Source organism: Opisthocomus hoazin, chromosome 3 (assembly GCF_030867145.1).
Source record: "Opisthocomus hoazin isolate bOpiHoa1 chromosome 3, bOpiHoa1.hap1, whole genome shotgun sequence".
NCBI lineage: Eukaryota > Metazoa > Chordata > Aves > Opisthocomiformes > Opisthocomidae > Opisthocomus > Opisthocomus hoazin.
In genome coordinates this window covers 89,494,762-89,613,314 of record NC_134416.1, presented here as the reverse complement: position 1 = coordinate 89,613,314, position 118,553 = coordinate 89,494,762, and the positions used below count along the sequence as shown (strand labels likewise).

General features: G+C 40.9%; 1 protein-coding gene across 2 annotated transcripts; it reads left to right on the top strand.

The window, feature by feature from the left end:
* The first annotated feature begins 42,884 nt into the window (after window positions 1–42,884).
* SLC9A3 (solute carrier family 9 member A3) lies at window positions 42,885–97,962 on the top strand. Of its 2 annotated transcripts, none has more exons than XM_075416993.1 (16): window positions 42,885–43,304; window positions 68,708–69,010; window positions 74,081–74,241; window positions 79,601–79,679; window positions 80,464–80,641; window positions 81,508–81,728; window positions 83,659–83,861; window positions 84,727–84,789; window positions 86,640–86,710; window positions 89,343–89,472; window positions 92,617–92,732; window positions 93,368–93,497; window positions 94,018–94,194; window positions 94,770–94,845; window positions 96,258–96,371; window positions 97,718–97,962. In XM_075416993.1, exons 1-16 carry the CDS (start codon window positions 43,109–43,111, stop codon window positions 97,960–97,962), a joined length of 2,463 nt encoding a protein of 820 aa, XP_075273108.1. In that variant the 5' UTR covers window positions 42,885–43,108. The 2 variants fall into 2 exon arrangements, with proteins under 2 accessions (XP_075273108.1, XP_009942272.1); XM_009943970.2 differs by having other exon boundaries at window positions 84,700–84,789.
* The last annotated feature ends 20,591 nt before the right edge of the window (window positions 97,963–118,553 follow it).

Genomic DNA, 118,553 nt, shown 5'->3' with positions numbered 1-118,553 from the left:
AAATTACCTTTGTGGAGCTTGACCTCAGTGACCATCCAAGGTCCAGATGTACTCTTGGACAAGCGAGCAACTCAGAGTTACTTTTGGAAAGAGAACCACCAACCTTATTTGCAGTTTTCTCTGTCCAAATACTTTCTGGATATATTATTCTTTGTATACAGAAGTGTAACATACAGCCTTTAATCTTTTCTCACAGTAATTGGCTACATGTCTTAATTAAAAATGACAATTGAACTGTGAGTAAAAAATGACGTTTCGCTTCTAGACTGACTTTTTCAAAGGGTTTATATGAAAACAAATTGTGAATCTCAACTTTTACAGTTGGCGGAGCTGATCAGATGCTTTCTTGCTCCTGAAGGTAGCATGTCTTACATGTTTTTTTTCTCTTGCCCTGCTTTATTCTGTCCTCCCTTGGTCCAGGTCACAAGCTAATGTCCCTTTCTTTATGCAGGTCTGATGTTTGTCAGACGCTCCCCCCCCACCCCCCTGCTGTTTTAACTCCCTATCAAGGCAGAAAAATGACATCTTTCCTGCTAAGCCAGGTTTCTGTTACCTTACTCAGTTAAAGACACTCATGAAAAGGTCCAAAGTTCACCACAGACAGCAGAAGATGTGGGCCATGCTGGGAACAGGAAGATGAGGGGTTTATAGGCAGAAGGGAACAGAAATTCTCTTTATGGGAGCAGTGCGCATCACTTTACCTTATCTTATACTGAGGCATCTCGAAATTGAACCTTCAAATCTAAACTATCTTTGTAGTCTGTGAAGACAGACCTCTCCACATGATAATTCATCTTGTAAGACAGATGTCTAAGACAAGTTGTAGGAATAACCTTTTTAATTACTTTCTCTCCATGGTTTACAAGGGGATCTTGTAGGTGAATAGAATATTCAAATTACCTCTAAAATTAAGAGACACCAATCTTACTTTCCTGTCTTTCAACAAGTCTTAGAGTAGGATCTGAGATAACATTTTCTTTCACAATGTATTTTAGGGGAGGCTAAGAACACGCACATGTTCAGTTACTGCAGTTTAGCTGGTGAGTGGTCACTGACAATGAACTGGTACCTCAGCAGCTTGAGGTCACTAGTGCATGCCCTCAGCCTGTACTAGGGCTATAGTCTGCATTGACAGGATGAACAACTTTTGAGGCTGGCTGCGGTAAGTTTCTTGTTTGTTATTGTTGCGCCTGGGAACAAGTTTCAATGGGAAAACTATATGAGAAAAACAGGACTGTAGAATGTTAGGAGACAGCTGCTCTTATTGTAAAGAGCTTTCACAGGCCAAGGGGATAAGTAGAGATAGTAGGCAACACAGCAGCAGTCAGCACAGCTGTGTGGTGCAGAGTATGGGCATGAAATTGTTTACAAATACTTGGTATCTTTGAAGAAAGGTTTAACAACAGTTCTGAAATGGAGCTGTGAAAAATTTGTTTTGTTTATACTTCCTTACCTGTAATCTGTCTGTAGCTAAGCTAACAGCCTCTTATGATATTCTTGTAACAGTTTTTATATGTGATAAAATACTGAGCTTTTATTTCCAGAAAGGATATTGTACTCCAGCTCACTTGCTGGCAGTATAATGTAGTTTCTGTATTTTAATGATTTCTCCAATAGATGGCAGTAGCTGCTTAGGGGCTGATAAATTAAAACTATTTATAATACACTATATAAACATAAAGCAGTAAAACCCAGTGCTACGGGTTTGCATGGCAAGGTTTCGGTAGCGGGAGGGCTATGGGGGTGGCTTCTGTGAGAAACTGCGAGAAGCTTCCCCCATGTCTGATAGAGCCAGTGCCAGCTGGCTCTGAGACGGATCCACCGCTGGCCAAGGCCAAGCCCATCAGCGACAGTGGTAGCATCTCTGGGATAACATATTTAAGAAGGGGGGGAAAAAAAAACCTGTGGGGAGAAAATGGCAGTCGAGAGAGAGGAGTGAGATGATGTGAGAGAAAGAACTCTGCAGACCCCTAGGTCAGTGAAGAAGGAGGGGGAGGAGGTGCTTGAGACGCTAGAGCAGGCTCCTGCCAGGACCTGCGGACCCATGGAGAGAGGAGCCCATGCTGGAGCAGGTTTGCTGGCAGGGCTTGTGACCCCATGGGGGACCCACGCTGGAGCAGCCTGTTCCTGAAGGACAGCACCCCTTGGGAAGGACCCACACTGGGGTAGTTAGTGAAGAACTTCAGCCCATGGGAAGGACCCACGTTGGAGAAGGTTGTGAAGAACTGTCTCCCATGAGAGGGACCTCACACTGGAGCCGTGGAAGAGTGTGAGGAGTCCTCCCCTTGAGGGACAAGGAGCAGCAGAGACAACGTGTAATGAACCAACCGCAACCCCCACTCCCCATCCCCCTGCACCGCATTGGGGGAGGAGGGAGAGAAACGGGAGTGAAGTTGAGCCTGCGAAGAAGGGAGGGGTGGGGGGAAGGTGTTTTAAGATTTATTTTTATTTTCTCATTATCCTACTCTGATTGGATTGGTAATAAATTAAACTTCCTTTTCTGCCCAAGTTAGTCTGTTCAGCCCATGATGGTAATTGGTGAGTGATCTCACCCTGTGCTTGTCTCAACCCTTGAGCCTTTCATCACATTTCCTCTCCCCTGTCCAGCTGAAGAGGGGGAGTGATAGAGCTGTTTTGGTGGGCACCTGGCATTTATCCAGGCCAAACCAAAGCACCCAGATATGTTTATATGTAGGTACTTAACACATAACTGAAATGTAATTATGTATGTTACAAGTGTGTTACCTGTTTTCCATATTTGAACATGAAATCCTTTCTTAATATTTTCCTTTCGAGTCTGTTGGTTTGATCAGAATTACGTGATAGTATAAAACCAACAAAACTGTTATAGGGCTGCTAAAGGTTAAGGACAAATATATCTCAGAGCATGCTTCATTCTGAGGTCACTAGCATTCATCTACATTTGAAATATGTTGTGGGTTACCTTGAGCTGGTTCATCTTACAATGTCTTACATCCAGATTACAATGCTTTATTGTAAATTATTTGGCATTAAATTGTGCTTTTATGATTGGCATTTTACTTAAATAATATTGCAAATTTACTTGCACCGAAACTAGTATGGATGATTCTACGTTGTGAAACATGTCATGTTGCAAGACTGCCAAAACCTGCCACCATTTTTATACCATGTTTTGCTGCTTCTAGGCTTGCTGTTCATCCGTGTTGCCTTTTCTGTCCTGGAGTCATGGTAGAGAGATGGTTATTGTGCTGTTTAAACATTGATCTGAAGACTTTTACATGGTCATGCCTGATTCATAAGGTCACAGACCAGAGCTCTTGGTGCTTTCTCTGCTGCATATGATGTTGACTGGAATTGTATACCGAGAATATTGGAGTGGAGCCTTTCCTTTCACCAGAATGACCTGCGTTATTTTAACTGATCTGCAGTTATATAAACAACCACCATTATGCAGATGAAAGAATACATGAGATGAATTCTGGTTTTACTAAATACATTGTAAGTAGATTTTGGGTGAGAAATACTATGTTCTGCTGTTTCTGTGAGAAGTTTGATGGTATCTTGCCAACGAGGCTATGGCAGTCTCAGTAGAACAAATAGGAGAAAGTCAGACACGTTGGATCTCAGAAACACTGATAAGAGACATGGAGAACTAGAAGACCCTGAAAAACAGTGAAGAATCAACCTGAACCACAAGCAGAGGACAAAACCCATGAGTGGGGCCAAATCCAGAAAACAGAGATACAGTGCAATATAGCTTCAGTGTAGGTGGGTAGGGAGGTTTAAATAACTTAATAGCACTAACACACTTTTCCAGCCTTTCTTCATTTCATAGATTAAGTGCCTTTCCTATCACCTTGCCTGCCTCCTGACTGCTATTCAGCTGTCCTGCACACCACCTGTTCTCTGAGCTGGAGAGAGAGAGGAGGTAGAAAGGTTGTGCTGACCTCACCTCAAACTGGATACCTTCTGAAAACAGGCCTGTGGAATGCTAAAGTGATGCTAGGCAAAACATGGCAAGCTGCCCAAGATGCCAAAATGACTTACTGTGACCCTGCTCCACTGCAACTCAATCAGTGCTAGGTGCAGTGCATCTTGCCAATCTGGATGGGTATTGCACCGTCAATGACATATTTCCAGTGAACATTGTCTCTTTGAAGGTGCTGTGTGACCAAAAATATGACATACCTTTGGCTTCTAGACTAGTCTGTTCACACAAATTCTATGCAATTGGGTATGTCTGACCTCCCTGACACTGATACTGTCAAGTTTCCTGAACACAAAGGGAACATAAACTTTGGTAGGCACTGAGAAGTTATCCACTGCCCCAGCAGATTGACCTTTCTCAGTTGAAGTGTTTGTCACATACGCATGCACATTTTGATCTCCTGGCAGGAATATTTAGAAAATATGCAAACTTCATTGAAGTGCACGGCTTGTCCTGGAGATGGTAGTGTTTCTCTAGGTGTATAAATCCATGTGTTCTTTGTAATCATTTAGCTGCTGAGATAAGCCAGTAGGTTATTACTCCCAAGCAGGAGTAGCTGGCTCCTAGGAGTAGCTGGCTCCTAGCTCCTGTTCCTATTTACAACCTCTCAAGTCTGCTTACAGAGCTGTGTGTGTGAACACTCCCTAGTCTTTTTTGGTCAAAAAGAGCAGACTGAGCAGCCATACTTTTCATTTTTTGATTCATACTTTTTATCCTGGTCCCACCTGAGCTTGTTATACTATGAGCTTTACAGTCAATATGGAGCATGTGAACAAATATACTGCTCCAGGGAAGACAGAGTTCATTATATTCCAAAGACTGCCTGTGTGATAAACATTACCTAATTGTAATCAGAATTACAAATCCTGCCTTAGTGCAGGAATGCTATAAATACAGAAATTCCATAAAAACATTTCTTTATATAGTGATTTGAAGAATTCATTCTGGTTCTTTTTCTTTGCCCTTAAAACAAAAATCACTCTATGTCAGCTCTGAGTAGTTTTATGTTTTAAAAAGATGAGTTATTTATGTCATTCTGTGTATCCAACTAGCCCCGAGGTGTGGTAACTTAATGAACAGGCTCTAGCAGCAAAAATATTTACACTTTTTCAGAGTTTTCCTCTAATATTTTTGCGCTGTGGAAAGGACATACACATACTAGAGTACTATGGGGCAGAACCAACAAATAATTATGGTCTGTAAGTAATTGGAAGGCGGTCAAGGATATCACGCTGAGTCTACATTCCCAGTATTGCCTCTTGCTCCCTGCTATAGCATTTTTCAGCAGATGGAAGCAATGAGTATTGAACATCATGTATGTGTATATTGTGTCATTTACAGTCCACTGTCCACATATTGCCACATAGTTCTTTAAAAATACAGTCAGGCCTATTTGGGCCAGTCTGAAAAGTAGTGAAGATTGTACTGTTTCTCCTTCGTTGTCAAGAGCTCTGGAGGTGCCTGTGGTTGGGACAGGAAACTGAGAATTCATATGCCAGAAGAGCTCTCTTGTGCCTATAGTCTTTACAAATGGAACTGGGGCCTCTCTAATCCAAATTTTTTCTGGACCACAGAGAATTCACTTGGGATAGTTCACAGATCAAAATTGACTTCCAAGACTTTGCTGTTCGGTTTGATTGCAGATTCAGCAGGCATTACACAAGTGAAAACAGCTTGGCTGACAGCAGTTGGAGACGGAGTGAAATGATGAGTGGGATGAAGGAACTTTTGCTCAGTAAAACATCATATTTAACTAATCAGCTCCTATAACTGTGAGGGGATAGTCTTTTGTCAGCAAAGCAACAACTGAGACAGCTTTCAGGCAAATGCTGAAGCTTGAAGAGTAGATTTGACAGGTATGAAGACAAGTCACTAACTTGTATACTTTCAGGAGTAAGGAAAATTGCTGCATTTTTGTTTTCACCAACAGAACAAAAGATTATTTTATTTAAAAGAAAAGTGTTGAAATAGTTGAGTAATTCACTTAGTTTGTGAAATCAAAAAGCAGCCAAGAACTATTTAATCAATAAACTAGTGCTTTTCTTTAATTGTAAGTCTGACATATTCACAATGGTGAAACACAGATTAGAAGTGCATTAGTTTAAAGATTTAGTCTCTTTACGTCTCTATGTGAATGTGAAATGTAAGATTCTGAATTTAGTTTAGCTATAAGCAAGATCATAGTTCCAAAAACTATACAAGCCGAACATGATTAACCAAACCTGGTGTGAGGTTTTTTTCATGAGAACTTTTGAGATTTTAACCTTTATTTTTCCATCCTTCAACAAACATCAAAGCCTTTTGAGCATTTATTGCAATAAAATGTCTGCTTTTGAATCAGAACTTCTTGATCTGGTACTCTCCAGCAGCCCAGACATCTCTCCTAGCAGAAACTTGAGGTCCTAATGGAAACATTTCACCTACAATGGGACTTGATGAATTACAGCATTGGACATTTGTCAGTCAGCTGCAATTGGAAGGCGTGAGGTTTGGGGAGTAGGGTGGGTGAACTGAGAAGTTTGGTATAAGCCACCTTTGCTAAATAAGGTTCTTCCCTACTATGCTGTCTTCTTATAAAATCATGTATTTCAGGAAATTCTCATTCCAATATACTAAAAGGCCTCCTAAAATATACAGATTAGTTCCAGTTTAACGTATGTGTTTAATCAGCTTAAGAAAGAATGCATTTTAAAACTTTCTCATGAACTAGATTTCATCACTGGTAAGTCTGCACAGACTAGCTTCTGCTGATCTACAATCTTTTCTGAGGGTTTCAGTGCAAGCTGTCTGAATTACTACATGGTACGGTCGAGGCTAGAGTATCTGTTGATTAAAATATTAAAATCGATAAGTTCTTACATTCTAGTGTGAGGACTATAATTTGCTGACGTCTAGCAAAACAACTAGTAACACATTCAGTGATTCAGACAGTAAAACTGAGACTGTCCCTGCTGCAGAGTTTAATACTTACAAAAACAAAATACATAAATATCAGTAATGGGAAACTGCTGTTGGGCAAACACTGTTATATCCTCTGCAATAATTAAGAGGTAGGAAAAACTTACCGTTTCACTTGCGTGTGCACATACAGACACAGATACATCCCCTTGTATGAGAGTTTAAACGTCCATAGAATTCTTGCATTTTTGGCTCAATTTTATTCAGTTACAAGCTTTGAATACCCCACCTAACTTGCGGGAAATCCTTTCTCTGTGTTTATAGACCTTCTTTTTTTGCATGTGTTTACTTCATACAAACTGAGAACAATGGTAGCTTTTTTTTAAATGCTTTTTATCTTTGGGAATTGTTAGAGATCCCACAGTTCTGCTGTCACTAGGTCACTTAACAGATAGTTTAGCTTTTCCCAGTTGTGTGTACTGTAACAGAGTAACTCTGCTTTGATAGTTCAAGTCAGGCTTCAAAGGCATCTGGTTTTTAAAGCTGGCCGAAATGGTTTGTGTTTTTAGAAAAGGTAAAACCAATGTCCTGTTTTAGACACAGCTTTTCAGCTGATCTAACTCTACCAAAAGACCTTAGCTAGCTTTCCCAAGGTGCATAGTAATGGCAGAGGAATGCGGTGTCCATCCTTGCATCTCACATGGTGTGCTGTCACATGTCCTGCATGAAATTAAATGACAGGGACGTGCTTCTGCATTGGCAGCACATACCTGCAAGACCACAGGCACACCGCTGTTACAGCCATCGCTCCTTGGGGCCTGGAGTTTCATAAGCAATGACAGGGACAGGGAGCGGGGCTGATCCGCTCTCAGTTCAGTTTTTGAGGTAGTCAGTGAGTTTAGGCAACCCACTTTATCTCATTGTATCTTAATTTTCAAATGGTAATGATTAAGACCGCTTTCCACAGCACACTAAAATATTCCACATAAGATCTAAATAAGAGTATTATTCAGCTTCTTATTTTGTAAAAACCCAGGGTCTATGTATCCTCATCTGATCTGGCAATCACAGAGGTTCTTTATCCAAGGGACTTTGCAGTTTATGTTAAATAAATATAGACATAGGTAGAGACAGAAACATCTCACTCAGACACCTAGACTGTTTATAGATCACATTTTTTTTTCATTTTGATTTTTAATTGGATTTTAAATTCCAATGTAGTATAATGTGAACTTGGCTAAAAGTTGATGATGTGATGTGTACTGATGATGAATGGGGAGATGTTTCTATTCAGAAGAGCTTAACATTGATAAAAGAATGTTTAGAAGTCATGATATAGACATAACCTCGCAAGAAAGAATTTGTTCAATTTGTAAAAAATTATTTGTTGCAAGTAGTCATATGCTAGAACCCAGCTCATGAAACAGAATTTTAAATTCTTTTTTGTTCAAGTGTTGATGAATAGTACTATGCAATTTGTCTAGGACAATAAAAGGTGATCTTACAGACTTTATAAACCATTAGTTCTTCACTAGAAGGTAACTCATACTTTCTAGCAAAATCCAAAGAAATAGCTGGACAGCTAATACGTAAGGGTAACCCATGTCTTTTGCTTGTAGTTCAGTTTAGTTATGAAAGAACAGCATCCTTCTGAGAGATATGTTATTTAAAATATAATACAATATACTATAGAATATGTATAACATAATATAAATTATTTTTACTGCATAAATAAAAAACTTAGTGAATACTGCTAGTTGGTTTCTTAAGCCTGATGTGCTACCTACTTCAGTTATGCCTTTACTTGTGTGGTAGTGGCTGAGGAACCGTTTTCCTTTGTTGATGCTTTTCCCTTTAGACATGATATTATGGGGGCTTGAGTATGTCTTAACTGATTTTGAATCTGGTCTGTTATTTCTGCCAGGTTATTTTTCCTTGTTTGTAGCATTTCACAAGCATGCTTGATATAGACCCAAAATCTAGATCTTGTGTAGTTTTGCACATATGTACTATGCTGGCATTTGTGTTGTCTGTTCAATTCTTCATTACTGAGTCTGCAGCAATGCCAAACAGTAGTGAAGAGGTCTAATCCTGTATCAACCTAGTGATTCCACATGGAAATATTCTGTTATCTGGTGTTTAAAATCCTACACGTCACTTTACACATCTGAACATGATGATATTGATGGCCAAACTGGAATTCCATAGAGCTGAAAGTCCATGCTGTATGTCTTGCAGGATAATGCCTTCTGAAAAGAAACAGAAGAGGTGTTGGGGTTAGCTGATTGTTCTGTGCATAGATCTTTGAATGTTCTCAGTGTGAATACCCGCTAATATACAGTATGTTTAATATGCAGGAAAAAGAGTAACAGTGTATCTGATTTCAACTTTCTGTGAGATTTACATGCTGCACGTGATGCTTCTGCATCATGCAGCAAAAGGCTCTTTATGCAACAAGGATTATCAAGATACCTCTCCAGTTGCTCTCAGTGAAATATCCTTTGCCAGATAGTCTGTAAAAAGTTCGGTCTCTTTCAGTGAGCAGTGGGTCCCTTTTTCAGGTTTTTTTCAACAGTCTGTCAGTTTTAATGGTAGAGATGCTGCTTTAAAATCTCCATTCTGACTTGAGTTTCTCCTTCGGCTTCTCTGTGTATCAGTTTCTTGATTATAGTCTGTATTCCTTGTATTTCCATTGGACTGATGGTTCATGTCTTTCACCAAAATCAAGTAATGTGCTGAGTTAGGGGACTGTGTGAATTCCTTTGAAATGCTGTGCCCACCCACTTACCTGCTTTATCTCAATTGTAAGTTGATGCTGACTGAATAATTGGATATTCCCAATACATATGTGCAACCTCTCTCACATCTAATGAGTCCTTGACTCCTTCAAGACTGTTTTACGTGTTTGGGTTATACGGCTTAAAACAGTAAGCAGAGATGAACTTGCAGCATGATGTGTTCCATGGTATGCTTAATAAATGGCTCATTAATTCAGACAGACTCACCCAGATAATTGTGCAATATAATGGAATCTTACTTTGACTGTAAAGTATATTCTTCTGTCCAAAGCCTGAAGCTTTGGATGTATCTCCATCACAGAGTGCAGCATTATATAGCAAAGCTGGAGCTAGTTCTTATTAAGCTGATATGTCTACAGAGGGCAGCTCAGTGCCATACAGAGATACTAGCCTTGATTCCCAAAGCAATGTAATTACATCAGGTCAGACTCCACTCTCAATAACATATCCTGCTTCCCAGTAAGAGTAATTACTCAGCAACAGAGCTCTACACTGAGGTGGCCTCAATGCTGACCCCTTAGCTAGTTAGCTTTGAGTTAGCAGAAGTATCTTGATCAGTCTGTGCCCTGTGCTACATAGAGGTATTCTATACTGCAATGCTGATACAGTGTATCATCTTGTTTTGTTGAGCATGTATAGCAGAGAGATATGCGACAAAACGGTAACACTTTCCTAGCTAATCCAAGTCTGCTTGTCATTTCAGACTTGAATTCAAATGTTTCCTGGAATGCATCTGAAAAGAAACATGCTGCTTCATTTCACTGCTGATAAATTAGTAATTACTATATTTCTCTGTGAACAACATTGAGTCAGCTATCACAACCCTGGAAAGGGCAGAGCCCACCTTAGTTTTATTAAGGGCGCAACCTGCTATCTCCTCAGTGTTCAGCACAGATCTGTTCTCTGCTCTTTGCCCTGAAAACAGTACGGTAGTTATGCTATACTCAGACTATATATAGCACTTAAGAGATACCAAGGGTTGACCTTGACCTCAAACCCTTACAGATACTTAAGCTTTAAGGAGTCACCTGATGGAAGGTGCTGCAAGGCTACAAGGATGGTGAGGGGACTGGAACATCTCCCCTGGGAGGAGAGGCTGAGGGAGCTGGGCTTGTTCAGCCTGAAGAAGAGAAGGCTGCGAGGGGACCTAATAAATGCTTATAAATATCTGAAGGGTGGGTGTCAGGAGGATGGGGCCAAGCTCTTTTCAGTGGTGCCCAGTGACAGGACAAGGGGCAATGGGCACAAACTGAGGCACAGGAAGTTCCGTCTGAACATGAGGAAGAACTTCTTCCATCTAAGGGTGACGGAGCACTGGAACAGGCTGCCCGGGGAGGTTGTGGAGTCTCCTTCTCTGGAGATATTCAAGACCCACCTGGACAAGGTCCTGTGCAGCCTGCTCTGGGTGACCCTGCTTCGGCAGGGGGGTTGGACTAGATGACCCACAGAGGTCCCTTCCAACCCCTACCATTCTGTGATTCTGTGTGATTCTGTGAAGGTAACAGAGGCATTTTAGCCCATTTGCTGCTTTCTGAAAATTTTGTTGTCAATGCTTGAGGAGACACAGTTACTGAATATGTTTCTAACTCTCATATTTCATGTGCATTCATTTAAAAAGTCGGTGGAGACAATGGGTGCTTTGATGGTTATGTTGAACTGTGTTTCTCTACACTGAATATTTATTTTGACAGTGATACCCCATTAACAATAAAAACTCTTTCCCTCTTGCTTTCCCCACCTAAGCTTTTTATAATGACCACAAAAAATTGCAAGTTTTTCCCCACTTTTTAGGAAAAAAACACCAATACAGTCCCAGATTAGCTGAAGTACATTGCAAAATAAACTACCAAGAAGTGATTTGCATACTATGGGCATTTGTCATAACAGAAAACTAAATAAAGCTCATGATATTCCAAGTCTACACAAGACTTTTTTATGCAAAAATTGTGTCATCGTGTTGTGTGATAGTAAAATCAGTAACAAAACAGTGCCTTTCTCCAGTAGGAAGCTTTTCCTGCAATAATAAGTTCAGTAATAATAAGCTTTCCTGGAGAGTGTGTGTGTGGAAACTGGTGTCACATGGCAGCTGAGATCTCTGTCTCCCTACTCTCAGTTGTGTAGTTCCCTCTCCCCTGCTTTTGCCAATACTCCTTTGATCACGTGGTAGGCTGACTCAATTCAATAACCAAGCAAAAATATGTGTGTTTAGCTTGAATAAGCTCACAGTGCACGCAGAAAAATGCCAGAGTTAACAGGTGAAAAGAGTCTTTGATTAGAGAAGGAAGATGGAGGAAATAGGAAGTGGGATGTCTCCTTTTGACTGATGGAAAATGGTTAATTTGGCTTACTGTAATATATAACCATATTTAGCTATGCAAGTAGACTGCAAGTACAGTGAGTGTTCTGCAGACACAAGGTTTATATCAATAAAGAGCATGTTCTAATGCACATTTCTTATTTCTTTAACTTGTGTGCTTGAGAGTTTATAAAATACAGCCATTTGCAGTATGGGTCATAGTCATGAATAAGAACAGGCACAGTTTGAATGTAGCTCTTCTTCTATATGCAACTGCTGATGTATTTTGGTTAGAATCCTGTATTATCATCTACATCTAATGTATACATCAATGTAAGTATTATGTTCACCAACACCAATCGCTAATGAAAAAAGGTATGAATTAAATGACTGATTAGGGTACATATTGCTAAACTCTGATTCTAAAGAAACCTGAAAGAAGTGTCAAAATTGTTAGACAAATTTAAGATGACAAATTTTTTGCTCTCAAACAACTTCAGTTGACGATTCATTCAAGCTAGTACAGAATATGCTTGAGAATGCTAAATACAGTTTGTCAGAAAAAAGGAAGAATATCTGCTGAAGTTCTGTTTCTAAAAATGATCTCCAGAACTTTTTTTTTGTTAATTTGTTGTTGTTCACAAGCCATTTGCAGGTCTGAAGTAGAGAAGTATGTAGACCTTTCTTCGAGTAGCCCTACCATTGCCAGCAGAATAATGATCAGAAAATTCTATCTTGAGTGTGACTGTTCACTTAACTCCTGCTCAGATTTTGGCTAAGACAGCTTATGCTAAGACTTGATGTATGCTGGGAGCAGCACCATTAGCTCAAAGTGAGGGCAGCATGTAGGCAAGATACGGTGGCCAGAAATGGCTAGAGGTCATTATGTAGCCACTATCACCTACAGCTTGCAATGTCCTGGAGCCATAATCCTTGCATTAGCAGTTTTCTGGCAGTTTCTTCTTCAGAATCCACTAAAAATGGATGGAAATAGACCAAACTTCCAAGCTGGGAGGTATAGATACATCAGCTTACCAAAAAAGTTTTTGAGGTGGATCCAACAGCAGCTGGACTCCTGAGGATTTTGCGCTTCCTGGTGGAATACAGGCACCATGATGAAGGAGAAAGGATGCGTACTCTCACTGTCAGCTAGGTAACTATTTTGTTCATAGGTGCACTAGTTACAAGTTATGACCTGCAAGTTATGATTTAAAGAACTTGTGAGTTAGAAACCTCATTAATTAAGTGATGAATTAGTGAATTCACGTTAGTCTATACAAAGGGATTGAGGTCTTGATTGTCATGTTTGTTTGTTTTCTTTCCTAATGAGCTTGTGAAATAAAGTTTATTTTACAGCGTACATTGTCCTGTACATTTGAGCAATCCAAACTGGAGTGATCTTCTTGTCCAACACTGAGACATTTGGCCTCACTTCAGAAAAATCACTAGCAAATGAGGAAGACAAGACAAATGTTGCAGAGAAGTGTGAATTTATGTTGAAATGTGCTGGACAGATCTGTTCGAGCCTAACCAAGTCCCACTCTGTACTGGTGTGACACTTGTGTACTGATAGGACAGATAGCCAGACAGGACTATATAACACACCACTGTTTCCATCAGTGGAGTTACAGGTCAATTTCCAAGCTTCTAGGTTAGTCATTTTAGAGACAGCATGGCTGAAAACTCATAAATAGAAATTTATCAAAGAATTTTTTAAAGTCATCTTATCTTTAAAACCTTAGGTGTTAGAGATGCACCTTATCCTAATTTGGTTTCACTTTCTGTGTGAGCCCGGATTCTCAGTATCTTAGATTAGGCAAAGGTCTCTTGCCTGCAAGATATTGCTTCCTTTATTACCACTTTAATTTGCCATCCCATTGCTTCTAAAGAATAGTCCTTCATGGAGGCATCAAACTTCCCTTCAGTGTGACAACTGCCTATAATACAGCTTGTTAATTCTTACAGACAATCTAATACGTTTTTTCAGCATGAAATGCAAACTAGTATTTATAATTTTATTAATTTTTTTCCCTCTGTCCTAACCTCTTCTAGTCAAATCCATTTTTATAGTATAAGATATCTAGATGTACTTTCCTAAAGCACTGAATTCTGTCAATTCAGAACACTACGTGTTGAAATTTACTTATTATTCGGAAGTGTATACTTCAGGTATCTAAACTTAAAAAATAAATAGAGTGATTATTGCCTCATAATACATTTTTTCCTTATACACCTCAATAAGAGAGAAGCATTAAAGCAAAACAGTAATAGGTTGGATTTTGATGTCTGCTCAACTCAAGATGGCAAATCAATAAAGGAAATGCTGACTTGCTGGAGTTTGAACAGTGATCTGACGACTTGCCTAATGGAAGAATCTTGTTTTTAAGGTTCCAGTCCATTGTGTGCTATCATATAAGGCAAAGTTTAATATATTACTTCCTGTCACACACCAGGTCTGGTATGGGTAAAGGATTTAGATTCTTTTATAAAGAGAATTAAACATCCCACTCATCCAGGAGTGCTTTTGGTAGCTAGATTTATACCTGAAGGGAATTTGAAGCCAAAATACACAATATTTTGCACTTTTTTCTGGTGACTGTTACAAGCATAATTAAGATATTGCACATGATTAACAATAGTAGTGTATGATATAGATTTGGCATTCAGAATGAGATCATGTCCCTGTGTTTTACTTTAGTGTCCTGGGTTTGGCCAGGACAGGGTTAATTTTCACCGGACTCCACCTGGCCAAACAGAGCCCGGTATTCCATACCATGTGACGTCATGCTGGGTTCCGGTGGGGGGGGGCAGCGTGGCGGGAACAGACTCACGGCTTGGGGGGGGCGCGGCGCCGGTGCTGTTCACGAGAGCGTCTGTCTGGGTCGCACGGTTCGTTGTTGTGTTTTTTTCTCCTTATTTGTATCGTTGTTGTTCCTGTTTCCCTCTGTTTGCTGTTCTGTTAAACTGCCCTTATCCCGACCCACCAGTTTCTGCCTCTTTCTTTTCATTCTCCTCCGCGCGCCGGCAGGGGGAGGGGCGGCCGCGTGGTGCTTTTGTTGCCGGCGGCAGCTGAAACCAAGATGTTAATTTGGCACCCAAGCGTGGGGCGGGGATAACGGCAGGGCTGAGCAGCGGGTGTTAAAACTGCTTTCTTAGATTTTGTTAAATTTTGTTATATGCATTTTTCTGTGTTAAAATAGTCGCCGGTAAAAATGTTTCTGTCTTTCATCAGATGGTTGTGGTTTTTGAATCCATACTTGCTGTACTTGTTCCCTGTGGTGCTATTCATCGTCACGGGGAAAAGGATCAGGATTATGATTTTACTGTACTGTACGATATCGACTTATGACATGATAACGTCAATGTGCATGAAATTAGTCTTGTATTTGCATGCGGCACTGCGGTCATTTCCATACCTCGGATCCTATGTCTTAGAATTTGTGAATAATCAAACCCAGTCTGTGGGGAAAACCGAAGGGGATACCTTCCCCCACTCTTTCGCCCCCCCTCTCTCCCTCAGGCTGGTCCTAACTGCTTTTGAGAATTTCGAGTACCCGTGGGATGCTCAGGGCAGCACTCTCCTTTTGTTATGCCTCCTGAATGGGTTGCAGGTTTTGTTTAGGGTTAAGCAAGTCGTTAAGAACATCGTGCAGAGACCTGCCCCGGGGCTGGATAGCTGTGAGTGGCTGGGTGTGTGGGACAGCATGGGCAGGTGTCTAGAGCAGTGGGCACCACCGGTGTTTTTTAAACTCACCCCTGAACAAATATAGAATCCAGACAATCTGGTAAAATATCTGCAAAAAGTGTGCTGCCACCCTGGGAACTCCAGAGAGACACAGATCACTGCCACGTGCTGGGGTCTGGCCCACGCCTACCGAGCCCTGTTCAACACTGTTCAGTGCCCTGAAGGGGAAAGGGGGGGAAACGAAGCAGCAGGCGCTGCGACTGGCGCTGGCCCCCCAGCCGGCCCTGCAGCCCCTCCAGCCCAGCAGGCAGTCACAGCCCCCCCGACCGGCACCACAGCTGCTGCAGCCACTGGCGTTGTCCCGACTCCCCCGGTGGGCACGGCAGCTGCTGCAGCTCCAGCCACAGGCATAGTGACTGAGCCCAATGACCAACCTGTGCCGGTAGCAGTCGCCCCCGTAAAACTAAAGAAAGACGCAAAGAGAGCAGATCGCTCTGAGAGGGATGACGATGAGCCAGGGTCATCACGGGAGACAGAGACAGAGATCATCACCCGGTCCCTGTCCCTGGGCGAGCTGCGAGACATGCGGAAAGATTTCAGCCTCCACCCAGGCGAGCACATTGCCACCTGGCTGCTGCGGTGCTGGGATAATGGGGCCAGCAGCTTGGAATTAGAGGGCAAGGAAGCCAAGCAGCTGGGATCCCTGGCCAGGGATGGGGGCACTGACAAGGCCATTGGGAAAAAGGAACAAATCCTCAGCCTGTGGAGGAGACTTCTGTCAGGCGTGAGGGAGAGGTACCCCTTCAGTGAGGATTTTGTATGTTATCCTGGCAAGTGGACCAATATGGAAAGGGGTATTCAGTACTTGAGGGAATTAGCTGTGCGGGAGCTGGTTTACTGTGACACAGATGATGAGCAGTTACCCACAGACCCAGATGAAGTCCAGTGCTCACAATCCATGTGGAGGAAGTTTGTGCGGAGCGCACCCTCCTCACATGCCAACTCACTGGCAGTTGTAAACTGGAAAGGTAAAGACGCACCAACAGTGGATGAGGTGGCTGTCAGACTCCGCCAACACGAGGAAAGTCTCTCTTCCTCCCTCGTCTCAGCTGTGGAGAAACTGGTCAAGCGACTAGACAGGAATATGTCCTACTCCCCACCTGTACGGGCCAGTGTCTCAGCTATTAGGGGCAGGCGTTTCTCTGCTCAGGAGAGGGAATACAGAGGCTATACACCCCGGGGCACCCTGTGGTTCTACCTGTGTGACCACGGAGAGGACATGAGGAAGTGGGATGGAAAACCCACCTCAAGTCTAGAGGCCTGAGTACGTGAGTTGCGAGGTAAAACAATCACCAAAGGGGATTCTGTTAGGAAAAATGCCGCTCCAGTTTCCAGAAGCCAGCTCTCCAGACCAGGTAGACAGTTTGACCTTGATTCCGATCCTCTGGAGGGGACCTCCAAGTCATTTTTACAGCAGGTGAGCAGCAAATTCTCTGACCAGGATTAGAGGGGCCCTGCCTCCAGCCAGGTGGAGGAAAGGGACAACCGTGTCTATTGGACGGTGTGGATTCGGTGGCCTGGCACGTCAGATCCACAAGAGTATAAAGCTCTAGTGGACACTGGTGCACAGTGTACTTTAATGCCATCAGAGTTCAAAGGGTCAGAGTCCATTTGCATTTCGGGAGTGACAGGGGGGTCCCAAGAGCTGAGTGTACTGGAGGCTGAAGTGAGCCTCACTGGGAAGGAGTGGCAGAAGCACCCCGTTGTAACTGGCCCCGAGGCTCCGTGCATCCTTGGGATAGACTATCTTAGGAGAGGCTATTTCAAGGACCCAAAGGGGTATCGGTGGGCTTTTGGCATAGCTGCTGTGGAGACGGAAGAAATTAAACAGCTGTCCATTTTGCCTGGTCTCTCGGAGGATCCTTCCGTTGTGGGGTTGCTGAGGGTTGAAGAACAACAGGTGCCAATCGCAACCACAACGGTGCACCGGCGACAGTATCGTACCAACCGAGACTCCCTTCTCCCCATTCATCAGCTGCTCCGTCAACTGGAGAGTCAAGGAGTGATCAGCAAAACTCGCTCACCCTTTAATAGTCCCATATGGCCAGTGAGAAAATCTACTGGAGAGTGGAGACCGACAATAGACTACCGTGGCCTGAATGAAGTCACACCACCGCTGAGTGCTGCCGTGCCAGACATGCTAGAACTTCAATATCAGCTGGAGTCCAAGGCAGCCAAGTGGTATGCTACAATTGACATGGCTAATGCATTCTTCTCCATCCCTTTGGCAGCAGAGTGCAGGCCACAGTTTGCTTTCACCTGGAGGGGCATCCAGTACACCCGGAATCGACTGCCCCAGGGGTGGAAACACAGTCACACCATTTGCCATGGACTAATCCAGACTGCACTGGAAAAGGGTGAAGCCCCAGAACATCTGCAGTACATCGATGACATCATTATATGGGGCGACAAAGCGGAGGAGTTTTTCGAGAAAGGGGAGAAAATAGTTCAGATCCTTCTGAAAGCCGGTTTCGCCATTAAGCGAAGTAAAGTCAAGGGACCTGCGCAAGAGATCCAGTTTTTGGGGATAAAATGGCAGGATGGGCGCCGTCAAATCCCAATGGATGTTATCAACAAAATAGCAGCTATGTCTCCACCAACCAGCAAAAAGGAAGCACAGGCCTTCCTGGGTGTTGTGGGTTTTTGGAGGATGCACATCCCAAATTACAGTCAAATTGTGAGTCCTCTGTACCATGTGACCCGGAAGAAGAATGATTTTGAATGGGGCCCTGAGCAAGGACACGCATTTGAACAGATTAAACGGGAGATAGTTCATGCCGTAGCCCTTGGTCCAGTCCGGTCAGGGCAAGATGTTAAAAACGTGCTCTACACCGCAGCCGGGGAGAATGGCCCAACCTGGAGTCTGTGGCAGAAAGCACCAGGGGAGACTCGAGGTCTACCCCTGGGGTTTTGGAGCCGGGGATACAAAGGATCCGAGGCCCGCTATACTCCCACTGAAAAAGAGATTCTGGCAGCATATGAAGGCGTTCGAGCTGCTTCAGAAGTGGTCGGCACTGAAGCACAGCTCCTCCTAGCACCACGATTGCCGGTCCCGGGCTGGAAGTTCAAAGAGAGGGTCCCCTCTACGCATCATGCCACCGATGCTACGTGGAGTAAGTGGGTCGCGCTGATCACCCAGCGTGCCCGAATGGGAAACCCCAGTCGCCCAGGAATTCTGGAGGTAATCATGGACTGGCCAGAAGGCAAAGATTTTGGAGCATCGCCAGAGGAGGAGGTGACACGTGCTGAAGAGGCCCCACTGTATAACCAGCTGCCAGAAGATAAGAAACAGTATGCCCTGTTCACGGATGGGTCCTGTCACATTGTGGGGAAGCAGCGGAGGTGGAAGGCTGCTGTATGGAGCCCTACACAACAAGTCGCAGAAACTGCTGAGGGAGAAGGTGAGTCCAGCCAGTTTGCAGAGGTGAAAGCCATCCAGCTGGCTTTAGACATTGCCAGTCGAGAGAAGTGGCCAGTGCTCTATCTTTACACCGACTCTTGGATGGTGGCCAATGCCTTGTGGGGGTGGCTGCAGCAATGGAAGAACAACTGGCAGCGCAGAGGCAAACCCATCTGGGCTGCCCCATTGTGGCAAGATATTGCTGCCCGTCTGGAGCAGTTCGTTGTAAAAGTCCGTCACGTGGACACCCACGTCCCTAAGAGTCGGGCCACTGAAGAACATCAAAACAACCAGCAGGTAGATCAGGCTGCCAAGATTGAAGTGGCTCAGGTGGATCTGGACTGGCAACATAAGGGTGAACTCTTTATAGCTCAGTGGGCCCATGACACCTCGGGCCACCAAGGAAGAGACGCGACATACAGATGGGCTCGTGACCGAGGGGTGGACTTGACCATGGACACTATTGCACAGGTTATCCATGAATGTGAGACATGCGCTGCAATCAAGCAAGCCAAGCGGGTAAAGCCTCAGTGGTATGGAGGACGATGGCTAAAATATAAATATGGGGAGGCTTGGCAGATTGACTATATCACACTGCCACAGACCCGCCAATGCAAGCGCTATGTGCTCACAATGGTGGAGGCCATCACCGGATGGCTGGAAACCTACCCTGTGCCCCATGCCACCGCCCGGAATACCATCCTGGGCCTGGAAAAACAAGTCCTGTGGCGACATGGCACTCCCGAAAGAATCGAGTCGGACAACGGGACTCACTTTCGCAACAGCCTCATAGACACCTGGGCCAAAGAACACGGTATCGAGTGGGTGTATCACATCCCCTACCACGCACCAGCCTCGGGAAAGATCGAACGTTACAATGGGCTGCTAAAAACCACTTTGAGGGCAATGGGGGGTGGGACTTTCAAAAATTGGGATACTCATTTAGCAAAGGCCACCTGGTTGGTTAACACCAGAGGGTGCACCAACCGGGCTGGTCCTGCCCAGTCAAAACCTCAGCGCCCTGTAGAAGGGGATAAAGTTCCTGTAGTGCACATGCGGAACATGTTAGGGAAGACGGTTTGGGTTAGTCCTGCCTCGGGCAAAGGTAAGGCCATCCGCGGGATTGCTTTTGCTCAAGGACCTGGGTGTACCTGGTGGGTAATGCGGAAGGATGGGGAATTCCGATGTGTACCTCATGGGGATTTGATTTTGGGTGAAAATAGTCCATAAATAAATTGTATAAAGTTAATTGTTAAATAACCCTGTCACTGTCTGTTATCACTGTTATAATTGTTATATTTTGTACCAGTAGTAGCATAGTAAGAATCATCCAGATTAAAGAAGGATGGACTTTTTCGATGAAAACCTAGCAGAGCACAGCGATGATGGAACTGGACCTGGTTTTCAAAAACTGGCATCCAGCAACTTCATCGAGATCACCATTTTCCTGCAGACTGTGGGCACGAGCCGTACCAGATACATCAGCCGTGAGCTCCGGATGCAGCAAGTGACTGCCCATCACCACACATCACCTCTCCTGCCACGGAAGACCATTACGACAGATGGAGCCTGAAGTCAATGGATTAAATGAACTCAACGGACACTTTAGAGTGATGACCCATAGACTAAGCGAATGATATCTGGAGACAGGAGAAGTGGTGGTGATCAACTGGACAATGGGGGACCTGGGCATGACGTAGATGGTATGGAATAAGGGGTGGATAATGTCCTGGGTTTGGCCAGGACAGGGTTAATTTTCACCGGACTCCAGGAAGGGGCACAGCCGGGGGGTGGGGGCTGACCCCACCTGGCCAAACAGAGCCCGGTATTCCATACCATGTGACGTCACGCTGGGTTCCGGTGGGGGGGGGGGCGGCGCGGCGGGAACGGACTCACGGCTTGGGGGGGGCGCGGCGCCGGTGCTGTTCACGAGAGCGTCTGTCTGGGTCGCACGGTTCATTGTTGTGTTTTTTTCTCCTTATTTGTATCGTTGTTGTTCCTGTTTCCCTCTGTTTGCTGTTCTGTTAAACTGCCCTTATCCCGACCCACCAGTTTCTGCCTCTTTCTTTTCATTCTCCTCCGCGCGCCGGCGGGGGGAGGGGCGGCCGCGTGGCGCTTTTGTTGCCGGCGGCAGCCGAAACCAAGACATTTAGCAATTGAAAAGTTTGAGAACTGGTTCAACTGAAGGTGCATTTGTCAAGAATGGTCATACCCCAGGAATGCCCAGGCTCATGACTTCGCCCACTTCAGTTGAGTTGGTAAACTCTTGAAAATAAATAACAAAAGACATCCGTCTTCAGTTTTGTCAATGGACATCAACAGTCTACAGAAAAGGAAAACAATAATCAAAAGGTTCTAAATTACCTAATTATAAAGCCAGTCCTCACCTATTGGCTACTGTTCACTTTCTTAGCTATTGTAATACCATAATTGTACTAGTTATCCAGTTGCCATGAAGTCTGTATGATAAATAAGACAACAGTTTCAATCAGGCTAAAATATATCTTGTATTAGTACAAATATATACATACATGCATATATATATATATATAAAACAAAACAATGTCAGCTTTTATTCATACCAGTTAGTTCCCTTCTGCTATTCCTTTTACAGATTCATAAGGATATTAAATTATAATATCAGGCCATGTATTTTTCCATGTATTCATAGGTCAAAGCTTTAACACATCCTGCCACACTGTACTTTGGATTTCATGCCCACACTTCATTATTTAGCTCATCAGCTATTTTCAAGCATCAAAGGACTGTGTAACATAAGAAAAAGAACAAAAAGGATCAGTAAGAAGAACAAGGAAGGCCTAAAGCCGTATGTAGCATTGTAATAATCTTGCATCTCGAAGGGAACTATGCCTAGATCGGGCAAGATCAGTATTCAAAAATTTCAGAAACTACTTGGTGTTTAAATATGTTCCTTAAATAAAACCTGTGGTGAGGTGAAGCTTAGAAGCAATGAAAATTTTGGATACCATTTTGTCTGGGCTGAATTTTCCTCAGGAACACATTTTGAAAGTCCACAAAGGAGCTGAGATCAGAATTAGTATAGAGGGCAGTTCAGGAGAGTGAGAAAGTCTAAAACTAGTGGCAGATGTTGAATTCCCAAAACCTTGCTGTAATAGGAACAAGCCAGAAAAACCAGTTCTTTAGCTTATTTTGACCCTGTTAATCGGCAAAAATGTTATAGAAAGGCTAAAGTCAGATTCTTCTTCAAGGAAATAGGAAATAGTTGTTTCCCTGTAAGGCTTATTGCCCTAAAATTTTATCCAATCTGGTCCAGGAGCACAGTACAGAAATCATAGTTCTGCTTTCACTCCTTCAAATAAGTTTAATCCTTTAACTAGAAGATAGCAATGCATGTGGACTATTGCAAATTAAAAATTACAATTAAGGCATTGCAGTACTTCAGGTTTAGTAGAAAAAGAATTTGAAGCACATATACTGCCTTTCTGGTAAAAATGAAGCCTTTTTTTCCTCATTGCATTTTTTGTCTGGGAGAACTTTTGTGTGTTGGTTACTTTCAAAATGAAAACCAAGCAAGGAAGCAAACAAACCAAAACTATAGGAAAACCGTGTTTCTAGATGCTATGTCTGGCTAAGGTTGGAAAAAAAACTTAGTTAAAGCAAGACTTTTAGGATTCAAACTATTTCATATGTTCTAGTGGAGTCTGCAAGCTATTATAAGCTTTCTCTGTAATTTTTCAATTATTGTCTTTTCCTAGGATATTACAAACTATTTTTAACTATTTTTACATATAATTAAAATAAGCTCCAGCATATAAAGTCTTGCTTTTAAGGTTATTTGTATGAAATAAAATGAGCAGAATAAGTATGCTTTTCTTCCCTCCAGACCTTGTTTAGTCACCCTTTTCTACCGGTGAATACTGCCTTCTGTTCCTTTGCCTACAACTGGGTAAAAAAACAAATAGAAAGAAGCAGTAAATCTAATTAATATACAAAAGATGAACTAAGCACCAAAAGGAAAGTTCCAGGTCTTGTGGAGGTGAGAATTTCTACATAAATTCAGTCAGAGATTCAGTTCTCCAGTGACTTACCTGGACTAGGCACTTAGAAGAGGAATTGAGGAAGAAAGACCCTCTCATACACACTTTCTTTCCTTTCTCTGGGCAGGCTACCTACCATGTCAACATCCACAACTATCTCAGAGCATGGAGGCAGACAGAAAACATGGAGGAGAAATAGTCTAAGCCTTACATCAAACAGATCCCAAGATGATGGGCAACACTACTGGTTGAGTAGTAAATTATTACGCCCTTGAAGCAATGAGGAAATGATGTAGATGTTTTGCGCCTGAGGTGTGTCTCTGGGACATCGTGCCTCCTTGTGACTCCCACTCCCATAATGAAGGTGAAACACCAACCTTTGCTTCGGGCTGTGCCCAAAGGCATAACCTACCGTTCAGAAGCACATTCAGACTTTTATTTCTGGCATTAACTGTATGCAGTCAGCCAAGATATTGAGTGGGAGAGAGTGTGTCAGTGGAGGCCCTGCCCTCCATTGTAGTTGTGCTAGGCAAAGGCTGACCAGTATTCAGATATTCCCAAATCGGTTTTGCATCATTGTACTTGTTTGTGGGTTGTTGAGAGGTCTGGGTCTCTAGTTCCATAAAGATACAGACGACATTTAGCCTCACTGCATATTTTTGTTGCTGCTTTTGCTTTCCCAGAGTTGGGCTGAGCTTAAAATCTCAGTGAGGCAGATAACCAATGCAAGATGATAGTGTGTAGAATGGGCTGCAGAAAACTTTTTGTTTATAAGACTTATTTTCTAAACTATTGTATATTCATTAAAGCATTCATGATTTGGGCCATGGTCTTTCGATCCTGATCTGCTTCCTGTGTGTATGTGGTTGGGGAGGCTAAATTTATTTTTGTATCTATCTAGACTTTTCCAGTATTGTCTCAGATTTGAACTTGGCTGTGAATGTGCATGTAGTAGTATATCTCAGGGCCGTTATACAGTGCTGCTACTTACTATGTCATGTATGTGGAAAATGCTTCTAGGAGTGTTTGATTTACTCTATATGTGGCCAAATAAAGCTTTAAAATAATGTGAATACATTTGCTACTTGGAGTATTCAGGAAATATCACTTGTTTGACATAATTTTCTACAAAGCTTCTGTGGTGCACCTCTCCATTAGATGAATTTTACAGTGCAAAATATGTCTGCTGTAAACTAGGAAGCATGTGTAGGCTTCTCATTTGCTTCAGCACTCATTTCATCCTGCTGTTTCTGTATTTCAAGGCTACTGGATGGCTTGGGGCAGTCATTAGGAAGTCCTACACCTTAGTATCTACTGTATCACTAGCAATTTGCCGGACAACCTGAGTTGACAGTCACTGGAGGCAACAGTGTGAAGGCCAACACCTAATGGAATACCCTATATTTTACAGTTTGCATATCTCCACCAGGCTAAACTGTTAAACGTTGGGTCACATTGTAAGTCTTTTTCTTGAGGAAGTAAAGTGGAGAGTGTTTCAGATAACCTTGTATCTTCTTGTGTTAGTAATTAAAGAACTTCCAGGGTACAAACAGATACAATTAATAGTGAAATGAGCAGCCAAGAGCTTCCTGAAAATGGTTATTAAATCTCCACACATTCATATTACTGTAGTTTATTCAGCATGATTGTCAGGTACAAGCCAAAGATCATGAAATGGCTCTCTGCTCTCCCAGGTTAATGATAGGCTATGGCCAATAGAACTCACTTGTTCAGCAGAAATACCAATATTCACGTGTCCTGAAATACAGAAGGTAATGAAATGTTAAATAATTATGCACAGTGGTAGGTGATAATGCAAGAAGAGAGATGTGTTCCTAACAGGTTAATATCTGTGCACTAGTCTATTACAGCAGCTGGAGAGCAATTTCCTATTCTTTTGTCTTGGCTATGGTTGCTAATATCCCCATTTTTTTCTGATCTGTCTCACTTTGATGTCAAAATAATTATTAAAAAACTAAGTACCCCCATTTGTCAGATACTCTTTATAGGAAGTCTGTCCACAAATATGAAAGGGTGAGAGTGAATGACAAATAATATACTGTGTACCAGTTTGTGCAGATCAGCTAAAATGCCGGCAGAAGCCCACACAAAAAGAAACAGTTATTTGTCTGTTAATAATCCTGTCACAAGGAAGAGTGTGTGTGTAGTTATGAAGTGTGAGTAATTTTTTAAAAGTGGCCCACTCCACAAGAGCCTGCATAACAGTTAAATGTGGTTTAACAACAAAGACACTATGGTTTAATATCCTCTTCTGGTAAATTACTGACCAATTACTAACATATACCGAAAGAACACATTGCATCTGCCAGTGTTTATTCAGGGGTTTGGGTGCTTACTTTAAGAAATGCAGTTATGTGCTTTGTCTGATTTCTGTGTATTTTCTCCATCTTCTTTTGCAAATATGCAGAAAAAGCACTCACTGGCATTCCTGTGTATCTCTTCCACAGTTTGAGAAAATGCTTCTCCATCCTAGCTGCAGATTCCCCGAGTATACCTACGTATGTAGGTGTACATACACTTTTACACTATGACTTTAAGGTAAAGGTTTGAGTGTACCTGAACACCGAGATCAATGTGCTTTAAGTTATCTAGGCTTATCAGGGCAAAATTACTTCATTTGAAGTGATTTCAGTCAAAATCTCAGTCCAATTAGAATATTTCCATAATACTCATCTAAAGTTATGTTAAAAAATACATTGGCTTAGATTGCGGTCTTTTGAGCCCTTATTGTGTAAAAGCAACGGGGGTGAAACATTGCCACTTTAAAGGGTTTAAGTACATGGTTCTTAGCGCTTTTTAATTTCTGCTGTAACAGACCAGGTAGGCACTCGCCTTTCTTCAGTGGCACTTATTTCTTTATCTGCTGTTACGTTTCCAAATTCTGACTTGACTATACCCTCAGATGAGTAGGAGGGCATCAGAGTTTCGGGAGAAACAAAGTTTGCCTCTGGAAAAGCAAAAACATGCTACAGGTTTTGCCTCAGGATGTTTAAGTTAGTTTTAAAATGAAAAGCCAGTAGACTGAAAAGAATAGGTGAACAGTGACTAGCATGTATCTGTACTTACTATTGTTTATGCTATAAGACCCTTTTTTATTTGATCAATGAGTAATAGAAGCAAAGCTAATAATTTTCTAATGTTTTCATTGCAATTTTTAGTTTTAAAAATTTTAATGATCATATAAAATACTTCCTTTTGTTGCCTTGATCCTTTTACTATTGATGATGTCCTGTTGTTCAAGAAAATAGGAATGTTCTTGTCTAGAAATGATTTACTCATGTTGCTTTTTTCTGTTCAAAAACTTCTACCTGACAAAATCAGATTGTTAGATGGCTGTGATACTCATGTATGCAATTTGAACTATTCTGGGAGTGGCAGCTAAAAGGATTTTGAACAACAAAGTCTATTAAAGATGAGTCCTCATGGCGATAACTAAACCAGCTAAGAAATCCAAAATTAAAGTTACCTCTTCACAAAATTCAATAAAGTGTGCTAATGGGACAGCTAAATTATCTTGCCTTCATTACTAGCTGCTCTTAACAGGCTCCTGAGCCATCCTACATGTGAACCACAGCTGTAGAAGACATAGTCAGCAGAGTCTAATTGCCTAATGCAAACAAAAGCAATTCAATATCAGCTTCTGACACAGATGCAGATTTCAGTGCGTATCACGGAGGAAGCAGAAGTTCTGCAGTGTCACTCCAGAACTGTGGCAGAATGTAAAATAGACGAGGAAGACAGGATGGCAATGTATAATAGCTGATCAGAAATCAAGAGCTGGAAAATTCAGTAAGAAGCCATTTTCCTATAGCATACAACAGCATGAAAAGCCACCCTCTTGAAACTAATGCAGTTCTAGTAAATTAAAATTAATATAAATAAGAAAAAATCAAAGCTGTATATATTGACTTTTGAAGCAGAATTTCCTTTCAGGAGAATACTAGTAGTAGTATACTAGTTTTCCTGCTAGTAGACTACTAGTTTTATCTGAATGAATCTTGCCTTCACCTTAAAAAGAAGCTGTGATTTCATGAGTCCTAAGAGAGTTTGCTGTGAAAGCATGATTCATCATATCTGCAAAGATACACACTTCCTCTTTAACATGCAGGAGAAAGTAAAAATCCACAAAAAGGAGAATTCGGGTTATTTCTCTCCCCTATCGAAGTCTGATAGTGTTATGTGCTCCTTCAGCTGTAGAACTGTAATAACTGGACAACAGTATCATAAATCTTATAATAAAGTGAAAGGGAAGAAATGGCAAATAAAATTTCTTTCTGTTGTGCCTGCCTCTGTTCTTAGCTTCAGCCTCCAGCATTACAGAATCTACCACCGCTAACCTTCTGTGAGACAAGAGATTCATTCCAGATAGAAGAATCAGTATATAGCTGAGAAAAAACCCCCATGGCTCCAGGCCCAGCTTATTACATACCTCTGTTTCTATTTCAGGGCATTTCCTTGCTGTTCCACCCAAAAATAGCTCATCCAGAGTCTGTCTCAGTGTGCTCTTCTTTTGCCCTGTGCTCAATCATGTCCCTGTTTTTTCATCTCGGGTGTTCCCAATTTTCCTTATTACTCACACTGCTTATACTATGGCTTCCCTTAATACCTAATACACTCTTACTACACATTCTGTGTAGGTATTTCATTGTTGAAAAAGAACATTGTGATCATTTCTGCATCCATATCCTAGAGAGACAGTCACCTTTCATAGGCAATGCCCTGTGATTGTTCAGTGTTTCAGGAGAGCAAAAGCAGAACAAGTACATCCCCACTGTCGTTGGTAGAAAGGATCATACTCTGTTCTCTTTTCCATAGCAGCAGAGAAGCATGCTGCCATACAGTGCGTTTCCTGGGATCTCTCTGTGTCACTCCCTGGTACATCCTCTTCACGTTACGGTTAGTAATAAACCTCTCAGCGAAACAAAAATTTGTCAGAAAATAATTGATTTCTTGATCCAGAAGATCAATACTTTTTGGTTTCTTTGCCACTGAAAGTCCTGAGAGTCTAATCTACCCCTCCACACTGGGGATCCTGAAGTGTTAGTACAGGTTTCATGGGTCTGCGGCTACTGGGCAGCCTGCAGACTGAGTGTACCCCGAGGACAGGGATTGACTCCCACCCAGGTTTGCTGCCCAGAGAAATTGTCATTCCTGTCAATTCTGATTAATAATTTGTTAGAAGAATACTGATAGCTACATGAACTTTAAATTCCCTGAGCAGCTGCAGGGCACCTGGGGCACTTTCCTTAGAATTTCAGGTTCTGAAAATACAACTAACTAAATAAAATGTCAGACTTCTTCAGACCAAATATAAACAAGAGTAAGCAAACCCTGCTTTTCAGTGAACTTGACAACTCCTTGTACTTAACACCTTCTTCAGCACAGACTGTGTTTTAGTAGAAATAGTCTAGACACAAACATTTTAAAATTAACTCAGTCTCTGATTTGCTAAACCTTAGCTCACTTCTTTCTTCATATGTTACTCTACCAGAATAACAAGTTGTACTTGAGTAGAGACCTATTGTAAATTGGAAGAATTATGTGTTGTGTGTTAGGAGGTTAACATTCTGAATTAATACAGTGTAAGTTTGTAAGTTTTAATGGATTAGTACTGAAAAGCCAACACTCATGGCAGGAAAAAAAATAGAAAACAGTTGTGCTTTCGGATTCTTTTTTAGGGCAAATTATTTCAGCATTAATAATAAATCAACTCAGAGTAAAGACAATTACTATTTTGCATATGGTGACCATTTCCATCTTTGTTATTTATAGTGAAATACAACTTGAGTGATTTTTAAAGCAAATTCAATGATAACTGTAATTGCAACAGGACTGAACTTCTTGCTAGAAAATTTTTTACTTGAAGATTGGTGAGTGATGAAAATATTAAAATGTCTGAACTACTGATTTTGAATGATTCAGAATCAAATTATTTATTTTGAGCAGTACTTTTCACTTTGCATTTGGTTTACCTGATGTAAAAAACTGAGGCTAAGTAACTTGGAAAATAAATTTTTAAGGTATTTTTGTCTAGAGTGGAGAATTTCAGGTTTATTGGCAATTACTGTGTTTTCCTTTCTAAAAAATGTGTATGATGTTTTATTGTGATTTCACCAAACCAATACTTTTTTTGCTTCGATTCTAGTGATACAAACACTGAATGAAAAAAAAAAAAAATTTGCGCTGCTCTAACTACATGCTTAGAAAATAAAAGTATAAGCCACAAATGCAGCTGAATTTCATAAGTTTTATCAGGCCACAAACAGCAGTCAGGCTGAGAAAAAAGCAGCACTTCCGAGTGTAAACAAAGGACATAATAAATGTTGTGAAGGTGCAGTTTGGCATTACTCCTCTCTACAATGATGGCAGCCCTTAAGTCTGAAAGAAAATTGTACAGATACCAGAGTATCTGGCCGGAAGGAGTTATCTATTTCATGATAAAATTAGGCTTCTGAACTAATTCTGAACTCATGCTTATAGTTTGGATTAGGATGATCATTAAATTGTTATTAATTTTGGAAAATCCTGATTGGTGGATTAAAAATTGTTGTGAATTATAAAGATCTGAGCATGAAATTATGTTAATGACAGTAATATAAACTATGGCTAATGAAATAATCAGATAGGTAATGTGCCCACTCTAAACAGTTCTTTGACTGTACCAAACTTGTGACCATGTATTATGAAATGGAGACTTCTGTCACTCCCGGTAAGTCTGTGACAGATTCAACTAAATGAACCAATACGTCTTCTTCCTTATACTCAAGATCTTATATGCAGATTACTTGCAGTGATCATGTCAAATTGCAGATGCAGAAACAAATATAAAACATTGCTCAATGATGTGCATCCTGTGGTAAGAATGTAATTTTTTTTCTCCAAACAGTATAATATTTGTACCGTAACCTCTAGTTCATATTTATAAAATAAAGTATCTGTCCTTAAAAACTCTCATTTTGGCTGAGCTTTTGAGGTTATTTCCTTAACTGTGCTAAATCAATTGATTTCATGTAGGCCACTTGGCAATTTCAAAGAATTCTTGTAACTTATGCTCATTCCTTCGTGTGTGTTTTTAAAATGTTGGATCTTTCCCTTCTTCTGTTGTGGGTTTTTTTTAATTTTCTTTAGCTATTGGAATTAAATAACTGAAAGCAAAATCAATCATTTCTTAATAGTTAGATTAAAATAATTCTTTTTCCTTTTCTCAGTTTTCAATTTCTTGTTGTGTCAGTATTTTATTTGTTCTGTAGTCCTTATAGAATCTTCCCATGTATAGCTATACTCTATGTTAAAAAAAACAGAAGCACAGAAAAGCTCTCTCACAAGTGTATTCAATGCCAATAAAAAAAGAAAAAAAGCCCTACTTTCTAGATACTTTTATGATCCCAGGGAGAAGAATACCTAATTCCACAAGTAAAAATACTGTTGTCTACCTTCCCAGAATCCCAGAATAACCTTTTGCTTTTCTGTCATGAGCTATCAATTTGCTTTAAAAACGTATTTTCTATAGAAAGTATTTTAATGATCATGTTGGAATCTACATACACTTTCTGCTAAAACATTTCAATATGCCTGATAACAACACGACTTCTAAATGATAACATGCAGGAGGGGAAAAAAAAATCCTACAAGTAAACAGATTTTTTTGCTAAGCGTGTATTCCTCACTCCTCTGTCATATCTTTGGTGGAGTAGTCACTGTATTCAATTTCCTAAAGCAATACAATTTACAAAGACCCCCAAGAGGGAAAAGAATGACTGAGATTATATTAAGCTTTGTGTTTGATACAGGGGAAGTTACTCATAGCTGTAAGGAAGAACAACATGGAGAAGTGGCTTTGTTGTTGTTGCATTTGTTACATTGCCAAGATTAGAGTTTACTGACGATTAGAATTCAGTTTGCAAACTACAGCAATGCCTTATTTGATCTAAGATAAGATCATAGTCTCATCAGTTCAAAAGAAAATACGAGTCATTTTTATATAACTGTGAAATTGCAAGGAAATTTAAGATTTTGCAAATAGTGTTTCTGATAATGATTTTTCAGCTGATATTGTTTTCTTGGTAGCAATTGATTGAAAACTTTTGAATCTGTAGAAATTAAGCCTGAATCTCCCTCCTTAAGAGAAGTAAATGTGTATAGCACTCCCCAGTTAAAGATGCTTTAATTTCAAATGCATTTAAACTTAAATTGTAATAACTTCCAATTTAATAGACTTAAAAATATGCAAGTGGTATTAAGTTACAGAAACTAGTCAGGGAAAAATAAAACTGTGACAAACTTCAGAGGAACTGACTTAGCAATGATGAACATCAGGGTTGATTAAAGTATTTGACTGGGGATAGGGAGATCGGAACTCATAAAACTAATAAAATTGTAAGTAAATTCTATCATCCTCAGCACAGGTTGTATGTAAATAATTTTTGTCAACTCAGAAAAAACCAAACAAAAAACAACTCTGACAAGCACGTAGCAGTAATAAGAATTTTAGAATTAAAAAAAAAAAGGAAAAGAAAAAGAGATGGTGTATGGAAAAGAATAAGAAAATGACGCAACTTGAAATTACGATTTTATTTAGAATATTCTGTTCACTATGTGTAACTTCAGTCCACATTCTTCTCGCTTAATTGTAAGACTATCATTGAGATGGCTAAATTATGAAAGTAGATCCCCTTAACCCTACTTTCAATATACAAAATGTGAACAGGCACCTGCAGTAGGTAATTAATTATTTATTTTGGAATGTCTTGAGTTTCCCTATGGACAGTCTTTCCATTGAACACAGAATGCTGAAGTGAATAGGGTCCTAACTTCCGTGAGGTATATAAAGTAAAGTTAAATTAACCTGTATCCAAATCTGAAATACCAAAGGGATAGTTCAGAATAAGGCGAGGAAGCTGGGAAGCACAGGGGAAAAATCTTGCATCTAAAGAACAAGTGGAAAGAACTATATGCTTTAAGAGGCAAATGAGTAAGAGGGTATATGTAATTGTATGTGGTAAAATAACACAACACATGAGGCAGAACCTTTTGTTCTTCCTATCACATAACAGGAACAAGGAAATATTCTGTGAAATTGTGGGATAATAAAACTCATGAACAGAAAAAAAATTACTCAGTCCATAATTACAATCCTAGAAATCAGAGGTGGGAACAATAAAGACTTTAATCAATGATCATAGATGCCACATTATTCTAGGCAAGTAGGAAAATCACTGAATGCTCTGATCTGTAAATCTAAATCCCTTCTTTTAATTTTTTAATAACTCTCCAGGCTTAAATGCTTAACTATTTTATGAAAATGTCTCTTGATTATACAGAGCCTAATCATTCCACATATTGTGTAAACTCAACCCCTGCTGATGATTTTAATTTTTTTTTAAACAGTATTGTTCATACACTACTGCATTCTATTTCAGAAACTTTCTGACCTTTCAGAAGCCTCTGGTATAATGAGAAACTGACACTGTTTAGCTTCTTTTTCCTTTATTAGATTATTTTCTAGGTCATGAAGTTTCATGTTAAATGTTACTGATCAGCACCACTTCTAGAGCTAAATGTGATATGACCATAAGAATGTAAGAAAAGTCACCCTGATTCAAACTAGTCACTCTGACAGTGGTAAATACCTGATGTCTAGTAAGGAGCTCAGGAACAGGATTTGTATGCATCTGGTATTTTTTCCGGGAAGGAAACTGTGTATTTATTGCTGGAGTTTTGTTTGAATCTTTGTTTCCAATTTCAATTACAATTTTGAGCAGCCTGCAGGTTTTGAAGGTGCCTTGGAAGTAGCTAACTGGGATTGACTTCTTTCTCTGTAGATTATAGTCCAGAGAATATCAAAAGAATTTCAATGACTTACTTCTACTGAAGTATTTAGGGGCCTCTTCCTCTTCCCTCTGTCCCACAGCCTACAAACTATCATAAACATACGCCCATTGATATTACTGAAAAGTAAATATGATTTTATAAATAGAATCTCATATTAGTATCATCAGCTAAATTATGATACACCTATTTACACATAAAGAGAGTAAAATTTAATCAGCCGTAATTTATTATGGGAGAGAAAGAAAAGGCATTTGCTCAAGAGAAAAATGAGAAACAGAGATGTTTACTAATAATTCTTGTAATTCTGTCACCATTGATAATCATGAGTATTCAATCTTATCTAAAACTATAAATACTGGTATAAGTAAGGAGATGATATGACATGCAATTTGATTCATCCTTAAATCTAGTGGTCAGCCTATAGTATTCAAGGATGCAGTACCCTTACGCAGTACATAGATCCAAAATAATAAATTAATGCAATTAGATCATTTGATATATAGCACAGGTATTTTTTTATCTCACAGTTTACATTTCGATGTCTGTGTTTTAATGCCACTAAGGTTATAAATAATGGCTTTCTCAAAGTGACACAACATACACATTGTGTCATTATCCTTTCTCTTGGCAATTTGAGACCTCTGTGCAAGTAGGGCCAGAAAGCCAATTTCTTTCCTTTGAATCGTAAATATATCATCCTTGAGGTTCAAGAAGACCTCTGATATAACTAAAGAATGAGAACTGTAATATGTAGCTTGTATTCACATCTGTACTGGACACCAGTTTGTAGTGGATTATATAGTCTGTGTATGGTATGCTTGCTTACTTGCTTGCTTTGGAATGTCCTTGTTACTTCAACATGGCCACGGTTATTTTCATCCCTGATCTGACATGGAGGAGTGTCACTAGCACAGAACATGATGATGCAAGGTGATGCAAAATGATTTAGGAGAAACTATGACTTTACTGCCTGACCCCATATACGGACATAGTTGCTGTACAAGGAAATAGAGAAGTAATCACTTGTAGCTTGTGTGGTTTCTTTTAGGTACAGAATACTGCACTGTTGAAGTAACATTTGGGTGACATTTAGTTAAAAAAGAAAGTAAAAAGGGGCATGTATAAGTAAATTAAGGAAGTTTTCAATTTGATGAAGAGGAGAAAAAAGTAAAGCGTGTGGAATGTTGAGATCACAATCTAAAATGTTTTCAGAAAGAGTAGGAAAAATTATTTTACTGAATCTCCATAAGGAAAGTGTTAGCTGTACTTCTCAATGATTCCTCTTTTCACAGTAAAAGTTAAATGAAGTATAACTAATAAGCAGAAGTAAAAATGAAAAGTTTAATTATGCACCATTTCCTACCCTGTATTAATATACCAAGATCAGTAAGTCTGTAAATTTCTTTAGATACCTGTAATAATATTTGATGGTTGCTTTGCTAAGCACCTGATAACTCCAGGGATCACAGAAGGACAAGGTGAAGCAAGACATTTATGAGATAAGAGGCACAGCGAAAGTTAGAATTTTGTTGATGCTCAAGAATGATGTTGATTTCTCAAGTGTGGCATCATAAAAAAACACCCTTGCAGGGAAAACTTTGGGGAATATGTTTGTAATTTGTGAGCTACCCTGGCAAAATCTTACTGCGTTATTTCTTTTTAAATTTATAGTAGGTCTACTGTTTATGATGCATCAAATATGGTTGTAGGAGGAACACTTTTTGGCAAAAATCAATAATAGACTTTTCCATTTCAAGAAAATTAGGCTTTTAATGAATAAAACTACAGCTCTATTTTTTTAATAGCAGATTTTTTTTAATATTAAAAAAAAGTTTCTTCTGTAGAAGATGTAAGATTAGAGAACACAATGGAGTAAAAGCATCCTAGGTTATTTGCTTATATTTAAATTCAATTGAATGGCTCACCATTGCCAAAAGGGAAAGATTTTTATGCTTTGGCTTGTGTCTACTTGTTCCTCTTTTCCCTGCTCGGGGACAGATGGTCCTGATTTCTTCCCTTGACCAAGCTGTGGAGCTTATTGGACCTTCAGTGCACCAGCTTACTAACTCAGTAGATAGTCCATCAAAGAATACCAGAATAGTTATGAGAATGACGATGGGGATGGTTCTGTTGACTGTTAAAGCCAGCACAAGGTAAGTGGCAAGCTGTAGTTGTGAAGGAGCAGAAACAGATAGCAGCTGTGAGGCCCGCCCATTCCAATGATGAGATCACAGACTCACAGAATGGTTGAGGTTGGAAGGGACCTCTGGAGGTCATGTAGTCCAACTCCCCTCTTCAACCAGGGTGACCAGCGACTTACAGCTGGTTGCCCAGGACCACATCCAGACAGCTTATTAATATCTCCAAGGATGGAGACCCCATAACCCTTCTGGGCAACCTGTGCCAATGCTTGGCCACCCTCACAGTGAAGAAGTGTTTCCTGATGTTCAGAGGGAAGGTGCCGTGTTTTAGTTTGTTCCCACTGCCTCTTGTCCCATCACGGTGTACCACTGAAAAGAGCCTCGCTCTGTCCTCGTTGCAACCTCCCTTCAGTTATTTATACACACTGAGGAGGTCCCTCCTTGAGCCTTCTCTTCTCCAGGTTAAACAGTCCCAACTCTCTCAGCTTTTCCTCATAGACGAGGTGTTCAAATCCCTTAATGATAGATGAGTTCTCAAAATTTCTGCTTCTCAATGATGAGATGTTAGGTAAGCTCACCACATCATTTGAAACTACAGACTCAGTTCATTGAAGAAACAAAATAAAGCTTGATGTTTATTCTCAAATCCAATTCCAAACTTTCTCACATATCTGAAAATTTTATAGGAAATCACAGTTCTTCAGCCTGGTCACAGAGCTTCAACCTGATCACAGCAACTTTCGCTCACTGTGTGATTTTCCCAAGCTGTCATAAACTCTGATTTAGTTTAAAATTCAAGTATTATGAAGGCCTGTTTTTAAACAGAGTTGCTGGCTCTATGTGTGGACAGCTAAATATATCAAAAATTCAAATAGCTGAACCTGTTGAGCTGACGATTTTTGGAAGATGTGAACCTCATGAAAGCTGATTTTATTTTAACTCAGCATAAATGTCTTAAATTTTTTAAAGCTAATAATCATGGGGGAAATTTTGCCTCCTTTATTAGTGTACAGAATGCTGCAACAGCATTGCTGTTCCTTCAGACCATTATAATTGGAATTTTGTCATGTATAAGCAGCAGACTTAGAAGTACAGAGATGATATTCATATTTTAGGACATGCAAATGTTTGCCACAACTTTATGCAGGAATACCACATTCTCAGTGGTGTGTTTGTCAAGGTGCTAAGCTATTATTTGTAGACTGCAATTATCTGTGGAGACAACTACTATTGAAAAAGAGGGGAGAGAATCACACTGGAAGGAGGTCAAAAGAGGAATACCTGAAGGTTACAGCTTTAGGGTCCATTGTTTAATATTTTTGTCAATGCTTTTGGCATCCACAGCTGATTTGCTGATCATGCAAAATTTGGACTCACCAAGCATACAGAGCAAGATTGTATTGAAAGGATATGATGACACTGAGGACTTCAGTAATATTAACATAATGAATTCCACGCCATGAAATGAAAGATGATGCAATAGCAACAGAATAATCATCAGTAAGCTAGAAGCTCATTCATTGCAAACCAGTGGAAAAGGGTAGGACTTAGGTATATCACTTGATTTCAGGATGAGTATTATGATGGATTCTGGGATGTAGCCATTAATTCCAAATACCATCCTGGTGTGTTTCAGGCCACATGTTTTAGAGGTGTTGAGGAATTATTGTTGCCAGCCTACAAGGCTTAGTAAAACCTCAGTTGTGTGTGTTCTGGTGAGCTCTGCCCAAGGATTAATTCAAGCTCCTTTTCAAAGAAGGACTGCTCAGGCAGTTAGGGAAAGGAGAGCCTGTCATATAAATGCAGACTAGCTTAGGTTAACCTAGTTTAGGTTGAAAGAAATGCTGAAAGGGAGCATGATTACTTTCATAGGGTGAAAAATATCGGAAGAAGAAACAATGGTAAAGGACAATGCTCACACAAGAATAAATAGGTTGTGAACTTTCTGATGAAATATAGGTTAGAAATTATGTGAATATTCCTAACCAGTAGAAAGTATTTGAGACAACATTTTCAAGCCAATGTGTGGTAAATTTTTGCATGAAATACACAATGTGATGCCTGTAATCCCAGGGGATTGGATTTAGTGACCAGGGCAGCCCTTATAGTCTCATCTTCCTGTCTCATCCCTGTTCAGTATTATCAACATTTCCATGCATTTTTCTTCAATTAAGACTAGGGTGCAATACATAAGCTTGATGATGTCCTGAACTGAGATTAGGCTGATGAGGACCTTTCAGAACAAGCACCTCAGATTGTTGTGTCACCTCACTTCAGGACTACAGTGGGCTGAAAGCAGAAATGGCTTATCAGAAGATCCAGCAAGGAAATGGATGGATAACAGTGAGACTGTGCAGCCAGGGGGCAAGATTCTTGAAAATTCAGTAATAACAACTGTGATCAAGACTTACAGATGTCAGAAATTTGTCAAAGCAGATTGATGTAGTTAATTATTAAATATGATAGTGTGAAATTATGTGCATGTTTAGAAAATGCCCCCCTTCCTGTTTACACATTTATTTACTGAGCTTAGTCAGTTAGTTTATGGCTGCTATTTCGGTAATGTGGAAATGCTTGCCATGTCTATGCTGCACCTTGTGGCCTTTGAAACTCCAGGGAGATAAGCAGCAAACCAGTTCAGATTCTCTCAATGCAGAGACCTTTTCTAGTTCAAAGAGTCTATGTCACTTTTTACACCAGCAGCAAAGGACCATCTCTTCCCATTCCACTGCACTACTGTCCAATTGACTAAAAAATATACTGCATTCCTTTTAAATTGACATTTGAAATTTCACATGCAAACTTCTGCAAATTGATTGTAACTTCTAGGACATTTAGTGCAAAGATTTGTGTGCTAATATAATAAATGTTTTTAAAAGCCCAGCCTGGCTGAAAATCAGTTTTCAATTTTTTTCTTACAAATTGAAGTTTCAACAATTGTTTTAGTTTTGGTGCAGAACAAGATTAAATCAGGACCATCTTAATTTCTTCTGAGTCATAATCAATATCGGGGCATTCACCTGAAATATATGAGATTCAAGATAATGTCTTTGCACTGAATTAGGCAGATCATTGATATTGTCATCGGCTCTGAAGTTTTTCCTTACCCTGTGTCTTTGGCCAGCAATACAATTCTGATCATGTGAAAACTTTCAAAAGAAAGATTCATAAAAAATATGTAAGTTCTGGTTAAATGTTTTAGTATTAGTAAACTGGAATTATCCAACAAAACTCCCCACCACCTCTAATGCATCGTTCTTTAATATCTGCAGGTTTTAAACTATGCATCAACAACAAGGAAGTACTATTATTTATGTCTTTTTTGTTGATCAAATTGCCATAATCAATACCTTAAGACATAAATTGGGTTGGCAGATTTTGTTTGTATCGTAATTAATTTGATTATTTCACTCTTTGGCTTACCTGATTTAAGTTCAAAGTAACTGCTAATTATTACATGATTATTGTGGCACATCAGCCATCTTTGTCACAATTTAGGTAAAAAAAAAAAGAAAAAACACAAAATTTTGCTCTCACAAAAATCTCAGCTGCCCCCTAAAAATATTTCACAGGAAAACTCCTTTTTGTGTAACGACAGAGGAAAGACTTAGATTGGGCGTTTTGACGTTAGGAGGCATCCTGAAGGTAGGAGGAGCTTTAGACAAGCGTTAGAGCCAAGAAGCTCCAGGAAGCTCCATCCCCACAGGTTAGTGGGTGCCCTCAAGCCCGGGCAGATTGCAGGGTCGCTCCCTCTGCTGGAGTAAGATTCGAATTGCAACAGGTAAGTATATTTACTGATGTTGCTGAGTTTTCACTTACTCGTTAATCCACCCACCTCCACCCCATGGCCTACCAATAGAATCAAGTGTGAATCACTACGTGACAGTGGCTGCTGCCAGCTATGCAGACCTCAGCACGTAATTTATGAACCTCTCTGATTCATTCATCCTCACCCCAGTGTTCATTTTGTTCACTTAAACTGGTAGTAATGTGTGTGGGACGAATCAATAAATTGCTTCCCAAAGCAATTTCAGAGGTTCATATTCATCATGTTGTAACATAATGCACTGCAACATTACTCAGTCTGGCAATATTTGTCCAAATCCTTGCAGCATAAATTTGCACAACTGCACTTATTTCACTTGGAGAGAAGCTGGAAAAATGTCAGCTGTTCAGGCAAGTAAATTCACTAAAATTCGTATGGTTCTGCATTCATCTGCACATAAATAACATTAATTCCCACCAAATCATAGAGTTGTATTGGTACAATACCATTCACAATAATTACTGTTCTATTTAACTACATACACAGTTGGAATTATGGCATAAAAATATATGCTGGAACTATATTCCTTTCAAAATCTTACCTTAGCCTATCTATGCATTTAATAGACATTGATATAAAAAGAGTGCGTTTCCCTGAAGAAAGACAGGAATGATAATAAGTAATTTATGATGGTTTATGTTCCATCAGGAGATTTTTCACAGTTCATGAAAGTTCTGGATTCCACAAGAACGTGCTTCTTAGTTGCACCTCAACTTAAACAATTTGTTGTAAATGCTAATATTGAAAGTTAATTGTAAATTCTACCTCTGCGTTAGTACAGCTGAAATGCTGTGTGTTCTTTCTCCAGAAAACTAATATAATTTTAAAGATTCCAGTTTATCTGTTGGGGTGTTTTTTTAACTGAAACTGTCTTTTACTTCACCTTTAAAAAAATCCCCAAATAATCTTTACAGGATATAGATCATGTCAAGGGTGTATAAGATAATACTAATTCTCTTCTCTAAGAAATTTTTTGCACAACATTTCCAGAAGCAACAAGGTCTGAGTTCTTTCAGTTGAAAAAAAAAAAAAAATCACTCAGGACACAGAGCCATTATTTAACAGTACATGGAAATCTTCCTTGTGTGATCTTTTTGGAGAGTCAGGAAGTATCAACTGCTGTGTGATCTGATATCTTTATTGCAAACATAGCACTCAAGTTAATGCTTTTTGTTACTGATACAGAATGAGATCATAGGAAACTACATAAGGGCTTCCATTAAGAAACTTCAGAAAAATGGAGTCTAGGAACAAATATATAAATGCAAATGTATTCTTGTACACCTATATAGTCTGTACACGAGTTCAGATATATTCAGTGGACTGTTGATTTAGCATGTATACATGTGCCTACAGGAGATTCACGATCGCCAGTTCCTTCCTCTGTCCTCTCTCTGTCATTCTAGTATATTAATGAATTGCACAAGAATTCACTGATAAGTACAGTCATTTGATAGCCAGACTACTTAAAAAGATTCCATGAACAGTTGGTTGATAGGACAAATGTCACAGATACACCTTGAACCATTAACTTGTTATTGTTAAAAAAAAAAAGTTGGTATTTTAACAGTGTTGTAAACTTGTTCTGAGAAGATTTTGTGACAAGCAAAATTATGCACTTTGTAGCAATTTGGACAGAGGCCTTAAAAAATCTTTACAAATTCTAAGATCCTCACAACATCCCCTTAAGGTAGGTTGCTGGGCATTATACTTTCCACTAAGGAGCATATAAACATTAGCTTGTTAAGATGGTATTACCAACATTTTTTGTTTGCTAATACTGGTTTACCTCCACCAGCAAACTCAGAATTGTCATGTAACATGGTTGCTGTCATCACTATTGTCCTGAGTAGACCATTACTTAAGGATAATCAGAGGCATGATCTTGGCTGCAGCTCCTCCAAGTGAAGTGTAAGTGTTTGCTTATCTGTAGTAACCATCTGTGTAAGAAGGCTTTCTCATTTTTCTAGCACAGCTGCAGGTACTCTTGGCCTGTAACACATTTGTCCTAAAGCATGGTTCGTTTCAACACTTTCAATAGTAAGCGTTATTTCTAACCCAGTTATCATTTTGTGGAACTGTATTTGGGAAGAATCACATATATATGATGGGACACTGTGGCATTTGTGGTGCCCTTTTATCAGCTGCAGCTGAAATGTTTAATTGTGATGTGATGGGACTTGGAACAACTTGTGATGATAAAACCTGTGCTGACAGCTTGTCTCTGTTAAAGTTTGTTGTTCTCCTAATATCAGCAAATGGAACTGACATCAACAGTTAGGAACTAGTACTATCCACAGGGCTCAGCGACAGGTTACACAGATGATCAGGGACTACTTCCACCTGTAATTCTCTCTCTATAATGGTAATGCACAAAAAAGTTACTCTCACACTGGCCATGTCCTTCAGGTCTTTGCATACAACATTTCCTAAATGTAAAGAACATATTTTGCTATCTGTCATGCTTCCTAAAAAGAGTTGCCAATTCCATCTTCAGATTGGCTCCTAGTTTAAAAAGTTCCTACATGATTTATTTTTCCCTTAAATAATGAGGAAGCAGGAGAAGTTAAAAAAACAAGATGTTTCATTGTTTGAAGAGAGGGTCCAACACAAGGCCTGCACTTGCTTTGAGGCAATAACTGAATCTTCAGTGCATGTCTCAAGAGAACTTTGCTCATTGAGTTCCTCAGATAAATTAGATTATTATGTCATAATGCTAGACACCCTTTATAACAACGACATTCCATGCAAATTCATTGTTTTAATTAACTAGTTAATTGATTTATAGAGCATCTATTCTTAGCTGTTTTCCCAAGTGATTGAAATAATCATAATAATTCCTTACTCTTCCAAACATTTTAAAAGATACCTTTATCATGTTTGTTTCTGAACCCTTGATAATATCAACTGTCAAGGAAGTGAAACAAAAAGGTAGCAATTTTCCACAGAAAGTCATGGAAGCAGTGGGCTGCACATGTGGCCAGCTTGATCGCTTCCGAGCAACAGCAGAGGACAGGAGCTGTTGCTGTGGTGTGCGGAAAGGTGCACCCAGCTCTGCGTTCTGAGAGCGCGCTGCTTCGCTGGGTATTTATTGCAGGCGATGACTGTCATGGGCCCCCTTGCCTCCAACATACAACATGGACCGTCCAGGATATCAGGCAAGCGTTACCAGCAAGAAAGAAAGCTTCAGGGCGGCAGTGAGAACCTGCTAAAAGGTTAACGTTGTAACTATAAAAAAAAAAAAAAAAAGAAAAAGAAAAGAAGCCAGGCAGTGTTTTTAATATAGCACATCTTAACAAACAGCTGCAAGCAGAGCTAAGCGGAAAGCCAAACTGCGGATGTCATTTCCCCGAGCACGGTGGGAAGAGGTGCTCTCTGGTGGACAGAAGGAAAAGTTGGCCTGAGAGATCTGCTGTATCTTCGACGAGCTAGATCCCAAAGCGGTCTGAAGCTGAAGCACAGGAAAGAGAGCGTTTCCTCTGTGGCAACCGGCTAGGATAGTGGGTGTGAGGGAGGCAGGTCGACCCACCGGGCTGCGCATCCGAAGCGCCCGAAGAGAGACTTGCGGACCTGCTGCTCACCCGGCTCCGACCTGAGCACGGACCCCGGGCTCCGCCTCGGACGTGCCCGCGGATCGCCCCAGCCTTGGCTCCTAGGGCCAGCAGCCTAAGGCCGCTTCTTTCCACCCGCTGTGTGCCCAGAGCCGAGCTGGGGCGGCGGACACCCGCCACAGCCCGCCGCCGTCCCCTCGGCGGAACGGAGCTCCCCTGCCGACCCCGGCAGGGGCTCAGCCGGGGCACCGCTGTCCACGCACCGCAGCCTCCGCGGGAGCGGCGAGAAAGCTCCGCCTCCGCCCGTTCAGGAACACCCTGATAAAGGCAGGTGCGGGCAAGCGGCAGGACCCCAGCTCGAAGCATCTGCCTGCGCGCAGAGCTCCTGACCCCTCCTCGGCCACCCCGCGCAAGGCGGCCCCTGAACCCGCCGGTGCAGCCGTGGCGGCGGGACAGGACAGGACAGGACAGGACCCTCCCCGCCGCCTGCGGAACGCGCCGGTGTCCCGCGGTCCGCAGGCTTCGGTCGCGCCTCTGCGACGGGACAAGGACCTCTGAAGAGGCGGGATTTCTCCGGGAAGGAGAAGCAGGGTTTTGTTGTGTGGCTTGGAGATGAGGCAGGTATCTGGAGTGGGGTTCCTCATGGGGCTGACGGCTCTCCCAGCGGCGCTGGGACAGAGAAGCTCGGCAAGCCCTATAAATAGCAGCCAGCCTCAAAGCTTTGCCATCGTCTCTTTCAAATGGGATCACGTCAAGGACCCTTATATCATTTCACTCTGGATACTTGTGGGCAGCTTGGCCAAGATCGGTGAGTCCAGAGTTATATATTAATACATGTCCTCTCACTTTCCCTTCCCCCTTCCCCTTCTCCCACCCAACATAAATGAAGAAAGCTTATCAGAAGTCCACTGACCCGTTTTCAGGGGGTTTACTGTACTCTGTCCCGATTTCATAATAATGCCCTACATGCTGCTTAGCAGTGTGATTTTCACCTACTCCAGTGGGTTACCTAGTTCATTTTCAGCGCCTGAGACTGTGGCTTCTTCATCTGACTCCTTGCAAATCCTTGTAATTCCTTGAAACCTTGCATTACTGTTGCTCCCAGGAAAAACTTTTTACAGAAGTGAAACAGAAAATTGGCCTTGTTGCTTATACAATACCTATTCCATTTTATGATATGCTGTTCTCCTGACTGTGGTTCGTAGCTATCTTAGCTAGCACGATTAAAAATAAACACTGTAAACTGCACGTATTAACCTAGCATTCTCTGCTTTGCAGTGCATTGCTGAATTGGTGAAAGAACATAGTTTACAGAGAAAGGTAATATGTGTTATCAGACCATCTGATGCAGCTGAAAAAATACAAGCTTTAGAACACACAGAATTTTCTTAAAGAAATTGGAATTGGTGAAAAGCAAGGACTTAGTCTAACTTCAGTGTAGTTTAAGTGAATTTATATGAAATATCTGTGTCTTCTGATCTGAACTTTGCGACTTTTCCAAGAGTAATCTTACATTAATATAACACTATTTGCTGAACTAGAAGAGTCACTGTCTAATTAGAATATATTTTATTTGCTTGATGCTATTATTTTCAGTCCTTTTACCTTTGGATATAAAAACAGACCTCCAGTCTGACTGACACGGAAAATGTAATTTTTGTTTTTTTTAATAAATCATCTCCTAAAATCAGCTTAAACTCAGAAGGTATAATCAGCTGAAAATCCTTCTAATACTTTTCTGTAGTTGTACTGTTAATACTAATTTGGGATATTAGTATAGCATTCCATAGATTTTGCATTTCACAGAGAATGGAAGATGTAAAAAGGTACACTTAGGTATATTCTGTCTAGCACATAAGCTAAACACAGTAATACTTGGTTAGAAAACGCTGTTTCCAAATCCAAACAAAATGTATTAAAAATGAGGAAGAAGTTGTGTAGAGGTGATATCATAAAGCATTTTTCAGTGATAGCTGCATCTTGGGTTTCACTTGCTTAACCATAGGTACATAACTAAATATCTTCATCTGAATCACGGTTGGACAACACTTTGCAAATAGTTTGTGTTCAGTTGGTTGCTTCATTACCTACATTACATAAAAATACAGTTTTGTTTTAATTGACTTTTATTGGTATATCAAGTAGAAAGAACGGGAAAACAGATACAGGAAAAAACAGTGGCAATGGTGAGTCCCTATAAAATTCTGCTAACTAATATACAGTTTGCCCATTTGAACCTTATTTTTGAGATACTCTTTTAAATAAATATTTACCCTCTGTGTTGTTAAGACTTTGATGCTTTGTACATGTGCCACAGTTGTACAGAGTAATATTAGTGCTGCACAACCGTATCAGTGCTGTCTCAGGAACTCAATGAAACTAACAGGAAAGTTAAGTTGTGCTATATTTAAATTGCCATGGCCTGGATTAAGATTATCTTGGATTAAGTGGATCCATGTTACTATGAAGTCCTCAGTATCAACTCCTGATAAAGCACTAATTGTCCCTGGAGTTCAGGAGCTGAATGTTGCTGGTTCTGTTTTAAAATTCTTTGCACTTCTTTCACAGCTGCACAGAGCATGTCACTTACTAGTAGACAGTATCAGTCATCAGCTCCATAATTTTTCATCCCCAAAGCTCTCAAGCTTCGGTCTTTTCTCTCTTCACATTTGTAATTGCAATCCCGTACTGCTCTGGACATCATTGTCTCTGAAGAAGTAATGGACAACTGCTGTATTCCACTGAGAGCCTATAAATGCTCCTGCTTTCCCCACCAGTCACAAATAAAACAGAGGAGCAGAGATGTACACTCACTGTTTAACAGCTGATTAGTAAAGAAAACATGATAGTGTTCACATAAATCAGTGAGAAAGAAGGCTGACAAGCTAGTTTTTTTTCAGTTCTTTATCTGCCTTAGTGTGTCAAGAGTTCTGGAAAGTAGACCAGAAATCTGTCAGAAGACCTTGAATGGCAAAAACTCTGTGCTGGATCAAAGAAGCTTTATATAGTCAAAAAGCAGACAGAAAAGAGCCAAGGAACAAGATACAGAACATCTGGCCTTGTATTTCTTGCTTTACTGCCTGAAGGAGGACAAAGGTAGTGGAGTCAAAATGCTGGTTTTGCTGTGGGTTTTGCAGCAGGGGAAGTGCTGTGCTTACATGTGCAAACTTCTCCATGCCTGCAGAGGCTGGGAGAGCTATTTTACTGGTGGATGAGAGGCAATTGGGTCAGCAAATGGTGTTCTGGAAATTGCAGTTGGTAGCTGGAGATGAAAAGTGTATGAGAATACTTTTGTCTTCTCTTGAATTAGAAGAACCTTAGGGGTTGGTAGGTTTCTGTTTTGTTGGTTTTTTGGTTTTTTTTTTTGGTTTTGTTGTGGTTTTTTTTTTAAGTTTCAATTTATGATGTTATATGGCTTGGGGAACCATACATTTAGTAGGAGATTCTTGTGGCTTTTCTGTGACTTGATGTTCATGTTGTGTACATTCAGAATGTAAAATGATACTGACAAGATATTCTGTAACAAACTATTCTATTGCTTAAGCATCTCAAATACATGAAGACATGCCTAGGGTTTTGGGCTTTGTGGGAAGGAAGCTGCTATTTCATTTTATTTTTTTTCTTTTCATGCAAAGAATATTTATATCTCTTGTGCAAGTCTCAGTATTGCTACAAATGAAATTGTAGAAGAAGAGTCTTCATGCAGTTGGCTTTCATGCACTATAGGAAATAAGTTAATTTGTCTGTGTCTACTATAAAACTTCTGATGTATCTCAGTGTACTGTTTTACATACTATAATTGGTTTCATTTGACCCTCTTCACTTGAAATGTTCCAGCTCTTCATTCTAAGGTACACAGTGCTCCACTTTAACTAATGATCTTTATTTCCTCTTTTGATAGGCTCTCTTATCACTACAAATGAATATCCTTATGGGGTAAGACCAATAAACTACTTACAACACTTACTAAGCCAGAAAAACATCTTATCTACATGAAGAAGGTACATGAGGTACAGTTGAGAACCCTCCTCGTGGACTTTAGGTGTCCGATTCTTGGTACCTCATTTCTCCAGATGAAGCAAGCAATAACAATGAAAAAAAAACCATGAATACATACATGTATGTGTATAGACAGTTATAGATTAGGGCATTTCCTAGTTTAACTTTGTTGATAAAGGATGTAATAGTTTTAATCGACATACTTGCACAGTATAGTTCTAAGATTAAAGATACATGCACACTGACCAGCCTTGCACATGCTTTTTAAGTTCACTTTGTTACGTGATCTCCTCCTTGTTTATATGTCTTTGATAGATCACATCTTGAAAATAACCTTTCAATAAACAGACCTGTAGAAGATACAAACAGTGGCAGGAAAATCTGCTACAGAAAAAGTCTCCTACCCAGAAGTAGGAGGGACATCAGAAAACAACTTCGGAAACAAGTAGAAGGAACGGAATAAAGAGCTCAGGAGGTAAAAATGGACCAGAGAAGAAATAGTTTAAACTCTGAATATTCCATACAATTTTTTCTGAGGATATTTCTGAGGTCAGGTCAAAAAGTTAAAGCATGCTTTTTACTTGTATAAGCTGTACGCTTCTATACTTGCTCAAAATCCTAGGAGACGGAGTGAATGTATTTATATTTTCATTGGAGGTAGTGTTGAAGAACTTGTAAAATTCCTGCTTGTGGTTTAAACCCTTTTGTGTACTAGAAAATTTTTCAGAAGAATAGTTAATTGCTTGTCCCCAAATAAAATTTAAAAACCCTACAAAACAGTCTTTTTGTCTGTTAAAGCCTCCTGAACTTACTCAATGTGGAGCAGATAAGCAATTGTAAGAAAGGGTGGGAGAGCAAGTGCCTATGAACAGGAATGAGGAAGGATACACAGCCTTCTCATCATCTGTGAGTCAAACCTCTTGCCAGCTGCTCTTGTTGGTATAGTTTATGCTGAGTCTAAGAATGCCACAAAAGGTGGTTTTTTTTTTTAAAATGTTTGTGTAGTTGCACACAAATTCTAAAGACTTTTATATTAGAAATCTAAGAGGGAGTGAAATTTGAATCTAGGGCAGCTGGTAAATCCGTCTTCAGGAATGCCACAATGCTTTGGAGGAGAGAGAAGTGATTCAATAACAATGAACAAACACTTAGGAGAAGACTGGCCTAGTGGTATCCCAGAAAGATACTGTGTCAGATGGACTTGTAGAGCTCCTGACACCCCAGGAGGACATGAGCTGCAAAGCACACTGTATCTCTAAGCTCACAGAGATGCGGGTTCCTGCAAGTGCTTTAGTTTCTGCATGCTCAGGCCCCTTCGTGTTGCCTCAAACTAGCCAGAGAAAGGAGTTGTTCAGAGTATTTTGTTAACACAAACAATTGCTGTGGAGAATTTTAAGCATGTTAGGTATGGGCTAGGGAAGGAACTGTGAAATGCAGGTCTAACAACCCATCCAATTTAGACTCCTGGGGCAATATTTTCTTTGAAGAAATCAACACCCCTCCTTCCAAAGCAAACTGTCAAAACAAAAGCTCGTTTGACTTCCAGGTCTCTCCTCCTCGCATTTTAGCACTAGCAAAAAGTGTCAATTACTTAGAGAAAGTGATTTAGGGTATTGTTTTAGTAAAAGCAAAAAATGTGAGAACCACTTTTCTGTGGGCAATTCTTTAGTAAACAAAATCTTTAGGAAGAAATGCTGAAGGATGCTTAGCAAAACTTTACTGGAAGTATTTAACTGCAATTGGAATCAGACTCAAATTGTGAGGATACTGCCAGACCCTGCAAAGCTTAAAATACCAGCCTTGTCATGATTGTGGTGCTTGTTAAAAGCTGCTTTCATTAGCAAGTGGTAATATGCAAAACAACTTTGCATTACGACTTGGAAGTCTGGACTTGGCTACCTCCCCCAATATCCTGAACAAGATAACAAGTTAAAAAATACATCTTTTACTTTTGTTGTGAGCTCAGTAGAAGTTGGAATAGGTTGGCATACTTACAAGGGAGGCATACGTATTTCCTTCCTGGATATAGCCTTTTAATATGTATCTTAAAAACAATTACATAGAAATGCTATAAATTTGTGCTGGCAACTATGTTATATAACTGGGGTGTCTTCATTTTAGTAAGATACTATATCTTCTCTTGCAGAGTGCCGTTTAAAATACTTGTGAGCTAGGAATGTTAAGTACTGTAAAATCTCTGCCTTGTAAGGAATTACCTTTTGTATGCAACATTTTACGCAGCTGAAAAGAACATTTCCAATATAGAATAACAGTGTAGTGTTTCCAGTCCTCGGAATGACTCTGTAAGCCATGTTTTTATTAAATCTGTAAATGGATGCCTATTTCCATATTTTAGTTCCATTCTACCCTTTTACCTTGCTGATCCTTTTCCTGTCCTTCCTGCCTCCCTGAAACACAGATCTCTCTTCTCCCCCCTCCCCCTCCAAGTCTTGCAAGTCTCAAGTCTTAATTATTTAGAGTAGGGAAGAAGATACTGGGACAGTGTAATTCGACAAGGTTCAGATTACATCCGCTGACGAATAGCACATGTACAGTGGCAACTAGTGTGAAATGCATAAGAAAACAATGGCATTCTGAGAACGGTCCAGAGTTGAGTACAGTGCAGGCATGCATACCTGAGAAAGGATCTCTGCCATCAATTACTTTCAGGCACCTGTGTGCAAAGTGCTCGGCGTTCTCCGTAGAACAATGGAGTCCTTTTCATACTGTAGTTTTAGGATTGTTGAAAGCATTGATTTACTGTCTTCAGTTAAAGCCACTTATTACTAAGAGTGATAAAGGAACCCCTGAAGTGACTGTAAATCTGTCATCTGGTAATGCAGCAGACCACGGGCCTGCAAGTAGTAAGTGCAAGCACCAAACCCTTTCAGGTGTACGAAGGTTCTTCAAGTGAAAGGCTTTGTGAGGTCCCCTTTGTTTTCGTGGAGTTTTGTGTATGAGAGATGCTTAGCAGGGAAGCTGGTATTGGAAATCCTGAATTACTACTTTGACCTGGCAGTAAGAAAGTTGCCTTTTCAGTTGTTTTGACTCATATCACCAGAAGTCTATCAAAAGTCAGTGAGTTTCACCACCAGTTTGCTTAAAGAAATGTTTTGAATTCAAATACAAAAGTTCTTTTCCTGCTGTTTACCATGTTTGAATTGCTCTGAAGTAATGGGGTGATGGATTACTGAGTTATTCTGTACCTTCTGTATGGCTCATTCTATTCCAAGATGTGGTGTTGAATCCAAAGTCAAAGAAGAATATTGCTTATCTCTGAATATTCATTTTGCTCTTCTAGGAAATGGTCTCTGATTTTTCTCATTTCTCTGCAGTAGCAGTGCATTTAAACTAATGTCCAAAAGAACTAGGAAAACTAGGGGCTCTAATTATTCTTCAGTTTGCTAACAAGTGGCACCCGTTTAAAATTACAGACCATTAAAACAATCTTGGTAAACTGCAGAGCATGGTTGGTTGGCCATGCTGTAATATTTTGATTCATTTTGTAAAACAGCTTACAGAGTATTCAACTTGCTGAGGATGTACTCTGTCCCATCACGCAGATCGCTAATGAAGATGTTGAACAGGACTATATCCAGCCCTGACCTCGGGGGTACACTGCTAGTTACTGGCCTCCAGCCAGACTTTGCGTTGCTCATCACCACCCTCAGGGCCTGGTCATTCAGTCAGTTTTCAGTCCACCTCACTGTCTGCTCATCCAGGCCCTACGGCAACAGCTTGAGGGGCTATGAGGCTCTTATGCGAGGCAGTGTCAAAGGTCTTGGTGAAGGCCCAGTAGATACTAGCCATTGCTCTCCACTCATCTACCAAGCCTGTCATTTAACCATGTAAGTTAACCAGGTGGTTCAAGGATGACTACTTCTTTGTGAAGCCATGCTGACTACTCCTGATACCTTTCTTGTTCTTCATGTGCCTGGAAATGGTTTCCAGAATTAGTTGCTCTATGAGTTATACCTGCAGATCCTGGTCTTTGGATTAGCAGTGTTCATACATGGATGGAACTTTATCCACTACCTGGTCAAAGAAAGCAGTACTTCTGAATGTGTTTTTGATAGAATCAGTATGCTTTGATTAACTGGAGTAAAATCGCATGCTCATATATAGAAGGGAGTAGAATATGTGGTGGCCATGTGGTGGCCATGATGTTCATGCCATCATGAATTCAAGAAAGGAACGATAAAGAACCAGCATAAAGTTAATTTGTTCTCTAGTGTGGGTGCTTTCTGATTAGAATAGCGTTAATTTTCTGATCCAATGGCTCTTCACTATGTCACCCACTCTTCTGCCTTCTCTTAGCTGATACAGTATGAGTTTCATCTCTTATTTTAGACAAACCATTCTGCAGGCTGAACTGATATTCTAATGAATAGTACTAACTTGATGGGAATGTACAGTGACGTCTATTAACTGTTAGTATCAAGCTCAAGCAGTAACTAGCTGATTCAGCAGGAACATGTGTAAACCTGGAGGTGGTGGTTGTAGTGTTCCCTGCTTCCTGCAGAACAGGGTGATAGATAGGCTTCCTACAAATCTCTCTTCTGACCACAATCGCATGCCAGAAAGCATACTTCCGTAGTCCTCTTCTGTACTAGGTAGGTGTTACTTCTGGGTCTTCCACTTACTTGGATTGTAGAACTTCGGAATCCTACCTCAGTTTCCCCATTGCTAATGGGATTTTTCTCAAGACTGCTTATGTTGGGCCCCCCCCCCCCATCTCAAAACAAAAAAAACTATGTAAAAACCTCAAACCAACCAACCAACCCAAAAAAACCCTCAGGTGAAACTATGTGGGTGGATATTCCATCACTACAATTCTTTCCTCTCCTACAGGAAGGACCAGGCAGTTTCCGAGTCCATGATAGTTATGGCCATGGTGGTCTCCTATTGTTTCCTTATTCGATAATTTGTCTCCCATCTTCATTTCACTTCACAAAAGACTGTGCAAGCTCTGACTCTGGATAGGAAGAAATTTCAACCGTTGAACTGGTATTTTGTCAAAGTACATTACTGGCATGTATATGAAGAAATCTTGAGCTCAGTTATCTGTTTAAATTAGTTGCCATGGATGATTATTATCATTAGTGGATGACAGTGTATTCTTTTTCTAAGTAGAAATATTGTGTAAATACTGTGTTTATTCTCATGTTTCTTTAATACTTGCTATCATAGATGCCATGTGGAAAAACAATCATAGATATTTTTATAGGCAAATAGCTAATTTAAGTTGTATGCATAATCTTTCTAGTGTAAGAAGCTAAGATAGATGTCATTGTTCAACCTCAGCTGGCAACTGAGCACCATGTAGCCTCTCACTCCTCCTCCTCTTCCTGGGAAAAAAGTAAAACTTTTTTCAAAGTTTTCTCTTTTTTAAAAAAAAAAAAATCAGGGAAAAAAAAGTAAAACTCGTGGCTTGAGACAGACCATTTAACAGGAAATTAAAGGAAGAGGAAATAATAATAACAACAGTAATAATAATAGTAATACTAATAAAAGAATTACAAAATGAGTGATGCAGAGTACAACTGCTCACCACCCACTGACAGATGTCCAGCCTGCCCTTGAGCAGTGATCCCAACCTCTGGTCTATTCTTCCAGTTTATGTACTGAGCATGAAGTCATATGGTATGGAATACCCCTTTGGCCAGTCTGGGTCAGCTGCCCTGGCTATGGTCCTTCCCAGCTTCTTGTGCACCTCCTTGCTGGCAGAGCATTGGAAGCTGAAAAGTGCTTGACTCAGTATAAGCACTGCTTAGTAACAACTACAACATCAGTATGTTATCAACATTATTCTCATACTAAATCCAAAACACAGCACTATAGCGGCTACTAGAAAGAAAATTAACTCTATCCCAGCCAAAACCAGGACAATCGTCTACATTTTAAAAAAATGAACAGTTTTTTGTTGATCAGTGCACTGATCAATAACGAAGAAAAGTAGGACAGAAAGTACTATGAGAGAAAGGGAAGGATGGAAGCTATAGATGAGAGCATGATTATGTATGGTGCATAAAAATGATGTAATTAGATTGTGAGGCAAAAACAGCAGTAACTATGTACATATTTATATTCAGTGTCTAACAAATAAATATTAATTTCTTATTTTCTTAATGTCTGTTGTTTTGTTATCATAACAAAGATAAATACTATTGTTAGAGGTTTTCTGTTAATATATCTTCCATTCATTGCAAAGATTTTGTCATAAACTACTGCCTGACAAATTCTATCAATATGTACATTAGTCATAATCTCTTACCATGAGTTAGCATTATAAAATTTTTTAGGCTTTGCTCTATAGACCTTCAAGAGGACAGCTGCTTCTTTTGGACAGTCTGTCCATCTATCCTCAGGGGGACTCATCCAGTAGCTCTACATGTTGTTTTGTGGAGTACAGTATAGCTTAGAAGATGTTACTTTTTAGAAGTGTAAAAAGAACATGCACAGCAAGGCTTAGTTTTTTCCCCACTAACAAGGCATTTCCTAGACAAGATGAATAGTCAGCACCACTGTGTTCTCTTTAATGTTATGCTAAGTATTCCTTCAGATCAGGGAGCCACCTTTCTATCTGCTTCCAATAATCCTGTAAATCTTTTTATCTGGGCTTTTTAAAGGTGGTTTTCATATCTGCCAGTTGCTGCATTGTTGTTCATCTGTAAGTGGTGATACCTAACAGGTTTAAAAAAACCAGCATGGTGCAGCTATCTACAGTTGCAGAGTTTGAAGTGCTCTTCTATTTTAGTATTTACCTTTTTTTTTTCTCTTTTTACTTCTGTGTTCCACAGTCCCTCATGCAGCAAAGTCTTACAGTTCAAGACAAGAATGAAAGGACAGGTTGTAAAACAAACAAGGTGGTAGCTCACTTAGTCCAGTTATGTAAGTGGTTATGTAGCATCCATAAAAGAGCCTGAAACTGGTGTTCTGTAGTGGTGAAAACTTACATTGCTTATGCAGTAAAAGTGTCTGGAAAGATAAGGCTGGTTTTATTGCTTTCTGCTTGATAGTATTTGGAAAAAAAGTCTGCATTCTTCCAAAATTTGTATTAGAAATAAAGAACATAGTAAGTTCAGAAATGACACTCTCTTTCTTCACAGTGTGATAGAAGCGGTATCGAAGTCAGTGAAAGATGAATACTTTGTAATTCACCTTCCTCCTCCTCCTGGCTCAAATTAATTCAACAGATTTTCAGACATTCTCTGATCTGAGGATGAGGTTATTACGCTTCACAGGAGTCTAAGAAAAAGGCTGTCACACTTACCATGGAGTTAAGAGGAGCAGCAATTCATTAGTACATAATACATTAATCTGATTTGCAACCTTATGTTCCCTAGCATTTCAGTAAACAGAAGTACATCTTGTTTTCATGTCTTGAATACTTGTACTGAAGAAAATGGTAACTACCTGAAAAGCTAAAGATTTTTGCTTTGAGACAAAACTATTCTTTTTGAGCATTCCATAAAGCATCTTAATTTTTCAACCTTTCCTAAGGAATACAACATAATTGACCTTAAAAATATGCTGTTTGGTGCTTGAAAGCATGAGGATGTAAAAACAGCAGAAGGAAGTATGAAGTTTCCTTCTGTTTATTGTGATTTGGAAATAAAGACTAGAACCAGTTCAAGATAAACCTGCCACTGTAGGTGGAAACTTCGCTTGTGTATGGGTACTGAAAGTCTTGTGTCGGGAAAGACCTACCCAAAAGTAAGGTCGAATGGTCTGTAGCTGTATTTTCCTCTTACCGCCTGGTGTAACGTGCGTTCTCTGTCACATGATGGAGTATCCTAATGTGCTGAAAGTCAGGAGAGTCTTGTCTGTATGCCCTTATTTGGTAAATGTTTTATGATTATAGTCAAGAGAAGTAGTACTACAGCCGACGGTGGTATTCGTGCTGTAGAGCCTAAAACGCAGTTTCTGTACCTGGGGTTGAAAGAAGCCTGGCAAAGCGCCCCATACTTTGGGAACTGCTTATCAGTTAAGAATAAGAAGGAAGTACAGATAAATCATCAAGCAGATTCAGTTGCTGACAAACTAAACACTCATAACTGAGATGAAAACAGTAAAATATATCCTGTGTATCGTTCAATTACTTAGATGCTAGTGAACATGGCAGAAAGTGGACAATCCACAGATTTAAGGAAAGTTCAGCTGACACTTGGCTTTGGTCTTGACACTTGTTCATCTTTTTTTCCTCCTTATCAGGACTAGCAGTGTATTCAGGTACAGGGTTGCAAGAGATTAATGGAAAAATAATATTAGCAGAAAATTATGAAATTTGGTTGTTCACAACACTTTCTGTTTCAGCACAAAAGCAGGATTAACCTACCTGTGTGTTTTATTTTATAGTTGGTATGGATTAGTGGCAGTTCAGTTATGTCTTTCTGTCAGGTTGATGCTTTTCCACTCCAGTATTTTTTTCCAGAACCTATCTTGGCATTTACATGTATATTGAGATGCTACAGTAATCCTTTTAGAATTAAGTCCACGTACGTAAATTTTTTTCAGTATAAGCTTTCTCTCACAATTTATCTTTGTGTAAATAACTCCCCTCACTGGACATAAGCTGGCAATGTGTGCTCGCAGCCCAGAAGGACAACTATATCCTGGGCTGCATCAAAGGAAGCATGGCCAGCAGGGCGAGGGAGGGGATTCTGTCCCTCCACTCTGCTCTGGTGAGACCTCACCTGGAGTCCTGTGTCCAGCTCTGGAGCCCTCAGCATAGGAAAGACAGGAACCTGTTGGAGCGGGTCCAGAGGAGGGCCACAAAAATGATCGGAGGGCTGGAGCACCTCTCCTATGGGGAAAGGCTGAGACAGTTGGGGTTGTTCAGCCTGGAGAAGAGAAGGCTCTGGGGAGACCTTATTGTGGCTTTTCAGTACTTAAAGGGGCGTTGTAAGCAAGATGGGGATAGATTTTTTTTTTTTTTTTTTTTTTTTTTTAGCAGTGCCTGTGGAGATAGGACAAGGGGTAATGTTTTTAAAGTAAAAGAGGGTAGACTCAGACTGGATATGAGAAAGAAACTTTGGAACAGGTTGCCCAGTGAGGTGGTAGATGCCCTATCCCTGGAAACGTTCAAGATCAGGTTGGATGGGGCTCTGAGCAACCTGATCGAGCTGAAGATGTCCCTGCTTATTGTAGGAGGGATTGGACTAGACGACCTTTAAAGGTCCTTTCTGACCCAAACTATTCTATGGTTCTACTGAAATTTAGCTCATATATACATGGTAATAGGACACAAAAAGAGGCACTACTGTGCATATACTAGGTGTAAGATTTGATTCATACTGAATTCTTTCTGCTCCCCAAAAATGAATTTTTGCACAGATACAAAATCCTTATGCCATGTCGGAAGTGATAGGACTGTATAAAGGACATTTTCCTATATAAAGCAAATAATTCTATGTTGATATGACTTTGTACTATATATCATGTTTAGTCTATGTTTGTGACACTCTGGGATGTTGTTTTTCTAATTGGGAAGATACTTGTGCCTGTTTTCTCCACTCCTTTCTTGTTGAAACACACCGTCATCTTCAGTAACAAAAGATTTGGGTTGTGAGCTACTTCTAATACTGCTTTAGCCAGTTGTTTTTTTCACCTCCTTTTTCTTTCTTCACTGCAGAAAATCAGTTTAAACTAATCTCCTTGTCAACTTCCTTTTGCATGCTAACCTTTTTCACTTTCCCTGTGTATGCACTACAAAACACAGATGCATAACTGACAAAACAGCTGTCTCATCATCACCTTCCTACCCCATTTCGAAACATCAAACCTATTTTCTATATATTACATTTTGTAGTATAAGGGCGCTACTTCTTCCTGCTGTTATCATCATGTACTTCACCTCTCAAATGAGATGATTAAGGTATGAGAGTTAAAGTAACAATCAGAAAAGCTGTAAGGACAAAAATCAAAAGTCGTGTAAAGCACATTGAAGGAAAGCAGGATCTCAGAGACATTTGCAAGAAAAAAATCAGAGTGATATAAATTAAGGTCCACTGTGCTCTTCCTAAATCTGTGTAAAAATAAAAAATGTACCTGGATTTCTCAGCAAAACTACTTCCTTTATGGGCAGGAATGAGTGCATTCAGTGAGGATGCATGTAATGTCTTCTCTCGCAATTGCCTAAGACAAACTCCCAGGCTTGACTGGTGAAAATGGTGTTTTCTTAACCTTCTGTGGAACAAAGTGACAGAGTGGTGTACAAGTATTGTAACATGAGAATCCTTGCCTATTTCTTTCCCACAAATCACCTTGCTCAGTTCCTAACCATTTTCTTTCTGATTAGCACTACTGATGTTAAAAGAACCACTCTCACTTCAAGTAAAACTCCACAAAGGAAATTGTATATGGAGAAACAGGTGAGTGACAAGTGATTTCACCAGCATTCTTATAGGAAAAAATGTTTCTATTTGCTTCTCCATTTCTTGACAAAGTTTTGGAACCTCAAATCCTTCATTGAGGAGCTTCCACAGCCCTGTAAAAAACTTAGGAAAAGACTCTAGCCTTCATCTGTTGTCATTCTGGACACCTTTTGACAACAGGGAGTGTTTCTCTTAAAAGTGTTTCTAACTTGCTAATTAAAAATAATCTCATCAAGAAGATCTGAGATTATCAAATCGCTAGCACATGTAAACAACACACTTGCGTTTCTATAATTACGTACAAGAGTTGTAGTCCATCATGAAATTCTTCTCTTATTAAGCTGCTGGAACCTTTCCTCCAGCACAAGACTCTGGCAAAATTTTGAAGCCTTGCTGGGTGCACAGTAGTGTTCACTTGCAGTGGACACTAGCCAGGTATGTTTTCTTAACTTCTCTCAAATTAATTTGTTTTCAGTTTTGAGCAAGAGCTGCTTGACATTTGTGATTTTTTTTTTTTTTTTTGTCTGTGGGCATCACTGCTAAATTTGAATACCCTTATACTTTTTAAATTTACTATTATAATCAGGAATACTTCCACTATAATACCGTGCTATTCCAGTTGTACTAATTAATATCTTGCCAGGGTGGAATGTAGGGGGCAAGAAGCAAGGCAGTCTACCAAAGATTGGAAAAAAGTACTTTACTAGCCCATGGCTTTGAGCAGCCTTCATAGCTATTCCCCCTAGCCCTTAGGCTTTAATCACGTCCTTCATGCCCTTCCTAACAGGCAGCAATCCTTACTGTGCCCTGCAAGAAGCTGTACTGGGGAAGAAGAGGAAATCGCTGTAGTGTAAGGAGATTTTCAGAATTCCACCCTGCTGTTGGGATTCACTAAATTATTTCTTCTTCATCTTGTTTTTCTTCTTTGTACAGTGGACCAGAACCAGGGAGAAGAACTGGTTCTGTTTTGTGTATAGGCATTGGTAATTCTTTATGCAATTTATCATGACACCTGAATAACTTTTTCCATATGTTACTAGTAATTCATCTCTGTGCAGCTCTTTATCTATATGAGCAAAAGCCAAAACATTCCCAAAGGGAGACTTTTGTTTTAATTCATTGATCAAATTAAAGTGAGGGTCAAAAGGAAAAGATTTTCTAAAATTCATAGTATGAAATGAGTTAACTCAGCATTTCTTGGCATTTCTTTATTTAACTCAGTTATCCCCATGTTAATGGAAAGTAGTTTGGTATTTTCAAAATAAAAAATTGCTTTAACTATCTGTCAATAAATTGCAGTGATTTTTTTGAAGATAATTTGAAAGCTGGAGCAGTTGCAATGTATACCATTAGTAGAAAGTAAATTCTACCTCATTTTCATGTCTCAGAATGCTTTTTTTAATTTATACTGTAAGATCATTTTAGACAAAACCACTTTAGTGATGGAAAATTGCTGCTAATTGTACTTAGTTATTGATGACCCTTAAATATGTAACTGGAAGAGGTTGTGACAGAAACATACTCTTTTTATTCTTTTGTACACAGAGTAACTCCAGAATGTAATAGCCTTCAGCTGTGTTTCTTTATATTTCTATTCTGTATTGAATATCATGTGCTGACAGCATCATAAACACAGAAAAATCATAGTAACCCTTAACTGAGTTCAGTCTGTGAGCAATATCTACTTGAGCAAGAAGACTGTCTTTTAAACTTAATTCTAATACCTTTGCATAAGAAATGAAGTAGTTTTATGATACTTTTGCTGTCCCGTTTTATATCCTCTGCTATACACCTCAAGGTGTTTCTAATGTATTCTTTGCTCTCATTTTGAAATATTGGCTGTTCCCATTTTTCTTTCAGTACAGCTCAGTTCCATAAGGGCTAAATTTTACCACACTTACACTGTAGCGGGACTGTTCCTTCAAAAAAGAACTATTTGGCGTAATTATGATAAACTGTACCTGACTGTTTAAACTCCATTATGTTCTAAGTGCTTATAGAGGTAATAGTTGCTTACTCACACACTTCTTTGAATTTGGCTTGGGGCTATCTTGTTATGTTGTGACCTATCAGCTCAGAACCTTGACCTGTATGTTGGTTGCATTTTTAATTGCTAACATATTTTGTTAATTGTTCACCTACAAAGAACAGTGACATAAATCTCCTGTTTAATGAGCTTGTTATAATGCTGTACACTTTGTAAATGGTGATCATTACATATGTGACAAATAAACAAAGCTTTCTTGAGCTGGATAAAACTAAACTCAAACCAGTTCATCTCAACAAGTTAAAAATAAAGGTCTTTGTGCCTTGCAAAGATTAGGTATGAATAGTGTTAATTGTCATGCTCATGTACTATATTTTAAGACAGTACCCAAGGACCTATACCAAAAATGGATTTTACTGCTTGCTACACAATACATGTATATCTCCGAGTTTCATCAGCTATAAAATATCTTGGAGTCTTTTTCAGGAAATCTTTCAATTTTTGCTAAATTTAATAAAAGCATAAGATACAGGTTAATAAAATCTTTTACAATTTGTATGGGCAATATTGTTTAGAAGAAATTGGTAAAAGCTTTTTCTTTAAAGGTTTTGCACCACTTGTGTATAAAGAATACAAAAATGGCAAAATTAACTAAGATGACTTGCAGAATACCATTGTTGCAAGGTCCACAGAATAGAATCTAAAGGACTATAAAATATGCTATCTGTTTCCTGACCAGGAAAAAAAACCTGAGCACATTTTGTTGATAAAGATTAGAAAGGCAAATACAAGTAATAATGATCAGCTCCAGCCATGTCAAGTCTGTTCAAACACTTCCTGGACAGACTAGAAAAGCAGTTCCCTAATGCTTTGAATCCTTACTTCAACTGAACCGCTCTTAGAACACAATGGAGGTTATTTTTTGTTTTGCTTGATTGGACTTAAATTCATCTGTTAAGAAGACAGGGTGTAGAACAGTTATGGGGAGGGTAAGGAAAGGACAAGATAAACTACAAGAAGGTTATTTGTGGAAGTCACTAGAGTTTAGTTTTTGGACTGGTCTTATGCAGGTGGTGGGTTTTTTTTTTTGAATTATCACTGCACAAAGAGGTGAGGTATCCTACTGAAGGTTTCTGAAGGCACGTTTCCCTAGGGATTGTCAGTATTCATGTAGATCTGGCTATTGTACTAGAAAAACCATATCTTGAGGATTGGGGCAGGGATGAAATACAGTAATACCAAGGGCAGTTTCATTCAGTTTCTACACAAGGTTGTGAATGAGAAGGAGAGGTACACATCTTTATGAAGTGAATACAGGATGACTGAGTCACCAATGTGATAATGATTCCAGGATGTAGCTAACTATAGATTGTGATAGGAAATTATTAATGGTGTTGCACCTGCTTCTACTGTGATTCATGCAGAATGCAGTCTGTATTTCTGGTGACTTGAAGTGCACAAAGGTGAAGTCAGATTGAAATGGAGAGAGCTGAAGTGAAGACTGAAAGCGGTTTAGTTCTTATGATTGTAATTAAAATTCCTAGATCCTCTGTGCAGGCTGCATAAAGCAACTGTAATTAGTTGGAAGGTATGCATATGGCTGTGCAGGCAGGAAATGCTGTTTGGTAATGTGGCAAGGGCAGAAACTTATGTAGTCAAGTCATGAAGGAGATCTTAAAAAAGAGATCCAGTACAAATGAGGTCAATGCACAGGGATTCAAAACTGGCACATTGTGAAAATGATGAGTTACAAGGATAGAGCAGAAAATGAAAGACATATGAGTATAAAGAAATCACAGAATCACAGAATGGTAGGGGTTGGAAGGGACCTCTGTGGGTCATCTAGTCCAACCCTCCTGCCGAAGCAGGGTCACCTAGAGCAGGCTGCACAGGACCTTGTCCAGGCGGGTCTTGAATATCTCCAGAGAAGGAGACTCCACAGCCTCCCTGGGCAGCCTGTTGCAGTGCTCCGTCACCCTCAGAGGGAAGAAGCTCTTCCTCATGTTCAGACAGAACTTCCTCTGCTTCAGTTTGTGCCCATTGCCCCTTGTCCTGTCACTGGGCACCACTGAAAAGAGCTTGGCCCCATCCTCCTGACACCCACCCTTCAGATATTTGTAAGTATATATTAGGTCCCCTCGCAGCCTTCTCTTCTTCAGGCTGAACAAGCCCAGCTCCCTCAGCCTCTCCTCGTAGGAGAGATGCTCCAGTCCCCTCACCATCCTTGTAGCCCTCTGCTGGACCCTCTCCAGTAGCTCTTCATCTTTCTTGAACTGGGGAGCCCAGAACTGGACAGAGTACTCCAGATGAGGCCTCACCAGGGCAGTGTAGAGGGGGAGGAGAACCTCCCTCGACCTGCTGGCCACACTCTTCTTGATGCACCCCAGGATTCCATTAGCCTTCTTGGCAGCCAGGGCACACTGCTGGCTCATGGTTAACCTGTTGTCCACCAGGACACCCAGGTCCCTCTCCACAGAGCTGCTCTCCAGCAGGTCCACCCCAAGCCTGTACTGATGCATGGGGTTGTTCCTCCCCAGGTGCAGGATCCTGCATTTGCCTTTGTTGAACCTCATCAGGTTCCTCTCTGCCCAACTTTCCAGCCTATCCAGGTCACGCTGAATGGCAGCACAGCCTTCCGGTGTGTCTACCCCTCCTCCCAGTTTGGTGTCATCAGCAAACTTGCTGAGGGTACATTCTAACTCTTCATCCAGGTCGTTGATGAAGCAGTTAAACAAGGCTGGGCCCAGTACTGACCCCTGGGGGACACCACTAGTTACCAGCCTCCAACTAGACTCAGTGCCGCTGATGACAACCTTCTGAGTTCTGCCATTCAGCCAGTTCTCTATCCACTTCACCGACCACTCATCCAGCCCACACTTCCTCAGCTTCCCTAGGAGGATATCATGGGAGACTGTGTCAAAAGCCTTGCTGAAGTCAAGGTAGACAACATCCACGGCTCCCCCTTCGTCTACCCAGCCAGTCATGTCGTCATAGAAAGCTATTAGATTGGTCAGGCATGATTTCCCCTTGGTGAATCCATGCTGACTACTGATAACCTTCTTTTCTTCCACTTGCTTGTTGATGACCTCCAGGATAAGCTGCTCCATCACCTTTCCCAGGATGGAGGTGAGGCTGACCGGCCTGTAGTTCCCTGGGTCCTCCTTCTTGACCTTTTTGAAGATTCAAGTACAGCAAGTGCAGGAAGTTTATTAGAGAACTAGTAGGTGGGCAGGACTGTTGAAAAGTAAAGGGAGCCATAACAAAAGAAAAGAGAAATATAAATAGGGGACAGAAAATGGGATCAAAACCCCTATTCTTATTAGAAGAGTGGAGTAAGTAAAAGTGGACTTGTGAGAAAAGCATGCTTTTGAACAAATATATGAAGTAGATAGGAATTAACACCAAATACTTCAGGATGAGCAGCAAAGCCTCTGGAGAAATTTGAGATTAAAGCTGTAGAAGTATAAAGAAAGTTGCCCATCAAACGGAAGCCAAGGTGACTGAAGAGTGGAAGAGAGCTACCCTACCTAAAAAAAAAAAAAGAAAAAAACTAGTAATGGTCATCATGGTTGTGTAATTTTCAATTTTCAACAATTTCAACAGTGAAGTTTCCTAGGAGTTTGTACTGTCTGTTGTTTAAGAAAGATTCACTATTAGTCTGGACTAGGTGACATGCAGAATGAAGCTGATGTACGTTCCCCTCAGTATCAGGAGAGGACCACAGCGAACACTACAGGCAGCCAGTAACGATAAGTGATTATATGAGTCTTTTAGTAAACCAAGAGTTAGATGTAATTCTAAAACAGTGATTGTTCAGCCTCTTTTTACATGTTGGGGAGGTCAGGATATCTGTATTTCCTACATATGCAGCTCAATGACAAAAAATGTCAAACACTAAGAATTTAAAATCAACTTTTAAAGGAGTTTCCAGATAAAAAATAGGGGAAAAAAGAATAGAAAATACCCAGTTCTCTCTGCCCCAGCATCTACAAGCAGTTCCTACACCACTAATGCTGCAATCTCTGCCCAGGGTCTTGCGTAGGCCATGTCGTGCGTTTCTACAGCACTGCTTCTTCTTTCTTGGTATGGCAGATGCAGCTGATTAGTTATGATCCACTAACTGGGTGCAACCAATTCGTGGAGATCTGGAGCAAGGGACGGGCCAGGGATGCATGCCTTGAAAGGGAAGGTGAAAGCAAAATGATCCCTTCTTGAAAAAGGATGTTCCATACTACATTTTACACAGTGTGGCTGTTTCCTAGTTGGGTAGACTGACAGAATAGGAATGGATTGGGACTTTCCAGAGTCTTTTTTACAGCATTTATGCCTAGCTATACTTGATCAATTTAGTTCACAAAATGGTATTTGATTATACTTTGAGCTATAATACAGACAAGATAAACCAGATTTTTCCATGTGTGCTATTGGAATACATTTTAGATTTTTTTAAAGTAATAACATACTTTAGCAGAAGACACCACTGAAAAAAACTGCAGAAAGGGTAGAACTAAGCAGTTTTAAAATAGAATTCCCCCTCTATATATGTTAAGGAGAGCATTAACAGGTAGGTAAGACAAGAAACATAAATTTCATGCTGCTTGCTAGTCAGAGTACAACTGCTGGAAGATGTTTAGAGGAAAGATTTCTCTCTGGGCAGAATATTTTTTCATGGAATTTATTCATGCCCGCTCTTTAGTAACTTCTGTGTTGTTCCATTACAGGAACCTGATTGTATACTGCTTTGCATCTCTCTAATGTAAATGCAAAGAATCATGAAGAAAAGTTTGCAATATTTTGCTCTCACTTTAGTCAATGGTTCTCACCAGCTATGGAGAATCAAGTCTTGGATCTCAAACTAGAAGCACTCATGGCTTAGTTTAACATGATAACTTAATCTTTATAAGTGAAAATAAAAGGTCAAAACTGAAAAAAAGACTAATAGCATACTATCAGTGCATTTGTGACCCATCTGCAAAAATGCAGATGGTAGACCCCACACCTGTCATTAGCAGTGGTAGGGGGAGCTGAGAAATGTTTGCAAATTTGTATCTATGCCTTTGTGGGAACTATGGAAATAAGTCTGAAAAAAGAGGTGGAAAATCTTTTAATAATCTAAATTGTTCTGTGATTCCTTGGATTTTACCCAAAGATTCATGGAAAAGAAACTTCTGCAGAGAATTACTAGCATTATTATAAGTCATGTCTTGGTTTTTCTGGTTGAAATATTGTATACTGTGCACATGCACTAGGTTTTGTGATTGACTGGGACAGTGATATTATCTGCAGAAACTATTTCAGTGTTTTAATGGCCTTGATTTCACAGGAACAAAGTTAATGGAAATGTCATTTGTCACTTAAGATAGTGTTGAAATGACCATATAAATCCTGAAATTTAACAATATAGTAAATAGTTTCAGATTTTTATTTTTGTAGTGCTGTATTTTGAAAAGGTGGCAAATCTATCTTGAAATGTTCATTTCAGCTGGAAACAAAGCACAAAATTCTGAAACTAAGTCGCTGAAATGTTCTGCTTGATAAGCAAAAATCAGTGTTCACTAAAAACTGGTGGTTAGAGATAATTTGGAAAGGAATGTGGGAAAACCCTACTTCAGAAAACTTTTTTTTGTGTGTGTACAAACATTAAGTGATTTGACCATGAATTGTACATTATCTCTTCATTGTTATTCTTTTATTGTGTATTATTCTTGCTGTTTAACCAGTCTTTTCTGTCTTCATTTCATTTAATGAATGAGAGAAAGATTATTCTGTTGAATCACTTCTTGCAAAGCAGTCTCTGATAGTATTAGAAAGCAACATATAGTTCATTGAATGCTCTAAATGCCAGTGAAGGATTTAATCTAAGTTACTGTCTTTTTAAAAGGTGATAAAAAATAACTTATTTCTTACAGTATATTTCTGAGTCAAAAGAAACTGGTTCCAGCCATCGAAACATAGATTGCTAATTTGTTTTGTCTTTCTCATCAGATACGTTAAATGTAACAGTCCCTTTTCTTAGATCTCAAAGGAAGTGTCAGAAAAAATTGTCACAGGAAGTTTATACTATGTAATTGTTTCTTAACTTTGTAGAATGCTTCTAATTCAGAGATGCCCAGCTTGAATTTAAACAGTTTAGCCACTAGCCAGTCCAACCGTTTTCAAGCCAGGTTTAGCTTGTACTGGATTGAAGGCATATTTCTAACTTTTTCACTAATACAGTGTCTGGACTTATATAGATGAATTGTAAATGATAAATGTTAAAATTTATAGATTTTGTGCCATGGACTGGCTACAATTTTTCTTCCTTTGCACTTTCCCTCTCCTCATTAAAACATATTCACGTACTTTTCATTAACAGCAGTGAAAACAGGCTTAATTTCATCTCTGGGTCCCTCACAGAGTAATTTCTGAGCAGCACTGCATGATATCCTTCCAGATATTTGTAATTTCTTTCATAACAGAATAGAACTAAACTCTTTGTCCATTATTGCTGGATTGTAGTTTACTCCTCAGTAAGGTGAAATATCTAGTCATGCTAGACATTCAGGTATAATTAAAGATGCTAGACATTCAGGTATAATTAAAGATTCCAATGCTTTGACTTTATGGGCACATAATTCATTTTTGTCGGACTATTTCTGGATCTCTCCTAAGCAAGTAAAGGCTAACTTTATGAAAAGATTGTACTATCATTACGTCAGTATGTAACACACTCAGAATGTATTAGGAATACAACTTCATGATAAAGAATTGTTACAAAAATATTAAGGAGTGAATTTGAAATTAATCTGTATCAATCTCTATAAATGTAATAACTACTCATAATGCAGTATCTTGATTGCATATATTTTATGCACATAGCTAGAAAAAAAGTTACTGTAAGTGCAAATATGAATTCAAACACTGATCTGAGTTTCCATTACAGAATCACAGAATGGTAGGGGTTGGAAGGGACCTCTGGGGGTCACCCAGTCCAACCCCTCTGCCGAAGCAGGGTCACCCAGAACAGGCTGCACAGGACCTTGTCCGGGCGGGTCTTGAATATCTCCAGAGAAGGAGTGAATCTTAGTCTAAAGCTATTTCATTGAATTTCATCAGATGTGGTATTTTCCTTCTACATGTTTCTATGTTTGTAGATACTAGGGTTCTGCTAACCATATTGCGTTCTATCTGCCTGCAGAGTTAGCTAGGCGGTTACATTAAAAACAAATAATGGTCTAGTGTTCAGATTTGCTTGGGCTAAATGCAAAAAAAAAGAAGAGACTTCTCTAGATCCTCATTTCATGCAATAACTTCCCTGTCCACAGCATGCATTCCTAAACTAACAGAGTAGAAGCTTTTATTGCTGATAGTATTAAAATCTGGTAGAGATAATCAGTCAATTTGAGTTAAAGGGAACAATAGACACATATGATGTAGCTGATTCACTGAGAACATGAGATTTATAGGAGACAGTGTTATATGCAAAATCGGGTTGGCTTCCCAGTGCTCACTGGGATAAAATGGTTTTGGTTGTAAAGGTGAGAATTCTACAGAATATGAATTTTTAGCTTGCACATGTTTTTTTTTCCCAAATGTCTAGTTCTGAAAAGTCTTCACAGGTTTATTTTAAATTTTTAACTTCTTGTAGTCATGGCTTATCTGCAAACATAAGAGTAGGAGAAACCGACTTGGATTAGTGAGACTAGCTCAGCAACATTCATTATCATGGATAAGGAGATAATCCCTACTCTGAGGTGATAAATTAGTTGATAATTCACTGACTGGAAATTCAAGGAATCGAGAATGACAAGTAGGAAAGACTTTGGAGAAGTTAAATGCCACCACTTATACACATGGAATAGTAGCTGTTTGTTTTTCTTTATTTGATTTATTCTCTTCTTTAATGCAAACCCAAGAGACTTTATTATAAACAGGGGAAACTAACTGGGAAAAAACACAGTGCTTGCTTCTGTGAAGTGTTATTCAGCTATTGGTTGCATGACACAGATGATGTAGAAAACTGGCACAGTTTAGCTAGCTTCACTGAATGCAGTTTGCTGTTATGTGTGAATGTTGTTGTATTAATCCCACTCTGAAGCTATGTTCGAACATGGCTTAATTTTCAAGACTTGTCTACAAACACTCATTGTTGGTATTGGCAGGCTATTGCCATTTTCTGTTCATGTTTTCTATTCTGATGAGGCCATGGAGGTTGTACAACTCTTGTGCCATCTTACTGTCGAGCTGCTACAATGGTGGGTGATGCTTCTAACTGCCTATGTAGATGCAGCCAAAACAAAGACACACTGTTCAGGAATGGGGCCCTTAAATCACTCTAAAAGGTAACTAGTAAATGTTTGACTAGAATAAATACTTGTCTGGGAGGAAAAACAATAGTCTTTCAGTAAAGTAACCTGGTCTAAGATCTCTACATAGTCATGGGAAACATTCTTCCACTATACCTTAAAAGTCTTGGAATTCTTAACGATGGCTTCTTGTCCAAACTAATTTTGAGTTAACTTGCATTAGCACTGTAAAAGCTTCAACACAGTTCTAGACTGATTCTTCTCCAACTGGGAGAAACTCAGTGTCTTTTAGTGGAATTTTCTTCCTAAAGTGAGACTCATGTTTTCGACATAAAGCTATATAAGTAAAATCCCATTTATTGGGTCAGTATGACAAAGTGCTGGGGTTCAGACCATCTGGGACACATCATTATTTAAGATAAACTGAAGAAAAAGCTTACAGAAATCCCTACACAAACACCTTTGTCACCTCCTCCTTTTTGATATTCTATCTTTCTTTGTAGACTTGACTTCTCTCTGTTCTGTTTTTTTTTCTTCTGTCCGATACCGAACAAGTCCACTAGAAATATATGTTGCCACACACATTTGCAGTCTTACTTGTGTTTCTGTCATCTTGAACAGTCTATCTTTTCTGTTTTGGCATTGCCAATGCATCTTTCTGTCTCTTTAGATTCACTCATGGCACTGTAATTTTGTCTCCCTTTGATTATTGGCTAGTTTAATAGTCTTACCACACGATACCATTACATGTTTTTCTTGAATAGATACCACATACTGTTCACCTTTATTAACAGTTTTGACATACTATTGTAAGATAAAGATTTTATGACACTATACAAAAAGTAACCTGTTGTGGAATGATTTCCCATAAATATATCTATATATGAAGAAGGCACCACTAAAGCGCCCATTCCTCCAGAAAGCCTCTGAATTAGCTGGAGTCCTTACCAGGGAGATTTTGAGTAAAAGACACAAAAGGGATCTCCTGTGATATCAGCTCCATTCTGTTCCTGCTGCAGGCTACATTGTCACATGATATTCTTTGTAAATTTAATAGAGTACTCTTGAAACTAGTTCTACTTTCAGCATTCTTCTCCCATCCTCCAATAAACCTGATAGTACACTGGTCATTTTTAAAGACAAATATTAGGAAGTCAGATGTTTATTTTTAGATACAGACATAAACCATAATGTAATACATTTCCAGTACTTCTACCATTTCTGTTCAGTCTTTCACTTACAGTTTTGCATAAACACCATCTTTCCCTAAACAGATCTTGTATGGAGAAGATAACCCATTAAAGAAAATAAATGTCATGGAATATTGGTTTCATATAAGTTGAAATATGTTGGGTAAAATCTGAAAATCAACCTTTTTATTTTATTTTAGAGGTGGCTGGGTTCTGACACTGTCTGTACCCCATGCATTCCATGCATACTTTTGAGTCTAATAACAATGACAGCAGGAAGTTTGTGTGAAGTCAAAATTACCAGCTAACAACAGTTGTTGCTCAAATTGTTTCTCCATTCCAATTCTGACAAACTGTTTCCTCTTTCCTTGCAGTTTTCCACTTGTCCCACAAAGTCACTCGGGTGGTACCAGAGAGTGCTCTGCTGATTGTTCTTGGTGTCTTCCTTGGTGGCATTGTATGGGCAGCAGATCATATTGCCTCCTTTGCCCTTACACCAACTGTATTTTTCTTCTACCTGCTGCCTCCCATTGTTTTGGATGCTGGATATTTTATGCCAAATAGATTGTTCTTTGGAAATCTTGGTTCCATCCTTTTGTACGCTGTCATTGGGACAGTCTGGAATGCTGCCACAACCGGTTTATCTCTCTATGGTGTCTATTGGACAGGAATAATGGGTAAGTTTGATTTGTTAAGGCACAGTTGTGAATGCTACTGTATGTCAGCTGTTAGACAGGTGATAGTTTACAACTTTACAACTCTTTTCAGCAAAAATTTCTAATTTTAATGAGAGCAGTTTGTAACATTTTTACCAGATTTAAGAATGATCTGAGAAATTTTCTCTGAAGCCAGCACAAAAAGGACTTGAACCTGTGCCTCTCCTATTTCCCTGGTCTAAATGTATGCGTACACTCTCAGGATAAAGCTCAGGATTCATTCTGCTAATCGACATCTGGACAAAAGTACACTCTGAAGGGCTTGTTTCTTTCCGCTGTGACAGAAAACTTCAAAGTTATTGTGAAATGGAACTATCTTCCTTCAGTCAGCTGTAATATTAAATACTCAGTGGTTTCTGAGTGGGTAAGTATGCATGACGCATCTCTGTTTTGTCTTGTGAGGCTGGAAATTGTAACTGAAGACTTACAGAGCCCAGTAGCACATGTAAGGCACATTCTGTCTTAATTATACTACGATATAATGGCATGGGGCTTCTAGACAAGGCACTGAGCAGCAGTTCTTAATCTCCTCAGCAGGTGTGGCATGCGAATAAGTTCTGTACTGCCACCTGAAGAACTATAATTCACATAGTTTTTGGATTGCATGTATTTTGCAAGAGGCATCCTATTTATGCTTTTTTAGTGTTTGTACTGAGGAAGTTCAAAAGCCCTTCTAGGACAAAATTCTCTTATGTTAGGGAATTCTAGAAAGTACTTACAGGGTACATCTGAGTGCTGCTGAGAGCAGTATAGACAGTGTGCTGCTGTGCCCATGCACTCTGCCCATCTGTTCTTCGCAATCAGTGCTGTGATCCTGGACTGAGTGGCACCAAGACCGCAACGGGTATGTTGTGTTGTACAATAGGCTTGACAGCTAGTCAGGGGGCTGTTCTCTAACCACAGCGGTGCAAAATTGACTTGGAGCAATTTTTCCTTTTCATTCCAGATAAAAAGAGTGCCTCGAATGTCAGAAGTTGCAGATGTTGCAGATAATATATTTGTGATGAAGAATTAAACTATTAGCTGATTATTACAGAAGATAAGACAGTACTGCTCCCATTGTCCAGGGCAGGGAAGTAGCAGAATATGGGGCTAGATTCTTTGAAACTGACCAAAAGTTTGGGATATCCGTTCCATGCATTTTAAGGGAAACCTGTATTGTCCTTATTTGAAAATCGCAGTCTGGAAGAACTAGACCACAGACTTGTTCATATGAGACTCATCTCACAGAACTGTGGAAGTTTGTAATATAGACATCTATGATAGATTTAGCTTACAATTTAGATATTTATGTTACTATAACTCACATTTTATAAGTAACAATTTTTCTTTAGAAGATACAAAGGTGACAGCTAAGATGCAGACACTACTGACTTTTGTAGGTAGGTAAGGTGTTTTATGTGCGTCCAGCCTGTAGGCACGATATACTGCATCCACAATTTTACATTTATATTTAAATGCAGGTTTTTCAGGATCAAAAGAGATGAAAAAGAGATATTGCTATTGCAACAGATTGGACAAGGATTTCTTTCTTTAGATATCCAAGCTGCTTGGAACAATTTAAAAATATGACCCAAAATATTTTATTAACATCCTATTCCGGGAAATATAGTGAATGATAATTACTTTTAAAAATATATTGATAAAAATAATTAAAGGAAAAGCATTGCCCTCTTTGACATGTGAAATAAAGTAGTCAAGTGTTTTCCCCAAAATTTTACTTTGCAAGAAGAATTCATTTATCTCTTGCTCTCCTTCCAATCCGTAGATAATTCTCAACTCATTTTAAAGGCTGTGTTTGATGGCTACATGTTCTGCTCCATCATTATGCAAATATTTCAGTGACAGTATATACTAGAACTCTGAGATTACAGTTAAGCAGCAGAATCAACCCCTACCACAAGTCACAGCTAAAGCACTACAAGCTAAAAATAGGGATGTTAAAAAAGGCAAACAATAAACTGACATGCCCAGTGAATTTAAATGTTTAGAATGAATGTTAGTTGGTATGCTGTGGGGCCCTGCCTTTGCCACCAAGACATATTATGGTCTACTAGAGTTCTAATTTCAGCTACAGAAATGGCAAGAGAAGCCTGTCCCTGATTCAAACTATGCCATCTTCCCAGCAAAGCTAAGTAGGACTTCAAAATGTCTACATGACACCTAGTTACTAATCCACTAAATACATTGTGTTGACCTCCAAGATGTCAGCAAGATCTGAGCACCACACATTGTGAAAGGACTTGCTGTTGTTAGTTACTTGCTGAAAACAGGAGAATACCGAGTTACTCAATTTCTAGAAGAGTTTATAGCAGCCTCTGACTGAAGTTCTACAGCATATTTTTTTTTCTACTTCACTTATTCTACAACTGGAGTGAATAATGCTAGAAGAATTATCGTTAAAGTGTAGGAATGTATATCCACTACAGACTAAGATGAACTAAACATAAATTACTTCCAGCTTTACAGTTGGAGGGGCCTGTAATTCTGTCCATCAATATGAGAGTGCATAATGCGAATTGGGTAACATAGATTTCCTAGATAAATAAACATAAAATCCGCTCTTTCTTTGCATTCAATATCCTTGTTATAATTTGCAGAACAAAAAGAAAGCAGGTGATAATAACTAAGAGATCCTTCTTTATAATGAAATTAAAAGATCAGCACCTTAACTAACAGCTAGATCACTCTGCTTTCACAGAATACAAAGAAGTGTCTAATCCTAAATCTGCCTGACTAATTGCACCTAACTGTTCACCATCTGCTGGAGAACTAACACACGCAGCACTTCTCTGTGGAATAATTGTGGTTGTGACTAATGCTTAGAAAAGCTTTCCCTGTACAGTCTAGGTCATAGTGACAACATGCTGAGTTTGTGTAGAAGTCTTAAAACTGGGCCCAGTGAACTTACATTGCTCGGATGTCACTGCTGGCAGCTAGTCACTCCAGACTCTGGTGAGCTGGAGGAAACAATGGTCATGTATCACCTGGAAATAACTTGCGCTATTAGTCTAAATAGAAGTCTGATTTAGAAATCCTGTGCCTCTTGACACTGTTTTGTAGGAATTATATATGTGTCCTAACCTTTCTGTAAATATTTGCTCACTAGCTTTGCAAGTCTTCAAAGACTGTATCAATGATTATAATTGGTAACATATAAAAAAGATAAGCAATCTTAGTGCGCCAATTTATTTTAAAAGCTTACCTTCTATTGTACCCTGATATCTAATAGTTATTGTCATTTGGCTTGTTCCTTCCTTAAGCATGACAGAAAAAGACAATATTTGATGGAACCATTACTTAGATTCAGGTTCAAGGCTGTTCTCAGAATTTTCAGCACAGACTTCAACTCACTGCTTCAACCATTCTCTCACACTAAAATCGATACATTCAGTCCTCATTCACAGCCCAATATGTCCAAGAACGAGCAAGACTATTTCTTTTTTTGAAAATATGAAGTAGTTCTATATCTATGCAAACTATGAATTTCTGTTTTCAGGGCCTTACCAAGGTCCCTATAAACTGTACGGAAAACATTGTAGATGCTCTGATTGGCAGGTAGCAGCTGAAAGAATATGTACTTCTGCAGCTCCCCCAGATTATTGGTCACTGTCGCGTACAACAGGGTGTTGTCTGCTCCTGTCTCTAGCTGCCCAAGTGAGTGTCCTCCTCTTGAGTAAATATGCCCATGCTGTTTTGTATCCAAAATATTTGGAATCTGATTTCTGTTTCAGTTACCCACTGAGCACTAAGCATTTCGGATTTGAGTAATTATCCTGTAAGAATTCTTGCTAGAGGAGTGGCCATGTTGTTCTGGAAGTACCTTACAGGCAATGTTTATCCTTTGGCTATGGCTACTGACTCTCATTGTCTGACTCATGCTCCAAAGTCATTTAATCAATTTCTCCGTCACCTGTAGAAATCATGCCTGATACAACTGTCTATTAATTTGGGGCACGGGCCTCTGCACTATGTTGTAATGAATGATCTTGCAACATATTCCTTCTTTGCTCTTCCTCATATAATTCTGGGCTTCCTCTCCTTTGAATGAACCTTGCTTCCTCCTCCATCCATTAATGAACACATAGGGAATTTTCCTGTTCTCTACCTGTTCAAATATCTGTTCCCCAGAAAAAATGACTGGGATACCACTGGCTTGCATGAAGAGGGTAATTTTTTCAAGACATTTAGGAAGCTGAACAAAGCGATCTTTGTGGCTCTCCCTTTCTGCTATTTTAAAAATGGTAGTGGTGCTTGTCTTAGTCTGTTTGCATAACTGAACACAATAACTATAATAACTAAAAGAAGATTTTAAAAAGTTAAAGAAGTACTGGGTTATTTTGTTATCAGAGTTGGGTAGTTCTTAAAGTTTTGAAATCATTGCCAAAATTCTGACGGGGCTACAACACAAACATGTTGATTTACGTGTTAGTCCTTCATCTATTTTTATTGTTCACTTGTGGACAATTTAACAGTGGCCTCATGAATCATGATCTGGGAACAAATGGCTTAGCTGCATCTATCAGTAAATGTCCACTTGAATAGGGAGGCCACAAGTGGTGTTTAACTGCACAGAATGCAGTTAATCTCCACTGTTCTTAGTGACCAAGAGTCACATTTGGTCTGTGGCATGAAGTAATTTGGAAGGTTTACTTCAGGAGTACTGGTATAGTCCTTTTATCATCTTGTCAGTTCTCAGTTATCCTGAGAGAATTTACTCAAGTTAGATAAACAAAACCAGTTTAGATCTGGAAATACTTATCTCTAGTGTTTTGCCATAAGAACAAGACCGTACTGCTCCCAGAATCAACTTTGATCCACGTAGGCCAATGCTTGATCCAATAAACCTTGAAAGATACAAGGTGACATAATGCAGAATTTATTAAGTAGTTTCTGTGAAATGCTTTCCAATTGACGCCTTAGAATCCCTATGTTCCAGGATTTTGCACTATCTGTAATATCACAGCCTGTCATTACTATAGATAACACACAGCTGACTCTGCTTATATTTTGTTTGCTTTGTTTTTAAAGGCAACCTGAATACTGGACTGCTGGACTTCCTCCTGTTTGGCAGCTTAATTGCCGCTGTGGATCCTGTAGCTGTTCTGGCAGTGTTTGAAGAAGTCCATGTCAACGAAGTTCTCTTCATCATTGTTTTTGGAGAATCGCTTCTGAATGATGCAGTAACTGTGGTAAGTAAATTATATATTCCAAAGTCACCCACACACTAGACAGTTTCTTGTGAAGTGTATTTTCCTCTTAAATGAAATACTGTATCATCTGTGTATATCTACTTAGGGGCTAGTGTTGCATAGCTTGTGGTGTTCTCTGTCTTGCTTAAAACCACTGTACTGCAAAGATTAAATGTTTGAGCATGAAAGCTATTTGGAGCCCATAAGTCACATAAAAATATACAGTCCTTTGTGGGATGAGCATAAAAGTATTTAAAATGAAGTTTCAGGTGTGTATGTTTTATTTGCCTTTGCTGTTCAAGTAGGGCTTTCATGACTTACTGAAGTTGCTTCCAGGGATTTTAAGCCTTTCTTTGCTGTTGTTTTTTAATACACATACCCTTTTCTGCATATTTCTGTTATGCCCATAATTTATATGCATACCTCAGATATACAGACAGTGAGAGAGAGAATACTCACCAAAGTGCTTATGCTTGTTCCCTCTCTTTTACTTCAAGCAGATGTTTATCTGACCATGACAGAGTTCTCGATTCTTGGTGAGGTAAAGAGGGGGGCCAGCAAAACCACCACCATGGACTTTCGGAGGGCAGACGTTGACCTGTTCAGGATGCTGGTTGAGAGGCTCCCCGGGGATAAAGTCCTGAAGGGCAAAGGGGTTCAGGAAGGCTGGACATTCTTCAAGGAGGAAGTCATAAAGGCACAGGAGCAGGCTGTCCCGATGTGCCGCAAGACACACCAGCGGGGAAGATGACAGGCCTGGCTGAACAGGGAGCTCTTGCTGGGACTCAGGGGAAAAAAGGAGGGTCTACTACCTATGGAAGAAAGGGCAGGCAAATCAAGAGGAGTGCAGGGGTCTTGTTAGGTCGTGCAGAGAGGATATTAGAAAGGCAAAAGCCCAGCTAGAACTCAGGCTGGCCACTGTTGTAAGGCACAACAAAAAATAATTTTACAAATACATCAACAACAAAAGCAGGGCCAAGGAGTCTCCATCCCTTACTGGATGCGAGGGGGAATATTGCCAACAAGGATGAGGAAAAGGCTGAAATGCCTTCTTTGCCTCAGTCTTTAATGGTCAGACTGGTTATTCCCAGGGTAGTCAGCCCCCAGTGCTGAAAGATAGGAAGGAGAGCAGAACAAACTTCCCATAACCCAGGAGGAAGCACTTAATGACCTGCTACGCCACCTGGACACTTATAAGTCTATGGGTCCAGATGGGATCTACCCAAGAGTGATGAGGGAACTGGCAGAGGAGCTGGCCAAGCCACTCTCCATCATCTATCAGCAGTCTTGGCTAACAGGGGAGGTCCCAGACGGCTGGAGGATCACTATTGTAACATACATTCTCAAGAAGGGCTGGAAGGGAGGATCCTGGGAACTACAGGCCTGTCAGCCTGACCTCAGTGCCGGGCAAGATTATGGAGCAGTTCATCCTGAGTGCGCTCACTGGGCATGTGAAGGACAACCAGGGGATCATGCCCAGCCAGCATGGGTTCATGAAAGACAGGTCCTGCTTGACCCAACCTGATCTCCTTCTATGACCAGGTGACCTGCCTAGTGGGTGAGGGAAAGGCTGTGGATGTTGTCTACCTGGAGTTTAGTAAGACCTTCGACAATGTTCCCCACAGCATCCTCCTGGAGTAACTAGCTGCCCATGGTTTGGACAGGTGTATTCTCTGCTGGATAAAGAACTGGCTGAATGGCTGAGCGCAGAGGGTGGTGGTGAATGGAGCTAAAACCAGCTGGCACCAACAAGTGGTGTTCCCCAGGGCTCAGTTTTGGGTCCGCTCTTGTTTAACACCTTTATTGATGATCTGGATGAGGGGATTGAGTGCTCCCTCAGTAAGTTTGCAGATGACACCAAGCTGGGTGGGAATGTCGATCTGCTTGAGGGTCGGAAGGCTCTGCAGAGGGATCTGGACAGACTGGATCGATGGGCTGAGGCCAACTGTATGAGTTTCAACAAGGCCAAATGCCAGGTCCTGCACTTGGGTCACAATAACCCCATGCAGCGCGACAGACTTGGGGAAGAGTGTCTGGAAAGCTGCCCAGTGGAAAAGGACCTGGGGGTGTTGGTCAACAGCTGGCTGAACATGAGCCAACAGTGTGCCCATGAGGCCAAGAAGGCCAACGGCATCCTGGCTTGTATCAGGAATAGAGTGGCCAGCTGGAGTAGGGAGGTGATTTTGCCCCTGTATTCAGCACTGGTGTGAGGTTGCACAGAATCACAGAATGTTAGGGGTTGGAAGGGACGTCTGTGGGTCGTCTAGTCCAAACCCCCTGCCGAAGCAGGGTCACCTACAGCAGGCTGCACAGGACCTTGTCCAGGTGGGTCTTGAATATCTCCAGAGAAGGAGACTCCACAACATCCCTGGGCAGCCTGTTGCAGTGCTCCGTCACCCTCAGAGTGAAGAAGTTCTTCCTCATGTTCAGCTGGCACTTCCTAGGCTTCAGTTTGTGCCCATTGCCCCTTGTCCTGTCGCTGGGCACCACTGAAAAGAGTCTGGCCCCATCCTCCTGACACCCTCCCTTCAGATATTTATAAGCATTTATAAGGTCCCCTCGCAGCCTTCTCTTCTTCAGGCTGAACAAGCCCAGCTCCCTCAGCCTTTCCTCATAGGACAGATGCTCCAGTCCCGTCATCATTCTCGTAGCCCTCTGTTGGACTCTCTCCAGTAGCTCCGCATCTGTCTTGAAGTGGGGAGCCCAGAACTGGACAGAGTACTCCAGATGTGGCCACCCTAGGGCAGAGTTGAGGCGGAAGAGAACCTCCCTCGACCTGCTGGCCATACCTCTCTTAATGCACCCCAGGATACCATTGGTCTTCTTGGCAGCCAGGGCACACTGCAGGCTCATGGTCAACTTATCATCCACCAGCACACCCAGGTTCCTCTCTGCAGAGCTGTTCTCCAGCAGGTCCGCATCTTAAGTACTGTGTTCAGTTTTGGGCCCCTCACTTCAACAAACACATTGAGTTGCTGGAGCGTGTCCAGAGAAGGGCAATAAGGCTGGTGAGGGGTCTAGAGAACAAGTTCTATATGGAGCAGCTGAGGGAACTGGGGCTGTTTAGTCTGGAGAAGATGAGGCTGAAGGGGGACCTTATTGCTATCTACAGCTATCTGAAAGGAGGTTGTAGTGAGGCAGAGGTTGGTCTCTTCTCCCAAGTGACTAGTAGTAGGAGGAGAGGCAATGGCCAGGGATGGTTTAGACTGGATATTAGGAAAAATTTCTTTACTGAAGGAGTGGTCAGGCATTGGAATAGGCTGCCCAGGGAGGTGGTTGAGTCCCCATCCCTGGAGGTACTCAAAAAAAGTGTAGATGTGACACTTTGGGATATGGTTTAGTAGGCATGGTGTTGTTGCGTTGATAGTTGGACTTGATGATCCTAGAGGTCTCTTCCAACTTATGATTCTATGATTTATCAAACAGATATATGACAAAGAGCCAATTTAGGAAAAACTGTGGGATGTTTTAGAGAGTTCCTGGTTTGGTTTGGGTTTTTGGTAATGTGTTCTTCTGGGTTTTTTTTGTTCATAAAGAAAAAGAAAACTTAATAGACTTAAAGAGGATTAAAAGAATTCCTAATTTCTACTGATGTTTTTATTTTGATTGAAACACTTTTTCTTTTCAAAAAATTTTTTACTCAGAATAAAATCGTCCGTAGTTTTGTAGTACAGTGCTAGTGGGCAGACATCAGGAAGTCTTATGGCAGAAACATACTGTGCAACTGAGTTGCTGTAGAGCTTCAGTTTGCTTCTTGGATCATGTCCTGTCCCTGCTCCTGCTTATCTCCAAAGGAGGGTAAGACATGTCCACCAGACTCAGTGGCTTAATTTTTGCAACCAAGTCTGCAAGACACTGCAAGGTTGCTGGCAGCAGCCTAACTGTTCACAGGAGTTTGAAAAATGTCATTCTAGAAACTCCAAAGAAAACTAATTGCTTTTAGGTAATAGTCTCATTAGTACTTTTGGGGTATTACCAGAAACAAATACTAAAATAAACCCATGATGAACTCAAGTATCAACCTCACTGGTTTTCAGAAGGAAAGGAGTCTTTGTTACTTGTAGTTTGGCTGTGGCCGGCAACACAAGGGCCACGTGGTTGCTCTATCGCCCCTCCCCCTGCTGGGGTGGGGAGGAGAATAAAAAGAAAAAGGCAAAAACTTGTGGGTCAGGATAAGGGCAGTTTAACAGAGCAGCAAATGAAGCAAACAGTAACAACAATAATACTGATAAGAAGAATATACAAAATAAACAGCGAAATGCACAGAGCAACTCTCACCGTCCGGTGTCCTCGACTGACTTCCCACTGACTGACTTCCCACTGCCTGGCTCCCCGCAACTAGACCCCAACATATCGAATACCCTGCTCTGTTTGGCCAGGTTGGGTCAGCTCACCCAGCTGTGTTCCCTCCTGGCTTTTGGTGAAAATTAACCCTGTCCTGGCTGAACCCAGGACATTACTGTAAAATGAAGACAAACAGTCTACAAATAAAAGAAAGTTTGATTGTTTGTTAAAGAAAATCCAGAAGAGAAGAGAAAGCATGATCAAAAGTCAGAAAGCACAGCCTATGAGAAAGTATGGAACAAGTGGAGTTCTTAACTGGATGACAGAATAAAGTGGGTGATGTAGCATTATTTGAATGTAAATATTTAAAGGACTACTGTTACAGAACAAAGTAATCTCTATGCCATGAATGGGGTAAATCTGATAAGAATTAACAAGCTTTGCGGCAACAAGGAAAGCTGAGAAAGACATCATAAAGTTCTCTTCCATCACTGAAGGAATTAAGAACAGATTACACACGCATGTGTCAAGAACGATTCTCATGCAAACCTCCTTAGGCAGGGGTATGGATAAGTTGATTTCTTTTCTTTCAGCACTATAACTGTTAGTCAATTATTTTAAAAGTTTTGGTACAGTGATTATAATTTATTCTCTTTCATGTTCAACTTATTTTATGTATGTTCCACATATTTCAATGCAGTACCTTATTACTAGCATCTTATTATTAAGTGTCTTGTTTACTCTATGCAGGCAGTTAAATAAATCTGCCAAACAATTGGATTTTATACTGAGAAGTGCTTTGGAAAATACTTCTAGATGTAACAATTTTTCTTATAGGTAGAAATCATATTGAAGTAAGAAATGGAAAGTTCTTTTTTTAGAATTTTTATTTGTTCTTGCTCTACTGCATTTTTTCCATTTTGAAAAATTCAAAAATCTGAAAATCTCTCCCTCCACAGAGAATTTCCCTCAGTCATACATAATTTCAGAATTCATAATGTTGGGTCTTATAATGTGATTATTTTAATAGGCTTAATTACAAAGAAAGTATTAAGTTAGTCTACTTTTTTTTCAGGTGCTGTACAATGTGTTTGAATCTTTTGTTACAATAGGCCCAGAGAATGTGACGGGGATTGAATGTGTCAAAGGCATAGGTGCGTAGAATTGAATTCCGTATCACATAGTTGATGTACATATGCAGAATTTTAAACAAAATATTATTATTATGCTATCAGTGACTGTTATTTTTCAGCCTGTTCACTTGTCACTCATATTCCCACTTGCCTGTGGCATAACGCATGTCTTAAGAAAATAAATAAATGAATATTCCTGAATAAGTGGAAAACTAAGATTTATTTTCTTCTGAGGAGAATCAAAAGATGTGGAGTTCAGTTGTTAAGACCACTGAAATCGACAGGTCTACATATTTTCTTTGTATTTAATAATATGTCCTTAGTTTCAGCCTATGCTCTTCCTGCATTCCCGGGAAGTTGAGACTGCATATGGGCGTTCTCACTCCCCATCACTGATTGCCATTAAGTAACATTTGCCAGTGACTATCAAGAAATGCTATTTACCTAAAAATTTAGTCACTATTTCCTTTTCCAAGTATGACACGATACTACATAATCTTATGAATCAATGTTTTAACAGTGACTTTGACATATTCTATAATATGCTTTGGGAAAAGCATTTGTTTCCAGAAAGTGGGAAAATAATTGTTCAAAGAAGTGTAGCAGGTTTTGAATAAGTCTAAATTGGTGAGGCTTAACAGCAAGTGACCTTGAATACCGCATTGACATACCAACTGCTCAAAAGCAAGTCATGTTGTTGCATTTAGAAATAATTTTCTCTGATTTGCTGGCTTTCCATTAGAAGAGAACTAGTTAAAACCATTATATTGCTACCATTTAAGCTATGTTTGGTTTTGTTTTTCAGTGTCATTCTTTGTGGTGAGCCTGGGTGGGACACTGGTTGGCATTTTCTTTGCATTCCTGCTCTCATTGGTCAGTCGTTTCACCAAGCACGTGAGAATCATTGAACCTGGATTTGTATTTATCATTTCCTACCTGTCATACCTCACAGCAGAGATGCTTTCTCTTTCTCCTATACTTGCGTAAGTCGCTTTTTATCACTGCCTGTGAAGGGGCTGAGAAGGGTATATGGTTTTTAAAAACGTTGAAAAGACGTAGATTATATAGCACAGCCATAGAATATGACACTCATAAAGCTTATGCTGAATATTACAATCTTCACATGGCAGTAGATTATAGTTTGCAAATACTATCATTCAGCCTTAAAAAAGAATGTAAGTCTTCCAGTGTCTGCTGGGCAACATGAGGACTTCCTTTGCAAAATAGACTTGTCTCTTTCTTCTGTGATTAATAATACTTCAAGAAGTAACCGTTGTCCATTTGTATTGACATCTTTTCCTCTGATTTCTAATGAAAACAATATTTTTCTAAGGCATTATGTGAACGTCCATTATTTGCTGCTCTCACTGTCTTGACCGGCCTGTTAATGTTTGCTGAAATCTTGCCTGTGTTGGCTTGAGTACCTCTGGTCGTTCTTCTTTTAGTATCCATTGATTCCTGACATATCTTTCATGTCAGTTTTGCTAGTCATGTTTTTAGATGCTACAGTGAGTATATTCAAGATCCGCAAATCTTACTGCAAACAGATAATTAGTTAAGTCTAATGTAAACAAGATTTAAAATTTTGCATGTAGAGCTGTATGGTAATCAGAAGAGAATTAAGGTTTGTTCTGATCTAACGAAATTCTGTCTTCGAACCTCTAGGGGTCACCTCAGGATGAATGTTTGAGTCATGCTTTTTATCTAGATAAGACTTCACAATGGCTCCTGAGAGTATTTTTTCTTAGGAATTAATGGTGGGATTTTATCACTATGTGGCATACAGATGGAAATAATATTAAATGCTACAACAAATATTTTCTGAACAATTGCTTCTTCCCCCCCCCAGGATAACTTTCTGTGGCATCTGCTGTCAGAAATACGTCAAGGCTAACATATCTGAACAATCTTCTACAACTGTGAGATATACCATGAAAATGATGGCCAGTGGAGCAGAAACTATTATCTTCATGTTCCTGGGAATTTCAGCTGTAAATCCAAAAATATGGACTTGGAATACAGCTTTTATTCTGTTGACGCTGGTCTTCATCTCAGTATACAGAGTTATTGGTAAGGGGATGATCTTCCTATCCTTGTGTTGTATTGTTGATGCAATCACATACTCTATTGCGCCCCCCCCCCCAAAAAAAAAGGAGTTCTAGACTTGTTCATTTTAAAATATTGCATTTATTTTAGTTGAACTTACGGTTGGTTTTGGGTTAGGAGGGTAGATTTCTACAGTAAGCTTCATCATAATGCTGAAAATATAGTAAGATTTCACTTATGATGTCATGTGAGGATATGACTAGCCCAGTGGTTAACATGAATCCCCCAGAGGCTAACCTTTGTTGACCCAGCACATGGTACTGGCACAATCGCCGAGTGAAATGGACTTTGTCATTTAACTTGCAGCCTGACAAAAGATGTGAGTTCTTGTCAGTCATCTCTTTCCTTCAGGTTTTTCAATATGGTAATAAAGAGATTGTCTCAAGCTAATTTTATGGTTGACCTCAGGTTTGAGTCACACAGTGACGTAAGACCATACTTAATTACACTGCAGGTATTCTGGCTTAAGAAATCATTGCAGGGACTGAGTAAATAAGACTGTGGCAGGTAGGGTTTACATACTGTCAATTTACTGGACTTATAGACTTATGGAAACATTTCAAAATACCAGTGACAATTTGCTCAACTATGTGGTTCTACTATTTAATCACTGTTTTGTAAAATAGCAAAGGGCCTGAAATCACAAAAGGCACAGAATGAAGTACTTCTAGAGAGTAACACACACAGTGATTTGATATATGTACTTACATATGGGAATAAATGAATCAGATTTATTTGCCTGTTTGTCTTGAATTAAATTCAAATAAAAGATAACACATCTATCTAGCTGGCAGATTTCCTAGTCTCTGTATTCTTACTCTGTCTAGAGATTCCTAGGCTGAATGAAGGGCCAAGCCCCATGTCCTCCTTTCGAAATAGTCTGTAACAATTGTTCATTTAGCCACCTCTCAGTAACTGCTGCTGTGCGTGAGTGTTTAAACAAATTTTCAGTATCTTGACTTTATCACTTCTTGTATTCCTGGAATGAGTGGTTAGCAATCCTGTAATAAGTGAGATCAATAATTAAATAGTGAATTTTCGACAATAATGATAACGCATCCATTAAAGTAATTGAGCTTAGGCATTGATAAATTAGTAAAGACCTGATGATATTGGGCCTTACATAATTGCAGCTGTCACACCCTCAGAGGAGTCAGATTGGTGGCATGAATTAATTTTGGAGGTCCTCTCCACCAGAGGCCTTGCTTTCAGTGATATACACAAGACACTCTTTACTTAGCACAACTTCAAAGTTCTCTAAAAGGAGAAATAATCTCTTTTGCACTGGTTAACAGTCCTGGCCTGCTGCAACGGGACATACATGCTGTGCCACTCTCAGGAGTGGTGAAGCTGTTTTCCCTCTATCTGGTGCGACCTCTAGGACATACTGTGATTTCTAGGGCTTTAGGTCCCCTACAATAGGCAACATCTGAGCTGTAGACCTGAAGGCAATGTTAGCATAACTACACAACTCTCCATAAGACAATGACACAAATGCCATTTTTAGTGATTTGTAAAGGGTACCACACTTACGCCCTAAATCAACACTGTTTCACTGACTATGGTGCTAGAAATTCTATTCTTTCTCAACTGTGAATATCAAAGCTTCAGCACGTAGTAGAAGTTCACCTGCAGTGCCTATGCCAGAGTGCAGCATTCTCAGAAGAGCAGCTAGCCTACAGAAGAAGCTGCTTCTAGTTCCTTTGGCTAAACATAAAGGAGAAGGTACCAAATGGGCCTGCCCTTCTTGGCAAGTGTAGCAATACAGGAGAAGAAAATGAAGTAGAGAATTTGTTGTGAAAGTCGACTGGTGGTACTATTTCTGTTACACACTGTTGGGTTATTGAAATTTCATAAGGCTATTTCTAGACATACTGGCATTTGTTTTTTATAGGTGTAGTTTTACAGACATGGATTCTTAACCACTACAGAATGGTCCAGTTGGAGATAATAGACCAGGTGGTGATGTCATATGGTGGACTACGTGGAGCCGTTGCTTTTGCTCTGGTTGCACTTCTGGATGAAACGAAAGTGAAAGAGAAAAACCTGTTTGTCAGCACAACTATAATTGTTGTATTTTTTACCGTTATTTTCCAGGTAATTTAGCTTCTTAAGCATGCTTCTTGCAAGGAGAAGGAGTCCCCCAAAAGTACTGAATGCTTAAAGCAGTTCTCAGCTGAAGGTTGCATATTGTTTCACTGAACTGAAAGCATAATTGAATTTGTAATTTTAGTAACAAAGATCCTATTTTATGTTTTCATATGGCACCACAAGGGACAAAACACAATTTCCTCTGTGCTAAAAAATGTTCAGTCTTAGCTACTTGGTATTAATAGTGCTCAAAATATCTGATTAAACATCCTTCACCTCATGTGAATAACTATAGGGAGCAGTCTTTTTGATGGGCAAATACAGTCATTAAGCTGATCTACCTCAGCCTAAGTCCTTGTTTTAATATATCACAGTAAGCAGTGGGACAAGAACTTATTTAGCATCCAAACAAAATAGCACTTTCTGGGTAAAAAACCCCAACATTAATTTAAATGCAGATATGTCAGTATATACCAGCTTAGAATTTTTTCTCAAGTTTATTACAGAAAGTTTAATTGTGGTCACAAATTCCTCGTAAGTGCAGAAAATACTACATTCAATGGTGTAGTACTTTAACTTTAACTGTAGGCACTTTAACCCTTCCACTACGACTTTTTTCCTACAGAAGATCTATTTTTCTGCTGTTTGGTGTCTTTTCAAACCTTTGTAACAGGAGCTGAGGGTACTGCATTATTTTATCTTCTAAAAGGGTCAGAGGTCAACTGAGGAAGTATGAGAACCACCATCTAACATACAAAAATGCTCTGTTTCTCTTTAACAATGACCAGCTGGAGGAAAGTCTAAGATAATTCCTAAGTATTTATTATCATGTTTTAATATTTAGGGACTAACTATCAAGCCTTTGGTACAGTGGCTGAAAGTGAAGAAAACTGAACACAGAGAGCCAAAACTGAATGAGAAACTTCATGGCAGAGTAAGATATTTTTAAACAAAACTATGGTATCTTTTAGATTTTTACAGAGAGAAAAAAATGAGAGAAAATGTCTTTTTTGGAAGCGAGAGGAAAATCAAGTTTCAAGTGCAAAATCCTTCAAACATTTGACAAGTTATCTGTAGATTGTAATTTGTCTTTGGGTTAAGTCCTGTGAAGGGATACTCAACTAAAGGTTCCGGTCTTTCACTTGAGAATTCAACGGGGCTGACAGTACTGGGGAAACAGCACAGCTGGAATATGCTGCTTCCTCTTCCTCTGAAAGATGAGGACATTTAATTGAAGGTCGCCTGGGCAAAACCTGTGGAAATTAGTTTATTTTTCCTTCTTAAATATTATTGATTTAAAAGATACGAAAGCAGGCTTTGTGGCTTACATATTACATAGAGAGGTAGTCTGCTGCCCAGTGGAGATGTTAATTTCATACTGAAATTCTAGATTAATGGTAATTGTTTTAGTTCAGTGTGAATGCTGTGGGGCCTGCATTTCTTTAACCTTTTAAAAGCTTTTGAAATGTGGTCTCTTCCAATTCACTTTCATACAACGTTACAAAGTTTTTATTCAGTACATACATACATTTGCAATACAAATATGGGTTAAAGGATGGAAGACTGTCAGATAACTTTCCTGAACTTTTCGGATTTACACAGTTATCATTATCCTGCATTAAATATTCTAACACATTGTTGTATGAGCTTCTAATCTTGCTTGTTTTCATGTTGGAGGTTACTTGAAGTGAATTAACAATTGATAGATGTAGAAGGTTTGTCTCTGAGGAATTCTTTTACAGACTACTGAATAAACACATTATGCTTTTGTCATCCAGCAATTCAAATTTGCTTTTCTGTTCAAACATTTTACTATATGATAATCAGGATTCTTCCCCCAGGTGAAGAAATACAGTCTGTCTACTTATATGGGATATACCTTTACATGTCTGTCAGTAGTGCTGGCCAAGCAGTAATGTTAATCCTAAAACTTTTTAAAGTTGTGCGTACTGATTCACAACTTCCTAGAATATTCTAGCAGATATTGTCTCAGGAGCCACAGTGCTCCTAGAACTTCATAAATTTCAGCCTTCAGACAGAGAGCACTGTCTATTCTCAGAGAGTAGGAGGAAGACAACTTATTTATAATATAATTTTCTCCACTTGCATGTCAGATATCTCCTGAAGCAGTAATTAATATTCAGGAGCAATCCATATATCAGCCATGTTCTTCTAAAGGCAGCATGCTGTATTTTCTGCAGTAATCACTCCAATGTTCAGAGTGAAATATTAAAAACAAAAGATGCTATCTGCAGCTGCCTTAGTTTGAATCAAGAGTTATGAACCTCTAGATTTCAGCCATCTAATATACTCAGTATAGGATTTTGCCCTAGATACCAGAAGAATTGTGCCAGCTTCTACTCTGAGGGAAGTAGGGATTGCTGAAAAATCTAAAAAGAAACACTAGGGAAATTTTCCAACTGATTTAATCATTGATACTAGAAGTGGCTGATCTACTTCATAGGGTAGAAATGGAGATGGTAAAATCGGTCGATAAAAAGAGTCTTAAAATTGAGTGCTAAAATGAGGGCTTAAGTACCTTCTTGCTGAGACCCTTGTAATTCAAGAATAGCTAGTGAATTTGTGAAGAACTATTTAAAAAGTTCAGGACCTTTGCAGAAAAGTATATAGTAGTTAGTATTTCAGTAAATGGAGAAAACAATCTGCTTAGCACCAGTAAAATTATTATGTATAGTCACCTGGTCTAACCTGATGTAAATTGAACAATTTTCCATCATTCCTTTTATTACTATAAAGATATTAATTACACTTACGCTTTCCTAGGCCTTTGATCACATTCTTTCTGCTATAGAAGACATTTCTGGACAGATAGGACATAATTATCTGAGAGACAAGTAAGTAGTAACTAACTTGAAATACTGAAATACTGCTATGAAATCTTACCTGTAAATTACTACTTTTTAAGACTCTGAGTTTAGGGACAGCAAGGATGTCAAATGTAATTTAAAAGGTAATATACTGAAAATATTGGAAATATAACAAATGTGAAAATAGTGTATTCCAGTCCCCTACAACTGTAATCTTTTCTTTTTCTTTCACAGTTCACATTAGACCTTTGCAAATGCCTTATGCAGGGATCAGCCTCTCTCAAGATCTGAGAACTGGCCATTTGCACAAGATTTGACCTAAAATGTTAATGTCAATCCCTCTCCATAATATTCAATTTCATGAATATTGTTTATGTGTGGAGATACTAAACAAACCCAACTACAACTGTGCTAGTTGTTTATCCTGTGTCTACAAAGGAGGTGTTCAACACCTCTGAAAGTGATGGCAGAGGCTGCTTTTAAGTGACTCAGATAGTTTAAGCCTACTAGTTTGAAACCAATAATGAAAATTATGGTTAATTTCCACCCTCCTCTGTTTATAGTCAGTTCGTCTTGAGGGAAGGACAATTACTCAGCTGAAAGACACACACCATTTTCTTTAAAGTACATGTAAAGAATTACTATTGCGATGGGCAGACTTTCATAATCTAGATGAATAAATGTGAAAAAAGGACATTAAATCTGGACATCTTTAAGAGTGTTATTTATTGTTAGGCAGTTCTGTCCCTGGAGTTAGGTCATTTCACAGGTGCAGACAGTCACAGAATCACAGAATGGTAGGGGTTGGAAGGGACCTCTGTGGACCATCTGGTCCAAATCCACTGCCAAACCAGGGTCACGAAAAGCAGGTTGCACAGAACCTCATCCAGGAGCGTTCTGAATGTCTCCAGAGAAGGAGAAACCACAACCTCTCTGGGCAACCTGTTTCAGTGCTCCGTCACCCTCAGAGTGACGAAGTTCTTCCTCTTCATTTATAAGGTCCCCTGTCAGCCTTCTCTTCTTCAGGCTGCACAAGCCCAGCTCCTTCAGCCTTTCCTCGTAGGACGGATGCTCCAGTCCCCTCATCATCTTCGTAGCCCTCTGTTGGACTCTCTCCAGTAGCTCCTCATCATGCTTAAACTGGGGAGCAGTTCTGACCTGCTGGCGTCCTGCTGACTTGACATGTCAACTCCTGTCCAAAAGCCATGCGGTTGTGTTAGCTTTCTGCAGAGCACTCCCCTAACCCTTGCTTAAGAAGCTGAGTATATTAACTTAGGTTTAGCATTATGCTCATATAACTACACAACTCCTAGGCTGGAGCTAGACTGTAGCTGAGATCGAGCAGAATTGCTCACATGTCTGTATTCAGTTATAGGGACAGTTGCCTTCATTTCCTTTTGCTCTTTGTTCATTTATGAATTTTCAGGAAGCATCCCAAATAGAACATCCTCTTTCTCTTCATCTAAATTTTTAGTTTACTACTGGGGAATGAATTTCAGCAGGCTACAATACAGGGGAGTACGTGCCCAGTTTTGAAATACTGTCTTGAAGATGGAGCTAAATATTTTTACAGAGGTATGTTAGAGTTGGACTTAGATGTCAGAAAGTAATCTCCCTGACTAACAAGACAAGAAGTAGCTTAATGTAGATTCATGGTTGAGTGTGTGTTTGATGACTAATGTATTTTGAAAGAGACCATCTTAACGCTGCTTCTTCTGGACCACACGTACATGAAAGTGCTGCTTCCTCAAAGAAATGGCAGCCGCTAGCATCCTCATTGATGTGCTCAGGTGTGGCAGCCTGAATTAGAGACTGCTTGTCAGATGTTCTGGCTAGAGAAGAGGAATACTTATCAATTCTGCAAATAATGTTTAACAACAAAAAGGTTTCAACAATCTGAATAAAAAGTCATAAACTCAAAATAGCCATTGGGCAAGATGGATAGAATCACTCTGAACAGCAATCTCCAGTGTTGCCTCACGCCATTTAGAGAAAATCTTGAGGAAGGCAGATGAAAGTAAAGAAGCCTTTATCTTCTGGAGCCTAAATATGAAATGGCAGATATCCTACTATCAGACAAGCTTGGAAGCGTAAATCACAGAAAATACGCAACACTTCTGTCCCCCAGAGTATATCAATGGCATGAATAAGGACCTTTGTAAGTGCTTATGGAAGGGCACTTTTGTTGTGAACAGAGTTTCTAGGTTGGCTGTCCTACAATAAAATTGGGGAAAAGCAGGTTGCCTTCCAAAGGAGGAAAGAAAACTGAACTTTTAGAATGAAGCTGTTAAATAGAACAATGCATAATCAGAAGTGGAAAAATAAGGTAGCATGGTCTCCCAGAGTATAAAATGTCCTAGTGACTCTGAAATGGGATACTGTAATCATAGCACTCATGCTGTTGTAGTATTGCTTAGTAAGTGAACCTATTAAATGCTTTGTGGTGGCTGCATAACTGTATAGCAGGCTTTTCCTTAGCTTTCTTTAAATGCTAATTGAAAATCTCAAAACACAGATCTCTCACATTGCTGTGTTCACCATTTTTTAAAAAGTGCTTGGCTCACAAAACTATCATTTATGCTAAATTACAATAACTTTATAAAATGCTGTGAAACTAAAATTACTTGTTGCTATTAACACAGTTTGTTTAAATTATCAGGTGGTCCAATTTTGATAGGAAATTCCTCAGTAAAGTACTGATGAGAAGGTCTGCTCAAAAATCAAGAGACCAGATCCTTAACGTTTTCCATGAACTCAACTTGAAGGATGCAATTAGCTATGTGGCTGAGGTACTTATGAATGCTTGTTGACATATTATAGCGTTATGTCATTTGTTTGTTTTTTTTTAATTTATAATATAACCTAAAGTTAATACATTGCAAGAGATGTCTAAAAGAAAACTTTTCACTTCTGCTCTGCTTTTTTTTCCAATTTCCTAAATGTGTTTTGAGTCTCAGTATCACTTATTTGAGTGGCTGTAATTCTCAGTACTATGCCTGATCCCCAAGTATAATGTGGTCATGTCAGTGTACTTTTCTGTTGGGTTTTTCTGAATAGTTTTGTTTCTGTATACATTACATGAAAAAGTACTGTAATTCCAAGGGAACAGGCAAAGTGCTGTCTTTCTAAATGTGTCAACAGAGTCTGGCTCCTGCAGAACAGTGGTTTTCTGTGATGACGAATCTTATTTGAAGAAGATCACTTCCAAATGATACGGACATATGACCAGAATAGTGGACTGCTATAATATCATTCTGCAAGATCACAATAATACCAAAAAATTAGGAACAGTAACTTTAATTCACTGGAATCATACACCCACGCTTCAAAAATTAGGGTTAAAGTGAAATACTACAGATATCAACAGCAATCAGAGAGTTGTGAAGTTGGAGAAACTGAAGAGTTGCAACAGGAGAAATTTTTAAGGTTATAGAATGGAAGAAAGTTACTGGCCTTCTGCAGGAGTACCATTCTGATGCTGGAGAAATGTTAACAGATTGAAGAAGGTTAAGAATTCTTACACAGTATGAAACTGGTCACCTTAGTTCAAATCAACACAAATGTGCAATATTCATACAGTCTAAAGGATGGTTTTAAATAGAATATTTCTGATAGTAATCTTTGAAGCAATAATCTATCAATGCCCATAATCTCCAAGTGAACTCATTCTCACGGCTAGGTGATATACCACTTAATTTCTTTAATTAAAATGAACGCTATTACTATGACTAGTACTACTATTAATAATTTCTTTTCCTTTTTTTGAAAATGAGATGCAGCCAGGCAGACTTCTCCCAGTGAGACACTGAATTTCAAAGATCACATTCAGAAGATAAGATGGAATCCACAAATGATGTGTGAAAAATGGGGGGTGGGTCACAAGATAAATACTTCCTTTTGAGATTTTTATAAATCACCCATTCAGTTTTCAGACTATTTGAGCTCAAGAACTAATTTTCTTTCTCGTTGTGCTTTCTGGGTCATACCTCAGAGGAAGAAAGTTTGATAATGACTTTGATGTTGATGAGCAGGTTCACATATTCACAAAATCTTCACCCAGTAATGTCGTGAATCTAATACAGTAAAGTCAGATTAAGTTAGATTACAAATTTTTTTAGGAGAGTTACCTTTTTCATTGTACCTTAGTAGAGTTCATAACACAAGGAAACTGACTTGGGCTACTCTAGTCCAAATGCTATTTGTGTATATTGTGTATTGCAGACAAATTCATTTAGCAGGTGTCTACTGATGTGATAATAATAGACAAAGAAATAAAAAGTTCTCCCGGTTCTACAAAAGATTTGCAACATGGTTTCTTCCAGTGGAAATTAGTTATCTTAATATGCCTGATTAGTAACGAGTTGTGAATCCTAAAGTCATTCCACTAGTCTCATGTTAATATTTGCTTCAGTGATGCACTGCTTTAACAACTTTTCTTGGACTTCTGAAATACATCTTTGAGCTAAATATCTGTGAATTCCAAGCTGACATTGAAGCTGAAGCCATTTCTTCCAGGAGGAGTAAAGACCTGGCTCCCTCAGCCACTCACTCTCTTCTCACTTGCAATAAACTGAGTAGTCTAAAAACTATTTTACAAATTTTTCTTTTTTCAGCTCTACTGTTTTGCTGCATCTATACAATAAACAAGATCTTGAGAGAGTTCAGTCTGAACATAAATCAGTTCCTAACAGTTGAAAGGGGATAGTCTAAGCCAGGCAAAATGAAAATAATCCAGTGCAAATGAATAGAAGCAACTTAAAATCCTGACGGTTCATACCTTTTTCTGGTTAAAATTCCTCCACTGATGGTATGGTATGACGTATGTACAAAACCTTAAACTTAATTTAAAAAGAGTGTCAAATACACTTAAGAAAATGGACGGGATGACGGTTACCCAGGATTTACTTTTTTCTTTTAAGTTTTCTGCCTATAGAGGCCAGAGTGTACTTCTTAATGCCATTGATCTGATCCAATACATACAACTGTAACGTGTATGTGGGCTACCATAGTCAAAGGTAGTGGTTTTGATTTTCTCCATGAATATAAAAATATAAAGGGGACACAATACAGTTAAAGTTGGAGAAATGGAGATAAAATTTCTTTCTGTATTCTGCAAAGGAGATGGGTTTTTTTGCTGTATTCTGTATTACAGTTTAAATTGTAGAGTCCTGCTATGTGATTTCTCTCTGCTGTGATTCAAAACCATAGATGGGTTCAGCCTGTGTAATCATGATGTCACACAACAGCTACCTCGCACCTAAACAAGGGATTATGCAAACAGTAGGGAAAGCTGTGAAGACATAAATCTGAGCTTTTCCAGCAATTCACTTTTGTGACGTTAGTTTTAGAACTGAAAGCAAATCTCAACTCTTCAGTATCTCATTGCTTCATTCCGTCACTACTTTCAAATAGTCTTGCAGACTTCTACCACCTCTTAACATTTGCCGCTTCCAGTCTGGTAGAGAACAGAAAACTTCATGTTTTATCTTCAAAAATGCTACTGTTAGTGCAGTGATGTGCCGAGTCATAAAAATCTGCATAGATATCCCTGTGTACTTGGTTTGCAATGTGGTACAGAGTAAAAGGTCCATCCCTAAAGAGTCTGTGAAGAGAAAAGAGTTAGACTGCGAAAGTGCAAGGATATAATTTAGCAAACAGATTGAGACCTAAGAAATCACTCACCTCCTCAAAATCAATTTACAAGGGTGGTGGAATAGTTTTTCTCATAGTTTTTTTCATTGGGATAATGTCACTCAATGTAAAAAAAGCCATAAAACAAAAGAATTTTTCGTATTCATTACCTAAACACAACTTAGTCCCTGATTATTGTCCCATTTGTATACAGCAGCTTCACAAATTATCCACATTTTCTGATACACATTTTGCCATAGGTGTTCACAGCTGTAATATGCCTTGTTTCTTTCTGTGGCCAGGGAGAACGTAGAGGTTCCTTGGCATTTATACGTTCTCCAAGTACGGACAACATGGTAAATGTGGATTTCAGCACACCACGCCCAAGTACTGTGGAAAGCTCTGTGTCTTATTTACTGTAAGTAATGTGGACGGATTGTGTGTGGGTTTTGTGGGGTTTTTATGCTATATGAGAGGAAATTGAAGTAATGTTATAGATTTTGAAAAATGCAAATTACAGAGGCATCATTCGCTACTTTTTTGAACTTCAAGCTAATCTTTTCTCCCACATAAAATGAATATACTTACAGTTATATTGTTGCATTTTATACACAAATTCTTGCAGTAAAGGCTGGTAAGATGAAGCAGACACTCATATTAGAGTTGTTTCATGTGCCTGTTGTTTACTAACTGCTATGCTATAGACAGGGCTAGTTGTCATTTCTGTGTCTGCTCCAGAAAAAGTCAAGAGAGAGGCAAGGAAAAAATTGCTCCTTCCTTAACTCTTTCACAATTCTTTCACCGAACAGACCATGTGTCATGTGAATTGAGAAATCTATGCTACACCCACCTGAAAGTCAAAAACCAATAATCTTTTCACACTTCCCACTAGGTATTTGCTCACTCGTTTTCGTTTAGATGATTTTGACCTTTCCTTTTTTTTTAAGCAACTTTTTCATTTCTCCCTCTTGTTCCCCATTTTCCTGCTTTTTCTTCCTCTTTAGTGATTATTAATTTTTAAAACTGCTGTTTGTATACTGTATTCTTCTTCAGGAGAGAAAAAGCTGGGCCGGTTTGCCTTGACATGCAAGCTTTAGAGCAGAGGAGAAAAAGTATCCGGGACACAGAAGACACAGTCGCTCATCACACCCTGCAACAGTACCTGTATAAACCGAGGCAGGAGGTGAGAGCAGAAGGCTAGCATAGGACTGTTTTCTAATAAAAAACACACTAGGAACAAAAACTTGGGAGTGAAACTCAAAAGAAAAGAACCCATCTGCAATATCTGTACCCTTGAGGAAGATGGGCTCTTTGTCTATGTTCTTTCTCGTTTATGAACGTGCATCTTTAACAGAACTAGTGCCTTTGATTTCACTGGGGCTAGTGGAATACAGAACTGTGTCCAGTATAGCTTCTGAAGCAGGTTTAAATGGAGTGTAATAACGGAAGAGATTCAGACACTTATAGAGAGAGGTTTACTTTTAATGACAGTCGCGCTCGCATACTTATAATTCCTGGACTTGGGCCTGTTTCATGGTGAAGAAAGAGAAAGAAAAATAGGAGTTTTGTTAATGCCTTCAGACTAGTTAATTCTTTTTTTATGGAGTTGTTTATATTTGCATGACACTGATTGAATGCAATGATTCAGGGCTTCCAGATGTATTTCTAAATAAATGAATATTGTCTTCCCTTCCTGGCCACAGCACAAACACCTGTACAGTCGACATGAGATCATGCACAGTGAAGATGAGAAACAAGACAAGGAGATTTTCCATAGGACAATGAGGAAGCGCTTAGAATCTTTCAAGAGTACCAAACTAGGAATAAATCATTCCAAGAAGCTCAATAAAATCCACAAGCGAGACCGGGGCCAAAAAAGGGTAAAATACTTCCAGAAGGACCCAGATGTAGCCACCTATTATACAAAGTAAGGGGTGGGGAGGGCAGGGAGGACTCTGAAGGGTCCTATGTCCTGCATTTATCTCTGTCCTACAGAACTTCATGAACTTAAAGGGCCTAAGCAAGAAGAGATAAAACTATGAGATAACTCAAGGGTCATCTTTTCACATGCTGCTTTTCTTCATGCTATGGGACCCTTCTTCTGGGTGAAAGATTTTTGATCACTTGAAAAACAACAAACCTTGGGCCATGCTACAACACTGTGGGCAGATGTTGCAGGGTAGATCTAGCAGGGTAGCAGTGTAGGATAGACTTTTCCACGAAATTTGCGTGAAACCAGGAGGGAATGTACAGCACAAAGAGAGCCAAAGTTCCTGTCTTTTCCTGTAGTCAGCAAGAGTGTAGAGGGGAAAGTAACAACATCCATATTGAATCTCAAGCAAAGATTACAACAGATTTCAGGATTATGCTGCTGAACTCCTGATTTCAAAGGATGTCACTGCCATCACTGTCTGATGATGATAGTGTTTTTGTAACTTTGTTTGTTTTCTTTCAGCGAAACAGCAGTGTCATACCAAATGGAAAAATACCTTCAGAAAATCCAATACAAGATTTTACTTCAAAGGAAAAAGGTAAAAAGACTCTTAGACCAATTTCACTAACTGTATTTTAGCAGCTACATTGTCAGTAAAGCATCACTGAAGAAATTGCAACAGCAAAGCTGGTATTAAAATGGGACTTCTAATTGTAATTGAGAACAGAGCAGAGATCTGCTCCATCCTTAAATGTAGTGTCTCAATGATTTTGTAGGTTTTTGTAGGTGATTTAGTAGTTTTTCTAGGTACCTGGGTGACAAACCAAATTTTAATTGGCCTTTTTGCTCATATTTTTAAAATATACTTGAAATTTGAAAACAAAGCAATGCAGTGGCTACAGTGTAGATGAACTTTCAGCTTCCTCTTATATAAGCTACACGGAGCAACTGTTGCTAACATTTTTCTTTTTCATCACAGCAGGATATGTCTGCCCAGGACACCATGCTATATAAAATTCAGTAGCTGAGATAACATTCTAATGTGAGTTAAGGTCCATTTGTTTAGAAGGGTCTAAATCAGAGTTGACAGCAAGTATGTTAGAACTCAAAGAGACTGTAGCTTTGACAGGAAAACGGAGTCAGAGGCCAGTTCTAGCACTGATTCATGCACAAATCTAACACAGAGGTCAGCCTTGAAAGTGTAATCTGAAGCTGACTGGCCTAGGAAGCATCCCTAGCAGAAGCTGGTTTTGCGTGTAAAGCCCCAAATTGTTTCATCTCATTTTTTAGCCATCTTTTGGCACTGATATCCATCATAGCAAGAAGTGATGGATGCTAATGTTTGTTATGTAATTATAAAATAACATGTGTCACTTAACTGAAATGTGATTTTAAAGCCACTGAACTCTTAGTTGTGTCCTTTCAATGCTGTCTTGTTAAAGAACACTGTGTATAGATGTTGTGCTCTACTTAAAAATAAGAAAGCGTCATTGGAAGACATTCTTAACAAGTGGTTTAGCACCTGTGGTAAAACAGATTCTGCTGCAGTAGAAGTAGCAATGACCTCACCAGGTTTGAAATCAGCCAGGACACTAGTGCTGACTTCTGTCAAATGATGCAAATGCAGTGACTGGTCATAGTAACAGGAAGACATTTGTTAACACGTGAACATTTAAGACACAGACCACAGCAGCAGCGGCACCGTGTCATAGGTTGATTTGTTTCAGTTCCAAAGAAGCAGACAATTATGTCAGCCAAAAGCGTGAGATATCACAGCACAACATAGTAATGCAAGCCGGAAACTTATATTGAGTTTCTTCATGTAATTGGTGTTTAAGTTGCAAACTCTCTATACATTCATTCAGATTCTTATCTTATATCGGTGCTACAGCTGTGGATTAAATTTTGCCTTTATCTAGATCCTTGTTAAAGATGTATCTTTGACAAATATGTGAGCATCTATCAGAACTGGTAAAAATCTCTAATTAAATTGGACATTTTTTTTTCCAGCTTTGGAGTTTTCTGAATCAGAAGCAAATAATGATTATGAAACTTTGCATCTAGGCAAAGGAGCTGATTTCCTGGCTAATGTGATGAAGCAAAATGTCACAGATACTCCTACTGGTAAAAATATTCATTACTTACAGAGGCTTTTTTTCTCAAATGCTTAAAAAAAAATAGAAATGCTGCTGATTTAGCCTGTATGTTTCGCTTTGGTTTGATGTGTTCTATTATAAAATATATTTGCTTAATTTTAACTTTACCATATAACAAGTTTTGGACATCTGGAGGTATGGAGAGCATCAAATTTGCTTCTCATAGAAGTTGTGAGTGTGGCTGCCTAAACCAGATCTAAACCCACTAATTATTTATAGGAACAGAAAATATTATTTTAGAGTTGTCCTATCACACAAGACCAGTCAACACTAGTCCTTTGGAACTATTTTCTACTTGCATTGGAGCACGTTTGTGTGATAAATTTCATGCTGCTTCTTTCAGGCAGGATTTCTCCTCTTAAATTCACAACTCTGTGAGATCCTTACAGGCTCGTAGAAGTCACTGAAAAGGGCAGATTTGCAGCATTCCTGGAGCATTCGTTGGACTTGATTTCCAGCCCTGAAAGGCTCCATAATACAAGATTGTACATGTATCACTATATATAACAGAAATTACATGATATGATTAATATAGTTCTAAAATTGAGTGTTTCTCTTCAGCACTTTTGTCTTTGAATTTTCAGCATGCTACTGTATCCTTCATATGTAACATGGTGCACACAGTGATGATAAATACTTGTATCTGTACTTTTTTGGCAGACATGCTGATACAGCCTTTTCAATATCGATGACAAAGTCTGCATTTGATAATATATAAAGACATCCAGAAATCGATGCAGAAATAAGTGGGTGGCAAGATGTAGACCTAGACTAATTTTTAAAATTTCTTTTTCTGTTGGAACGCTACAAACTTGATTTCAATATTAAAAGGCTCCTGTAATTCATTTTTTACTGTTCTGTGGCCTGATTTAGCTCCCTCACATACATCTGATTCCATTATGGAGCTGTACAGTTTATGCTTTTGCTTTTTTTTACATATTTAGTTTCTTTTGTATGTGTTTGTTTTGAATTCTCTGCAGTTATTTTATATAGTGTTTTATTTTGCTTAAAATTTGCTGGAGGACTTTTACTGATTATATTTTTTTGTCTGCAGATAACCCAAACATAACTGTGTATTGGATGTAATATTCAATTTTTCTCTTTAATAGAAATCCAAAATTATTAGCAATAACCAAGTTAGAAAGAGCAACTTATCTGTGCATAATGGTCTGTGTATTGGCCTGGTCACACCTAGACTGGTGTGTATCAGCCTATTTTTTCCCACTATAGCCATTCTCCTTTTACAAAGCATCTTGCTGTATTACCGACAAATTATTTTGATTAATTGTATTTGTCACTCGTGAACTCTTTTAGGAATTGATAACCCGGTATTTTCAGCTGATGATGATCAAAGCATCTACATGAAGTTCTCACCATGGTTATCTAGTGAAGACACTGTGGTACCATCACAAAGGGCCCGAGTGCAGATCCCATATTCTCCAAACTTCAGACGGCTCACTCCATTCCGGCTCAGCAATAAGTCAATAGATTCCTTCTTGCTAGCAGATGGCCCAGAGGACCGGTCCAGCTCTTTTCTTGCAGAATCAACACATATGTAATATTTAAAAAGATATTATCACCTTTATTTTTAATCAGCCTTCCTATCAACCATGACTATTGACAAGTAAACCCACTTTTCAGATTTTTCTTCTCCCAGAGCATCTCTGTCCTTCCTGATTTTTTTGTACAACTAAACATCAGTTTTCCTCCAGTTTGAATAACAACATCTTTCTATTTTCCTGCTGTAGAAGAGCTGTCCAACTATTTGGGGTCCAATGCCTTAGTATTTTTACAGCAGTTAAGGGTCCTGCTCATTGTTTTGCCTTGAATACTTTAAATGCCAATTCTAATTACCAGAATATTGTGCACCCGTGTTCAAGAGGCTCCAGGTTTCTTGGCTAGATGATGAAATTTGTACCTGAATTCCCCAATGGGAATCAGGTAATTCTGATTCTACCCTCTTAAACAGCGATCGATCTTTTCAAGAAACATTGTCACTACCATCTGCAGATGTAAGCAAAGTAGTCTGAAGCCCCAGGAAGACAATCCAGCTGCTGATGCCAAAGGATATGGTTTGCCCATAGGAGGTCACATGAGGCATTTAACTCACTGAACTCTGTAGCATTCTGATGCACAACAGGAATAGAAGGGCTAGACCAGTAATGAGCTGGGCTAGGTCAATCATTCTTAGCATGATTAGAACATGATTTTTTACTTCTTTTGCTAAGAAGCATTTAGTCAGTCCAGAACATTTGTCCAGGTTAATTATCCAGTGCCCAGGAAGGGCAAATGGTCCCACTGCTACAAGTACTCAATGCCACTGCTGATGTCATCACTAAATTGTATGGGAAAGGGATTAAAAATGAAACAAGTTTACTGGAATGCATCAGAGTTTGCTTGCACTTGTAGAGATAATTACACAACAGCCAGACTGTAGAGAAGCAGGATTCCTGTTTTGGTTAGAGCTTTATGCTTAAACTGTGATTAATAGCCGTACCTTATTTAGAAACCAGAAAAATGCGTAGCTTTCTGATGCGGTAAATAACTTGATGCTTCTAATGCGTTAGAGGATTAAAATTAAATTGACTCTGGGTTTAAATTAATATCCTAGCTGCCCTTTAATTCTCGCTTTGTGGAAATTTTCCACATCATAAAAAGCAGCCTTCATTTCTATAGTTGACATAGTCAGTGCTGTAAATGAGGTGGGTCAAGTCACAGTTCTGACATCATAACTGAACAGAATGTAGGGCATCACAGCTATTAGGCAAATGAAATGCAATAGTCAGTTTCATCATAAATTCGCTTTTGTGGAATCCATGACCACAGATGTATGAATTAGTATTTTCTGTGCATCAACAAATAAAGGAATACAGTAACTTGGAAGTACTACTGTAGTTAGTTGATGAAACTTTGTTCAGACAAAGACATCAGGATAAGAGCGAATGCTGGTAATTTTGATTTGAAAAGAACTTCATAACCTTTTGAAAAGAAATAGTAAAGGAAGTTTGCTTTTTCTTCTGTTGCGGCTAGTGTGCCTGCAGAAGTGCTAGCTCAAGTGTAATTACAGGAAGCTCATCACTTTCTTTGCTGGAGTGGTCTGTAGGTCTGTGGCTGGTTCTAGTACTCAGTTCCTTAGTAACACATCTTTGTTCCTTATTAATACATCTTTGATTATTATTTAAATGAAGTTTTAAAATGAACACTGGATTAATTATAGACCTGTGAATTAAATTCCAATATCCTGATTAAAAACTTGAACAATGAGCACATTCCAAAAGGAAGACTTATCCTTGATGCTTATCCATATTGCAGTTCTCCACTTTTTTTCCCCACTGTGAACATTGTCATAAAATACTGGCATATGACTTGCTGAACATTTTCTTGCTAACCTTTGATCTTTTCCTCTGTTCGATTGCCTTCTTTATAATTAACTTTATTGTTAGGAACTGGTGTGTACAAGTTCATGTGCAGGAATCTTTGATATATCATAATCACTGGGTTTTGACTGCTCTGTTTCTTAAGAAGTGTTTAGGGAAGTTAGATTTCCAAAATTAAGCAGCTTAGAACTTCATTACTCTCTGAAAGTGTCCTCTGACTTACCTCCTTAACAAAACTCTACTAGTAGAAGAATGATTCTGAAATTTCAGTTCAAAGGTTTTAAAAAATAATGTAAAGGGTAGCGATGTGAAGTTTCTCTACATAGTCTAAAGTACACAGAAAACTGTTCATATGCTCCAGTCAATAAGAAATTGACTCCCAGATGATACCCTTTTCTACATGATTGAAAGAGCACCATTTCTTTCAAAAGTTTCTGAAAGATTTCCTTGCTGAGCATCAGCACTAGATGTTTCAAGATGAAGGTGCACCTTAATGACCACATGATGGCTCCGTGTCCTAAATATCTAAAACAGGCAGGTGTACACAAACATGAAACTAAATTTTGTCTGATACTCAGCAAGGATAAGAAGTTTAAAAAACTCTGTTTATGTTGTCCAAGACAGAAATTGGGACAGGATACAGTTCCCCACCAAAGAAAACAATCTTAAACCATAAACTTTCATTAGAACAGCTGAAATCAAAGACTAATAGCCAGCATACTAGTATAGCAAGCGTTTATTACAAGTTTGTATTTAATTCTGCTCTCTAGGTGATATGGACCATGATGCTGAAATCACAGAATACTCCTCTTCAGATGACCAACCAAACCAAAACCAAAGTGTTTCAGTAACTCCCCTCCACTACTTCCCATCTTGTCTTCAAACGCCTTGGACACAAAACTATTCTACATTGGAAAGCAGAAGGAATATATCTCTTCCTACTGTCTCTGAGTACATAGCTTCTTGTGACCCAAACATATCTGATCTCTTCTGGGAAGCAGATACAGATGTGAATAACAAAGAGTCAGTAAACTCAGGTTATTGTTCTGAAGTTAGCTACAGGTCAGAGAATTCACAAGAAGAGACTTCGCTACTTATGTTTGAAGGGCTGGAAGACTGTTATATGAAGGACCCCAAAGAGAAGAAAATGTTGCTTGATGTACAAGGAAATTACAGATCTGCTGCAGCCAGACGTGTACAATGCCGACGTTCTTTTCACAGGCCAAAATCACTGCAACACCCTAAGCTTCAGAAGCTAGCGTCTCTTCCGGAATCTTGCCATGTCCCTCCATATTCTTTGGAACAAGAGGAAACACAGCTGTGAGCCAGGACTTACTTGAAAGAAGATAAGAGGGAATTAATTTGAACAGGTGGCTTCTGCAAAAATAGATAGCAACCCATTGGTTCATGGGCTCTGCTCTGAAATGGTTTCAAATGGAGAGGGAGTGGGCTCCCATGACGTCAGAAACACTGGAGCTTTTCTGCTGCACATACATTTTTAAGTTCTCATTCATGAAGAAAAGGTGCATAGTGAAGTGGAAATATGCCTCGTTATTTTTTCATGTGGCCTGTTACAAAAAATCAACATTATTGTCGGAGGGCTAACCCAAGATTCTTTTCAAATGGTAAATCCTTCGTTTTTTTTAGATGGAAATAGTTTATTATGCCACTATGCCATAAATACATCTAAAGAAACAGGCTGCATTTGCTGCTTCAATAATGGAATTCAGTATTTATGATGCATGAAATTAATGCAGAAGAAGCCAATGGTTAGCCTCTTGCCTGCTAAGTTTACTCTCATTGAAGTGGTTCAGTGCCTTTCATAAGTGCAAGAAAAAAGTTCTCCTGCTCTTGAAAGTTTGTGTCATTGAGTAGTTGTGGGATATTGACTCTGGTGGAAATCTTTTCAGGGAAAGGAAAGTCCTGGCATCTTGAAATTTAATCAAGGACTCCAGGAAGGCATTGCCTTCCTACACCTTCATTTTCTGTACTCAGTTGCATTGGAACGAAAGAACATCCAGAATTAGCTCAGAATTTTACTTTATGTGGTCACAAGCAACTCCTTTCACATTCTTAGTTAAGCTGCTCAGATACAAGTGTAAAGATTCGTCATTTTTATTGCTGCTTTGGAAAATGTCTTCCAAATATTCTATTAGATTACCTTGTTAATATATGTATCACTTTCAATAACTGATCAGGATAATGGTCTCCCAGATATTTTTTGTGTTTTTCCCACATGGTTCAAGTGCCACAGTGACTCAGGGTTTTGACACTTCAAAATATTTTACAGAGGTAATTTGGCTACTGTGTATAGATATACCTGTTTGTGTTTGGAATTTCCTTTACTTGTTGCGTATGAATCTGATCTACATTGTCTTGAAGACAGCGGGAGACATCAGTGAAAGCCAACTCAGATGAAGTCTAAATAAAAGTGAAAACTCGGACCTCTCATGGACACATATATATCATACATGCCAGCATATACTCCTCTGCGATATCTGTATCTTGCCTTGGGTGATTCCAGTCCCGAAATTTTTGCTTGAAATCTTCAACGGTATAAGTTCCAAAGGTTCTGTGACATCGATAGAAGATGAGTGCTTAGCGCTCCTGTGATCCTAATGTGTACCTTTTTTCTATTTGATATCAGCATAAACCATTTGTAAATGAGCTAAATCACCTTCAGGGTGTTATCTCAGTTGCTTAAGATTCAATCCAACCGAGGCTTTATTGGATTAATTTTACTTTAGCTATAGGAATTAGTGGTTGTTTCTCTATTGAGATATTGAACAGGTTCTAGGTGATTCAGTGTCAGATGTCAAAATTGAGATTTACCCAGACAGCCAAAAAGCGTGAAGCAATGCCCACTGGAGTGGGATTCATGGCAACATCTTTTTCTTGTCTTTGTCCTCTTTGCTAAAACTGCCTGCTAGGCTATTGCAAGTATGTGACGGCAAATGTTACATGCAAACCTAGACAGTAACATGGCTTCAGAAACAAGGTTCAGAGTACTTGTTCTTTTGATACCAACCCACAAGAAGCTGCCTGTTTGCAGTAATCCTGGGCACTGATTCAAGTCACTGTTCCTAACTGGAAAGCTTCATCACCCAGACCTAGCCTTGTCAATGAGGGTCATGAGATATAACAATTTTTCGTGAACTGAGTACATACGAACACACTATTTTGGTGAAGTAGAGCATATTAATGCTGTTCCAGATATTATAACTGGAGCAAGTATTTTAGTCACTGGCATAGATATATAACAGGACCATGACTGATCCCAAATATTAGCATAGGTAAAGCGCAATGTGCCAAAATGTAACGTTCAGACTTGTAGCATAACGCTGAAGTACCAACACCAAAGTTGGCAAGATGCTTGTCAGGTATTGGCTTTGAACTAATACTTTCATAGCTTATCACACTGTTGTACAGAGATCATTGCTCTGTTGCAATTGGAAGACAAATCATGCTGTGGACCGTGTTTTCTGCACGCTTGTTAGAGCATTCCTAATCTATAGGCTACCTCAAGAAAACAATTGTAAATCAGCAGCAGATGGGAGTTTTCTCAAGATAAGTGCTGCACGCACAAGAATATGCAATTTTGAAAACCACCGGATAGAAGATTTTGATGTTCTTGTATGCTTCTACATTAAACAAGAGAGGATCAATAGCTAGACCAGTGTTTACAACTAAAAGCAGTCTCTGTGAAAAATCAGCAGCCTCTTCTATGCTTTTGAGAGGGCTGTGGGCTCTTGGAGTATGGTGCAAAACAGAGAGAAACAGTATGCCATTTTTAACAACAGAAGAAATGGAAAGACACTACATACAAGGAGCTAAACTCTCCATTTACTTTGAAAGGCCTTAGGCATTGCCTAAATGTTGTGTCACCATAGTTGAACAGATGAAGGATAAAATGGACAATTCTGATAGTGAAGAGACTTTTCCCTGGAATAACTTGCATAATTTCTGAAGCTCTTTTGCCTCTGGAAGATGTTTTCTAGTATAATTGCCTCTACAGCAAGGTTTTGTTTGGCATGGTTTCTCAATTTAAAATGTGATGGAATAAAAATCTTGGTGTCCCCATTTTCTGCTGAAATATATGAAATTGTTTTACAAATATACAGTCTAGCTGCAGATTTCTGTAACCAAGGTGGCAAAATAATTGCGTGCCTTAAATTGTCACTCTTTGGAGTACTCTTTGGAGACTTTTGTGTATACTTTCCAAAAGGTGTCAACTTACAGAATATATTTTTGAACAAGTCGAACTTTTCCTACTAAAGTGTCTTTATAGAAATATTTTAATAGTATACCATAATGAGAAGTTTGGCAATAAATTATATCACTTTGGTGGAATCACACCGCTATGGCAAAAGTGGTTTAGAGAAGACTTTCCATACAAGGCTGCTGAGACATCTGTATTTCTACTTCAAATTAAAGTTGTTATAGCCTGTTGCTATCAGTTTGCCAGTATTCTCATTGGCGCAGATTGGTACACTTTCTTTGATCTTCCTTTTCTGGCTGACATATCTATAGGGGTCCTTTTTGTTATGCTTTGCATCCCTTGTCTTGCTTATTAAGTATAATAACACCATAATTTAAACTTTACATATACGATGATATATAGCATCTCATTATAATATCATTCTTTTCATGCAAGGATTCAAGAGATCTTTTGGGGGTTAGTTTTCCTGTGCAACAATTTTTGAAGATGTATCTAAAGCCAGCCATATTGATTTCCTACACAGAAACAAAGAAAACTTAATCTAAGTGATCCCAGTGAAAACAGTTCTGATGTTTTTACAGTCATTCTGCTATTAGGATGTTTCCATATCTTACATGGATTTCTACAATAGATAGGAGGCATGGGGTGAAAAAAATAACTTCTTCAAAATTATTTGTAGTGTGATGGAGTTAAACAAACATTATTTTCTAAGCATGACTCTGAACATATTTGAAAAGCTAGTAAAGACCACTGAAAAATAAGGAGCTGCAATGGTATTATTTTTTCAGAAAAATGACCAGTCATTTCTGTTGGAAGTCAGCACTGAAAGTTGTTGCTAAGGATTTTTATAGGTTACATTTACTGGCTTCTTAGGTAGCCCCTTCTGCGAGGGAGCTATCAGGGTATCTATGAACTTTGGGGGCAGGGCTGCGGGACGCACCCTTCAGGGCCCCCGGGCTACACATGAAGTTTAGAGGAGCAAGGGAAGCTTTCAAGAGCTTTCCAGGCTAGAGTCTTCTGGAAGAGAGCTAGAAGGAGACGTTCTCTCTCTGGGCAGAGCTGTGGCAGGCATCCGGCTGACTGCCACGGTCTACATTTGAAGTTTAGAGGAACAAGGCAAGCAAGCAGCCCCAGTCTCTGTGCGCCTGTGCGAGCAGAGCCATGGACAGATGAGACGGAGCAACAGCTTCCCTTCTTAGACTCTTCTTGGTGAGAGAACTTCTGAGACGTTCCCATATTCAGCGCGGTGTTGCGGGAAGCGACCAGCAGGGACCCTGGGACTACGTTTGAAGTTTGAGGTGGAAAGGCAAGCAAGCAGCCTCAGTTTCTCTACGCCTGTGTAAGATGAGGCAATGGCAGAGGAGGTTGATCAAGAGCTTTCCAGGTTAGCCACTTCCGGAAGAGAGCTAGAAGGAGACATTTTCACTCTGAGGGCAGAGCTGTGGCAGGCTTCCGGCAGGCTGTCACGGTCTACATTTGACCTATACAGAAAAAGGACTTCTCCCAGCCTCACTCTTTGCACACCTGTGCACAGCCCCAGGCAGTTGAGGAAGCTCTAACTTATGTTGTTGGATTCTGCGACCGAAACTCTGCGACCAACTCAGCAGAGTGAATGGCAGGGAGTCGGTGGCAGAGAGTCGGTCACCTGGGTAGGGGGAAGCAGTACGCTGGAAGCTCTTGCTTACGATTTTGGACTCTGCAACCAACTCTCTGCGACCCACTCTTAAGAGTCTGTCGCCTGGGCGTCGGGAAGCAGTGCGCTGGAAGCTCTTGCTAACAATTTGCACTTTGCGACCGAATCTCTTTGACCAATGCTGCAGACTCGGGTGCAGAGAGTAAGTCGGGTGCAGTGAGTCAGTCGGGTGCAGAGAGTTGCTTGCCTGTGCGGTGGGAAAGCAGCACGCTGTAAGCTCTCCCTTACGATTTTGGACTCTGTGACCGACGCTCTGTCATCGACTCGACAGAATGTCGGTGGGAGAAAGTCGGTCACCTGGGCGTGAGTGAAGCAGCACGCAGGAAGCTCTCCCTTACAGTTCTGGGCTTTGGGACCGACGTTCTTTGACCCACTTTGCAGAGTCGGTGGCAGAGAGTCGGTGGCCTGGGCGGGGGGAAAGCAGCACGCTGGAATCCCTTGCTAACGATTTGAACTTTGCGACTGAATCTCTTTGACCAACGCTGCAGACTCGGATGCAGAGAGTCAGTCAGGCGCAAAGAGTCACTCGGGTGCAGTGCGTTGGTTACCTCAGCGGGGAAGAGGCAGCACACTGGAAACTCTCCCTTACGATTTTGGAGTCTGCGACCAAATCTCTGCGACCAAGTCAGCAGAGTCAGTGGCAGAGATTCAGTGGCAGACAGTTGTTGCCTGGGCGTGGCGAAGCAGTGTGGTGGAAGCTCTCCCTGACTATTTTGAATTCTACGACCGAATCTCTGCAACTAGCTCTGCAGCGTCGCTCGGTCACAGAGAGTCGGTCGTTCAGTCGCAGAGATTTGGCCGTTCGATCGCAGAGCGTTGTTTGCCTGAGTGGGAGGAATGCAGAACGCTGGAAGCTCTGTTTTACGATTTTGGACTATGGGACCAACACTCTTTGACCCATCTTGCAGAGTCGGACGCAGAGAGACCGTCACCTGAGCGAGGGTGAAGCAGAATGCTAAAAGCTCTCCCTGATGATTTTGGACTCTGTGACCAAATCTCTGCAACTAGCTCTGCAGAGTCTTTTCTTCACAGTGAGTCAGTGGGTCGCAGCGAGTCGGTTGTTCGCAGCGCGTTGGTTGCCTGGGGGTGGGGAAAGCAGCACGGTGGAATCTCTCCTTTAGGATTTTGGACTCTGTGACCAACTCTCTGCGACCCACTCTGAAGAGTCGGTCGCAGAGTGTTGGTTGCCTGAGCAGGGAGGATGCAGCACACTGGAAGCTCTCCCTTACGATGTTCGACTCTGTGACAGACTCTCTGTCATCGACTCGGCAGAGTGTCGGTGGCAGAGAGTCGGTCACCTGGGTGTGAGTGAAGCTGCACGCTGGAAGCTCTCCCTGATGATTTTGGACTCTGTGACAGAATCTCTTCAACCAGGTCTGCAGAGTTGGGGGTAGGGAGTCGGTCGCCTGGGCGTGGGGAAGCAGTATGGTGGAAGCTGTACCTTATGTTGTTGGATTCTGCGACCGAATCTCTGCGACCGAGTCAGCCGAGTGGATGGCAGGGAGTCGGTGGCAGAGACTCGGTCGCCTGGGCAGGGGGTAAGTAGTACGCTGGAAGCTCTCGCTTACGATTTTGGACTCTGTGACCGATGCTGTGTCATTGACTCGGCAGAGTGTCAGTGGCAGAGAGTCATTCACCTGGGCGTGGCTGAAGCAGTACGCTGGAAGCTTTCCCTTAAAATCTTTGGGCTTTGGGACCGACGTTCTTTGACCCACTTTGCAGAGTCGGTGGCCTGGGCGAGGGGAAAGCAGCACGCTGGAAAATCTCCCTTTGTTTTTGGACTCTGTGACAGAATCTCTGCAACGAGCTCTGCAGTGTCAGTTCACCTGGGCAGCGGGGAAGCAGCACGCTGGAAGCTCTACCTTATGTTGTTGGATTCTGTGACCAAATCTCTGCGACCGACTCAGTAGAGTCGGTGGCAGAGAGCCGTTCACCTGGGCAGGGGCGAAGCAGTACGCTGGAAGCTCTTGCTTACGATTTTGGACTCTGTGACCAGCTCTTAACAGGAGGTCGCAGAGAGTCAGTCGGTTGCAGAGCGTAGGTTGCCTGAGCGGGGAGGATGCAGCATGCTGGAAGCTCTCCCTTACAATTTTGGGCTTTGCGACCGACGCTCTTTGACCCACTTTGCAGAGTGTGTGGTAGAGAGTTGGGGGCATGGGTGGGGGGACAGCAGCACGCTGGAAGCACTCCCTTACGAGTTTGGACTCTGAAACCAACACTCTGCGACCCACTCTGAAGAGGCGGTGGCAGAGAGTTGGTTGCCTCAGCAGGGAGGATGCAGCACGCTGGAAGCTCTCCCTTACGATGTTGGATTCTGTGACAGACGCTCTGTCATTGACTTGGCAGAGACTCTGTCGGTGGCAGAGAGTCGGTCACCTGGGCGTGGGTGTAGCAGCATGCTGAAAGCTCTCCCTGACGGTTTTGGACTCTGTGACCGAATCTCTGCAGTTTGCTCTGCAGAGTCGGTCGGTCACAGAGAGTCAGTCAGTCTCAGAGAGAGTCGATCGGTTGCAGAGACTCGGTCGCCTGGGCAGGGGGGAAGAAGCACGCTGGAAGCTCTGCCTTACGATTTTTGGACTCTGGGACCAAGACTCTTTGACCCATCTTGCAGAGTCGGTTGCAGAGAGTCAGTCACCTGGGTGTGAGTGAAGCAGCATGCTGAAAGCTCTCTTTGACGATTTTGGACTCTGTGAACGAATCTCTGCAACAAGCTCCGCAGAGTCTTTCGTTCGCAGTGCGTCGGTTGGTTGGTCACAGCAAGTCGGTTGGTCTCAGAGCGTTGGTTGCCTGAGAGGGGGCAAAGCAGCATGCTGGAAGCTCTCCCTTGCAATTTTGGACTCTGCAACTGTGGAGTCCTGGCTGGACGAGAGGGGACATAGCTTGGTGCGTTGAGCAACCCAGGTTCCGATCCGGAAGTGAGCCTTGGGAGCGGCTGACACGGAACCCTGCTGGGAAGGCAGAGCGACGAGCTCGGGACACTGGAGCAGGTGGAATGTCACCCTTTCCTGCCACACTGTCACTTCCTTCCTGCCACGCTGTTGTTTCCTGCCACAGCACTGTTTTCACTTTGAGATGCAGCTCTGCACCAATCACAACGAGTTGCAGTAGTTTTGCCTATTTATGGATTGGGGGTCTAACCATTCAGATGCTGTAATAGTTTTGCTATATAAACCTTGTTTTTGCTGACTAATAAAGGTGAACGATCATACTCATATTGGGGTCACATCGTTACAACGTTTCCATAACCCACGCCAACATTTGGTAGCAGCAGATGGATGGTTTCCCTGCAGGAGTCCCTCGGTCTGCGGTGAGCAGCTAGAGAGGGGGCATGGGAACAACGGCTGGGAGGATCCTGCCTGGGTGTGAATACACAGGGTAGACACGGACGGCCGACTCCCAGGAATTTTCGAGCCACACTGGGGCTGCCTGGTGCAGTTAAAATTGAACGTGGAGGCCGTGGTCGCAACCATGGAGATAGAGGTTGCGGCAACGTTGCTCGTCGGTATGCTCTCTAAGAGAGGAACAGACGCAACGGCAAAGCAACTCATGAAGTTGATGAAACTGGGGCAACGATGGGGTCACTTTGCGGATACCCCGCTACTGTTTTCTGTCTCGGAAAGGCAAGAGTTAGAAGAGACGATGTGCGAAAGGACAATAACGGGGGAGGAAAAGGAAGAAAAGGAGATAAAAGCCGTCCGCGAGCTCTGGCGAACAGTATTACAGACCTTAAAAGCCATGAAAGTTGAACAAGAGGTGGCGCGTGCTGCAGCTCAGATGCTAGCTCCGGAGCCCGGGAAAGATCACGCGCCCAAGCCTGGGACATTAGCACGGGTTTTCGGGCTACCTGCCGTTAGAGGGATGACTGGGATCACTTGTAACACAATTGCCGAGATTCAGGCGAGTGCGGAGCGCGGTTCCAGTCTGGGCACGGAGAGGGGTGGCCCACCAGAAGTTGCTGCTAGAGAGATCAAGACTCCTCCCCCGGGGAGTGGGGAGGAGTCGGGCGTGGAAGTGCGACTGTCTTCTGGAAGACGTGAGGAGTGGCTGCTTTCCGGAAGAGGGGAGGAGCGGCTAGTACCACCCCCAGAGGGGGAGGGAGAAGGGGTGCAGCTTACGACATCGACCCCTCCTCTCTATCCACCCTTGCCACCTTCCAACGAGGCGTCTCCACTCCCGATGCCCTCTGATGGCAGCCAGAGCGAATTGCAAGGAAAAAAAGCGTGTGATATTTTGCAGTCAGTTTTGCAGAGTCTTCAAGACATGAGCTTGCAGTTCCAGCGTATGTCAATCATTGCCAACTCCCCCCACTGGGAAAATGAGGCTTCCTCTCTGAAATGTTTTGCTGGGCCTCCGGCACAGATCACACCTGCCCACTGGAGCGGTGTTATAAGAGATGCCATCCTAGATGGACAGTGGAATGTTGCCACCATTATGAGAGATACACAAGCCTTAGCCTGTCCTGTGGTACAGGTTAATGGATCACAATCGTAAGTACAGGTGTTTGGCCGGAGGAGTGGCCACTAAATGTTCCCACAACGGCTATCGCAGGTGTGGGGGGACACTCCACTCCCATGATGAGCCAATACCCTGTGCAAATAACCTTTCCTGAAGGGCAGGAGGTCACTTCAAAGGTCTATGTCATACAGCTGCCCGAAACTCTTTCAGCCCTAATTGGCCGCGACGTTTTGAGTCAAATTGGAGTTGTACTAACTACTACCCCTTTTTAGTTATGGGCACTGGCGAGCAGTTGCCCAACCCACCGCTAACCTGGCTTTCCAACGAACCCGTGTGGGTTGACCAGTGGCCCATGGCAGAAGAGCAACTGCAAATAAAAAGGCAATTGGTAGCAGAACAACTCGCTGCAGGCCACATCAAGTCTTCAGTCAGCCCATGGAATACCCCCATTTTCGTCATTCCGAAAAAGAGCGGCAAATGGCGCCTCTTACACGACCTACGTAAGATTAATGAGCAAATGCAACCCATGGGAGCCGTACAGCCTGGAATGCCATCACCTGCTATGCTTCCGTCGGGTTGGCACGTGATCATTGTTGACCTAAAAGACTGTTTTTTCACTATACCTTTACATCCGCGAGACACTCAACAGTTTGCCTTTTCGATACCAGTAACTAACAAAGCAGCACCTTCAGAGCGCTATGAGTGGGTTGTCTTGCCACAAGGCATGAGAAACTCACCCACGCTGTGTCAACTTTATGTGGCTTGGGCCTCAGCTCTACTCAGGGAGCAATGGCCGAATACAATCATTTATCATTATATGGATGACATCCTCTGCTGTCAACAGGAAGCATTCAATGACGATTCCTTGACGCAGCTGAGTACTGTTTTAGCCAGCAAGGGCCTTGTTATTGCCCCGGAAAAGGTTCAGCGATCTGCACCATGGAAGTATTTGGGGTGGCGCATCTCTGACGCTAAGATCCAACCACAAAAGGTGGAGTTAGCAACAAATTTGCGCACATTGACTGATGTACAGACTTTGCTTGGAGACATCCAGTGGGTGCGCAACTGTGCTGGTATTTCCAATGCTGATATTGCACCATTGGCATTACTACTACTTGGCTCGCATCCCAGCACAGCAGTCACCCTATCACAGATGCAGCAAGAAGCTTTGCAACACATCGTACAGAAGCTTCAAACAGCCTGGACTGCTAGGCGATTGCTAACCCTACCTGTTTCCTTGCTTATTTGTAACCCTGCCGAGTCACCATATGCCCTTGTTTGTCTGGCAAAACAAGAAGGGGGAGACTCATTCCTGTACGGCATCGTTGAATAGTCCTGATTTTGCCACTGACAAGCCTATTAGGGGTGATGATCCATTTTACATACTAGAATGGGTGTTTTTAAGTGTGCAGCCGAAGACTAGTACACAGAAAAGATCAGAAGCTGTGGGAGAGCTAGTCAGAAAAGGTAGGACGAGGATAGTGGAAATATCAGGGGAAGAGCCGCAGGACATCAGTATACTGGTCAAAACAGCAGATTTGGAATGGTGGTTGAGGCATGCTCTACCCATACAGGAAGCTCTGTTAGGCTATGGTGGGAAGATACATTTCCGACAGCCGAAAGGGAGATTGTGGCAGTTCTTGAAGCGTAATCTATGGCTTGAGAAGTCCAGAGTTCAGGAGAAGCTGCTGGCCGAAGGAATCACAGTGTATACAGATGCGGGCAGGAGGCTGCGTAAGGCAGTTTGTGTTTGGCAAGAAGGGGGCCAGTGGTGTCATCATATGATACAAGGACAGGATGGAGATTCGCTACAAATTTTAGAGCTGACTGCCGTGGTCTGGGCTTTAACTAATTGGTTAAATGAGCCTTTAAATGTTGTAACTGACTCCCTTTATGTAGCCGGGATAGTGCCTCGAATACCGGATGCCTTGCTTAGGGAGGCAGTCCACCCTAGATTAGGCAAGCCGTTTATCCAGTTGCGGACCGTACTGTCTCAACGGGCCATACCTTGTTGTGTCATTCATGTACGTAGCCACCAATGGGATCTGGGACTAGGGCACAGCAATCAAATTGCTGACAACTTAGTCAGTCCCGCATGCCCTATGCCTCCAGTAGACAAGTTTCAGCAGGCCAGACATAGTCATGATAATTTTCACCAAAATGCAAGAGGTCTGCGAAGGCAATTTGGACTGACAGAGAATGAGGCTCGTTATATTGTACAGGCCTGTCCTAAGTGCGGAAACCAAGGACCAGGTATAGGCCAAGGGGTCAATCCAAAAGGGCTGCAGGCACTTGCACTGTGGCAGATGGACGTCACGCACTTCTCCGAATTTGGGCGACTGAAGTACGTGCATGTCACAATAGACACCTTTTCGAAAATGATATGGGCCACTGCTTTACCTGGGGAGAAAGCGCAACATGTTTGTAAACATCTGCTTTCGTGTTTCGCAGTACTGGGGGTCCCTGAAGAAATTAAGACCGATAATGGACCTGCCTATGTCAGTCGAAAGCTGAGATCCCCATGTTGTTGACATGGGGAATTAAGCACACCATGGGAATTGTGCATTCTCCGACAGGGCAAGGCCTCATAGAGCGCACTCATCGTGTGCTGAAAGACCACTTAGATAAACAGCGAGGAGTTGAAACAGAAGCGCAATCGAGGTTGCATCGAGTTCTTTTTACTTTAAACTATTTGTGCCTTATGGGTGATCAGGAGGCACCGCCTGTTGTGGTGCATCACCAGAACTTAAAATTCAATAGTGCAACGACTTTACCGCAGTTTAAAGTGATCTCTAGAGACCCGACTACTGGAGAATGGGCTGGACCCGTACCAGTGATATTTAACGGTCGAGGTTATATGTGTGTTTCCACAGATCGCGGTCCAGTCTGGGTGCCTAGCCGAGCCGTGAAGCCTGCTTTGAATCAGCAAGACAAGTTAGCCGAGGAGCAACAAGCAGACTCTCACGAGCAGAGCAATCAAGCAGAAGTAACCTGAATAGAGGGAAGAGTATATGAGTGGTTACCAGGAGGTACTTGTCACCGATACCACCTGTGATGTTTTGTAAGATCTGTAAGCCTCGGGTTTTACGTAGTTGTTACTCTTGCTAACCATAGCGGCGGTGGCGAATATCGTTTGCAAAGCATCGGTGTGATCAGTGCCTTTAATAGGGCACAGCGTAGCTCGCGCTTTAATTGTTACAAAGCTCAAGACAAAAGGGAGCGATGCTTATCTTTGTAGCTGCTTGAAGTGGGTAAGGTTAGCAAACCAGAGAGCTAAAACCGTAAGGGTAAGTAGTTCTTTTAATATAGCCGAAGTAAGTTAGTGCTTGCTGTTTGGACCGTCCCCAAAGCGGAGGGGGAAAGACGAGAGTGCGATGCTTACATCAGCTTTGAAGGGAATGGCAGGAAAACGAGTGGTTACCCTGTTAGCCACACTCTTTACATGTTGTCAGATTATAGTAGGCGAAGAAACCCTTTACCGTATTGAGCCCAGACAAAATCTGTGGGTTACCTGGGCGAACAAAACGGGCCAATCAGCATTTTGTTTGTCTCTTGCTTCCGCAACAGAACCTTTTTGCACCTGTCTAATAGGAGTACCTAGTTACAGTGTTACTCATTTTGCTAATTATAGTGCAGGCAGATGTACAAAGGAGATTCAGGTGAGTAATTGCAGTGCCAAACTCATACAAGGTCTGAATCGCACATTGCCCTGGGATCCTCAAGAGTTGAACTTGGTAGGATCGATGAGGATTGGTAACACGACCAAAAACTGGACTTAAACTTGTTTTGTATTTGCAGGGCCTGCTATTGCTAGGCCTAACCATCGCCATTTCTTCAACCAGTCAGGGTGGGCCAATGTCACTCCAATTGCTTCTCATTATGACTATCAGGGCCACTCTAGAGCTGTCACCTTCTGTGGCACCAATGATATGAACAAAAGAAGCCCCCAAAGTCTGGGCGCCTACGGGATGGAAGGTGGTTCTCCCTTGTGGAATAATGCTACACCTAAAGCCTTGCCTCCTGACGTGTTTTTAATCTGTGGCGACAGGGCGTGGCAAGGAATTCCTCGTAACATCTATGGCGGCCCGTGTTACTTAGGTCAGCTGACATTGCTAGCTCCAGACCGACAGTGGTGGAAGAAGGTAATAACTCATCCCAAGCGAGGTGTTACGGGTCTTCCTCCTAACTGCGATGATCGAATCACTCTCCCAAGTACCACTGAGTGAGTATTTATGGCATTATTGGTGCCCGGTGCCGCCGGCGGCGCAGCGTTAAATCAGCTAGGGAAATTGATGTGCTGGGCACAGAAGCAAGCCAGTGTTACCACAAAAGACTTGCAATCCCTGCTAGAAGATCAGAGTAGTCTACGACATGCGGTATTGCAAAATAGAGACGAAATTGATTTTTTACTGCTGGCCCAGGGACACGGCTGTGAGGATTTTGAAGGCATGTGCTGTATGAACTTGTCCGATCATAGTAAGTCCATCCACAAGAAATTACAATGGCTCGAACAGCACGCCAATCAAATACAACAAAACCAGGGATTTTTTGATGGATTGCTCACCTCGCTCTTTGGTAATCTGCCCACGTGGCTTAACAGTTTAATTATAGAAATTTCACGTATATGTATCGTGTTACTTGCTGTTGGAATTATAATATGTATTTGCTTTAGCTGTCTTAAAAGGGCTCTCTCCAAGATGACGAAGCAAACCTGGCTTGCTCAAAAACAAGAAGGGGAAATTGTGGAGTCCTGGATGGACGAGAGGGGACATAACTTGGTGCGTTGAGCAACCCAGGTTCCGATCTGGAAGTGAGCCTTGGGAGCGGCTGACACGGAACCCTGCTGGGAAGGCAGAGCGACGAGCTCGGGACACTGGAGCAGGGGGAACGTCACCCTTTCCTGCCGCACTGTCACTTCCTTCCTGCCACACTGTTGTTTCCTGCCACAGCACTGTTTTCACTTTGAGATGCAGCTCTCCACCAATCACAACGAGTTGCAGTAGTTTTGCCTATTTATGGATTGGGGGTCTAACCATTCAGAAGCTGTAATAGTTTTGCTATATAAACCTTGTTTTTGCTGACTAATAAAGGTGAACGATCATAAACATATTGGGGTCACATCGTTACACCGTTTCCGTAACCGACGCCAACATGCAACCAACTATCTGCGACCCACTCTGAAGAGTCGCTCACAGAGAGTCGGTCACCTTGGTGAGGGGAAGAAGTACGCTGGAAACTCTCCCTTAAGTTGTTGGATACTGTGACCAAAGCCCTGCGAAAAACTCAGCAGCGTCGATGGCAGAGAGTCGGTGGTAGAGAGTCGGTCGCCTGGGCAGGGGGGAAGCAGTACACTGGAAGCTCTTGCTTACGATTTTGGACTCTGCAACCAACTCTCTGTCACCCATTCTGAAGAGGCGGTCGCAGAGTGTTGATTGCCTGAGCAGGGAGGCTGCAGCACTCTGGAAGCTCTCCCTTATGATGCTGGATTCTGTGACAGACGCTCTGTCATCGACTCGACAGAGTGTCAGTGGCAGAGAGTCGGTCTGCTGGGCAGGGTGTAGCAGCATGCTGAAAGCTCTCCCTGACAATTTTGGACTCTGCAACCGAAGCTCTGCAACTAGCTCTGCAGAGTCTTTCATTCGCAGTGAGTTGGTCGGTCGCAGCGAGTCGGTTGGTTGCAGAGCGTAGGTGGCCTGAGCGGGGGGAAAGCGGCACGCTGGAATCTCTCCCTTGGGATTTTGGATTCTGTGACCGTTACTCTGTCATCGACTCAGCACAGTGTCGGTGGGAGAGAGTCGGTCACCTGGGCATGGGTGAAGAATCATGCTGGAAGCTCTCCCTTACAATTTTGGGCTTTGGGACCGACACTCTTTGACCCACTTTGCACAGTCGGTGGCAGAGAGTAGGTGGCTTGGGCGTGGGTAGTAGCAGCATGCTGAAAGCTATCCCTGATGATTTTGGACTCTGTGACTGAATCTCTGCAACTAGCTCTGCAGAGTCAGTTGGTCACAGAGAGTCGGTCACTCGCAGAGAGAGTCGGTTGGTTGCAGAGCGTCGATCGCCTGGGCAGGAGGGAAGAAGCACACTCAAAGATCTCGCTTACGATTTTGGATTCTGCATCCAATTCTCTGTGACCCACTCTGAAGAGGCGGTCGCAGAGAGTCAGGTGCTTGGGCATGGGAAAGCAGCACAGTGGAAGCTCTACATTACGTTGTTGGTTTCTGAAACCGAATCTCTGCGAACAACTCAGCAGAGTTGGTGGCAGAGAGACGTTCACCTGGGCAAGGGGGAAGCAGTACGCTGGAAGCTCTGCCTTATGATTTTGGACTCTGGGACCAAGACTCTTTGACCCATCTTGCAGAGTCGGTCGCAGAGAGTCAGTCACCTGGGCGAGGGTGAAGCAGAATGCTAAAAGCTCTCCCTGACGATTTTGGACTCTGTGACCAAATCTCTGCAACCAGCTCTGCAGAGTCTTTTGTTCGCAGTGAGTCGGTCGGTCGCAGTGAGTCGGTTGGTCGCAGAGTGTCGGTTGCCTGGGCGTGGGGAAAGAAGCACGCTGGAATCTCTCCCTTAGGATTTTGGATTCTGTGACCGTCGCTCTGTCATCGACTCGGTAGAGTGTTGGTGGGAGAGAGTCGGTCACCTGGGTATGGGTGAAGCAGCACGTTGGAAGCTCTCCCTGACCATTTTGGACTCTGAAACCAACCCAGTGCGACCCACACTGAAGAGTCGGTCGCCTGGGCGCTGGGAAGCAGTATGCTGGAAGCTCTTGCTTACGCTTTTGAATTCTGCAACCGACTTTCTGCAAACAACTCTGAAGAGGCGGTTACAGAGTCTTGGTTACCTGAGCAGGGAGGATGCAGCACACTAGAAGCTCTCCCTTACGATTCTGGATTCTGTGACAGACGCTCTGTCATCGACTCGGCAGAGTGTCTGTGGCAGAGAGTCGGTCACCTGGGGGTGGGTGTAGCAGCATGCTGAAAGCTCTCCCTGACAATTTTGGACTCTGCGACCGGATCTCTGCAATTGGCTCTTCAGAGTCGGTCGGTCACAGAGAGTCGGTCAGGCGCAGAGAGAGTCGGTCGGTTGCAGCTCTCCCTGACGATTTTGGACTCTGTGACCGAATCTCTGCAACTAACTCTGCAGAGTCTTTCGTTCGCAGTGAGTCGGTCGGACGGTCGCAGAGAGAGTCAGTTGGTCACAGAGCGTAGGTTGCCTGAGCCAGGGGAAAGCAGCACGTTGGAAGCTCTCCCTTACGATTTTGGACTCTTCATCCAATTCTCTGTGACCCACTCTGAAGAGTCGGTCGCAGGGAGTCGGTCACCTGGGCGTGGGGAAGCAGTACGCCGGAAGCTTTCACTTACGTTGTTGGACTCTGTGACCGAATCTCTGCGACCAACTCAGCAGAGTCAGTGACAGAGAGACGTTCACCTGATCAGGGGTGAAGCAGTACGCTGGAAGCTCTGCCTTACTATTTTGGACTCTGCAACCGAATCTCTGCAGCCAACTCAGCAGAGTTGGTGGAAGGGATTCGGTGGCAGAGAGTCTGTCACCTGGGCGTGGGTGTAGCAGCATGCTAAAAGCTCTCCCTGATGATTTTGGACTCTGCAACCGAATCTCTGCAACTAGCTCTGCAGAGTCGTTCGGTCGCAGAGAGTCGGTTGTTCAGTCGCAGAGAGTCGGTCGTTCTGTAACAGAAACTCGGTCGTTCGGTCTCAGAGCTTTGGCTTCCTGAGTGGGGGGAAAGTAGCACGCTGGAAGCTCTCATTTTGGACTCTGCAACCAACTCTCTACGACCCACTCTGAAGAGTCAGTCGCAGGGAGTTGTTCGTCTGTCTCAGGTAGTTGTTCGCTCTGTCGCAGAGCGTCTGTTGGTCGCAGAGCGTCAGTTACCTGAGCGGGAGGAAAGCAGCAGGCTGGAAGCTCTCCCTTACGATTCTGGACTCTATGACAGAATCTCTGCAACCAGCTCTGCAGAGTCGGTGGCAGGGGGTTGGTCACCTGGGCATGGGTGTAGCAGCATGCTGAAAGCTCTCCCTGATGATTCTGGACTCTGCGACGAAATCTCTGCAACTAGCTCTGCAGAGTCGGTCCGTCACAGAGAGTCGGTCAGTCGCAGAGAAAGTCGGTCGGTTGCAGTGAGTCGGTCGCCTGGGCAGGGGGGAAGAAGCATGCTGCAAGTTCTGCCTTAAAATTTTGGACTCTGGGAGTAACACTGTTTGACCCTTCTTGCAGAGTCAGTGGCAGAGATTCAGTGGCAGAGAGTCCGTCGCCTGGGCGGGGAGAATGCAGCACGCTGGAAGCTCTCCCTTACGATTTTGGAGTCTGCGACCGAATCTCTGCAACTACCTCTGCAGAGTCGGTCGCAGAGGGTCGGTTGGGAGCAGAGGGTCGTTCGGTCGCAGA

What these genes read in the sequence shown, in the direction of transcription:
- SLC9A3 (XM_009943970.2), top strand. Translation starts at nt 43,109, where the DNA reads ATGAGGCAGGTATCTGGAGTGGGGTTCCTCATGGGGCTGACGGCTCTC. An exon ending in CTATTGGACAGGAATAATGG is followed by an intron (nt 69,011 to 74,080) that starts GTAAGTTTGATT and finishes TTGTTTTTAAAG; the next exon opens with GCAACCTGAATACTGGACTG. An exon ending in TGTATAAACCGAGGCAGGAG is followed by an intron (nt 93,498 to 94,017) that starts GTGAGAGCAGAA and finishes TCCTGGCCACAG; the next exon opens with CACAAACACCTGTACAGTCG.